General features: G+C 45.1%; 2 protein-coding genes across 3 annotated transcripts in view; one reads left to right on the forward strand and one right to left on the reverse strand.

Annotated features, from left to right (window-relative positions):
- Positions 1-2,211, forward strand: part of APLN (apelin) — a 6,981-nt gene extending 4,770 nt beyond the window's left edge. Inside the window, exons 2-3 of the mRNA XM_060002554.1 lie at positions 1,221-1,392; positions 2,018-2,211. Of these exons, the coding sequence (XP_059858537.1) occupies positions 1,221-1,387 (167 nt within the window). The 3' untranslated portion in view covers positions 1,388-1,392; positions 2,018-2,211. The remainder of the gene's footprint in view (positions 1-1,220; positions 1,393-2,017) is intronic.
- A 63,125-nt stretch (positions 2,212-65,336) lies between these two features.
- On the reverse strand, positions 65,337-121,639 carry OCRL (OCRL inositol polyphosphate-5-phosphatase). 2 transcript variants are annotated; one of them, XM_060002882.2, is made up of 24 exons: positions 121,492-121,639; positions 121,146-121,216; positions 115,575-115,654; positions 112,861-112,899; positions 99,501-99,611; positions 99,001-99,090; positions 98,180-98,300; positions 97,923-98,084; positions 96,620-96,721; positions 95,981-96,095; positions 94,734-94,850; positions 94,442-94,629; positions 91,596-91,707; positions 89,855-89,964; positions 88,195-88,330; positions 83,571-83,681; positions 82,772-82,937; positions 82,267-82,502; positions 73,759-73,782; positions 70,603-70,719; positions 69,596-69,680; positions 68,877-69,004; positions 68,013-68,124; positions 65,337-67,798 (listed from the first exon to the last, which is right to left on the reverse strand). In XM_060002882.2, exons 1-24 carry the CDS (start codon positions 121,528-121,530, stop codon positions 67,674-67,676), a joined length of 2,697 nt encoding a protein of 898 aa, XP_059858865.1. In that variant the 5' UTR covers positions 121,531-121,639; the 3' UTR covers positions 65,337-67,673. The 2 variants fall into 2 exon arrangements, with proteins under 2 accessions (XP_059858865.1, XP_059858866.1); XM_060002883.2 differs by lacking the exon at positions 73,759-73,782.
- Positions 121,640-130,264: the final 8,625 nt, after the last annotated feature.

Consider the following 130,264-nt stretch of genomic DNA (forward strand, 5'->3'; position numbering starts at 1 on the left):
CCTGTCTCTTAGGGACCCCTCCCCGCAACAGCCCGCCCTCCCTGACTGCCACCACCACTCACAGTCCTGGGTCTCAGCATTTGCAGAGGATACCCTCCCCATCTGGGCACTGTGCCTCTCTTCTCATGCCTGCTGTACCGCTGGGGCCTCATCGTGTGTCTTTCCCTCATCGCACCCAGGAACACCCAGCGCCACTTGGATTCTATTGGCAGGGCCTGGTCTGGCATCAGGAGGCTTCTCCTCTAAGCCAGATGTGGACAGATGTAGAGAAGAGCCCCCTAGAGCAGAAAAGGAGCCAGCTGGGATTGGAATGGAAGGAATTTGCATGAGGCACAGGATGAGGGTATGATCTAGAGGTGAAAGGAGTAGGGCAATGGGGGGGCAATACTAGCAGCCCACCCCCTTCCCGATGCACTTGCTACTTCAGGTGACGTTCACTCATTTGTTTACTCATTCATTTGTACAATATTTCTTGGCCTCTGAATCTGGTCACGGGCTGACTAGATCCCAGCATAAGGCACAGAGTCAGAGATTCGCCCCCACGCCCCGCAAACAGTCCCCCAGCCACACCCACAGGGAGGCCACAGGAACAAGTGAGCCCCAAGATGGCCAAACACTGATGAGATGCCCAGGGGTGAGCTATGAGAGCTCTAGTACTCAAAAGTGGGTCACCTGCGTATCAAAGGATGTACAATGACATCATGTTCCAGATTTGCTTTAAAATATCTCTGCAAAGAAAGAAACAGGAGAACCAAAGCATATGTAACTCCATCTGGATAACTGTCGAATCTGGGTGATAGGCACGTGACGGGGGGAGTTGTTTTCATTGAAATATTGTGTGTTTGAAATGTTTTAAGTGTATCAGTCACAAGGGTGCAGTGGGAAGTTATTGTCTGCTGTGCCCCAGCCTGAGTGCAGGCATGATACCCCAAGCTGCACCCCCCGATGATGTTCTGAGCACAGAACATGTTTGTGCCCATCAGAAACATGATAGGACTGTCAAAAGGACATCTAGTCAGGTGTATAATTTCTAAATGTGAGTAGTGGGCTCTGTTTGCCCCAGGACAGTGTAAACATTGCAAGTGGTTCATCGGTTCACTGATTGGAAGAGGAAAAACAAAAGCTCTGAGAGCGCCACCTCATGAAGAGGCTGCCCCTCCTCTGGGGCCCTGGCCCATCTGCATCAGCCTTTGGGATGACAGGCTTTCTCCTTCCTGCAGGGCCCCTGCTGCAGACTTCTGACGGGAAGGGGATGGAGGAAGGCACCATCCGCCACCTGGTGCAGCCCAGAGGGCCGAGGAGCGGCCCAGGGCCCTGGCAGGGAGGTCGGAGGAAGTTCCGCCGCCAGCGGCCGCGCCTCTCCCATAAGGGCCCCATGCCTTTCTGAAGCAGGTACTTGAGCCTCTGGTCAGTGGGCGGCACAGAAAGGGCAGGGGAGGAACAGCCTGGAAGCCGGGTGGCCCTGCTGCTTACCGCTGGCCAGACACCTGCACCAGGCAGTGCCGGCCCCATGCATAACACCGGGGCTTACAGAGCACCTTCAGTTTAGACAGGAGACCAAGGCCGGAGAGGGGCTTGACGCTCCCCAGGAGTTAGGTGCTGGCTCCCCTCCACGCTGCTGCCTAGGGTTGGGCTGGCTGGCCCAGCTGGAGTGTTCTGGAGGGCCTTGACGAGCTGGGGAGAGGTGCCCCAGGGTATCTGTGCAGGTGTGCAGTGTGGACCCTCACCGGGGCGGGAGGGAAGGCAGGGATCCTTGGGGGTAGCCGCTAGCAGAGAACGGGAAGAGAGCTGCCGGGAGATGTGGGAAGGAGAGAGCAGGGCCTGAGCCTGCCCCTGAGGCCTGGCCTGCTGTCCTTCCCCCTGTCGCCGGGACAGGGTGGCACCGACTCAGTAGCCTGGGGCTTTAGGTTCAGGCTTGTGGGGAGGGCGGGTGAAGGCCGTCTCCTCTCCTGTCCCAGGCGGTTCCTTTGACCTAGGACACGTCAATGACCCCTCTCTGGTCATTTTTCCTCTTTAGGACTGAAGGGACCACCACGTGTCCGCCCCCCGTGATTCTCTCTACCCCTCCGTCGATCGGCCTGCTTCTCTGGAGCCCTCCCATCCGTTCGCCTCATCTGGCCCCTGTTCTAGCTGCTGACGGTCCGGCTCTTCTCCCCCACCAGCCTCCCCGAATGGATTGGCGTGCTCCTGCCCCTAGCAAGGACCCATTCAGTGCCCCCTCGTGACTTGGGAGACCCTGCACTGGAAGGCCGTCCTTCCTCTCCGCAGCCCTCCCTCTGCTCTAGTCCCTACCTCTTGTGTCCAATACCCTAACATCGAACCCTTCTCTCGGCCCTTCCTGCCTCAGGTATGCCCTGGGGGCTGGGTGGAACCCGCCCTTCTTTAATGGGCTCCAGCAGATTCCACGGTTTCGCATCAGCACTTCCCCCCCAGGCCTCCAGAGGGGCATAGAGAGCGGAGCAATGAGAGACTCCAGTGAGAGGGACGGGGTCATTGGGATGCAGACAGGGTGCCTTGGGGGCATGGGAACGGGGGCTTGGCGATCTGGCGAAGGGGGAGTGAAGCAGTGGAGAAGAGGAGGAATAGCTACTGTGGCCTCTTCCTCATCCCCATGTTTGGCCCGGTTGAGGAAGAGGTGAAGGAGAGGGGCCGCGAAGTACTTTGTCACTTCTCTCGCCTCACTGTGCCGCCTAGCAGTCCCTCCCACTCACTCCCGCCCCCGCCCCCCCCAGTTGGTTCAAGCTCCAACTCAGGAGGGGAGGGTATGCGCCTCAGGTGGCTCTGTACCCTCCCAGGAGCAAAAGCCAACTAGGATGATTGGTTTTGCCAAGAATCACAGACGATCAGAGCCAAAAGGAACTTGGAGTTCACTTAGCGCCACCTCCTTATGCAAACTCCTGCAGAAACGGAGGCTCGGAGAGGGATGGTGACCTGCCCAGTGCCACTGCAGAGCCAGCACGAGGGCCCAGGTCTCCGAACTCCCACGTGATGATGGCCTCTTCTTGACGATGTCTTCCAAACCCATTAAGTGCCTTTTCCCGGGGTTGGGGCTGGGGGTGGCCAGGAAGGGAGAGGGGGCCGGCTGTGAACTGCCCCATGGTGGGACGGAGCTGTTCCCTCCTCCCTGGCCTGCCCCTTCTGGTCCATTCCCCAACCCGGCCTGGAAAGTTCCATGACTGGCCAGCTGCCCCAATTCCTTGCAGCACTCCCAGACCCTGGGTATTTTCATAGGGGCAGCTCGGGCACCGAGACTACCAGGAATCAGGAGGTGGCCTTAACCAATTGGACTCAATGGCTTTCCCTTCACGTTGACTGGACCTTCTTCTCCCAGTGGCCTTTCCCTGAGGAGGCAGGGAGTGGGGAGAAGAAGAAGGAAACAAAGAAGGAAGGAAGGGAGGGGGGAAGGAAGGAAGGAAAGATGGGAGGAAGTGTAGATCTCAGCAGGCTTTCTTCTCAAAGGCCTCGTGGGAGGGAGAAAAGGGAAGACAGGAGCCTGATGGCCACCTATGTACGTGTGGGGCAGGGGGAGTCACGGCCCCCGGAGTCCCAGAGCAACCCCAACGTTTGCCTACCCGCCCCTCCCCCTTCCCTCCACTGCTGCTAACGCTGCTGCTACTGCTGCTTTAAGGCCACCCTGGGGAGCCAGGCTGGGCACCTGCCACCCCCCCAAACGCCCCTCAGCCCAGAGTGGGGTCTGGCCAGTGTCCAGAAAGCCTCTTCTGCCACGGATGTCCCCACTGGGGCTGGGCCTTCTTCCCCCTCTTCCTTTCTGCATCTCCTGTCGCATCGGTTGCCCGGCCCAGGGGGAAGGGCGTGGGTGGGCTGTGGGCAGCGGGAGAGGGACGGCTGGGAAAGTCTGGAGACGCAGGGCAGTGGAGGTGCTGAGGGGCCGTCTTATTTAAAGTGGTTGTGTATGATTCTTCTACTAATTTATACAAGGTTATTAAGGCGCTTTTCATTAAGAAATCGTCCCTTTCCCCTAATTGTGTTCACTGTGTTTGTAAAGATTGTTCAGTGTAAATATGTCTTTATAATAAAGAGTTAAAAGCTGACAATTCGCCCTTACTCTTGGAGGTCACGTTCAGGAAGGGCACACGTCTCTGCTGAGATCCATGGCCGGCCGCCCCCCCCCCCCCCCCCCCCCGCCCCGTGCCCATGAACTTCATGTGCAGGGAGGGAAGTGTCTGCCTCCTAAATCGGTTCCAGGTCCAATGGCTTCAAACTAATTTGCCGCAAACTCACAAAAGGAATCCCTGTGCTTAATGACCAGTTCACATAAAATGCAGTCCACTTTTAAGTGTTTTGGCATCTGAGTGTCCTAATTTTGGTTTTTTTTGCAGTGTCCTTTGAAGGATCTTTAAAAAAATTTATTTAAGAACATTCTGATTAAAGGTGGGATTTCTACTAAAAATTGTTTTATATCTTTGGTGTGTGTCTTCTTCTATTTTTATCTACTTTTGAACACTCTCGGGACTTTGTAGCCAGTTACCGTTCTTGAGAAATGTTCTGTTTCCTGCAATAAATACATTTGGTAATGACTTCGTATGTGTTTCACAAAGTAGAGTTGCTTGATGCACGAGATAGCCTGAGAAATAAAATGCAAGGAGTTCGATGCAGTTCTGCCCCATCTGTCTCACCTCTTCACGCTTGTCAAAACGCCAACATCTTGGAGAACAGGAAGGAACGTTGCGTACATGCTAATTTGGTTAATCGACTCATTAGGTGCACACAGGTATACACGGTTCAGAGTATAACCCAGCAGAAAGGAGACAGGAGTGATCCAAAAGGTGCATTCGCTAAGTCTTGTGGGAAATTCTACAGATCTAACGAGTATTCAGTTCTAGAAATATACGATTTGAAGACAGGGTCTTCAGACACTTGCTAAAAAGTCATGAAACTGCTCAATGAAAGATAAGATAGAAAATGCCGCCCACAAGCTACACAACAATCTTATCATTGACAAAATGTTGCAGATTGTGACATAGTGATTTAAAAATATGACATTGTGTTGGAAGTGCCTCTTAGGAAAATTGGTACAAAAATGCCTTCTTTCAAAATTACTACTTTGACTTTTAGGCAAACTGGTTGTCAGAGGAACTGGTTTTAGGCAAGGAGGTTTTGGGTGGGCTGGCTTTATGCTGATTGGTCCGTTATGGCCCTAATCACCCCCAAAGCTCTAATTTCACAAGAAACCAAGGAGAAGGGGGCGGAGGCAGGGCAGGGCAGCTTAATACCGATCCGTGAGTGTGTAGCCCTTTAACAGTTTACAGAGCTCTTTTTAAAAAATATCAACTCATTTTATTATCCTAACAACTGAGCGACACAGATCCCCATTTTACAAATGAGAAAACAGGCTAAGAGAGTTGAAGCAACTTGCCCAAAGGCTCACAGCCAGTGAGTGAATCTAAAATCTGGACTTTGAATTCTAGAATGTAAACTCTTTCTATGGTACTACGGAAGGTCCCCTAATTAGAGAGAAGACTTAAGTACAAAATGTACTTAAATCCCAGTAAGTGCACTGGAAATAGATGGCGTGGTGTGGACTGGTGGGATCAGAGAAAGGCTCACAGAGACACCAGCTTTACACCGGCCCCAGAAGACCCAGTTGCCTTTGGTTAAGTTGGCAGGAGGATGGTGCACAGTAGATGTGGGGACAAGGAAGGGGAGTTGCCACCAGGGTTCTCCAGGCATATGTAGTCACGGTATGCAAGTGGGTGGAGGCAAGTCTGACCTCCTTGGGGCAGAGGATGAGGGGAAGGAAAGCTGGTGGCTTTCTGTAAAGATAATTAGACATCAAACCAAAAGAAGGCAGGACATATGGGTTGCCACCATCTGGAGATATCTTGACCAAATAAATACAATAGAATCAGAGTAGGGGGCTGTGGTTTTTTTTGTTGTTGTTTTTGTTTTGCGGTACGCGGGCCTCTCACTGTTGTGGCCTCTCCCGTTGCGGAGCACAGGCTCCGGACGTGCAGGCTCAGCGGCCATGGCTCACGGGCCCAGCCGCTCCGCGACATGTGGGATATTCCCGGACCGGGGCACGAACCCGTGTCCCCTGCATCGGCAGGCGGACTCTCAACCACTGCGCCACCAGGGAAGCCCCCTAGGGGGCTGTTTTTGAAAATACAGAGGGAAAAAAGAAAAAGGAGTTCACTTTTTGTTCACTGATTACTTCTGGACCAAGACCTGGAAGGGTTAGGGGGTGGGGTGGGCAGATGAACCTGAAAAACAACAGTGCTTCAAATCCACCTAGAAATTAGGCAGCCCCTGAAATGAAAGAGATAAGGGAGGCAAACAGACTCAGGCCACACACAAGGCTTTTCAGGACCCCAGGCCTGGTATAAAATGAGCCATAGCTACTTAGATGCCTAACGTTTCAGATTCTCCCACAAGTCCTGGCTGACCCAAGCAGCCATTCTGAGGTGCTTATAGAATTCTATTTTTCAGGACTGAAGGTTATTCAGCTGAAATTTCTCAACCCCAGATTTCTGACCAGAGTGGGCCTGTACCAGCTGACTGCCAAAGGGAATGGCAGAGAAGACTTACCATCTTCTTTTCTGGTCCTAGAAGGGGCTACTGACTCAGCCAGCGTTTCTCTGGAACCCCCGCCCCCCCCACCAAATGGAAGATGTCTCCAGGGTTCCTTTGAAAAACCAGTTTTCCTACATACTGACCAGTGCTCAGAGAGGGACTCCCCTGGCTTGCTGCCTTGGACTTCAAAAGCCGGAGCTGCATCTAGGACATTTCCTTGCATGCTTCAAATCAGGGATCAGCAAGCTTTTTCTGTAAATCGACTTTGCAGGCTGTGAGGTCTCTGTCCTAAGTACTCAAGTCAGCCATTGTCTTGCAAAAGTGGCCTTAGACAAAATGTAAATGAACACTGTGGCTGTGTTTATAAAAACAGATGGCGGGCCACAGAACCCTGTCTCATGCGAAGCATCGGCAAGCCCTTCAGCTGAGCCCTTGAACCCTTGCCTGGGGCCCGAGGAGACTTCCTTTCTGCAGCAAGGTCTAGAATTAAGAGAATTTAGTAAACTGCTTATGAGCTGCCTTCTATGCCATGCTATCTGACAGTAATTATACTAACAGAGGGCTTTCCGTGGAGGGGGAAGTCTGGAGTCAGATCAGGGTTCAACTCCCAGCACCACCGTTTACTTCTCTGTGAGGCCTGAAAGCCGGTGTCTCCATGAGCCCCATTTCCGCAGCGGGCAGGATACGCTGGCTGCTTCTGAGCGCTGCGGTCAGGACCAAATGCGATGATGCAGGTCAAGTGTTGGGCACGGTGCCTGGCCCATGGTGCGCGCTCCCTGGTGGGAGGTAATATTATCCCCACTAAGCCACACTCTAACCCTGAAAGGTGGACAGGGAAGTCATCATTGTTCCCAATTTATAGATGGAACGACCGGCTCAGGGAGGTCAAGTCACTTGTTCAGATTCACAGAGCCACTAACTGGCTAGCGAAGCCTCAAAGTCGGCTCCATCCTCAGCTCGGGTTAGCTGCCCCGCTCCCGCTAGGAGTCTGCTTCCCCAATCCGAGTGTGCCTGGGGCACTGGAAATTTCCAGTCTCCTAGACAGCCCACAGGGCCTCCCCAGGGACAGATGGCCCTCAGCACTCTCCCCCGTGGCAGCGTTAGCTTGGGCAGCACCCAATCCTGGATTTTGGGGCCAGGCACTTGCTCCAGGAGACCGGCCTGGCCCTCAGGTTCCTTTCCACCCGAGGCCAGGTGCCCAGAAAGCTGAGTTCAGTCCTGACTCTGCTTCTGCCCAGGGCTGGCCGTGGAGGGGCCCCTTGGCCCCTTCTGGGTCTCAACCTCCTCACCTGCCTGGCCGCCTGGAAGGAGTGGGTGGGTGGGAAGCAGCTGCTTGTGCACAGGGCTTTGCTGCGGTTCCAGCAAACAGTGAGACTGCTTCAGGCCACTCTCCAGAGGGAATCAGTGCTCTGGGAGAAGAAACAGAAGAAACGGTGGGAAACGGGACCCTTGGCCAGTGAGGAAAGCCACCACTGGGTTACGTGGGTCTGCCCAAGCTTCTCCTGGCCCCAGAGGCTGCTGGGACCTCCATTTCATACTTCCCCCATAACCAGATGCTTTCTGACCTTCCCTGGGTGTGAAAGAATTGGCAGGCTGCATAGCCCAGTGGCCTGAAGCTAGTGGCTCAGCACTCGGGATCCTAAACCCAGCTTGGCCTGTAACTGGCTGTGTGACCCTAGGCAGGTCAGTTCATCTTTTGGGGGTTCCAGTCCCCCCTCATCTATTTTCATAGGACAACAATCTCTGCTTTCCCTACCTCAGACTTACAGAATCCTAGAAGGGCAGAGCTGGCAGGCTCCCGGGAGGCCATTCAGTCTCCCGAGCCCCTTAATTTTTACAGACCTTTTACAGAAGAAAGTCGGGCTCAGAAAGGGAAAGTGACCCACTTAAAGGGACATAGCTAGACGAAACTGGCAGACACGACACGACAGGTAGGGAGCAAGTGCTTCCTGTGTGCCAAGCACTGTTCTGAGCACATCGCCTGTCCTGGCTGAATTAGTCCCCATCGCAAACCCATTTTATAGCTGAGGAAACTGAGACACAGAGAGGCTAAGTTCATCTGAGGATCTTCTGTGGAATGTAATGGAACGAGGGGACCAAGGTGACATTGCTTTAAAGCAAGGTGAAGGCAGTACTGAAGCGCCAAGCTGTCACTCAAGGGCTGCCGTCCCCTCCCCGCTACGGCAAGGGCTTCACTCTGGCGCCCTCAGTCTCAGGGCAGCAAAAATGCTTGTATCTGTGAGACCTGGGAGGCCAGCGTGGCCGGAAAGAAGCCTTCTTTCCATCTAGGCAGGGGTGTCTCTGGCTCCCTCCCCAGCAAGTGTGGGGATAGGAGCCGGTGACCCTGGCATAGTTTCATCCCCCTGTCTCTAGACCCCCAAATTTCTTCACAGCCTAGAGTCCTCTCACCTCCTTGGGAACTCCTAAGCCCTCAGGTGTGAGGGGTGTGAAAAGATAAAGGAAGGTAAAGTGGGAGGGGAGAGAGCACACAGGGATGGGGGGGAGGAGGTGTCTCAGGAGGGAGGGCTCACCTCTTGGTCCCTTCCACCTCCATCACCTCAGAGATCTCAGACGCTGCTTTTCCCAGGAGTTTCAATCTCAGTTTCCTCCTACCCCACCCCAAGGCGACTCTGGGTTAGCCCCCAGCCCAGCTCCATAGCCCTCTCCACCCCCACCCCTGCTCCCACATTGCCTGTCAAGTTTCAGATCCCATGCCTTAATGCAAGTTTCAGAAGTAGCTCCGCCTCCCCTCAACCTAGGCTAACATTTTCAGAACCCAAGCACAAGAAAAGGGCGTTCTGCCTGCACAAAGACCGATTCAAAAGAATCACTCACCTGGACCATAAGCTAAAAAAAAAAGCACCTACTTTTTGTAGGACAGTATGTGAGAGACAGCAGAGAAGACTCGCTCCTCACCTTGCCTCTGGGAGGCTCAAGGGACGGGTGCGTGGCGAGGGTATGACAGCCCTTGCTGCCTGGTGCCCTCTATACCGGTCCTGGCTGCTGCCCTGGCCCCAGCAGGAGTGTGAGGGGTGAGCATCATACGTATCTTTCAGGAAGCAGAGGCTGGGAAAGCCTCAGCCCAAGTCACCAAAACCCCATTTCCCAGTGCACCTCTAGTATCCTCAGCCTTCCCTTCCCTGGTTCTCTGCCTCCCCTAATTCCCCCAGTCTTTCAAGTGCCAGCTAAGGCCGCCTCCGCCATGAAGCCTTACAGGATGCTCCTCCAGCTCTGAAGGTCACAGGCAGGTGATGCCCAGATGGGAACCCAGGCTTGTTCCCCCACCAAAGCCAATGTCCTTGCCAAGCATACACCTTGCCAGACTGAGCATGGCCTTCACCACAATGGGGGTGACGATGCCCAAAGTGATGACTGATGGGGGAATCTAATGATCACAGCTTCCGGCCAGGGATCTGGAGGCTTAACAATCCTGGCTCCTCCAAGTACTAAGCCTGGGTCACACTTCCCCTTTCTGGGCTTCAGTTTTAGTGTTTGTAAAATGGAAATAATAATCCTTAGCTTTCTCACAGTCTGGTTGTGAGGCTGAAGTGAAAAGGTTTGGTACAGTAAAGAAGTGATGCAGGTGTGAACAATGTCGACCTCAGAGGGTGCCCAGTTTGCATGTGAAAGTGCTTTGTCATCTGCAAAGGGCCATAGAAATTCATTTCTCAACATTCAACAAACGCCTTTGATCGCCCACTCTGTGCCACATTGCTTACAACCTGGTGAGGGAGATCCGATGTCATTGAAAAGCCACAAAGGCTGGTCTGACCAGGACTGTGGTCAGGGCTCTGGGGACAAGCACAGGACTCTCGGAAGTTTATCGCGGGGAGAGTGCAGGATCCACATGGGGAGGAGAATCAGAGAAGCTTCCCTGAGGAGGCGTGTGTGGCGGGAGATGTCAGGGTGAATAGAGGTAAAGCAGAAGAAGGGAAGTCTTAGGAGACGGAGCACATGGCTAGGGTCCAAAGGCCAAGGAGGGAGTAGTGAGCATGTGTGATTTCTTCTTCTTCTTCTTTTTTTTTTTAATGGAGATATACATATCTGCTTTGTTTTGTTTTGTTTGTTTGTTTTTTTGGCCAGATCTCAGTTCCCCTACCAGGGATTGAACCCGGGCCACGGCAGTGAAAGCACCAAGTTCTAACCATTGGACCACCAGGGAACTGCCCATGTTCTTTTTTTAAAAAAAATACATTTATTTATTTTTGGTTGCATTGGGTCTTCGTTGCGGTGCGTGGGCTTCTCACTGCGGTGGCTTCTCTTGTTGCAGAGCACGGGCTCTAGGCACGTGGGCTTCAGTAGTTGTGGCTCCCGGGCTCTAGAGCGTAGGCTCAGTAGTTGTGGCACACGGGCTTAGCTTCTTCGCGGCATGTGGGATCTTCCCAGTCCAGGGCTCAAACCCGTGTCCCCTGCATTGGCAGGCGGATTCTTAACCACTGAGCCACCAGGGAAGTCCCCCATGATTTATTCTTAAACCCATTTCACAGACAAGAAGTGGGGCCTGAGAGTGGCTATGACTCGCAAAATGAGAGATTCCATTCAACTCCTGTGTGCTGGCTGATTCCCTTCTGAGCTCTCGGCTGGGCAGAGAGACAGCCCAGCCCTGCTATGGTAACTAAAACATCCTCTCCTGGTAACTTGCCCAAAGCTCTATCGATTTCATCAGCTGGGCAGGAGGGGTTGAGGCCCCACACCCACGGGACTGGGTGGCTGGGTGCGCCTGGGCCAGCTCACAGGCTGGCTGGACACTGTACAACTTCTTAGATGTTCCACTTTCCTTGGGCTCCGCCTCCCTGTCTCCAGGCCCCTTAGTCTTCCGGTGAAATTCAGTGTGGCGTGAGAGGCTTCCCCCTGCTGGCTGAGCCTGGGAATGGCAGGGACTTCTCACGGGCCACCTCAGCTGTCCTGTTCCCCAGGAGGTGTGAGGAAGGGCAAAGACCAAGGTGTGTGTGGAGGGGCAACCGACTGGAGTTAGTCAAAGCTGACTCTTTTAGTTGCTTGTGCTTCAGGACTCTGAGTCTGGGTGTGAGTGTGGATGTCCCATGACTTGAGAGGGTGTCTATAGGTCATGGGCACATGTGGGCTCTGTGTGTGAACACTGACTGGGCACACATGTGCATTTGCTCCACGACGTGCTCTGTGTTTACGGCCTGTGTGCATGCTACCTGCTGTGCCTGGTAAGTGGCTGGGGGAGGAAGAGAAATCGCCACCCAATGTGCCGGGGTGAAATTCTCCAACTTGTGGCTGCAAAGGGCAGCAGCCAGCTCTCTGAGTCCAGGCCAGGCCCTGTTGGCATCCTTACAAGACTTTCCTAGGCTGTCTGGCTCTCAGGCTGTCCCAAAGAGCATTTCCTTCCGTTCTGCCACTTTTCCTCCTAGCAGGTACTCCCCGACACCCCCGCAGCTACTGGGGGAATCTCCTATAGCCTCTGGAGGCAACGGCAAACCTGATTTCTGCATGTGCTCCCGGGAGAGGCCCAAAGGAGCACCCCGACGCTTGCCAAGGCCCGCTCCACGGCTGCTCTTTTCCTGTGTGTGCCAGTGCAGACTTCCTGGGTGTTTCTGAACAGTCTGATCAGTTGGCGCCCATGCCATGCTGGTTATTAAAGATTTTCAATCACCCCTGTCTATTTCCTACACTCCGGGTTATATATATATATATATTTTTAACCTGGAGCTTCAGGAGACCATGAGTTAGGGTATTACTCTTGTTCTCCAGCCTAACAGAAAGGTTTTTTTTTTTTTAAACAGTCCTCTTGTTCGTCGCCTCTCCAAATGGCATGAAAACACTAGTCCACCTTACTAGTCTCAGCAAGCAAAATCCCTTGGTCAGGCCATCAGCCATCAGTGAAATACTTGTGCCATTAGGTTGAGAACAGAAATGTCAGATCAGAGTCTAATGACTCCCTTGGACTTTGCCCAAATGCCCAGCTTTCTGAGTGAGATCAAAGGGATGGGAGCTCTGGAGGAGTCAAGCTGAGGTTCCAGTAAGTACTCACGAGCAGGCCTAGCCTTGTCCTTTGCCCATGGGGAGTGAGCAGCAGCCACACCCACGGCATTTCTAGGAAACACCCTCTTCTGCTCCCTGGGCTTTGGCCTCAGCTCCTCCTGGGAGAAAGGCAAACAGTGGGGAGCTGCTCTCCACAAGTTACTGCCGGGCAGGGCTCCTCCTCTGCCCGCCCCATGACTCATCCTCCCCACATGGCGGCCCTGGGGACCCCCAGGCAGTGTGATAGAGGGGAAGTTCCACCCCAGTTCCGCCACTTGGTAGCTGTGTCACTCGCCCGCTCTGAGCTTCGCCTCCCTTATCTATAGCGTGCGGAGGGTCATTGCACCTCTTGAGTTGTCTTGAGGCTCAACTGAGACACTGATTCCAAAAGCACTTTGAGACAGAAACCATTGCTAGAAGCATGTAAGGGGTGAGTGTTTCCCTCAGCCAGCTCCCCAGCCAGGCAGTCTCACCCCTGGCAGAATCCCTTTTTTATCCCCAGGGTGCTCAGGAAGATTTGTAACCAACAGTCATATAGAATCCTGGGGTTGTCAGGGACCTTAGTTGAGCCATCAGTAGATAATATAAGCTACTATTTATTGAACGCTTAGTATATACTAGGTACTGTTCTAAGTGCTTTACATATATTATACTCATTTAATCCCAACCACCCCACAAGGTAGAAACTCTTATCATTCCCATTTTATAGACACGGAAACCAAGGCTCAATAAGCTTAAGAAAATTGCCCAAAGTCACATAGTTAGTCAATTGGGCCAAGATTTGAAGCCTGGCAGCCAGCCTCCAGAACCTGTGCTCTTAATCATTGTGCTCTACAGTCTATATACAATCGTCACGGAGCAGTTGTTTTGCTTCTGCTTGCATACCTCCAGTGATGGGGAGCTCATTACTTCCCAAGGTAGCCTATTCTGACTTCACACGGCTGTGGCTGCTAGAATCTTCTTGCGTGTCTGGCCAAGCATTTGGTGAGCCAGCCCACACAAAGATCCCGATTTCCTGAAGACTCCAGCAGGGTGTAGGTTAAAAACAGGAGACTACAGAAAGCATATATTCTCCCTGTACCCCCGGACACACACAGACCCTCTGATTCCATTCCCTTTCGCATGCCAATACCTTCTCCTTAAATGGAGACTGAAGCAGGAAGTAGGATAGTTACCCCCATCTCATTAGTCCTCTTTCAAATGGGGTGAGCGAGTGAGCAGATGGTCCTATAGTTAGAGGCCAGGACCTACACAGAACTCATTGTATTAACAGGTAGTCAATAGATGGTGAATGAATGAATGAATGGACAAGTGAATGAGGCTCACAGCCTCCTTTCCCGCCAGCCTCAATCTCCTGGAAGAGTTAGTTTTGCATTGTGCTTTGAGATCCTTAAAAAGCACCATTTCCATGGTAACAAAGCATATAGATCTGCCACTCTGCAGGGCCAAATTCTTTCCTGTCACACTGACTCTGCGCTTGCCCCAGAAAAGATCCTAAACTACCTTCAGTGCCCATGGAGTGGGTCACTGTCAACTGGGAGGCCTGAGGAGTGGGCCTGCCATGGGCGGATCCCCCAGCGCACATCTCCTCGGGGAAGTTCCTGGGCTGATCGACCTTGCTGGGGTTTCCATGGTAACAACACTAGGCTAATGGGTTGCCAGGGTGATGGTGCGATACTGCTAAGATTGCACGGGACCGGACCACACAGGGCCACCGAGTTGAAAAGATGCTAATAACACCTTTCTGAGTCTCCATGGCAACAACACTCAAGCACCGGGTAGGCTTTGTCCCAAATGCAGATGAGGCCCCCACCCACACACTCCGCAAGAACACCCTGGGAGGCAGGCCACTGGCCCAGTGTCCTGGGGCTTGGCTCCTGCTGTTTCCCCCCAAGGGGAAGAGTCAGCTGGCCAGGGCTTGTTCCCCCTCAGAGGCCCCCTCTCTGCCCCAGGGCCCTTCACCATACTGCTTTGGGATGTCTGGCTGAAGCAGCCAGTATTTGGGCCATTGGGACTGTCAGGGAGAAGGGCCAGGGCAGGAAGAGGGCTCGGGCTGGTTTTGCATGGGAGAAAATGGAGTTTGGGGCACCTTTGGGGTTGGGGACATCTGCTGGTGTGGCTGCTGCCACCCTCTGGGGCTGAGGAAGCAGCCAAGGTGCCATGGCCCCCAGCAAATCCAGGAGCGTGAGCCCAGAGTTTTCAAACTACTTTTAAAGTTGTGGCACATATGAATTCCATCAAAGCAGGATTGGGGGGGGGGTGTCCCCTATTCAGTCTTATCCCTCTCCTTACCACAGTGTCCCCTGAGGCACCTAAGCTTCTGTGGAACATAATCTGAAAAACCTCTGGCTTAGGCCAGCCCAGATGGAAAGACTAACTGGGGACCAGAGAGGGCAGGTGACTTGCCTGAGGCCCCGCAGGGCCTTAGGGCAGGCCCCAGTCATTAGCCGGGGCTAAAACCCAGGACTCTCCTGCCGGTAAGTCCACTCTCAATAAACCAGTGTGTTATGAACCTCTAGTGACCTCTAACTTGGGCTCTTCGAATTCTCAAGGACCGCTGGGGCTTCTGTCTTTCTACCTATTCATGGAGGTTATAATAAGGATCTGTGGGGACAGGCAAAAATGCTTAGAATGGATCCTCCAAATTTGACATTTCTGAGCACCAACTGTGTGCTAGGCATTTTGCTAGAACATGTTTTCTGTGCTAGATGTCATCTTATTTCTTTATAACAAACTATTTAGACAGGCATAATTCTCTTCGTTTAGCAGATGAGAAAACGGAAGCTTTGGGGTTAACTGAAGATTGGGTCTATTAAACCTGGAGCATCTCTTCAGCAGGGACGCCGCCTTACTAGCTACAGCAGGGGATTCTGGGATGAATGCTGACCACAGTCTATCTCTGGTGACGTTGAGCTGAGGCAGGCGGATGCATTCAGAGCATTAGAGACCCCTTATCACCTGCCCCCCCCAACTAAAACCACATCTAACCCTGCTGCATCAGGGATGACTGGACAGCAAAACCAGTCTCAAAGGCCAGGCTGTGTTATTCTCCACAACCAGACACAGCTGCTGGCCACAACAGGCAGAACATCTTGTGAGTTGGGATGGGGGTGGTGGTGATTCCTAGTTGCTATGGAAACTCAGGGGGAGGTGTCGTGAGCACCATGTCCATCATATGGAAGGTCTGGGCAGCAAGCAGATGGAGTTACCTCCCCAGCTGGTGGCCAGGTGGGTATGGCCCCCCTTTGTCTGCCCCCAGGAACTGTCTGAGTGTGCGGGCTGCAGCCAGAGGCCTTCCAGGGCTTCACTGGGGCTCAAGGGGCACTGAACTCTCTCAGGGGACACCCGTCCCCCTGGCCATCCTTACCCTCCTTTGGACTCCGTCTCCTGGAGGATCCCTTTCCCTCCGACTCCGCCTGCCTCACACCTCTCCTCCAGGGCACAACTTCCCTCCTTCACTGGAGCTTGTCTGCATTTGCTCTTGCTGCAGTGGGAGCCTGGGGGTCTGAACCCTGACTCTGGGTCCCAGCTCTCTGACTCACCGACTGTGTGTTCCCGGGCGAGTCAGCTGACCTCTCTGGGCCTCAGTTGCCCTCTCTGTAAACCAGACTGTGGCAAGAATCAAACAAGGTCTCAGCTGAAAGAGTCAAGTTCTCGGGGAGACCTTCCCTGGCATGCTAGACCGGGGCTTGAACTAGATCTAGGTTTGGCCACTCTTTGGTGCCCCCATGGCCCCCTTACTGCTGCCCTGCTGGCCCCTGTCCCACAGTGGTGTCACTCCTGGCTAGCTGTTCTCCCTCTCTAGGCTGGGAGCTCTGTGACTGCAGGGACAGGCCTCTCTGGCCCATGGCAGTAACCCCTGCCTCATGCACAGTCACGTCGTAGGTGCTTCATAAGTGTTAAAGAAATGAAGATAATGACAAACAGCCCTGTGCATCCTACTTCCTCTCCTTTTCACACTTTCCCACCCTGGCACCATCTCCTTAGGGCGCTGCTGTACCTACAGCCAGAGGCTGTGTAGTCTAGCCCTTAGGGGCGCAGGCATTGAAACCAGATGGTCACTATCAGCTGTGAGACTCTGGGCGAGGTCCTGAACCTCTCACGGCCAGTTTCCTGATCTGTAACATGGAGGTGTTGATAGTGTGTGTGTGTGTGTGTGTGTGTGTGTGTGTGTGTGTGTGTGTGTTTCTAATACTGCTCGGCACCGAGCAAGTGCTCAATAAAAATTAAAGGGAAAGCAAGGAGGGAGCTCTCCGCCCCAGTTAAGGGTGGGCATCCCTCCCTGTAAACCCCCCGTCCTATCGTCCCCGCCCCAGTTTCTAGTCAGAGTTGTGTCCCATGGGAAGAAAGCCCAGCCAGGCTATTCCAGTCCCACTGATGTGAACCCAGCAAGACTCAGAGCAGGGCTGAGTATTAAACCCCTATGGCCTGGTCCTTCCCCTACCCCTGCAGCAAGAGTCACTCATTTATTTACCATGCATTTGTTTTTGTTTTTGTTTTTGTTTTTGTTTTTTTGTGGTACGCGGGCCTCTCACTGTTGTGGCCTCTCCCGCTGCGGAGCACAGCCTCTGGACGTGCAGGCTCAGCGGCCATGGCTCACGGGCCCAGCCGCTCCGCGGCATGTGGGATCTTCCCAGACCGGGGCACGAACCCGTGTCCCCTGCATCGGCAGGCGGACTCTCAACCACTGCACCACCAGGGAAGCCCGTGGGTTTGCAATTTTAAATACAGTGAGTAGGTAAGGTTGACCAAGAAGATGACATTTGAGCAAATACTGAAGGATGTGAAGGAGTAGAACACGCTGATATCCAGAAGAACATGCTGGGACAAGGGAGGAGTGAGTGCAAAGGCCCTGTGGCAGGAATATGCCTGGAGTAAAAAGAAGCCAGTGTATTTGGAGTGGAGGGCTGGAAGGAGGAGCAGTAGGAGGTGAGGCTGGAGACTTAATGGAGGCCAGATCCTGAGGGCCTTATTTGCCATTGTAATGAGGTAGATGAGAGCTACTGGAGGGTTCTGAGCAGAGGCCTGGCATAATCTGATGTAGACTGTAAAAGGATTATTCCAGCTGCTGTGTTGAGAACAGAATGTAGGGGGACCAGGGCAGAGGCAGGGAGACCAGTTAGGAGCCTCTCGAAATAAGCCAGGTGAAAGGCGATGGTGTGGCCGCAGTGATAAGTGTTAAAGGGAGGCCACCGTCTCCCCAGTGAGTTTCCAAATGTAGCCAAAGTCTGGAGAGCCAGCTGCGTTGAGTGGCTGAGGGAGGAACTCACGGGGACAAGCCCTCCACAGGGAGAGTCAGCTTGGGGGTCCTTGCTTGGCCCACGTTGACTCAGCAGCTCCCCTCCACACACTGCCTCACTGGGCCTAATCAGAGGCATAGATCTCACAAGGCCACTCTGCAGGGTCTTCCCCAGTCCACACTCACACCCCCAAGGTGCCCAATTTGAGTGACAGCCCCCTTGACAGTCAAGGAATTCTTATTCCTTTCCATCTGTAGCTCATCCTGCCTTAACTGAAACTGTAGTCCTTTATTCAGTCCCCTTGGGGTGAGGAGAGCTCCTCAACTTCACAGGCACAAGGGAGCCAAGGCTGGCCCTTGAGCAGTGGAACAGCAGGCTGAGAGTGTTGGGACCCAGTGAGGAAGCAGTACCAGACTTGAAACATTCGGAGATGGTATACCTGAATTCTAGCCCTGGCTCAGACATCCCCTCTCCGCACCTGTTTCCTCATGGGTAAAATGGGGGTGATGCTATAACTGGCTCTGCCAACCTCGCTGGGTTGCTCTGAGGATCAAATAAGAACATACATGCAAAAGCACCTGTAGCCTACAGTGCGCCGTGTAAATGCTCTGTGTTCGGTGACAAGGTGCCCTTCCTCCTGTCCTAGGGGTCTGGCTCTACACTGTCCCCTTCCCCTCCACCATGTGCAACATTCACCTTTCCACTGGCTCCTTCACCTTGGCCTTCAAATGTGCTAGGAACTTCCCTGTCCCTCCGCTGACATGCACTGTCACTCTCACTGCCAAATCCGAGATAAATGGTCCCTGCCAGGTGCCTTCATTGGCTCAGCCCAGAGCCCGTCCTCCACACTCCAGCGCTCTGGCTCCGCCCCCCTTGGTGTCTCTGCAGGCATTTGGTCCCATTGACCCCGCTCGCACCAAAGCCCTCTGGGTTTCCGTGGTAGGCAGCCTCTCTGGTGGTCCCCAGGATCCCCGCCTCCTGAGATTCCCGCCCTTGTCTAGTCCTTCCCCTGGCATGTGGCCTGGACCTAGCGACTCAATCCTCACAAATAGAATATGGCAAAGGTGATGGACTGTCATGTCCAAGGTTAGATGATAAGACTGTGACTCCTGTCTTTCTTGCACTCTCTCATCATCTCTCACTTGCTGGAGCTGTGGAAGCCAGCTGCCATGTTGTGAGCTGCCCTATGGAGAGTTCCACATGGCAAGGAACTGAGGGTGGCAGGCAGTCAGCAAGAAACAGAGGCTCTCAATTTAAGAGCTAGTGAGTGCCTGAAGGCCCCTCCAACAGCCTCATAAGAGAGCGGGAAGTGGTCCTTCTCCAGTCCAGCCTTTAGGACCTTGCACCTGGCCAACACCTCGACTGCAGCCTGTGAGAGACCCCAAGATGGAGGGTCCAGCTAAGCTGTACCCCATTCCTGACCCACACAAACCATGAGATAAAAATGCTTGTTGTCTGCAGCTGTGAAGTTTTGGGGTAACTTAAAAAGTTCAAATCATTGCTGTTACTTTCCAGCACTTTGTACAACACGGCTAACCAAATATCATCAGGGAGAAACCTGGCTGCGCCCAGCTTAGTGAACAGGGTGCAGTGATATGGTTTATTTCCTAATGTCTGGGAATTAATGATGCCAGACACACAGATGGAGGTAAACAGAAATAGTCAATCATTTAGTATCTGTGTGCCCAGCGCCAGAAAGCATTGCATCACACTCCGTGGAATCAGAAAAAATATCTAGAAATTCAAACAACCTAAGTCCATGAATAGGGGAATGGGTCCATAAGTTGGGGCATAACTGTACAATGAAATATTATAGAGTTAAATTGAAAGAACTGTATGTTTCAACATGGTAAATCTCAAATAGGTACCTGGTGTCATTTATATAAAGTTTGAACACTCATAAAGCAATCCTAGAAGTTGTTTATACACACAATGCATCATAAAAACATAAAAAATGTGCACGGGAAAGGCATAGGTTCCTCTCCTGAGCTCCAGATTCATGTACCCAACTGCCTACACGCCCTCCCCATTTGGACGTCTAATAGGCTTCTCAAACCGAATATGGCCACAGCCAAGTGCCTGATTCTCCCTCAACCCCCAAACCTGCTCCCCGTGCAGTACATGGCAACTCCAAAGTGGGTCAGGTGGAAATTTTTTGAGTCATCCTTGATTCTTTTCTTTCTTTCGCCTCCCACCCCTCCCGTCTTATGCAGTGGCAAATCCTGTCGACTCTACCTTCAGGATAAATCTAGATTCTGCCACTTCGCACCCACTGTTATCACTGCGGCCACACCATCGCCTTTCACCTGGCTTATTTCAAGAGGCTCCTAACTGGTCTCCCTGCCTCTGCCCTGGTCCCCCTACATTCTGTTCTCAACACAGCAGCTGGAATAATCCTTTTACAGTCTACATCAGATTATGCCAGGCCTCTGCTCAGAACCCTCCAGTAGCTCTCATCTACCTCATTACAATGGCAAATAAGGCCCTCAGGATCTGGCCTCCATTAAGTCTCCAGCCTCACCTCCTACTGCTCCTCCTTCCAGCCCTCCACTCCAAATACACTGGCTTCTTTTTACTCCAGGCATATTCCTGCCACAGGGCCTTTGCACTCACTCCTCCCTTGTCCCAGCATGTTCTTCTGGATATCAGCGTGTTCTACTCCTTCACATCCTTCAGTATTTGCTCAAATGTCATCTTCTTGGTCAACCTTACCTACTCACTGTATTTAAAATTGCAAACCCACGGGCTTCCCTGGTGGCGCAGTGGTTGAGAGTCCGCCTGCCGATGCAGGGGACACGCGTTCGTGCCCCGGTCTGGGAAGATCCCACACGCCGCGGAGCGGCTGGGCCCGTGAGCCACGGCCGCTGAGCCTGCGCGTCCGGAGCCTGTACTCCGCAACGGGAGAGGCCAAAACAGTGAGAGGCCCACACACCGCAAAACAAAACAAAACAAACAAACAAACAAAACAACAATTGCAAACCCTCTACTAGTCACTATTCCTCTTTCTTCTTTTATTTTTTATGCAATAGCACTTAGCATCACGTGTCATATTATCCATTTTACTTGTTTGTTTGTTGTTCTCCCCCTCCTCCCACTAGAACGTAAACTCTAAAAGGGTCAGGGCTTCGGTCTGGTGTGTTCTGTACCGTATTCCCAGTGTCTATGAGCCTGGCACACGGTAGGTGGGCTTTGGGGTAGCTTGCACCCAGGAAGGTGTGCCTATCGTCCGGGAAGGCTTCCGAAAGGGCCTTGAGTCACATCCACAGCAAGAGTAGCTTCTGGCCCTGCCACACCAGACGGCTTCCTGGGAGGAATGGGTTGGGCAGGGCTGTGTGTACAAGAGTGTGTGCAGAACTGTGTGGAAATGGTAGGACTGGGAATCAGGGCCGTGGCTGTGTGTGGTAACTGTGGGGTGATTGTGTGCTGAGGGAGAGAGGGGCCTTTAGGGTCAGCCCAAGAAGCAGAGACCTAGTTAGCGCCTCAGATTCGTCCTTGGCCTCCAGCAGGTGTACTTGTGGTGCGGCCAGCCTGGCCAGACCCTCCCCGCAGTGTCCTTTGAGGGGCCGAGAATGGTAGTGACTATTTGGTCAAGCATCTCTGAGGAGGTGCAGGGGAAGCTTCAGGCATTTCCCCTCCTGAGCCAAAGGAATGCCGGAGAAGCCCCGAGAACAATGGGGAGCCGACAGCCCCTAGGCGGCCCTGTGACGTGGGCCTCGAGGGGGATGCGCAGCTGCCAGCCAGAACCTGGGGATACGGAGGAGCCTCGGAATCCGTGAAGGAGGAAGCCGGAAGCAGCTGGGGATGACACCGATAGGCATTTCCCGCCACAGGATGCCCTCCTGCTTTCTTCACTGCCGCTGCAGCTGCAAAAGCAAAGATGCAGCTTCCCTCTGGCCTCAAATGGCCGTCCTAGAGGTTGGGAGCTGTCGGGTCCCACTCCCGGCCTCCCTCCCTGTCCCTGAGGAGAGCACGCAGCTCCCTCAACCCACAGCAGGGCGCCCCGTAGACCTAAAGGAAAATTGGGCTGGTTTGAGGTGATTGTCTAGCTCTTTCCACGCCTGACCGCAGGCTTATGCTGCCTTTGCCAAAAGAGGGGCTGCTTCTGAGGGCTTTGGGGCCTCTCGTGCTTGCCCTGGGCATTGCTGGCCTCCCCGTCTTCACCTCATGTCAGTGCCTCAGTGAACAGCGCTAGGTCGCAGGCAGATGCAAGCGTCTCACTCTGGACAGCCTATCCCACCTGGGTTCCCGGTTCCAGGACTTCTCAATCTTTTTTGCACCGCAACTCACTCTAAGCATGCTCCCATCGACATACTTGAGTTGTGATAACAACCCCCCGACACACAGAAATATGTAGTGATCATGGCCACACCTGTCCATGATCCTCAGTGGTGGCTCAAGCGCGGGAAGACAGGCTAGGGGTCATGCGCGATTCCCAGCACAGAAGTTATAACCCCACCCTTTCTCTCCCATTTAAGAAGGCCTGGGACTTCCCTGGTGGCACAGTGGTTAAGAATCCGCCTGCCAATGCAGGGGACATGGGCTCGAGCCCTGGTCCAGGAAGATCCCACATGCCGCGGAGCAGCTAAGCCCATGCGCCACAACTACTGAGCCTGCACTCTAGAGCCTGCGAGCCACAACTACTGAGCCCACGCGCCACAACTACTGAAGCCCACACGCCTAGAGCCTGTGCTCCGCAACAAGAGAAGCCACCACAATGAGAAGCCCACGCACCGCAGTGAAGAGTAGCCCCTGCTCACCACAACTAGAGAAAGCCCGCGCACAGCAAAGAAGGCCCAACGCAGCCAAAAATAAACAAATAAATAAATAAATTTATAAAGAAGGCCCGCCAGTGTGAAAGTGACCTTGTTCTAGGAGTAACTCTGACTCCATTCTTATTTTAAAAAGGATAATCCTGAATCCAATCTCGTTTATCATAAAAAGGATACTCATCTGCAAACTTTGGTGCTTTATTATTAGTCACACCTCACAGCGGACCTGCCTTAACTCCGTTATTCACGGAAATGGCCCCATCCAGAGCCTTGCTCTGGAATTTTATTGCGTAAGAGTGGGTTCGATGAGTGGCCCTCCTCTGGATGTCTCAGCCAGGGTGGGGGTGACCATGAGTCCAGATGGCGGGCTGCAGCAGGGCACCAGCGCTCGGGCTGTGCACATGGCAGCGACAGCTTGGTTCAAGCCATGTTGAACACTGGAAATAAAAAAAGAGTGAGAAAAGAAAAAAAGAGCACTGCGAAACAGCCTGCTCGCCACCTCCCAGGCAAGCGCCACAAACCTGGAGCCCATTCAGAGATGGCCAACTAAACGGTCCATCCAGGCACAGAGTGCTGTAGAACCTGAAGACCAAACATGAGGGTGTGCGTCAGGAGCTGCCTGGAAGAGATACAGACACAGGGAGCCCTTCAATGAGAGAGAGGAAAGGGTGCAGAGAGATCACATAGATCTCTGCTGTCCAAAACAGTCACCAGCAGGCACATGTCACTATGGAACACTTGAAATGTAGCTGGTGCGAAACAAGACGCCTCATCAGTGTAAAACACACTGGAATTTGGTGGGGAGGGATAAATTAGGAGTTTGGGATTAACAGATACACACTACTATACATAAAATAGATAAACAACAAGGACCTACTATATAGCACAGGGAACTCTACTCAATATCTTGTAATAACCTATAATGGAAAAGAATCTGAAAAAGGGGCTTCCCTGGTGGCGCAGTGGTTGAGAGTCCGCCTGCCGATGTAGGGGACATGGGTTCGTGCCCCGGTCCGGGAAGATCCCGCATGCCGCGGAGCGGCTGGGCCCGTGAGCCATGGCTGCTGAGCCTGCGCGTCTGGAGCCTGTGCTCCGCAACGGGAGAGGCCACAACAGTGAGAGGCCCGCGTACCGAAAAAAAAAAGAATCTGAAAAAGAACATTATATATATATATATATATATATATATATATATATATATATATAAAATCGCATCACTTTCCTGTACACCTGAAACTAAGACAACATTCTAAATCAACTATACTTCAATTTAAAAAAAAAGAGAAAAAAACCACACTGGAATTTGAAAACTTTGTATTAAAAAAAAAAGTCAGATACCTTATTAAAATTTTTCATATTGAATACATGTAAAAAGGACTATTTTGGGTAAATTGAGTTAAATAAATATACTATTAAACATATATAATTACAAAGGGGCACGAGGACACTTGATGGTTTCACAGGTGTACACATATGTCAAATCTTAAACCCTACACCTTAAATATGTGCAGTTTATTATATGTCAATTATACCTCAGTAATGCTGTTAAAAAATTCTTTAGTAGCTCCCCCATTGCTACCTGAGAAGATAAACAAGAACTAATTTCACCTGTTTATTTTTTTTAATGTGGCTATTTGAAATTTTAAAATTACATATAGGTCTTGCACTATACTTCTGTTGGACAGGGCTGACCTAGTGATTGTATGCCATTTCACAGATCATGAGACTGAGGCCTAGAGAGGGAAAGAAGCTTGATCGTGTAATGAGGTGCAGCAAATTTTATTACTTAATGCCAAGAATCCACAGGGCAAGAACTACCTATGTTGGTAAAGACTTGATAAGTTCTTGCGGGTAGAAGGTGATACACTCCCTGACCTTCATTCACACCCTTAATGGGTACAAAAGGCTTCAGAATTTGGAGCAACCTTAGAAATCCTGGAGGGAAAGAGTACGGAGCAGAGAGGAAGAGGGACAGAGGAGGCAGGGAGCTGTGTGTAATGTGACTCCTTCCCCAGGATTCCATCAGCCAAAGACCTTCAGTAAATTTTACTCTCATTTTCTTGGTGGGAAGGGTCTACGTTTCCTCTCTTGGTCAATATGGTGAAAGCACAGATGATGCCCAAAGCTCCAGGAACCTGGGCGGCACACGAGACCATGAGAATATAAATCTTCCCTATTCCTCCACCCCAAGAAATTCACAAATATCTTGGACCGGGCTCTTGACTTGCCTGGGTCATGGCACAGGGGCGGGGGTGGGAGGACTCAAAGCAACGTCATTCAGATCTCAAGGACCTGATAACTCAGGGACCCACTAGTATGGTCAGAATTTTAAAAGTTAAGAAGAATATGATCAGAGTGACTGGAGCTTTATTTCCCTCCTCCCACCCCTTAATTCAGCATTTGAAGCAAAAACGGATTAAGGAAGCCTGTACTACGTGCAAGGCCAACCTTCACTCCCACCATGCTAGGTGCTGTGAAGTGTACAGAAAAGCCATGGTTGCTTGAAGGCCACAGAGAAGTCATTTCAGCAAGAGGTGGCACAGGCAATGAACAAAAGTCCGAGTAGAGTAGTTAAAGGTATATGAGGGTGCTTGAGGCCACCAAGAAAACAGCTCAGCTCCCTGGTAGGGCCCAAGTCCAGCCCCAATGGATGATGGACCTGAGTCAAGGAGGTGTAAATGTGTCCATAATTGCTGGCCAGGAGGGAAAAGAGGGAGGGAGAGTGGGTAGCATCTGGAGCCCAAGGTCAGCAGGAACTGGGTCAATCATGCAGGAAAGGGAGCAGTGGGTTGCATTTTGGGGGGAAGAAAATGTGTGGGACTTGGCTCTGAGATCCTGATCAATCTGGCTGTACTGTAGACTGAGAGTCCCAGGATTAGAGGGCGCGTAAAGCAGCCCAGATGTGGTCCAGGGTGCCTCAGCACTACTGTCAGGGCCCAGCATGGTGGAGGCTGCTGGGAGTATCCCTCCACTGTGTCTGCCGTCCACCGCGCCCCAGCCTCACCACTGCTCACCAGGAGCGCCTGATCAAGGAGTAGCGGTGGATCCACGTGAGCCGGCCCCAACCATCGAACACACAACTCCCTGGTGACGGATCCTTCACCTTCCCATGGGGACGCTGGACAGGGCTGAGGAGCAGCTGTGATCTCCCCCTGGGTCCCATTATCACCCCTTCTCAACTTTATTCAATCATTCACCAAGGACCCATTGAGCACATCCTGGGTGTAAGGCCCTGTGGAAATTACAGGAGGGGTCCCAGCCCTCAGGTAACGGGGACCTGTGATACCAAGTAGTTCCCCAGGACAGATCCAGCTAAAAGGCTATGGGAAGTTAGAGGAGGGAGAGAGTATTTCCACTTGGGTGGATCAGGAAGACTTCATGGAGGAGGTGGCATTTGAGCTGAACTTTGAAAGGGAGTAGGATTTGCATATTGATTCCTAACCCTTTGTATAGTGCTTATGATATACCAAACACTCTTCTATGTGTTCTACAAAGAGTAACTCATTTAGGGCTAATCACAATCCTAGGAATAAGAGCCATTATTGACCCCATTTAATGGAGGTGAAAATGGAGGCACAGAGGCCACACAGATGGTAAGCAATGGAGCCCAGAATCAAACGTAAACAGAGTCCATGCTCGTCAATACTAGGCCATAATGTCTCTTGGATGGGCAGAAGTGGGGTGGGGGCAGAGTGGTCCAAGAAACAGAATAAGCAGACAGTCAGGGATGCAAGAAAAGATGGCCCTCTCCTGGAAAAAAGAGATGAGTCTGTTATGACGGGAGTGTTTGGGGCATGAAGGGAGAAGTCCAAGATGGGACAGAAAACGAAGGTGGTTTCAAGCTAAGTGGTCAGGCATCTGAGGGCAATGGGTCTCATGGCGCTTTGAGGGATGCAGTAGCACTCATCTTAGATCCGACTCAAGAGAGGAGGCACACCCCTCTGAAGCCATGCTCAGGTGACACAGTGCTGTCCATTTCTCGGGGGGCCTTGCAGAGGGCCCCTGCCATCCACTAAGCCCTAAGGCGGGTGTTCATTCGGGGACAAGAATGGAAAATCCGTCATGCTCAAGGAAGGAAATTCCACAGTGAAGGCCCCTTGAGCTGCATCATCGCAGCAAGAGCCGTTGCTCATGCGAGGCAGATCCCGTTCCTGTTTTGTTTGTTTGGGGACTGAAGGTTGTTTTTCCCCTGCTCTGCTTGTGTTTATGTTGGGAGACATTTACCATCAAAAAGCAAAGTCCAGGCAGCGCTCCCGCCAATGCAGCGACCACAGAGCCCTTCACTCCGGCATTTCCGGCTCGCTCCCACCTGATGTATTTCTCAGTTGAACAACATCAAAGATCTCCTTTACTGGCTTCCCTCTCATATTAAAGGGACTGTTGCTGAGAGGAAGCCATTTGACTCTGGAAGAAAAGCAATTTCTAGACTTGGCATCCTCGCCCGTCTCCAGCCTGGGTGAGAAGTGAAACAGGCTTGTTCCACAGCCCGCAGCAAGGAAGCAGGAGCGGGGAACCCAAGGTCTGGGTGCTTGTGCCCCACATCCAGCCCGGGGAGCAACTGCAGCCCTAAGGCAGCAGCGCTTATTGAATCAGATTTCAGAACGGGCAGAATGGAAAGCAGCAGAGGTGACACCACGGGTCTCCGACCTCCAGCGTGAATAGCTTTATTTGGCAGATGAAATAACTGAGAAGAAAAGGACGAGGATGAGACTCAGAGGAGTGAGAGAGAGTAGGGGGGCAGGCAGAAGATAAAGGCTACAAAGAGAACAGAATGAGGGGTGGAGAGAAAGGGCGACCCCCATGGCCTCTGCAGCCATCTGGCCAAAGGTCCCTCTGCGCCTTTCTGCTGTCCCCACCTCTGGCCCCCACCTGGCTGCTCTATCCCTGGCCTGTGCCTGACCCACACCTCCTTCATTCTTCACCACCCAGCTGGTGCCTCCTACCAGCCCTCAGATAGACAACTGCATCCCAACCAGGCCTGCACTGAGCCCACCCGCCCCATCCCAATCCCTTGTCTCCTTCAAGGTCCAGCCCTAGCCCCACTCCCTGTGTGAAAGCCCCCCGTGCTCTCCCCACTTCTTCCATGGCATAAAGTACAGGCTGCAAAGTTTCACACGGGGCTACGGACAGAATGCCCTTTGGGTTTCCTCCCGCCCTCCCATGTGAGGTGACACACTCCATCATCAGCCAGGATGGAGACCAAGTCCTCTACTTTTTTCTCGCTTCCCCCTTGCCCTCCTTTTCCCTCCCCTCCCCTCCTTTCCTCTCCCTTCCCCTCCTTTCCTCTTGCCAACAGCACCCAACAACGGGCCACGCTCTGGTGCCTGGTTACACATATTGATATGATCCCATGAGCCTCCCCAGCGACAAGAGGGATCCACTGACCACTGAGACTAGTGGTGGCTAAGCATGGGGGTTGGGGAGTGGGAGATTGGGGATGGGCAGGTGGCAAAAAGAAAAGGGCACAACAGATAACAGGAAGTCTCGGACAAGGAGAGGAAGCCATGTCCCAAGAAAAGGTAGAAAGTGATAGCATGTTGCCTGTGCCCAAGAGGCTGAGGAGAGGAACAGAGAAACGGTGACCTAGTTACATGGTCCCCGTGCTGGCGCCCCACCCTGTCCCCACCTCCACGAGGGAGCAGCTCCCCGCGCCCCAGCTGCAGCTCCAGCAACGGTGGGAGGGTGGGCGATGCGGGTGTGGGTGGTGCACTGATCCGGTGACTCTCTCTGGCCTGGACTCTGTGCGAGTCCAAGTGCAAGGTCTCCTGGCTGGATCTGGGGCCGGGTGAGGAATAGAGCCAGGTTGGCCCTTGTCGGACTAATCTCTGAATCCCTCCTCATCCTGTCCCCCACTCAGCACACAGCCCGGCATACTGCGCGCGCCCAGCAAGGCCTTGCCAATGAACGGTAAGAAGAGCTGCCATTTCTGGAACACCTGCTATGTACCTGGCACTGTGCCTCACAAGGCTTATCTCATTTAACCTGGACAATGCGATGAGGAAAGCGCTGTTTTTTCGCCCCATTTTACAAATGAGAAAATGCGCGCTCGGAGAGGTTACAAGCGACTTGTCTGAGGTCATAACACAAGCACACAGTTGGACTAGTATTTAAGGTCAAGTCTCTCTGATGTTAGGGTCAGGCTCATCACCCCATATTACACTGCGGAATGAAGGAAAGAAGCTGCAATCACCGCTTCGACCTCAGCAGTCCTGTGCTTGAAGCACAACACGTGGATTGATTAGGTGTGAGGGTCTGAGATACATCCCCCTTTCCAACGCACACACGTGTACACACACACACACGGGCACACACGCACACACACACACTCCAGGCTTTGGGAACATCACTTTAGTGCAAGTGTTGCAATCCCCAGCAGCCAAGATCAGTTACTGCAATCGGCACTCTTTTTTTTTTTTTTTTACATCTTTATTGGAGTATAATTGCTTTACAATGGTGTGTTAGTTTCTGCTTTATAACAAAGTGAATCAGTTACACATATAAGGAAGGGCCTCACTGAGGTTCAAAGCTATTCATTCACATACAAAATCAATGAGAAAATTCAGGAGCGCTCTGGGCGCACACAGGTCTCCTCCTCAATTGTTGTTTACCACAACTACCAGCACACAGGACCTAAACTGCAGTAGGAGCTGATGCAGCACTTCCTAAGCAACCTAGGTCAACAATGACCACAACAGAAACAGGGGAATTCCCTGGCTAGTAACTAATAATGGCTCATTTCATACTCACTGGCTGGGCAGCCTCAAGCAACTTACTTGACCTCTCTGAGCCTCAGTATTCTTGTTTGTAAAAATGAGAATGATAATAGTGCCTCCCTCATAGGGTCACTGTAGGGCTTAAAATGAATGAATAGATGTAAGGTGCTTGGAACAAAGCATGGTGCGTAATAAGCACAATATAAATGTCACTTATTATTTGTATAATGTTGATGATGATGTTGTGTCTTCCGTAGGAACCACAAGCTCTATGAAGGCAGGCAGGGGTCAGGACTGCCTACAGCTCTAGAACACAGTAAGCACTAAACATACACGGTAGGTGCTCCCTTGAATCTCATGTGTGACTTTCACCCAGGGCTTTGGGAACTCTCACGCTATGTTAGGGCTCAGATATTCTTATACATGAGTCAGCAGTGCCCTTCCCTCCCATAGGGGACACAAAGGATAGAGACACCGCAGTCTCTGCTTTCCTGGGGAAACTCAGCCCAGTAGATCGAGCCCTGAGAAATCACTTGCACGCCATTCAGAAGGAAGTAATCAAACAGGTAGGCACAGATTGTGATCATTGTTACCGAAGAAATAAACGGGCTGATGATGAAGAGCATCTGTCTATATGGTGACCGGGGGAGCAGGGGAGACCTCATGGCTTTATATGAGTGGTCAGACCTCTATGCGGTGCTGGCATTTGAACTTAGGCTTGAAAGATGAAAAGGAAGCAGACTGCAAAGATCTGGAAGAAGAACATTCCAGGCAGAGGGAACAGCAAACACATGTCCCAGAGCAGCCAAGGGTTTGGGGTCTCTTGGAACAGAATGGTGGCCAGTGTGCCTGGGTCGTTAGGCAGAGGGATGAGGCTGGAGAGGCAGGCGCGGGCCCTGCAAGCCTCCGTGAGGGAAGCCATGACCGAGACCTTCCCCTCAAACAAGCTGTCAGAACATATTGCTCAAATATCTAGTGGTTAAAGCAGGTTCCTGAAGAGCCCTCTTTAGCAGCCCTTTGTTAGCTCTCTTCCTATTGATATGTAGTGGAAAATGAGTTATCAGAAACTAAGAAACAGCTTCGGGGAGAGAAATATGCAATATGTCAATTAAAAAATAAATGAATCCAAAGTGTGGTCTCTGCCTAATTCATCTGAATTTCCTGAGTCCCTATTGACATATCTGTGAGGAAACATTGGTGTCCACATCCTGGGCAGGAGACATAGTAAACCTCAAAATATCCCAACCACAGGGACAAGGTTCCTACCCTCCTACCCCCAATCCCAAGAATCCTATTCAGAATCAGGTTCCAGGTCTTGGCTCCTTGAACCTGCCTGGAAGACAGTCTAAGGAGTGTGTGTTTCCTACCTTATATCTCAGCGCTGTTGTTCTGACCCTCAAGACGTTTCTTCTTCAGCAGGCTCGGCCCAGAAGACCGTGTGTGGCAAAGATCACGCTCAGCAGATATCCACTTGCTCCCATACATTTCCCAGCCTCCCCTGCAGTTGTTTGGGCCACGTAACAAATTCTGACCAAGGGAGAGTGACGTGCATCATGTTGGGGGCTGAGGTGCTTAAGAGCTGTCATGTGCTGTGACTGAGTGGTGCCCGCGCCCTCTCAATTCATATTTCAAGGCCCTGACTCTCAGCGTGGCTGAACTACGGTTAAGGAAGGATTAATTAAATGAATGAAATGAAGTCATGAGCGTGGGACCCTGATCTGATAGGATTGGTACCCTTCTAAGAGGAGACACCAGAGAGCTCGCAGTGAGAAGGCGGCCATCAGCAAACCAGGGAGAGAGCTTTCACCAGGAACCAAATCGGTTGGCACCTTGATCTTGACCTTCTCAGCCTCCAGAACTGTGAGAAATAAATTTCTGTTGTTTCAGCCACCCAGTCTGTGGTAGTTTGTCATGGCAGCCTCAGATGACTAAGACACGTGCTTCCCCATCTCTCTCCCCGTGCTGTGGAGATCTTGGAGGCCACATGTTCCAGACAGCCCAGCTACCTGTTGTCTAATCCTCATCAGACTTTGTGTGAACAAGAAATAAGCCTTTCCTGTATTAAACCACTGAGATTTCAGGGTTTCTGTGTAACTTCAGCAAACCTAGCCTACCTTGAGCAATGCACAGAGAGCAATGCAGAGCAATGCAGAGAAAAGGACACGGTACGTACCATGTTTGTCCAAACAAGAGCAGAAGCAGAGGAGCTCCACTAGCGCTTCTCCCTCTGGCCCAGCTTGCCCCCCATGACTTTGTGTGGACCCAGTGAGCCCTGGATATTCAGACAGATGCGAACTCTGCTTTCTGGGTCCTGGGATTCAGCCAACAGTGAAGATGTAAACTGCTCAAGGAATCCCACTGAGGCCTCAAGTGAGAAAACAAGAGCTCCGGCTGCTAAAAAGTTGGGAAACCCTGGGAGATAAGGCATTGTCTCCAAACAGCCCCCATTGAAATGCAGACCAGTTTCCTGGAAGGGGTCACTCATTTATCCACTGACAACCAGGAGGTACTTTCTTAGGGATCGATTTCTCAGGGGAGGGCTGGAGGGACAGGCCCAGTGTCTCAGACCCGGGGTCACAAATTACAGGCAGACCACACAGCTTGGCCCAGGGTTACACCTCCTCTACCAATGGGGAGGTTTGAATTTTCATCAGGACCATGACTGTGCCCCTGTGACTTCCCCTGTGACTTCTCACTGGTATGCCCCTCTTGGGCCAGGTCACCTGCATGACCCTCTCTCTAAACCATCCATGAGAGAGGATGGAAGTGAACCTTGGGGCTTTGCTTTTATTCATTCATTCAAATGCTTGGCAAGACTTACCTACAAGCATCTTCTTCCATCTGACCGTCCAAATTCTTCTCCTCTTTTAAAGCCAAGCTCAACCCTAATCTCCCCTAAGAAGCCTTCCCTTACTCCCCCTTCCCTTTGTAATGTCTGCTGATCTCCTAAGAACCAACATTTATCGTATACCACTATGTACCAAGCCCTCCACAAGCTCATACTTCCTGTATGCCATCTCATCTGACCCTCTGGATCCTGAGGGAGGTGTGATCACCCCTACTTTAAATCTGAGGAAACAAGTTCAGAGAGGGAAAGTGACTTATCCAAAGTCACACAGCAGGCTGTCCAGTGGTTAGGACTCTGCGCTTTTACTGCCACTACCGAGGGTGCAGTTTCAATCCCTGGTCAGGGAATTAAGATCCTGCAAGTGTTGCACGGCCAAAAAAAAAAAAAAAAAAAAAGCCAACAAAGAAAGTCGCACAGCAAAGCCTATCAGATTCCAGGCCTATCAGATTCCAAGACCCCGACGATAACCACCACTCTGTCTTGACCCCCCAGAGCTCAGTCTCCGTTATCGTCTGTTTCGAATTGCTCCCCAATCCCTGCAAGCTCGTTGAGGGTAGGGACAGCTTCTTTTAACTGGTTAATAATTAGCCCTTCTCCTTGGAGCAAAGACCTTGTGGTCAGTGCGGGCGGCAGGTGTGGGAAAGTGTGGGTGAAAATGTGGGCGTGGGGGAGTTGGCTGGAAGAATTAATGGCCGAAGGGCTTCTCCCACCTCAGGAGCTCTGCACCCAACTGAGCTGAGACTCCACAATGAACCAGTTACACGGTGCAAAACACCGACCCCGAAAACCTGCCACCCGTCTGAGCTTTCTTCAAAGAGCTCTCGCGGCCCTGGTCTCCTCGTGGGCCCTCTGGGGTGAGGCTGAGCCAGCAGCTGGAGGGAGGGAGAACAGGGTCTGGGGCTGGCACAGCAACCGACCCTGACTCAGATGGGCAGGCCCAGAACAGACTTTCCCCAGGGGGAGTCTGGATGATGCCTGCGGCTAAGTTGCCGGGAAAGAGCATCCCCCCCCACCCCGACCCACCCCAAAAGAGCCAAGCAAAGTTTTGTGACTGCGACAGAGGTAAGAACGCTGGAAAGGAAGGCTGGAGACCTGTGTCCAAGTCCCAGCACTCCCACTGAGTGACCCAGCTAGATGACAACCTCTCTGGGCGTGTCCTCAGGTGTAAGATGATGGCGGAGCCTCCCTCGCAGGGCAGCAGGACAAGGCAATGGGATCCTGTCGGCTAAGCTGGGGGCTCCGGGCCTCCTTGCGCCATTCACTTGCTGTGGAACTTGGAGTAGGTCTCCTAACTTCTCTATGATTGATCTGTAAGAAACCGAAGAATGTTTTTAACTACCTGAAAGCAGGTATTATTAAATGGAAATAGAAAGAGTTTTTTAACTGAAAGCAGAGGGCTGGTCTGTATGTTCTCTCAGGGTCCCTTCCTGTTCTGTGTTTCCATGATTTAAAAACAAAACAAGGCACCAACAAAAACTTGGAACTGGAGAAGGGAGCCGAATGCCAGGGAGGCCGCTTTCTGAGCCACTCCCTCAACAAGCCAAACAAAACTGAGGTTATTCCGCCCCCTGGTGGACCCCTCTACCACTGCAGTCACTGCCAGCGCCGGCTAGGTTTCAGGAGATCTAGAATCACTTACGGTCATTCACCCATTCACTCGTGCCTCACACATGAATTGAGGGTACCGCTCTGGGCCAAGCTCTACGCTGTACACTGGGGGTACAAAGGTGAATGACACTAGGACCCCTCCTTGAAGGGGACTTGTTATGATGTGATTCCTATTCATCTTCTGTGAAACGCATAGGATCTAAGTTATGTTCAGCTATGTTAAGTAGTTTAAATGGAGTCACAGTGGCCAATGTGAACTTCTATATTAGTGGTTTTGAAACATCTGGTATAGGACTTCTAGTGTTTTAGAGTGTCTTAAATCAAAGAGTGTTACTTTAGATATGAAGTTTGTTTGGCAACGTCCACAAAAAGACTTCATTGGAACAGGAGCAACTGATAGAGACAAGACCCCCTGGTGCATAACTGTCACACCCTACTGATGGACTCCTTACAAAGGGACCACTGAGCCGAGGGACTTGAAGGCTTCCTGATAGAGGACCAGCTCCACACTGCTGGGAGATGTTCAGAGGGTCGCGACCCAAGGCCCTGTTGGAGCAGAGGGTGACTCCCACTCATGCTTGTCATGAGACCCATGTCTGGACCAGAGATTGTTGCTTGTGCAGAGATGTCTCCTTCCTGGACTCCTCCTTGGAGTGCTTCCTTACCTCCCCTTTCTATTTTCCCTACCCTGACCAACCTGTGTTGCGTGCTAACTGGGTGCAGTAAACTGAGTGATTCGTGAATTAAATATTGGCTGTGTTTCCTATATCTCCAGTCCTGTGGTTCTTACTTGGCCTCACCGCTGGGCCTTGGTTACAGGGCTGCAGTCTAGCAGGACAGACAGACACACAGAGAGATCATTTTGATACAGCTAAATAAGGGCTCTGTTAAAGGTATGTATGGCTTGGGGAGAGGCAGGGGACATGTCAGGAAGAGCTTGGCAAGAAGAGGTGGTGGTTGAGTTTGATGACTGACTTGGCGTTCTTTAAGGGCCTTCTGGACAGAGATGGGTGTGTGAAGGCACAGGGCATATGTAAGGGACAACAGAATGTTTCATACGCTGGGGCCACAGTGTGGGTTGGGGGCACAGGGGGAGATGAATCTGAGAGCTGGCTGGTGGTCAGGGTGTAGGGGTTCTTGTGTGCCACGTGGATGGCTTGGATCCCATCCCTGGGTGATTGGGAATCCTTGAAGGGCTTTGAGCAGGGTACTGACATGGTTAGATGTGAATTTCTGTGAGTTCATTCTGGCTGCTTTGTAGAGAATGGGCTGTAGGACTGTAAGGCTGGTAAAGCTCTTGGGAGGGTTGCCAGATTTAAAAACAAATCAAAAGAAAAAAAAATAAACCAGGATGCCTGCTGAAATTGACATTTTAGATAGAGAACAATTTTTAGTATAATTCTATCCCAAATATTGTACGGGATATACAACAAATTATTGTTCGTGTATCTGAAATTCAAATTTAACTGGGCATCACATATTTTATCTGGAAGCCGTATCTCAGAGTCATCAAGGAGAGATGATGGAGGCTTGGACTAGGGTGGAGGCAGTAGAATTGGATAGAAGTGGAAAATTCAAGAAGTATTCTGGGATAGAAGTGGAAGAACTTGGGGACGACATGGATGAGGGAAAATGAGAGGGACATATCAAACATCACACCCAGTCTCAGTTTGGGCCGTTTGCTCTGTGCCGGGTCCTCTAACCGTACCCCATCCCAACCACCACACACATCGAGGTCAAGGGTCCTTGCTAAAACCTCCCTGAGAACCCCTGACCCTAGGAGCCAAGACATCCTGCAGCCCCCCGTCTGCAGCTCCTTCGCTTCCATACCTGCTTGGCTCTGCATTTTGGTCTCACCCCTTGTTCGGTCCGGCTAATCAGCCACGGGCTGATGCCTAGAGTCCAGCCAGGGCCACTTTAGGCCTCTGTTTTTTGCCTCTCTCTGCTCCACGCTTCACAACGGCTGGCATGGGGTGCCCAGCCCAGGCCTCCATGGCTGACCAGGACAGATCTTTCCTGTCAGGGAGGAAAATCCCAAACATTTCCGGAAGGCCGCACGTTTCCCTAGCGGCTTTCTCACCCGCAGAAGACTGGGACTGGAATGGTGGCCTGGCTTCTCAGAGTTTCTTGTGAGCCGACGGTGCCTCCCAGTGGCCACACAGCATAGTGCAGGCTGAGATGAGATGGGACACTGGTGTTTGGACGGGTTTCCAGGGAGATCTTTACACTCCCGACCTCTCCCCTGGCAGGGCACAGGGGTCCTGCCCCTGCTGGTGGCCACCCCTCAGCTCTCATGGATTTAAACAACGCATCTGTTTGGTGGAGCTGCTGGTAGACAGGTGGCCCAAGGTGACATCCGAAGGATTGAACAACTAGGCCCTGAGGTCTCTGTTCCTGGCAGGACTCAGGAAGACGCTCCGAGTCGAACGGGTGAGAGTCCCTTAAATCCCCAGCCTTCCATATCTGATAGAAACCACCCTGCAAATCAAGGTAGCTGTGCTTCAGGATCCCCTTCCCCATACCTGCCTGTGGAGGGTAGGCAGGTCTCACAGATGGGTTCCCTACGGTGCACGTGCTGCCGGCCGGACAGTGGGCCTGGCTGCCGTAGAGGGTGGCTGCCCAGCTCTCCAGCACGCCACTGCCTTCTCTGGGGTCACAGCCAGTCAGAAAGAAACTAGCAAACGTCCCACCCACTCTCTCTTCCACACCAGAGCCTGTGAGTATGTGGCTAGAGCCAAGGTTCTGGGCCCCAAGCAGAGGAGGTGAGAGACATGGGGCCTCAGATGACCTCGCGGGCTGGAGTGCAAGGCTGGTATGGAGGAATTGAAAACGTCTTCTGAGGAGCCCGGCTCCAGAAATGCAGCTCCTCCCTTGCCCTCTGTCTCCAGGCACTTGCCTGGGGGCCTGGGAACACCCCAGGCTGTGGCGCGGAGGGTGAAGTAACCACGGGCCCAGCGCTATCTGGCTGGAGATGGTGAACTACCCCCTAGGAATGGCACACCCTCTGCTTTCTAGCAGGTTTGGGCCATCAGCCTCTGCCGTGGCCTCTGGGGGCCCTGGTCTCTATTTTCCAGGGCCCAGGACTTTGGAGAAATATGCAACTTATGTGCCTCATGTGTAAAATGGGAATAACAGTAATATTCACCTCAAAGCTACATGAGTTAGTCCATGTTTCGTTGTTTTTATTAAGGTGAATACTTCTTAGAGTCTGAGATTGAGTCTCTGCAAGGATCTAGACACCAGCTCGGGTCTAAAGTGCCTCAAGGTCTCTCCCTTTCCCTTCCTCGCTGGGTCCTCCAGTTGTCCACTTGAAAAATGAAACAGGAATCGTCCCATCTTTTCCATGGGCTGTGAGTCTCTCAGAGTGAGGCTCTCTGGAGGTTCTGTGGATCGGGGCGGGTTGTGGGGGGAGACCACGGTCATGGTCATTGAGTTGTGCAGCATCCCAGTTGTCTTCCAGTAAATAATGAACAGCAGTTTGCCTGACCTCCGGGGCTGAGGGGCTGTGGTCTGCCTGCGACATCAAGATATGCTCCGGAGGCTTCACCTTATGTCAGCCACCAGCCTACTCTATCCTAGACAGTTGCTTTAGTCCCACTTCCTGGTCGGCACTGAGAGATATGAATGTGGGAGGCCCAAGGTGGCCACCTTCTCTTCAGGCAAAGGGTCCACCTGCTGCAGACCAGCTCCGTCAATGTGAATTCCTTGCCATCACTGGGTTTCACAAGGCATCAGTCACCATTCGTGTCTCTGACCTGACCACCTGGCCAATGACCTCCTCAGGCAGGGGAAGAATTTCTCAGTCTCTCATGAGAAGCATTTGTCTTGGTTCAGGTGTGAAGTATGGATCCGGCTGTATGGTGTCCCAACATGGCTGATCAAAGCCTAAACACTAGAATCGCGCTCAACACGAGGGAGATGCTCATGCAGAGGGAAGCACGTGGGCACTGAGATTGAGGGAACGGCAGACTCATGACTCCCATGTATGTCACGCTCATCCGAGCAATGTGCTCATTGAGTGGTAGGGGGTGAAATCGCTTCACAAAACAGTGATTTTCATCTCTCTTTCTGGTCTGAGCACTTTTATGTTAATTCCTGCAAGTTAAACGCCATGTGATATGTACTTACCATCAGGGCCAACCTCCAGGTTTGTGGGTGCTTTGCTAACGGGCCCCAGCCTCCAGAGGTGGTGGGCTCAGATCACCACAGTCTAGAGCACGGGTCAGCAAATTTTTTCTGTAAAGGGTCAGATTTACATATTTTAGACTTTGTGGGCCATATGGTCTCTGTTGGCAGCCACAAAGCAGCCATAGACACCACGTAAAGAAGTGAGCATAACTGTGTTCCAATAGAACTTTATTTGCAAAAACAGATGATGGGATGGATTTGGTCCTTGGGCTATGTAGTTTGCCAACCCTGGAGCTCAAATGAGACATAATTCTATAAGACTTCTCCAGAGGTGAATTACGAATCAGTCGCACAGGAGAGTGCCCTATGAAATATAGGGTCATCGAGGGTCTTCGTGGACATCTTAAATGGGCCTGTGTAGCTGGGTAGGTGGGCAGGGCATCTGGCTTCGGTCCCTCAACGGTATGTCCTGTGCCCATCCTCACAGAGCAGGCCATCTTGGCATTCTGGGTCTCCTAGACTGTGGTTGGATTAAGTCTAAATCTCAACCAGGTATGGGGATATATGTACACATATAGCTGATTCACTTTGTTATACAGCAGAAACTAACACATCATTGTAAAGCAATTATACTCCAATAAAGATGTTAAAAAAAAAATCTCAACCAGGACCATTGCACATAGGTAACTGCCCCTTGACTGTGCCAGACTGTTTGTGTTAGCTCACTGGCTGATGCTAAGCACACCACTAGCCAACCCTGGGCCACCCCTCGCCCCGCCTGTCTAAGGAGAGAAGGGACGTGAGGATTGCCAGGGTGGGACGGTGCTGCCATTCATGGAAGGCATAGGAAGAGGAGGTTTATGTGGTATGATGAGTTTGGTTTGGGGTGTATTGATTTTAAGACGGCTGTGGAACATCCCAGTGGACGTATCCAGCAGGTAGTTTCCGACAAGCATTCATATACCTAAATTCAACTCTGCTCACGCTGCTAAAGAAGAGACAAAATGACAATGGAAAGTATTCTAGGGATTCTATCTCCCCATCGGCCAAGCAAACGTGTTCTGGAATGCATGTGAGACGAAGAGGTGGGTTTGGTGGGTCTGCTGTTTCTTCAGCGGGTCTCAGTTCTCCCATGCCTGTCATGGTAGGACCATTTCCCTGGGCTGAGGATGGGCTGTGCATTTAAAGATGCCATTGTACATGGTGTGTGTGTGTGTGTGTGTGTGCGGGTGTGCACGCGCGTGTGTGTACGTACACACGCATGAGCATGCCATGCTTTCTGGGAACATTATTTCACTTTGGGGGTATTTTTATGGGTATATTCAATTTTTGCCTAAAATTGACTGTAGAATGTAGACCTGAATGGACTGTGACACCACTGTAAATAGAAGTAGAAGGTGGCGGGGAACAACACTGCTTCAGAGAGTCTGGGGATTCACTGGCTCGTAGGTGGCAGATGGAGGAGTGAGTGGGGTTTGCAGAGCGAGGCTAGAGAGTAAGGATGTGCTGTCATTTATCAGCGGGGCAGGGAGGATGCCGAACCTGCAATGGAGCCTGAGACCGAGCGGTGGGTGAGTTGGGAGGGAGTATTCCAGGAGAAGGGGTGGAATGCTGCTGAGAGGTGGGAGAAGGTGAGGACTGAGAAATGACCTTCGGCTTTGGCGACACAGAGGCTGCTGGTGACCTTGGTAAGAGCAGTGTCAGAGGGAGGGGCCAGGAAGCGGGGAGGGGTGAGTGAAGGTGAGAAAATGGGCACAGAGGGTGAAGAGGACTCTTTCAAGAAGTGTGGCTGTCGGGGGCAGGGGGACAGATTGGTAAAGCAGAAAGGTTTCCATCCTTCAGCTGCAACTCCTTTGTATCATGTCATCTAGTTGGGGTGGGTGAGATTAGGAATTCTGTCCATTTCTGCCAGCATCTCATTTGCCTCCAAGACCCTTGCTCGAAAGAGCCTAGTTTGCTAGGGCTGCCCTAAAAAAGGACCCCAGACTGGGTGGTTAATTGTCTCATAGTCCTGGAGGCTGGAAGTCTGAGATCAAGGCTCCAGCAGGGTTGGTTCCTGCCGAGGCTGTGAGAGAGCATCTATTCCAGGCTCTCCCCCAGCTTCCGGTCATCTGCTGGCCATCTTCGGCTTTCCGGGGCTTGTCGATGCATCACCTGGATCTCCACTTTCATTTTCACATGGCCTTCTCCCTGTGTGTGTGTCTCTGTGTCCAAATTTCTCCCTTTTGTAAGGACATCGTTATGTGGGAGGAAGGCCCACCCTACTCCAGTGTGACCTCCTCTTACCTAATTACATTTGCAATGACCCTATTTCCAAATAAGGTCACATTCACAGGTACCTGGGATTAGGACTCTAAAATATGAATTTGTTGGGGGGAGGTGCACAATTCAACTGAAAACCAGCCTTTTGGTCTCCTTTCTTTCCACTTCCTCTCCAATTTTCTGGCCAGAGATCATCCTGTTCCTCGCCATTCATGTCTCTGCATCCCCCTCCTCCGGCTGCCTCACCACCTCCATCCCTCCTTCCCAGATGACCCCTCTGCAGATAAGATCTAACTCCTCAGCTTGCAGTGACCAATTTACCTCCCCACTCTTGGGACCTTAACACCTCACTTACACCAATGGACAGATCATCCAAACAGAAAATTAACAAGGATACACAAGCTTTAAATGACACAATAGGCCAGATAGATTTAATTGATATTTATAGGACATTCCATCCAAAAATAGCAGATTACACTTTCTTCTCAAGTGCGCACGGAACATTCTCCAGGATAGATCACATCTTGGGTCACAAATCAAGCCTCAGTAAATTTAAGAAAACTGAAATCATATCAAGCGTCTTTTCTGACCACAATGCTATGAGATTAGAAATCACTTACGGGGAAAAAACGTAAAAAACACAAACACATGGAGGTTAAAGAATACGTTACTAAATAACCAAGAGATCACTGAAGAAATCAAAAAAAATACCTAGAGACAAGTGACGATGAAAACATGACGATCCAAAACCTATGGGATGCAGCAAAAGCAGTTCTAAGAGGGAAGATTATAGCTATACAAGTCTACCTCAAGAAAAAACAAACATCTCAAATAAACAATCTAACCTTACACCTAAAGGAACTAGAGAAAGAAGATCAAACAAAACCCAAAGTTAGCAGAAGGAAAGAAATCATAAAGATCAGAGCAGAAATAAATGAAATAGAAACAAAGAAAACAATAGCAAAGATCAATAAAACTAAAAGATGGTTCTTTGAGAAGATAAAGTTGATAAACCATTAGCCAGGCTCATCAAGAAAAAAAGGGGGAAGACTCAAATCAATAAAATTAGAAATGAAAAAGGAGACGTTACAACAGACACCGCAGAAATACAAAGCATCCTAAAAGACTACTACAAGCAACTCTATGCCAAGAAAATGGACAACCTGGAAGAAATGGACAAATTCTTAGAAAGGTATAACCTTCCAAGACTGAACCAGGAAGAAATAGAAAATATGAACAGACCAATCACAAGTAATGAAATTGAAACTGTGATTAAAAATCTTCCAACAAACAAAAGTCCAGGACCAGGTGGTTTCACAGGTGAATTCTATCAAATATTTAAAGAAGAGCTAACACCCATCCTTCTCAAACTCTTACAAAAAATTGCAGAGGAAGGAACACTCCCAAACTCATTCTACGAGGCCACCATCACCCTGATACCAAAACCAGACAAAGATCCTACAAAAAAAGAAAATTACAGACCAATATCACTGCTGAATATAGATGCAAAAATCCTCAACAAAATACTAGCAAACAGAATCCAACAACACATTAAAAGGATCATACACCATGATCAAGTGGGATTTATCCCAGGGATGCAAGGATTCTTCAATATATGCAAATCAATCAATGTGATACACCATATTAACAAACTGAAGAATAAAAACCATATGATCATCTCAATAGATGCAGAAAAAGCTTTTAACAAAATTCAACACCCATTTATGATAAAAACTCTCCAGAAAATGGGCATAGAGGGAACCTACCTAAACATAATAAAGGCCATATACGACAAACCCACAGCAAACATCATTCTCAATGGTGAAAAACTGAAAGTATTTCCTCTAAGATCAGGAACAAGACAAGGATGCCCACTCTCGGCACTATTATTCAACATAGTTTTGGAAGTCCTAGCCACGGCAATCAGAGAAGAAAAAGAAATAAAAGGAATACAAATTGGAAAAGAAGAAGTAAAACTGTCACTGTTTGCAGATGACATGATACTATACACAGAGAATCCTAAAGATGCCACCAGAAAACTACTAGAGCTAATCAATGAATTTGGTAAAGTTGCAGGATACAAAATTAATGTGCAGAAATCTCTTGCATTCCTATACACTAATGATGAAAAATCTGAAAGAGAAATTAAGGAAACACTTCCATTTACCATTGCAGCAAAAAGAATAAAATACCTAGAAGTAAACCTACCTAGGGAGACAAAAGACCTGTATGCAGAAAACTATAAGACACTGTTTAAAGAAATTAAAGATGATACCAACAGATGGAGAGATAAAGCATGTTCTTGGATTGGAAGAATCAATATTGTGAAAATGACTATATTACCCAAAGCAATCTACAAATTCAATGTAATCCCTATCAAATTACCAATGGCATTTTTTACAAAACTAGAACAAAAAATCTTAAAATTTGTATGGAGGCACAGAAGACCCCGAATAGCCAAAGCAGTCTTGAGGGAAAAAAACGGAGCTGGAGGAATCAGACAGCCTGACTTCAGACTATACTACAAAGCTACAGTAATCAAGACAATATGGTACTGGCACAAAAACAGAAATATAGATCAATGGAACAGGATAGAAAGCCCAGAGATAAATCCACACACCTATGGTCAACTAATCTATGACAAAGGAGGCAAGGATATACAATGGAGAAAAGACAGTCTCTTCACTAAGTGGTACTGGGAAAACATGACAGCTACATGTAAAAGAATGAAATTATAACACTCCCTAACACCATACACAAAAATAAACTCAAAATGGATTAGAGACCTAAATGTAAGAACAGACACTATAAAACTCTTAGAGGAAAACAGAGGAAGAACACTCTTTGACATAAATCACAGCAACATTTTTTTTGGTCCACCTCCTAGAGTAATGGAAATAAAAACAAAAATAAATAAATGGGACCTAATGAAACTTCAAAGCTTTTGCACAGCAAAGGAAACCATAAACAAGACTAAAAGATAACCCTCAGAATGGGAGAAAATATTTGCAAACGAATCAATGGACAAAGGATTAATCTCCAAAATATATAAACAGCTCATGCAGCTCAATAGTAAAAAAACAAACAACCCAATCCAAAATGGGCAGAAGACCTAAATAGACATTTCTCCAAAGGAGACATACAGATGGCCAAGAAGCACATGAAAAGCTGCTCAACATCACTAATTATTAGAGAAATGCAAATCAAAACTACAATGAGGTATCACCTCACAGCAGTTAGAATGGGCATCATCAGAAAATCTACAAACAACAAGTGCTGGAAAGAGTATGGAGAAAAGGGTACCCTCTTGCACTGTTGGTGGGAATGTAAATTGATACAGCCACTATGGAGAACGGTATGGAGGTTCCTTAAAAAACTAAAAATAGAATTACCATATGACCCAGCAATCCCACTACTGGGCATATACCCAGAGAAAACCATAATTCAAAAAGACACATGCACTCCAATGTTCGCTGCTGTGCTATTTACAATAGCCAGGTCATGGAAGCAACCTAAATGCCCATCGACAGACAAATGGATAAAGAAGATGTGGTACATATATACAATGGAATATTACTCAGCCATAAAAAGGAACGAAATTGGGTCATTTGTAGAGATGTGGATGGATCTAGAGACTGTCATATGGAGTGAAGTAAGTCAGAAAGAGAAAAACAAATATCGTATATTAATGAATAGATGTGGAACCTAGAAAAGTGGTACAGATGAACCGGTTTGCAGGGCAGAAAGAGAGACACAGATGTAGAGAACAAATGTATGGACACCAAGGGGGGAAAGCAGTGGGGGATGGGGGTGGTGGTCGGATGAATTGGGGGATTGGGATTGACATGTATACACTGATGTGTATAAAATGGATGACTAATAAGAACCTGCTGTATATAAAAAAAATTATCTCCCCACTCTCAATTAAAATTTCTAAATAACTGGGAAGAGGGACGGGGAAGGAGGCAAGAGAGGAAAAATGCTATTTAATTCCATCTGATTTTCAGCCAAAGGGAGGGCTGACACCTTCATGGACTTTAGATGATTACAATCCAGTCTTGAAAAGATGTTTTGGACTTCCCTGGTGGTGCAGTGGTTAAGAATCCGCCTGCCAATACAGGGGACACGGGTTCGAGCCCTGATCTGGGAAGATCCTGCATGCCATGGAGCAACTAAGCCCGTGAGCCACAACTACTGAGTCTGAGCTCTAGAGCCCACGAGCCACAACTACTGATCCGACGTGCCACAACTACTGAAGCCCGTGCGCTCTAGAGCCCGTGCTCTCCAATAGGCGAGGCCACCGCAATGAAATCTTGCATGCAGCAATGAAGACCCAATGCAGCCAAAAAAGAGAAAAAAGAAAAAAGATGTTTTTGTTGATTTTTCATGCCATAAGTAAGAGCTTATAAGAATAGTCAATCAAACTCCTGAAAATAGAAAGAAATGATCAGGAAATGAGAAAAGTCACTGTAGCTTTAAATACCTGTTTTACAACTGTGAACAGTCATTCTCTGCCATCTACTGGCCACAGCTACAATCGGTAAATGATCCTTGCTCTTTGGAGCCAGGGCCCCCGTTAGAGGTAGAGGAGTGGCCCTGGATCACTGAATGGTCCTCGCAAGTGTCTTTGTGTGTGGACATGGCTTAGAGCGACATGTCTCGTGGAGCCCCAAGGCCCACAGTCAAGATGGGACCCTGGCCGGCCAGGGAGCCCCACAGCTGCCTGGTGGTGTTCTGGTCTGAAGTGCCAGAAGCCAGAGGAGAGAAGGCTGCAGATTCGAAGGACAGAGCAGACCTGGGATGCGAGGGAACAGCGAGGCCCTCTCCAGCCGCCTACAGTGTGCCTGAACAGGACACTGTGTCCGTTCATCCGACATACAGACGTGTCTTTCTTTTATGAAATAATGTTTTCTTTAATCTTTCTCTGATATAAAAAGTAATGCATGCTCATTATAAAACATTTACATGTACCAAACAAGTACAAAAGTAAGGTTGGCACCAGAGGGTGACCTGGGGGGGCTTTACCGTAATCTCCATCAGCGCCCGAAAACTCACTGCAAATACATACGCAGTTTAAGGAAAAACTCTGCTCGCTGTGCAGAGCAGCTTGCAGTTCAAGAGAAAGTCCCTGGCCTTTCTTTCAATGGCTTCTAAAGCTTCCTTTATAGACTTCCTGGAGGGTCTGCTGCCTGCAGTGCTACCACCTAGGGGTGACTGCTGTCTACCATTTTTGTGCCTGTGTGTTACCTTTTTAAAATTTATTTTTTATTGAGATACAATTAACATATGACAGTATTAGTTTCAGGTGTACAACATAATGATTCGAGGTTTGTATATATTGTGAAATGATCACCACAATAAGTTAACATCCATTGCTGCACACGAGACTTCCCTGGCGGTCCAGTGGTTAAGATTCTGCACTTCCACTGCAGGGGGCCACAGTTCAACCCCTGGTTGGGAAACTAAGATCCCACAAGCCACGGCCTAAAAAAAAAAGTCCATCGCCGTACAGAGTTGCATTTTTTTGTGTGTGTGATAAGAACTTTTAAGACCTAGTCTCTTAGCAACTTTCAAATATACAATACAGTATTGCTAGCTATAGTCATCATGTTGTACATTACATGTCTTATCTTTATGTATTATCTTTAAATCTGATTTTTTAAATTTAGGACATTCGGTACATACCTGCTTATATCTCGTTTTCCACTCAATGTTACATCTTTGCATTTTTCCATGTCACCATTCCTCTGCAACATTATTTGTAAAGGCTGCATAGTATTTTATCCATAAAAATCTGCAATGTGTTGACCTACCTTCCAGTTAGGAAGGCTATGTAGCTTGTTTCCAGTTTTTTGCCCTAATGGAGTATGCTGGGATGAACCTCTGTGGACTTCCGCCTCTGTGCTCCTCTAGGATCATTTCCAAAAATCGGAATTACTACTATGAATGCTTCCAGGCTCTTGATACACATTGCCATATTGCCCCTAGCAAGGTGATGCTCATTTACCCTTTGACAAGCAGCAGACATGCTTGTTTTCCCTCGCCTTTGCCAGCACTGGAGTTATAAATGACATACGCTACTGGATGCCAGGCAGTAGACTACGTGCTAGAAACACCACAGCAAGGAAAGTTAAAAAAAGAACGTGGTCTCTGCCTCCACAGAGTTCCTGACGTGGTGGGAGAGAGCGACCTTGATCAAATAATGAATGTATAATTACAAACTGGGATGAGTGCTCTGGGGGAGAGGAAAGGGTGTGAGGAGAGCTTAGCACAGGAGGAGTTGGCTTTGGCTTGAGAGCGGGCAGAGAGAAGTCAAGGACAGAAGTCCCATGTGGCTGAAGCCAAGAGAATGGGGGCGGCAGGACGTGGGAGGGGGCTAGAGTCAGTGACAGTCAGACCCACTGGGCCTTGTAGGTCCCGGGAAGAATTCCGGAGAGCCACTAAAAGTTTTAAACAGAAGGGTGGTGGTGTGGTCAAATCTGCCTTTTGAGAATCACTTTTTCATTTGTTTTTGGCTGTGCCGCGTGGCATGTGGGGTCTTAGTTCCCCGACCAGGGATGGAACCCGCGCCCCCTGCAGTGGAAGCGTGGAGTCTTAACCACCGGATCGCCAGGGAAGTCCTGAGAATCACTTTTTTTAAATTAAAAAATGTTTACATTGTGGTAAAAAAAACTAACAGAAAATTTATCACTGTTGCTTAATTTTTTTCCTGCCCTTTTCTCCCTCCCCTCAGCCCCTGGCCGCTACCATTGTACTTTCCGTGTCTATAAATCTGACTACTCTAGGTGCCTCATATAAGTGTAATTACGCAGGTTTGTCTTTTTGAGACTGGCTTACTTCCTCAAGCTTAATTCATATTGTACCATGTGTCAGAATTTCCTTCCTTTTAAAAGCTGAATAATATTCCACTGCATGTATATACCACGTCTTTTTTCTTCATTCATCTGTCAGTGCATCCTTGGGTTGCTTCTGTGTTTTGGCTCTTGTGAATAATGGGGGTACAAATATCCCTTTAACTCCTCGTTTTCAATTCTTTTGGGTCTATTCCCAGAAATGGGATTGCTGGATCATATGGTAGCTCTATTTTTAAATTTTTGAGTAACTTTCAGATTCGCTTTTAGGAAGCAAATTCAGCAAGGCTGATTCTGTTGCCTACAAAGCAATAAAAAATAGTACTGTGTAGCTGCTGAAAGCTATTATCTTCTTGGACTAAATTAATATAATTTACTAGGTACATACACACACGTGAACTCCTCCAAAGGTAAAAGAGCTCAGTATGAATAATTAAATGTATACACATTTCGGGAACACCCATTTTATACAGACTTGTGTCTTTAAGTGCTTTGAGGGACAATATTTGTTAACCAAGTATCGTTGAGCACTTGGTGTCTGTGAGGCATTGTGGGAAAACGCAAAAGCTTCTAGTGGCAACAACACCCTTTGTTGTGTGGCGTTTTAAAAATAGTGGTACCAAGGGAAGGTTCTAAGTATTCAGGGGAGGCATGAGTCGTGGGGAAAGGCTACCAGGAGGAGGTGACATTTGGGTGTGATAGGGTGGTAGGGGCTGGACCAGGCGGCTGGCACAAGCATGAGAAGGTCAAGAGAGGGACATTCTGGGGGAGAGGTGGGCGGAAGAGATTGAGAACTTTAATGCCAGGCTGAATTGGTACTTCTGTGGTAAGCGGGGGTGAGGGGTCTGGAGTGGGTATGATTAGGGGAATGACATCAAAGCAGTGCATTGGAAAGGTAAGTCTGGCAGTGATGTGTGTAGGATAGACTGAAAGGGAGAAGTACTGGCAGCTGAGAAATTAGTTAGAAAGGGATTAGGAGGGCTACCCCAGGACTGAAGTAATGAGGGTTTGAATTCAGTGGCAAGGAGGGGCCGGATGGAGGGGACTGAACGACTTGATCTTGGCCTCTCTTCTGTGGATGTCCCATAACACCTTTTCTCCCTTCCCCTCCCCTCTCCTCCTTCCCTCTTTCCTTTCTCCCTCTCTCCTTCTTTTCAAAAAAATATTACATATCTCTTATGATGACCAGTCTTACTCATTTTGGTTTCCTTCCGAACCTTGCATACTGGCGTACACTTAGTAGGTGGTTGATTAATATTTGTTGTTTGTCGTTGGTGACTGATTAGAAGTAGGACAGGTGCCAAAAATAACCAAGGATTCAAACCTGGGTGATGGAAGACGGCAGGATGCCAGGGGAAGTTGGGCAGGGTCAATGTCAGGGTCAATCTGAGCTACTGGCAGGTTAGGCAGCTGACTTGAAATCTTGGGATGTAGCTAGAAGAGAGAGAAATTTTAAGGAGAATCCCCACCTTCACCCCCACTCCAGCTGGGGCATGCCATGCGGCTGCTTCCCACTAGCTCCCTATTTTGCACCCTAATTCTTTCTTAACTTTCTCCGTTCCATTTTGTTTTCGCTTTCTGGACTTCCTTTAGTTAGATGTAGTACATCCTGGAACGAACCCCTAGTTTTTGTCTTTTCGCTCCCAGCTTTCTACCTCCTGTTTGGCTCTATTTTCTAGAAGATGGTCTCGACTGTATCTTCCAATACTTGTAAGGAAGTTTTGACCTATGACCTCACGTTGCTGCCCCTTATCATGCAGACACTCAGTAGGGAGGAAGGAGAGGAATGATACTGGGTGTGGAGCCAGCCTGGCGGGCCGCACTTTTGTATCTTTGTTTATATCCCATATCTCATTCCTAGTGTTATTCGCGCCTTCTTTTCCTTGATGAAATCTTTAAAAAAAAAATAAATCATTTACGGGGGCTGAATCGGCAGATTGCGATGGACATATACACACTTCTATATATAAAACAGGCAACTAATAAAGACCTACTGTATAGCACAGGGCCCTCTACTCCATACTCTGTCATGGCCTATATGGGAAAGGAATCTAAAAAGGAGTGGATATATATATATACGTATAACTGACTCACTTTGCTGTACCCCTGAAACTAACACAATATTGTACATCAACTATAGTCCAATAAAAATGGTTTAAAACTCATTTTGGCTTCCTTGATTCTTTGTCTTTATTTCTACTGTGCTTATTATTCTTTCCTTGTAATTCCTTTATCTTTGCTTATTATGAAATCTTTTTGTTGATTTCCTTATTTTTTCTCCATACGTCAAGCACAGAAATTTCTGAAAACATAGACAAAAATAAAGAGTTAACAAAAGGCATAACGGCCAGTCATATTTTAGCGTAAGCATAATTTTGGTGTAAGCACTCTTCTGTGCATGTACATGCCCAACGCACACACAGACATCTCTTTTTGGAAGAAAAAGTCTAATATTAAATATAGTTTCATAGTTGTCTTTTACCTTTCATTTGATATTCTGTTGTGAACCGTCTCTCGTGTCAAATGCAGAGCTCTGACGTTTTCTTAAGCAGTCAACAAAATCCTTTACCCCAAAGAAATCACACTCAGAGCCTCGAGGAGCAGAAGACATGTAGTCAGGGTCCCGGGTAGACACCCACTGGAAGCGGGCTTCGGCCCACGTTGGGCGTGAATCTCGGGGGCGGGGACTCAGCGTTCATTTGCATAACCAGAATGAAATGCGATATATGTTCAAGTGAAAGCCATAGTTTTCCTTTAAAGCTATTATTTCAAAGAATGAGACTTCAGTCACTTCACTGGAAAGAAGTTTTGCAAGCTCTTGACCCGAGCTTACGTTCACCCTCAGTACAAGTGGGGTCAATCTCCCTGGCATTGTCTCCCGAGGCCCCCCACCATAGACGCCCTCACGCTTCTCCTCAGCAGGCGGGAATCTTCCGTGGTTTTCAGAAGATTCCCGCCTGCTGAGGATGAAAGCAGAACCAAGCTTCCTAATTTTTGGAGGCCTTGCGGAAATAAGCAGGGCTGATGTGTGTGTGAAAAAATAGACTTACGAGAAAGCTTGCCGTTTGGCCCACTCGTCAGCCCTGCCACTCTCGGTGCACAGACTCAGGATTCACTCTGGTTTCGTTTGGCTTTCTTATCTTACGAAGGTATTTCTGCGTGGGTCTACCGCCTGGGAAGTAAGGGACTCGTTGGCCGCCCGGAAGCACTCTGCGAGCCGCAACCGCGACCCGGTGAAACTGGAATTAAGGAAAAGCCTGAGGAGAAGTTGTCAGCAACTCAGGCGTTACCATGACGCCTTTGTGCTGGAAGCGCCGCGGGCTTCACCTAGGCTCCGGGAGCTGCATTTCTCGCGGTGGTAGTACTGCTTTTCGTGCTTTTCAATCTCCCGAGTCCGATTCTCCGTGTAACGTCGTTTTCTGCACGTGGAAGGTTATGTAGATGGGTGAATTCCTTCTTTGGTTTCCTGTTGTCTTCCGCAAGATGTAATGTTTGCGAACCCTGCACATGTTCTCGCGTTACTGTGGATGCTGCTGTTCGGTGTGCCTCTCGGCTCATCACGGACTGTTGTACTTCCGTTTTCTGTTGATAGACGTTCGGCTTGAGTGCAGCCTCAGGCCCTCTCAACACTATGAGAGATGTTCTTGCACGTCCCACCTAGTGGTACGACGGACATGGCCTTCGATTTAGCTTCCATTTTACTAAGTAGTGGTGATTTTCTTCCTAAGTAGTCATACCATTTTAGACTTCCTGTGAGAGAAATTGATCAAAGTGTGTATTTCACTTTTCATTTCTCTAATGCCAATTTTTGCTTTTTCGTCCAAAGAGATTGTAGCAGGGTACCCTCGCCAGCACTATATCAACATTACGTTGTTTTTCACATGCTGAGCAACTCCTGCTGTTTTCAGGCTTTTACAAATTTTAAAACAAATAAATTTATTTATTTCTGGCTGCACTGTGTCTTCGTTGCGGTGCGCGGTCTTCTCCTTCTGGTGGCTTCCCTTGTGGCGGAGCTGGGGCTCTCGGTTCTCCTTCTGGTGGCTTCTCTTGTTGCAGAGCTGTGGCTCTCGGCGCGCGGGCTTCAGTAGTGGTGGCTCGTGGGCTCTAGAGCGCAGGCTCAGTAGTTGTGGCGCACAGGCTTAGCTGCTCCGGGGCATGTGGGATCTTCCCAGACCAGGGCACGAACCTGTGCCCCTTGCATTGGCAGGTGGATTCTTAAGCACTGCGCCACCAGGGAAGTCCCTCAGGCTTTCACAAGTTTTGACCATCTGGTAGGTATCAAATCCATCGTTTAAAGCGTCGGCATAGAATTGCACTGTGTGGATGAGCCATCACTTGTTCTAATCAAGGCATGTAGATAGTTTCCAATTTTTCTATTTTATAATCAAAGCAGCGGTTGTCCAATTACTTCCTTAGAATAAATTCCAGGAGTGGAAATGCTGGACTGAATGTTCCACACATGAAAATTTTTGATCCGTATTACCGAGCTGCCATTCGGCAAGCTTGTACAAGTTTATATTGCCATCTGCAGGATTTGCGTGCCTTTCCCCCCATACCCGTTTCAAAAGCAGCTTTAAAAAAAAAATCTAAGTGATGTATATACCTAATTTTAAAGGTCAAATGACGCAAGGCTTTCAGGAGAGCAAAACCCCAAACTGCTTTTCCCCATCCCAATTCCCACTTCCCAGAAACCACCAGTTTACATCCTTAGCCGTTTCATCTGTCTGCTTCTCTATCTCATAATACGCTTCTACTGCTCTTTCTTCATTTTGTTTTAAACTGTGGCAACTCAGCTAGTTGCCCACCCTGATACCAATTTCTTCCTCAGCCTTCAAAGGTAGGTCAGAATTCCTGAGCCTTTCCAGGATTCTGAAGCATTAAAATCGCCTGGTCACCACCTGGCTGCTGTTAGCTGCTCTCCTGAATTTTTTTCAAATAAATTTTATCTATCATCTATCTATCTATGTATCTACCTATTTTTGCCTGAATTGGGTCTTCATTGCTGTGCGTGGGCTTTCTCTAATTGCGGTGAGTGGGGGCTACACTTTGCTGCGGCGTGTGGGCTTCTCATCGCAGTGGCTTCTCTTTTTGTGTGCAGAGCATAGGCTGTAGGCGCGCGGGCTTCAGTATTTGTGGCTCGCAGGCTCTGGAGCACAAGTTCAGTAGTTATGGCGCACGGGCTTAGTTGCTCCGGGGCCTGTGGGATCTTCCCGGACCAGGGCTGGAACCTGTGTTCCCTGCGTTGGCAGGCGGATTTTTTTTTTTTTTTTTTTTTTTTTTTTTTTTTTCTGTACGTGGGCCTCTCACTGTTGTGGCCTCTCCCGTTGCGGAGCACAGGCTCCGGACGCGCAGGCTCAGCGGCCATGACTCACTAGCCTAGCCGCTCCGTGGCATGTGGGATCTTCCCGGACCAGGGCACGAACCCGTGTCCCCTGCATCGGCAGGCGGAGTCTCAACCACTGCGCCACCAGGGAAGTCCTGGCAGGCGGATTCTTAACCACTGCACCACCAGGGAAGCCCTGCTCTCCCCCTTTTGTCAGTATGAATTTATCATTTTTCTTTTTATTCCTTTACTGTCATTTAGTGGGGTTTTGTGGATGGCGTGGAGATAAATGGATGTATTTAATCTACCATTTTCCACCTGAATTCTCAAGATCCTGTAGATTTTATTTTTTATTTTTTTATTGTGATTTTTTATTTTGGCTGCGCCACACAGCTTGCGGGATCTCAGTTCCCCGATGAGGGATGGAACCCGTGCCCCCTGAAGTGGAAGCTCAGAGTCCCAACCACCGGACGGCCAGGGAATTCCCGATAATGTAGATTTTAGAAAAATGAAAAGAAACCCTTTGAAAACGATTCCAATAGTATCTGTTTTACTAAGGCCCCTCTGAAAATAGGATAACATTGGGGACACGGGATGGACCTTAAACCACATGCAATCCCACCCTTTTCTTTTTCGAAGGACGCAGCCGAGCGCCCCCTCGTGGAGTATGTTGCCCAAGCCAGTCTGACTTGTCCCTCGGGCCTCTTTGCCCTGGGCCCAGAGCTTCACCATCCTGGCGGGCCACCAAGGGACTCGGGGAGTTTCTAAAAATCCCATGCCCAGGACTCCACCCTGGGCCAATTAAATGATTCTCTCAGGGTGTGGGGATTGGGTATCAGCGTTGTTTAAGCTCTCAAGTGGTTCTCAAGTGCAGGATCACTGTCCTAGGCCAAGAAACTCACTGATTTAGCCCACCGGTAACAGCACGGTAATATCTGGGCAATAAGACGTCCAGCCCGTGCCCTTGTTATGCAATTACTTTTGTGTGTTGTCCCGATTCGGAATGGTGTCTATTTTCATGCCTTAATTTCACAAGCCTGTATTCTGTTAATTTGATTAACAAAGAACACTTTATGCTAACTTCGCTGGCGGCATTAATATCGCACTCCCCTGTGCCACACTCCTTTAGCAGAGGCATACGATTTAGCTTAGTCCTCACATCACATTTACACCCTCCAGTAAGTCCTCATGAGAGAGTGAAAACTGTCGAGTGATGCGGCCACTTTTCTCTCTCTGGATTTTTGCATCGTCGGAGTGCAGCAATGGCAGAGAATTTTATGCACTTAATGGCTATTATTGTGATTAAAATGTGGACACTTCAGTCGTAGTCACCAGAATCCGCCATTATGATGAACTGATCTAATATCTCTATTTATTAAGTCACAGGCTGGGTTCCATCCTCCCCCACCCCACCCCACCTCCAGCGTGACTGAGAACAGGCTTAATTCCTAGAGGGGCTTGTCAGTCTCGCTGAGTTTTAGTTCTGGCCTGCAGATAGCATAGTCATCACTCATTATGGTTATCAGAGGAAACCAAGATGGATCGATATTATATCATGACTACTGGAGGAGGGGAAACTCCAACAGGTTTAGAGTAAAGGATGTGCTGAAGGGATTCCCTGACGGTCCAGTGGTTAGGACTCCTCGCTTTCACTGCAAGGGGCATGGGTTCGATCCCTGGTCGGGGAACTAAGATCCCACATGCCAAGCGGCATGGCCGAACAATAAAAATGAATAAATCCTGCAGAAACATAAAAAATAAAAAAGATGAAATCTTGCCATTTGCGACAACGTGGATGAACCTTGAGAGTGTTATACTCAGTGAAATAAGTCAGACAGAGACAATACCGTTTGATTTTACTCATATATGGAAGATAAGAAACAAACAAACAAAACAAGAGAAATGGACAGACCAATACAAAGAAAAACAAATGCGTGGATACAGAGAACAGAGCAGTGGTTACCAGAGGGCAAGTAGGAGGAGGGCCAAATAGGGAAAGGGGATCAACTGTATGGTGATGAATGGAAACTAACGTTTTGGTGCTGAGCACGCTGTAGTGTGTACAGAAGTTGAAATGTAATGTTGTACACGTGAAACTTATAATGTTATAAACCAGTGTTATCTCAATGAAAATAAACTACAAGAACCCCTGTAGGGAGCCGAGGACTGGCAGGAGCCTGAGTCCCTGGCTGCTTCCTGGAGCGCGCGCCTTGCTCACCTTCCTCTGGACTTGATCGACGTGGAACAGAATAAGGACCCAGTTTAGACCGCTGTAATTTTGCGTTTTCTGTCACATGGCATCAAACTTATTCCTAAATCATAGACATTATATATACCTTTGCTTCTAGGGAAGAAGAGGGTCTGATGGTCTGGTGCTTTTTCACCCGCCCTCCCACACCACAGGGACAAAAGGAGAATCCTAAAAGCTTCCAGAGAGAACAGACAGGTCACACACCAAGATTCAAGAATCAGAATTGCATTAGTTTCCCAACAGCGACACTAAAAGGTAGAAGGCAATACAGCAATGCATTCAAAATGCTGAAGGAAAACTTTCTCCAAACCAGAATTTTATACACAACCAAAGTTTAGATATGGAACGAACTTAAGAGTGGCTACGTGACCTGCTTTGGTCATTGGAATGTGGGCAGAAGAGACACGTGTCACTTCGGAGCAGCAGCGTGAGGGTCATCTCTGGTTAGCCGCATCCTCTTCTCCTCTGGCTTGACACTGGTGATGCTCCAGACAAAAGCTGCTCCATCCCCTGGGTCCGGGGACAAAGATGAGGCGCAGCACAGAGCTCCAGGCAACCCATGAGGGACATGTAACACGCCGGAGGAGACATGTTTCTTGTTGGAAGCCAGCGAGGTGTTGGAGCCGTATGTTACCACATCATAACTTAACCTCGGGTGACATACAAAGGGGTGACCTAGAAAAGAGAAAGATATGAGATAAAGGAAAAGGGACCCACCAGAGGAAAAAGAAGGAAGATCCCAGCACAAGAGGACAGATGGTCCATATTGGAGCAGGAGGGCATAGGATTCCTGCAGGGATGTTTCATGAAGTAGATAAAATGACTCAATTACCTGAGGTGCTGGAATATATTGAGAGTAGAGTAACATTTCTAGCAGAGACTCTGGAAAAGAAATGGGTAATAGGTGTATAGAAAATCAAGCAAATGAGGACTAAGACAATTATCAACTCAGAGACAAAAGAAGAGTTGGAGCGAAGTAATGTATTCATAGGACACTGGATGGCTAGGTTGTGAAAAATATTCTCATGGAAATAATGTAAAAATAGATTAAATTAACAAAATTAAAACAACTATATCAGGGGAAATGCTTCCGTGTGTGTGTGTGTGTGTGTGTGTGTGTGTGTGTGTGTGTGTGTGTGTGCTGGAAAAATTTCTGTAATTTTTTTAAACGTCTTTATTGGAATATAATTGCTTTACAATGGTGTGTTAGTTTCTACTTTATAACAAAGTGAATCAGCTATATGTATACATATATCCCCATATCGCCTCCCTCTTGCATCTCCCTCCCACCCACCCTCCCTATCCCACCCCTCTAGGTGGTCACAAAGCACCAAGCTGATCTCCCTGGACTATGCGGCTGCTTCCCACTAACTCTCTATTTTGCACCCTAATTCTTTCTTAACTTTCTCCGTTCCATTTTGTTTTCGCTTTCTGGACTTCCTTTAGTTAGATGTAGTACATCCTGGAACAAACCCCTAGTTTTTGTCTTTTCGCTCCCAGCTTTCTACCTCCTGTTTGGCTCTATTTTCTAGAAGATGGTCTCGACTGTATCTTCCAATACTTGTAAGGAAGTTTTGACCTATGACCTCCCGTTGCTGCCCCTTATCATGCAGACACTCAGTAGGGAGGAAGGAGAGGAATGATACTGGGTGTGGAGCCAGCCTGGCGGGCCGCACTTTTGTATCTTTGTTTATATCCCATATCTCATCCCTAGTGTTATTCGCGCCTTCTTCTTTTCCTTGATGAAATCTTAAAACAAATAAATCATTTACGGGGGCTGAATTGGCAGATTGCGATGGACATATACACACTTCTATATATAAAACAGGCAACTAATAAAGACCCAATGTATAGCACAGGGCCCTCTACTCCATACTCTGTCATGGCCTATATGGGAAAGGAATCTAAAAAAGAGTGGAGATATATATATATATATATATATATATATATATATATATATATATAACTGACTCACTTTGCTGTACCCCTGAAACTAACACAATATTGTACATCAACTATAGTCCAATAAAAATGGTTTGAAACTCATTTTGGCTTCCTTGATTCTTTGTCTTTATTTCTACTGTGCTTATTATTCTTTCCTTGTAATTCCTTTATCTTTGCTTATTATGAAATCTTTTTGTTGATTTCCTTATTTTTTCTCCATACGTCAAGCACAGAAATTTCTGAAAACATAGACGAAAATAAAGAGTTAACAAAAGGCATAACGGCCAGTCATATTTTAGCGTAAGCATAATTTTGGTGTAAGCACTCTTCTGTGCATATACACCCCCAACGCACACACAGACATGTCTTTTTGGAAGAAAAAGTCTAATATTAAATATAGTTTCGTAGTTGTCTTTTACCTTTCATTTAATATTCTGTTGTGAACCGTCTGTCGTGTCAAATGCAGAGTTCCGACGTTTTCTTAAGCAGTCAAGAAACATCTTTACCCCAAAGAAATCACACTCAGAGCCTCGAGGAGCAGAAGACATGTAGTCAGGGTCCCGGGTAGACGCCCACTGGAAGCGGGCTTCGGCCCACGTTGGGCGTGAATCTCGGGGGCGGGGACTCAGCGTTCATTTGCATAACCAGAATGAAATGCGATATATGTTCAAGTGAAAGCCATAGTTTTCCTTTAAAGCAATTATTTCAAAGAATGAGACTTCAGTCACTTAAACGGAAAGAAGTTTTGCAAGCTCTTGACCCGAGCTTACGTTCACCCTCAGTACAAATGGGGTCAATCTCCCTGGCATTGTCTCCCGAGGCCGCCCACCATAGACCTCCTCATGCTTACTCCTCAGCACGTGTGAATCTTCTGTTCAGAAGATTCGCCTGCTGAGGACTAAAGCAAGACAGAGACCTTAATTTTTGGAGGCCTTGCAGAAATAAGCAGGGCTGTTGTGTGTGAAGAAAAATAGACCTAACGAGAAAGCTTGCTGTTTGGCCAACTCGTCAGCCCTGCCACTTTCGGTGCACAGACTCAGGGTTTATTCTGGTTTCGTTTGGCTTTCTTACGAAGGTATTTCTGCGTGGGTCTACCGCCTGGGAAGCAAGGGACTCGTTGGCCGCCCGGAAGCACTCTGCGAGCCGCAACCGCGACCCGGTGAAACTGGAATTAAGGAAAAGCCTGAGGAGAAGTTGTCAGCGACTCAGGCGTTACCATGACGCCTTTGTGCTGGAAGCGCCGCGGGCTTCACCTAGGCTCCGGGAGCTGCATTTCTCGCGGTGGTAGTACTGCTTTTCGTGCTTTTCAATCTCCCGAGTCCGATTCTCCGTGTAACGTCGTTTTCTGCACGTGGAAGGTTATGTAGATGGGTGAATTCCTTCTTTGGTTTCCTGTTGTCTTCCGCAAGATGTAATGTTTGCGAACCCTGCACATGTTCTCGCGTTACTGTGGATGCTGCTGTTCGGTGTGCCTCTCGGCTCATCACGGACTGTTGTACTTCCGTTTTCTGTTGATAGACGTTCGGCTTGAGTGCAGCCTCAGGCCCTCTCAACACTATGAGAGAGGTTCTTGCACGTCCCACTTAGTGGTACGACGGACATGGCCTTCGATTTAGCTTCCATTTTACTAAGTAGTGGTGATTTTCTTCCTAAGTAGTCATACCATTTCAGACTTCCTGTGAGAGAAATTGATCAAAGTGTGTATTTCACTTTTCATTTCTCTAATGCCAATTTTTGCTTTTTCGTCCAAAGAGATTGTAGCAGGGTACCCTCGCCAGCACTATATCAACATTACGTTGTTTTTCACATGCTGAGCAACTCCTGCTGTTTTCAGGCTTTTACAAATTTTTTTTAAAAAACAAACTTATTTATTTCTGGCTGCATTGGGTCTTCGTTGCGGTGCGCGGTCTTCTCCTTCTGGTGGCTTCCCTTGTGGCGGAGCTGGGGCTCTCGGTTCTCCTTCTGGTGGCTTCTCTTGTTGCAGAGCTGTGGCTCTTGGCGCGCGGGCTTCAGTAGTGGTGGCTCGTGGGCTCTAGAGCGCAGGCTCAGTAGTTGTGGCGCACAGGCTTAGCTGCTCCGGGGCATGTGGGATCTTCCCAGACCAGGGCACGAACCTGTGCCCCTTGCATTGGCAGGTGGATTCTTAAGCACTGCGCCACCAGGGAAGTCCCTCAGGCTTTCACAAGTTTTGACCATCTGGTAGGTATCAAATCCATCGTTTAAAGCGTCGGCATAGAATTGCACTGTGTGGATGAGCCATCACTTGTTCTAATCAAGGCATGTAGATAGTTTCCAATTTTTCTATTTTATAATCAAAGCAGCGGTTGTCCAATTACTTCCTTAGAATAAATTCCAGGAGTGGAAATGCTGGACTGAATGTTCCACACATGAAAATTTTTGATCCATATTACCGAGCTGCCATTCGGCAAGCTTGTACAAGTTTATATTGCCATCTGCAGGATTTGCGTGCCTTTCCCCCCATACCCGTTTCAAAAGCAGCTTTAAAAAAAAAATCTAAGTGATGTATATACCTAATTTTAAAGGTCAAATGACGCAAGGCTTTCAGGAGAGCAAAACCCCAAACTGCTTTTCCCCATCCCAATTCCCACTTCCCAGAAACCACCATTTTACATCCTTAGCCGTTTCATCTGTCTGCTTCTCTATCTCATAATACGCTTCTACTGCTCTTTCTTCATTTTGCTTTAAACTGTGGCTGACTCAGCCAGTTGCCCACCCTGACACCAATTTCTTCCTCGGCCTTCAGAGGTAGCTTAGAATTCCTGAGCCTTTCCAGTGTTCTGAAGCATTAAAATCTCCTGGTCACCACCTAGCTGCTGTTAGCTGTTCTGCTGTTTTTGGTTGTATTTGTTAAATACATTTTGTTTATTTATATATTTGTCTATCTATTTATTTTTGGATGCAATGGGTCTTCCTTGCTGTGCACGGGCTTTCTCTAGTTTCGGTTAGCGGGGGCTACTCTTCGTTGTGGCACGCAGTCTTCTCATTCCAGTGGCTTCTCTTGTTGCGTGAAGAATACAGGCTGTAGGCGCGCAGGCTTCAGTAGTTGTAGCACGCGGGCTCAGTAGTTGTGGCTTGCGGGCTCTAGAGCACAGGCTCAGTAGTTGTGGCACATGGGCTTACTTGCTCCAGGGCCTGTGGGATCTTCCCGGACCAGGGCTGGAACCTGTGTTCCCTGCGTTGGCAGACAGATTCTGAACCACTGCCCCACCAGGGAAGGCCTGCTCTTCCACTTTTGTCAATATGAATTTATCATTTTTCTTTTCATTCCTTTACTGTCATTTAGTGGGGTTTTGTGGATGGCATGGAGATAAATGGGTGTGTTTAATCTACAATTTTCAACCTGAAATCCCAAGATCCTGTAGATTTTATTTCATATTTTATTATGATTTTTTTTTTTGGCCGCACCGCACAGCTTGCTGGATCTCAGTTTTCTGACAAGGGATGGAACCCGTGCCCCCTGAAGTGGAAGCTCAGAATCCCAACCACCGGACGGCCAGGGAATTCCCGATAGTGTACATTTTAGAAAATTGAAAAGAAACCCTTTGAAAACGATTAGAATATTATCCATTTCACAAAGGCTCTTCTGAAAACAGGATAACAGTTGGGACACAGGATGCACCTTAAACAATATGCAATCCCACCCTTTTATTTTTCGAAGGACGCAGCCGAGCGCCCCCTCGTGGAGTATGTTGCCCAAGCCAGTCTGACTTGTCCCTCGGGCCTCTTTGCCCTGGGCCCAGAGCTTCACCATCCTGGCGGGCCACCAAGGGACTCGGGGAGTTTCTAAAAATCCCATGCCCAGGACTCCACCCTGGGCCAATTAAATGATTCTCTCAGGGTGTGGGGATTGGGTATCAGCGTTGTTTAAGCTCTCAAGTGGTTCTCAAGTGCAGGATCACTGTCCTAGGCCAAGAAACTCACTGATTTAGCCCACCGGTAACAGCACGGTAATATCTGGGCAATAAGACGTCCAGCCCGTGCCCTTGTTATGCAATTACTTTTGTGTGTTGTCCCGATTCGGAATGGTGTCTATTTTCATGCCTTAATTTCACAAGCCTGTATTCTGTTAATTTGATTAACAAAGAACACTTTATGCTAACTTCGCTGGCGGCATTAATATCGCACTCCCCTGTGCCACACTCCTTTAGCAGAGGCATACGATTTAGCTTAGTCCTCACATCACATTTACACCCTCCAGTAAGTCCTTATGAGAGAGTGAAAACTGTCGAGTGATGCGGCCACTTTTCTCTCTCTGGATTTTTGCATTGTCGGAGTGCAGCAATGGCAGAGAATTTTATGCACTTAATGGCTATTATTGTGATTAAAATGTGGACACTTCAGTCGTAGTCACCAGAATCCGCCATTATGATGAACTGATCTAATATCTCTATTTATTAAGTCACAGGCTGGGTTCCATCCTCCCCCACCCCACCCCACCTCCAGCGTGACTGAGAACAGGCTTAATTCCTAGAGGGGTTCGTCAGCCTTGCTGCATTTTAGCTCTGGCCTGCAGATAGCATAGTCATCACTCATCATGGTTATTAGAGGAAAATAAGATGGATTAGTATATATCATCAGTAGTGCAGGAGGGGAAAATCCAACAGGTTTATAGTAAAGGATGTGCTGAGGGGACTTCCTCATGGTCACGCCCCAGTGGCTGTGTTTCAGAACACAAATTTTGTTCTGTGGTCATATTCTGGTCTGCCACTAGCCAAGTACCAAGTTAGGTAGTGTCTCTGAGCCTGTTTTTTTTCACCTGTGAAAGTGGGATAACGTAGTACCCTATACGGTGGTTTTCAAGGCTAAAGGTGAGGTTAAGTGTATTCGTACAGCACCTGGGATGAATGATAGCTATAGTTATTTGTTATTATTACTATTATTAAGATTTGGAGAGGGAGCATAAATCATATGACTCCCGAATAAAGCCGTCATGCCTTCCTGCTGCACAGCGAATAAAAGGCAGCCTCCTTCCCTGGGCTCTGTACATGATCAGGTCCCTGCCTGCCTCTTGCCCAGCACGCCTCCTACCCCAAACTGTGTTTTGCCTGGCTGTTCCCTGAACTCGGCAAGCTCCTTTGCTGCCTTAGGGCCTTTGCATTTGCTGTTTCCTTTTTTTGGAAGGTTTTTTGCCAGATCTTGTGCAGCTAGGTTTTTTGTGGGAAAGGTGGGTGTATATACTGTGTATTCTTCATTCAAATCAAGGTACGGGATCTTTTGCCTTCCTGAGATTTAGGTCTCAGCTCAAACATCACCACCTGAAAGCAACCATCGCTGACGAAGTCCCCTTGCCGTGCCCTCTGGCACATCACCCTGCTTTATTTTCTCCAGAGCTCTCATCATGATCTCCAGTTACCTTGTGCACGGTTTATTTTTATGTCTGTCTACCCCCATCCCGCCCCACCCTCCTAGAGAAAGCACTGAGAGAGCAGCCACTTTACTGTTTAATTCTATATCCTCAGTACCTTGAACAGCATCTGGTGCACAGGAGACACTCAACAAATACTTGAATGAATAGTTGATGTAGAAGATGCAAAAGGAGGGGTGATGGTGACAGAAGCATGGCCAATGAGGGTGGGAGGAGGTGGGGAGGAGGACCACTTACTTCCAAGACAGGCGGGAAGGGGAGGGGTGAGGGGAAGCTGGAGACTTTTTTATATGCAGCGCAGGGCTTCGAGAGGGCTGCTTCGGCTGACCGCTTAGACATTTTCACAAACGAAAGGGTGCAGTTACCTGCTGGGGGCTGAAGGGCAGCGGAAGAGGGGTCTGGCTTTTGAGGCTAGTAGAGGGTTTTGGAATAATTATACTAGCTGCCATTTAGTTAGCAGTTAGGCACCAGGCACTGTTCCAAGCCCTTTAAACATATTAGCTCATTTCATCTCTTGACAATTCTATGAGGAAAGGAACTATCATTACTTCCATTTTAAGATCTGGAAATTGAGGTCCAGAGAAGTCAATTAACTTTTTCCCAAGGTCAGACATCTAAGATGTAGCAGAGCTGGGATTTGAACCCAGGCTCTCTGGCTGGTGGAGCCTGTGTGAAGAACCACTACAATTCCCTGCCTCCCTGGTCCCTGAGGTGCGGGTCTATGAAGGGTCAGCTAGAGATGAAGAGGAGGACTGTGGAATGAATGGTACATGGCAGGCCCAGGGGCAGCCAGCCAGCCAGCATGCTGTGCCAGGAACCCAGGAATGGGAGCAAAGAGAGTGAATGGGTCGGGAGACGTGGGTGGTTGTGACTCAGGATTAAGCATGGCAAAGACGGAGGCTGAGGCATTCTGAAGTGCATGAGGGAAGGGGTTTCTGGGGAGAGAAAACAGCATGTGCAAAGGCCCTGAGGTGGGAAAGAGCTTAGCTCATTGGGAGGAGTGAAAGGACAGTGTCAGAGTACAGTCGCAGGGGGCGGGGGAGGGTGACTGGTAGGCATTCAAACAGTCCAAGGTGGAGCCTAGGCATTGGTATTGTGTAAAATACCCCAGGTTATGCAGCCAGAGTTGAGAACCACTGATTTAGACCTATTTCCAGGTGATACTAGTTTGGGGCTCACACTTTGAGAAACATGCTCTAGATGATTCTAATGAGTAGCCAAGGTTGAGAACCATTCACTGAACAGCACAGAGCCATGGCTTCAAAGTGTGACTGAGGAACAGGCAAGGCCCTGGCCTCCTCTCAGGGAACCGGGGCATGGGAGTAGCTTCCACAGGACCGAGGCGAGGGAGAAGGGAGCATTGGTTGGGAAAGAATGAACTTGGGTGAGGAGCAGCAAAGGTGGAAACTAAAGGGGGGCTTTATCCAAGGGGCAGGCAGAGGAAGAAGGGCTAGCAACCTGGCACTGAGGCCAGGGCACCGTGGTGCAGGAAGGAGCAAAAGGAGGCTGATGGGGAGAGGCGGGGACGGGCAGAACTGCAGGTGGGGCTCCCGAGGTTCAAGGCTCACACCAGACAGCTGTTCCATGCTGGTGACGGCAGCTCATTATTCATCGTTTAGTTTACACTTCACCCCCCCTCTCCAAAAGATGGGTGGCAAACTCTGAAATACGGAAGTATGGAAGGTGACGCGATGGTGTGTGGTGGGGGAAGGGGGACAGGCTGAGCATGGGGTTAGAATTTACTGAGCTGACAAGGTTGTCAACATCAAGTGAGGTCCCGAAAGCCTAGGGCAGTGCGGCAGAGCCAGGGTCATATACCGTATGGTGCGGAGCTGGGGGGAGCGGGGACTGGTTAACATCTACCCAGCACCCACTACGTGCCAGATAGCGTGCTTGCACTTCCTTTCTTTCTCATTTAATAATGCAAGGCCTGGTGGGCCATGGGAAAGTTTGGATTTTCTTCTTAAATGCGCTGGGAAGTCACTGGAGGGTTTTTAAGAGGGAAGTGATGAGAGTGATGTAGTTAAGTCATATAAGATCAGTACTATGCCCACTCCATTTGATAGGCCAGGAAACTAGAAGTTAGCTAGTCCAGGATCATGCGTAAGGAGGCGGTGGCAGAACCCAGATTGAAACCACGCCCCCTCTAAGATAAAGCAATTCGGGCAAAATGTTAACAGTTGGTGAGCACAGGTAGGGGTCTAGGGTGTTCACTGTTCCCTTCTTTCAACTTTTCTATATGTTTGAAAAATTTTGTAAAAAAAATAGAAAAAAGAACCAGGTCTAACTCCAAAGCTGAAGCTCTTTTTTTCCCACTATGCCATGCCATGTCACTAACCTAAATGACATTAAGTCACTCATTGTCCCCTCTGAGCCTGACTTTGCCCATCAGAACGAGATTGGATCAGATCACCACCAGGGTTCTCTCCCTAACATTTCATGGTGATCTCGCCATGGCAGCATGTAGCTTTAGATCATTAGGCTACACTAAGAGCCAGGTCTTCAACCTGCCCTGCGGTCAGGAAAGCCCTCACGGGTCTCCTGTAACAGCAGCCAGGGACGCGGTTTCTAACCTCTGGGAAGGCAGTCACTGAGGCTGCTCTGCCACACCGCCCGCTGCTGTGTACAAACTGCTGGCCGTCAGTCTCCGTCCACTGGGGGGAATCACTCGCAAAAGGAAACACCTTCTTCTGCCAAGGCTTCGGGTGGGGCTAGAAAAACCGTTCATGACAACACTGAATCAGCACAAGCACCAGGGTCAAGTTCACAGTCAAAGGGGCTGTAAGAGGCCCTAGTTGTCAAGCAGCCTCCAGCCGAGGCCTCTTCGGTCTCGAAGGGAAAGGAATCAGAACGCCCAAACCCATACTAGAGATCGGCGGTGGCAGGGGAATAAGCACCTGCTCCAATTAGGGATCTCCTCTTAAAGTCTCAGAGTTCAGATTAGAGCCAAAAAAGAAAAAACACAATTAAATTTATGGACTTTGTCACCCCAAGAGGTAATATAAGTTCAAAACTGATTTTTCAAAAGTTGCAAAATGAATTACGTGAAAACGGGCTCTTTGGGAGGCATGTCTACACTACTGAGGCTATGTTGCCAAGGCCAACTGGGTTCTCCCAAAATGTGGACAGCGAAGTTTGTCAGATTCCTGGGGCTGGCGCGATCATGGATCTGACCCAGTGTGACATTTATGGGCATATTAAGAATCAACATCTTTTCTCCTAACAGTGTTATTTTGTTGCCTGAATCCCTAGGGTCAAAACAAGAATCCTAGGCTGGCCTCTGAAAGCACTGTGACTGCTTTATTAACCTCTGAAAATATGTGGCTGCTTCTCCTCTCCAAGGGCAAATATACTGAGAATTCTTACGATATTTCCCTGTAAGACAGGAAATGACAGTCCAGGCGTAGCGGTGGGGACTGCAGCAGTCAAGTGGGACCCAGTGACATAAGCCTCCCTCCTCAGTTCTTCCTAAGATCACACTTTGGTTTTTCACACAACATATATTTATTCAGAAAAAAAATTTGCAATAAATTATAATAAAAAAGATGACATGAAATACAGAATCCCACTAGCAGCTTTGCCTAGTGACCAAGACATTTGGGGGAAATACAGCAAACAATAATTACAGAATAAGAATCAGGAAACAGTGAAAGGGAGACTAATAGCAACATCACCACGTGGGGTTGAACTGCTTTTTCCCTAAAAACGATAGATTCAGAGTCCTTCCCTACCAGCTGGATCTAAACTCCTTACTTCAGAGGCGCTAGGAAATAGTACATGAGCGGTACTCAGGAGTTAGAGGGTGGGGCTGGAGTAGGCACAGCAGGGAAGCAGATCTCTTATGTCTGCTCTATTTCTTGTCCCCCCTCCCTAGAGATTGTCTAAAACCCTCAACCCTGTGTACATCCCAGGACCAGAGCTGGAAGGAAGGTTGAGGCAGTAAAGCAACTGAGTGCATCTGCCTTCTGGAGAGTGAGCCGGATGCCGCACACAGCCCCACTAACCACATCCCTGACCACCTGAAGGCCCCAGGTGGCAGTAGACTGGGAAATGTGTCTAGGACAGGCATTTCCCTTTGTGTTACGACCCTGCCCCAGCTTCTATCATCTGCCTCTCCAGCGATCCCTTTCTGGACTAGTGGAGATGACAACACTGTTCTTCTGCTCAGTCTGCCATTAACTAAATTCAACACCCAGCCCCTGGCCTAACAGATCTGCAGCTATTTGGCAACCAGTAACTTGACTCCTACTTCTGTAATTCCCAATCAGGAGAGGCTTTAGCCAGAATATCACAGGATACATACCTTTTCTTCCCCCAAAGGACTCAACACATAAGAGATGGGGGAATTGGAGAACCACTCATGGCGGTGCTTCCGCAGCTCTCTCCTTTGATGCTGTAGAAGAGTCAATGCCCAAGACCACACACAGAGCCTATACACGAGGCTCCTGGGATTTCATGTGAACATGTGACAATGAGTCAACTCAGGGTGGTTTTAATGAAAGAAAACCAGGAGGAAGCTAACTGCATCAGGCAGTTTTACAGTCAGTGGCTGGTGGCTGGTTTGCCAACCAACATAGATTACTTTTTTTAAAAAAGGGCTGCCCCGCAGGAGCTTGAGTAAATGACAAGCTCAGAAGGTTGTCTTGGGCGGGAGAGAAGGTGCTTGGTTCATCCTACTGCACAGTCTCTTTTACACAGCACTGGAGAAGGTGACTGGGAGCTAAGGGCAGCTGGTTGTAGAGCCCAGAATCAGTCCTGATGAGGGAGTGGGTGACATCTGCCCCTGGTACTTCAGAAGACCGGAGGGGGGGTTCTAAGGGTTATCCTCAATGCCCCTGCTGGGGGAAGGAGCAGTTTCTACAGAGAGGCCCACTTGAGGTGCAGCCTCCCTTTTTGACTGTGGTACAAGTGTCGCTCTGGAGGTGGATTTCTAAGTGGGGGATGGGCCCCACAGACACCCAGGATTGGTTCACATGTAAAATTTGAATAAGAACCAAAATGGATGGTAGGAAGCAGGACCTGTTGAGCATGAATATTCTCACTCTTGAAACACTCAAAGTGCTTCCACTCTGACTGTGATTCTCTCACATCAATGAGATGTCATCTCCAACAGTCCCTAACATTCTGCTACTAAGTGTGGTCTGAGACAAGAGAATATGGTTCCACCCACTGCAGATGCATAATAGGCCAATGTTAGAGCAATGTACAGATGCCACTGTAGTAGAGATGCACAAATGCATGTAACAGCCACATGGAGATGGTTAACTCACTTTTGGAGACACCCAAGGAGTCACTAAGCTTCACCCAGACTTCTTTTGACATGATAGTGTTAGCAGAGTAGAGAGCAAAGGGGGTGATACGGGGAGGGGGTAGGGCCAAAGTGCTTTAGACGAAGGACTACAGACAAGTCTGAGCTACAGCAAGTAGTGCTTGTAGGCCTAGAATGGGAACATCTCAGAGTTTAGGCCTCAGGTGCTAAGGACAATCATGACAGCTGGGCAGGAGGGCAACAAACACATCCCCAGGTAAAGGAGTGTAAATACAGATTTCTTTGCCTTACAAAGAGAGAACAGAAAAACCACCAAAATATGGTAACTTTGGCTTGGCAATATAAGTCTAAAAGTATCTTGCTGCGTAGGGTATGGTAAGGGAGGGATTAGGAAACTCGCTTCCTTTCGCACTAGAAACAGAACTTTTTCATGCCAACAGCCTCAAAATTCTGCAACAGACCCTTCCTGTGGCATATCTTTTCAAATCATTCTGAAATACTTGGTGCTCAAGATCTTCCGCCTCTAGAATCTTGTAGAGTAGTAAGAGGAAAAGGCTTATTATTAGTCTTCATCACTCCCAAGCAGAAAACTCAGAAGGAACTGGGTAGCACGCTGGCGGTCACTTGGAGTCTGTCTTGCCATAAGGTTGGGTGGAGGCCTTAGAAGGAGGCTAGTGAAGAGAGTAGCTAGAGGGCGAGAGAAAGAAAAGGAGAAAACCCTTGGTCAGACACAACCTAAGCGAAGCCTCAGGGATGGGGGCTGGGGGGGCCAGGGGATGAGGGCAGTGGGAGGAAGTGACTGCCGCAGGCCTGGACACTAGGGATGGAATACACGTGTGCACCTTACACGGACCGTCCTGACCAACGCCCCCGTGTGGCCATTCTTAGGAAGTGCTCTTACCGATCATGTTGGCGCTGACGTTGTTGTACTCAGTGAATTTTAACAGTTCTCGAAGGAATGCCATCAAGTAACGAAAAACATTTCTATGGCATCCTGGAAGCTGGGAAATCACCTGTTTTTTGAAAAAGGGGGTGGGCAGTGAGGATAACAGGTGGAGGAAGGGAGTAAGAAGAACTCACAGCTGCCATAAAAGTAGTTTATAATCCAACCCTTACAGGACTCCTCCTTTATTTACTCATGACCAATATAGTACCTGTCAAATGATAACTCCTGAGGCAGAATGCTCATCCTGTTTGGCCCCTGTCCACTCAATAAGCAGGTCACGCAGTTATCACACATTCGCATGCACGCCCTGCCTCAGGAGCAGACGAGTGTTAGCCTGGTCTTTTCCCATCTCCCTAGGCAGGTGGCTGTGGTTTTCTCTGCAATGCCATTTAGCATGGGTGGCAGCACCTCCCGATACTCACTAGTCTGATTCAGAGGTATTCTCAACTATTGTGCATCAAAATCATTTCAAGATTAAAAACAAACACCAAGAAGACAAAAAGAAAGGCTCACAAGTGTCACCCACCCTCCCTGGTCATGTCATCCAGAATCCCATGTACGATCTGTTTCACTAATCTTACCCCAGAGTAGAGGTATCCACCCTACTCAATAGGTCAACTGGAAAAGGGTGGCAAATATAATAGGAAATAACACAACCTAAAATTTAAGGGTCCCAACTCTCATGCTGCTGCCCTGCCATGAACAACAGATCCAGACCCATCCTACCCATAGCTGGATGCCCAGCTGGTTTGGTAAAAATCAATGATTTCTCTGTGGGGAAACATGCCTCAAACGCACTCTCAGAGCAATAAAATTCACCTGTCGGCAGATCCGGGGATCCTGAGCAGAGTCGAGGCATCGCTGATAGAGCTCATAACAGATGACAGGTTCTGGCAGGGCTTCCAGGAAAATGAGCAGCGCCTCAGCCACTGAGTGATTACTGCCAGCTGGATTGACTCCCGTCAAGGGAAAGAGGCTCCAAGGAAAAGGCCACACTTAGACCCGATTTTCTCCCTTCCTCAAGCTCCCTCAGGGATGGTTTCCTTCCTCTTATTCAGAGCACCCTGATCCTAATTGGGGTTTGATATTTTATTGGTCCAGGTATGCTGCAGCTGAGTTGTTACAGAATTGATCAAAGACTCTTGGGAGGTTTGGCCCAACTTGAAAGTCAAGGGAATGTGGCCTGTAGAATGACAGTTCACACTGGAAACTAGTCACCACCGTTTCCCATCCTCCTCCCTGTCCTGGTGACAGGAGTGATCATTGGCTTAAAGCAGAACAGCCCCATGGCTGTGGGTCCTATGTCCCATGCCAATTAAAAGTCGCCATTATCTAACCCTTGATTCCTTTTAGTAAGAGTCTGATAAGGAGAGAGGTCGAAAGTTCCTGAGAGGAATTAACTGTATAGTCAATGATTACCTTATAATAAAAGACAGCTACAAAGAAAATAAAGATGGAAAACAAAATCAAATGTAGGTGGGAAGAAGAGTTTGGGCAAGTACAGCTCCAGCTTCCTAAGCCTTTGTCGAAAAGGATACGGATTGTCTTGGGAATGCTGGTATCCAGACAATCAATGATCTGCTGTAACTCCTCCTGCATTCCAGGGGTTTGGAACAGGTCCTCCTACCAAAGAGGTCACAATGAATGGAACACAGCATCAGCACTAAGGTTCTGACGATCACGCAGGGATCAGGAGAGCAGCAGGAAGCAAAGGGCAGGGTGAGGTGCATATTCGTGATTAGGAACACGAATATGTTCCTAATATATAAAAGGTGTGACAATGGCCCCTTTTCCCTTTATCATCTCTATCATCTGTCTGAAATTTTATTTCAAACTAGAAAATTATCTTCAAAGGTTTCAGCCTGTACCTGATATGGCAGGGGACCAGAGGACTCCATGGGGAGACCAGGTGTTCCCACTTCTAGCCTCCTGACAAGTAGAAGGCAGAATCCAAACATGGAACCACATTCAAATACTGAGACACAGAATGCTAGGGTAGGACTAAAAGGGCATGTCCATACCAAACCTTGCCTTCAAGTTCTTCACTTTTCCATAGGTGAGACAACATTACCTTTCAATTTAATCCCAAGAAAGTTTTCTTTTTTGGAAGAATGGGTTAGGGGTGGCAGGTATTTTAGATAGGATTGAAAAGTGAGGACCAAATTAAAGAAATGGGCTTGAAGTTTGCTTTGGACTTTGAAATCTGCAATGCTTCCATGACAGCTAAAACAGGCGTCACAGATTCAGGTGCTCAGCAGTCCAGGGGAAAGCATGTGTAGCCAGGAGACAGGGGAGGAGTTCGGCCCTGCTCCGCCATTACTCTTATGCCGTGGTCTTAGGTAAATCACCTAGCTTGCATGCTTCAGCTCTCACATCTGTAAACGGGGATACTTCCATCTGCCCAGGCAATCTGATATGACAGTGCTGCTCTGCGGAGGTGGCTTGGGAAAGTTAAAAGCACTGTATATACTGACGTGAGGTATTATCATTTCCCACTGGACTCACACACCTTCCAAAGTTGCAGGGCAGGCCCACTCTCACTCACCTGGTGACAGGCGTGTCTGAATAAGTGATCTACCAGGAGCCAGATCTCCTTGGGGACCTTAAGAGGTTTCTCACTGGCACCTTCATCCAAGGGAACCATCTGCAGCAGGGATTTCTCCTAATAGATAAAAAGGGGTGAGAATCAAAAGGGTCTCAATGAAAATTTCTATGTGTAACCATCTCCCTCAAATTCTGCTTATGTGGGTATAATCTGATCTTCACCTCTTAAGACTTTTCATTTTTTCTCACTGGGACACTCCTGGTCAGAAGGCACTCGATACGGATTCCCACAGTTAAATGATCTCCTTTTCTAGATGCTTCACTTAACCGTTAAGCATTCCACTTGGGTTTATTATGTTTATCACGTGGATGCATTGTGTGCTGTAAATCCTTTCAAGGGTGACACTGAGAACCAGCAATACAGTCACGGTAGAGCCCACACACCACCGGAGACTCATGGACCATTAAATTACAACTAACTGTCAACAGAGCACTTTGAGAGAGCAGCATCTACTTAGGTTTTTGCTGACTTTTTGTTGTTGTTGTTGACTTTTAACTTATTCTTCTTTCAGATCTTACCACAAATATCACAGCTTGCATTGTTGATTTAAATGACGTTCTCTGGTCCTCAGGAATGAAAGACAATTCACATTAGACCTACATATATGAATATTTCAGGCTTGATAGGTCTAATTTTTTTTTTTTTTTGCAGTACGCAGGCCTCTCACCGCTGCGGCCTCTCCCGTTGCGGAGCACAGGCTCCGGACGCGCAGGCTCAGTGGCCATGGCTCACAGGCCCAGCCACTATGCGGCATGTGGGATCTTCCCGGACCGGGGCACGAACCCGTGTCCCCTGCATCGGCAGGCGGACTCTCAACCACTGCGCCACCAGGGAAGCCCAGAAGGTCTAATCTTAAGGCACTAAAACTCAAAGTCTTAAGATACAAAAATAGTAAACTGAATACAGCATACCAAGAGCCAGAAATACCATGAAAAGTCTAGGCTCTGAGTCCAGAAGTTATTCTTTATAGTAATAGCTCAGCAAAGAATTCTTGGGGCTTTGACTCCTTTCACCTAACTTTCTACTCTATGTTAGATTCTCCTGAAAGAATCTCAGAGGAAAACCCAGAAGTGACCTAAATTAGATCAGTAACTAAATCTGAACTTGAAAATGGGGAATAAATTCAATTACCTTATGTTTATATAGTCAAATATAAATTATACCGAAAAGATATCTTAAATAGCTTAAAAGGCATCTGAAGGCAGCCTTCATAAAAAATCTAGTGGAGAAAATGGTGATCAATTTTTGGCATCTTCCCCCTCCTACACCTCCGGCTTAAGGTCATATATATGTTCAAATTTAGGAAATGCTGTAAATTTGATCCACAACCCTTATTTAGCCATGTCACTTTAAGGGAAAGAAGAGAAGCATTTCATTACTTCCAGATAGTGTGTACACTAGAACAGAGCAGAGGGTTCTTCTTGACGTTCTGTTCTTCAATACGCACTGGTGACCTTTTAAAGCCACTGTGCGCCTTTCTAAGGGAATAAGGAAGAGAAGGCAGCATGACAGTTGGTTATCATTTAAAATCTATCTTCTTCACATTCGTTTTGCTTCCTTTCTTTCTTTCCCTGGGAATCTATCATTTGATATTCACGTTTCCTATAGTTGCCAGACCTTCTATCAGTGGCTCACCCACTAACTTCTTTCCAGTTGCAAGTATTAAATCCAGGCAGATATCTAGATGATATCTGAGCCAAAACACTGTCCATAATGCACTCTGCTCACTTTCTGGACCAAGTGCAACACAAGTACAGATTCCTTAGCAGACACCTTCAAACTTACCATATATAAATTATTCAGCACTGATTCATGTACTTTTAAAAAAATCTGACATCCAATTAGCACTCTTCCTGTACTAAGGCATTAAGGCAACACAAGGCACTGTTCAAGATGAAAAGACTCATGGCCTGCTATTAACAGGGAAGGGCTGGGAAGCAGAGCCATCTCAATCCTTAGTGGTTTCAAAAGGTTAATAAAATGCCAGTAGGTTATATACACCATCCACTATCCATTTTCAAATTCATGTGTGATAATATGAAATGTCATACTTGTATCTCTGAAGTCTCGAGAAAGATTATGCACAAGAAACAATACTTTTTTTAAAAAGTCCACAAATTATCCTGAACTCTAATTTTCAAAGGGAAACCAGGCATGCTTTGTCTTCTTCTTTCAATGGGACACATTTAGTGCCTGATAAGCTCACACTCTGTAACGTTAGTGCTATTAACTGAAGCACAAAAACAGTACACCATCTCCACCAACAAACTGCATTAAACTCCACCAAATGGGGAGGTCACGTTAGATACTGTGTGAAAGTACTTTAAGAATGTTTTTCAAGCCCACGTTTCTCTACCGGATGGCCCTGTGTGGAGCCAGGCACCCTCCAGCTTGAAGATGGGGAGGTGGCAAAGCACCGCAGAAGGAGCGTTCACTCGGTTCCTTCACTGGGTATTCAGAAGACCCAGGTTCTAGTTCCCTCTGCCCCATACCCCTGATGTCAGGAGCAGTATAACTTCAGCGAGGTTTTTAACCTTCTTGGGCCTTGGTTGTCTATTAGAATGGAGAAGACACCTTACCCTGTCTGAAGGCAGGGAGCTCTACCAGACGATCCCTTATGATCTCATTCAGCTCTAGGATTCTAGTCTATGATCTGTTTCTTGATCGTACCTGTGTATTCTTTCAGTAATTAATCACTATTATCACTTCCCCCAAATCACTCTTAATGCAACAGAAATTCATTTCTGCTTTTACTATCATTGGAAATGGAAAATGGCAAACGGTACCCTCCTCCATCTCACAAGCTTTCACATACATCAAGACAGCTCTTTAGTTACTTCTTATTTCAAGAATACAAATCTGAAACCTTGAGTCCTATTGCTTTTACGTACTGGGTCTCAATGACTTGACTGGTGCAGTAAAATAAATATCTTTCCTGTACTTCAGACACGCTTAAAGACAGCTGGCAGGACTTTGGGGGATTCTCATGCAGTCAGAGGTGTCTGATATGGGAAAGCCTCGGGATAAATTCCAGGGACCATGGCTAAATGTTAATCAAGCACAGGGAAACACATAACCGCCAATGGATTGCATTACCTTTTCTAGGAAGCTGTCTTCTTCCTGAGAGCAGAGCAGGAAAAGAAAGTCATTGACAGATAGAAAATGATTAGAATTAATTTACAGAATTAGAAACAGATCAGTATTATTAGAATGCACTACCTCACTAGATACATTTTAAATTCTTCAAATAAATCATGATTGTTGAAAATGGAACACATTCTCATATGCAAAGTTCTCTATCATGCGTATTCAGATTTTGTGCAGTATATTGAGACTATCGGTCAAGAAACATATATGTCCAGTCCTAGACTTTTGTGTCTTTTGGCAGCTGCCAGCTGAGCCAGCCAGACACCCACTGATACTTCCTTTTCCCGTGCTGCCTGGAGGCAGGCCCTGCCGCTATGCTGTGTGGCATCTCGCTCACCCTGACGCCACTTCAGTGGAAGAATTTGGCTGTGAGCCCGACAGCGGCCATTCAGGAGATGGTAAGCTTCTCTCCTCTCCACTGCCATGCCTCTCACCACCATAGCTAGCCTCCCAAGCAGTATCTCACACTCCTTTCCATCGCCCGGTACCCTCTCCCCTCCTCAAGGGCCCCTAAAGTCCTCAAATATGGAAGTCCCTCTGAAATGCAAATTCATTTCATTTCAGACCTTTGTGGACCATAAGATCCATCATTATCCCCTACTGGGTTTTCCTACAGAGTATAAGAGAAAAAAGAGAAGCAGGGGAGAGGGAAAAAGGTACCTTTTTAATGGCCTCTGTCTTTTGTGCTATTATTACAATGTAACAATGACAACAGCGACAGTAACTACTGCCACCACTTAGGAGGCATCTGCCATGTAGCAGTAACTGCAATGGGCTCTTATACAATGTCATTTAGTCTGCACATATGCACAAAGTAGATATTATTCCCGTTTTACAGATGAGGAAACTGAGGCTCTGGGAGATTAAATCATTTGCCCACAGTCACACTATTAGGTATTAAGTGGCAGAATCAGGATTAGAACTCAGGTCTGACTGACTCCACAGTCATTACCACTATGCTCCCTTAGATAACTTGAAAAGGATAAACTGACTGCTTCTTAGACAAAGAGGCAGGGGAAAGCTTGGAGAATGTATTCTACTCCCAGCAGGCTAAAGACAGTTATAAGGCAGCAGGGTTAGTGGAAAGAGTACAGGCATGGGTGTCAGACAGTCCTGGGTACAAATCTTCATGCTACCTCTTATTATTTTGTACAGACTGCAGACAAGTTAGTAAACTTCATAGAGCCCCAGTTCCTTCATCTCTATAACAGGGATAATACCATGTACCTCACAGGGACACAGAAGCAGTCTAAAACACAGCGGGTGTGGGGCAGTGGTGACACAGTATGCCAGCAGCAGGCCTGGTCTCTCAAAGTTCCCTGCACTCCCCAGCAACTTCCAACCCTGCCATGGGCCACCAAGAACTTGGATATAAATCCCACGTCTCGGTCTGAGAGTAAAAGGAAAAATCCTGATCTTACCTTCACAGATGTGCAGGAGGTTGGAGGTGGGGAAATATGTGTTCCCTGATACTCCAAGTAGTAATGCTGAATGTATTTGTCCCAAATGACTGTTATATATGCTGGGTAGGGTTTTTAGTATTACTAGGTACATTATGAATTAAACATGCTCTTGTAGGTTTACCTAGACTTTTAAATACCATATATAGAATGAAATAAAAATAATTAGAGTAACAGTGCTTTAAAAAGTATACAATATTCATAGTATTGTAATTATAACACTTCTTAATGTGGAAGTTAATTCTGAGTGCCAAACATCTAATTTAACTAAATTTTGGAGCATAACCTTTTTTAAAATTTAGAACTACTTATTAACAAAGAGAGAATCTGCTTGTCTGACAGACTTCTCTATTTTCCCTCCTATGAATATGTGCCACATGATATGATGAGTAAAACCAGGCAGAGTTTTTATATACTAACCTGTCAAACCAAGCCTTCCAAAAGGTTTTCTTCAGGCATTGACTACCTACCAGTGCAAGGCAGTGAGCTAAATGTCTTTGAGGGGTAGGGGGGGTATGAAAAGTGAGGCTACAGAGAGGGGAAAGACACGGTCCCTGACTCGGGTTTACAACTGAATTGGGGTAAGGATTCCCAGAACTTATGGCCTGGCACTACTGTAATTCACCAATATGAGTTCTCAATAAATGGTTAAAACAAACAAACAAAAAACCAGGGGTTCAAAGGAAAGAGAGATGGCTTTCAACTGGGGCTGTCAGGGGACTTTTTCACAATGGTGATGTAACCTAACTAGCCCTTGAAAGATTCACAGGATTTAAAAGGGCAGAAATGGGGTGGGGACATTACAAGTGGGAGGGGACAGAAATAAACAAAGTTGCAGAGAAGGTAAATCACAAGGTGAGATTAGGGAAGAGTTAGTCATCTGGTTCGTGGGGAGCAGGAGGGGATAATAAGAAAAATAGTAGGAAATAAATCTAAGAAGGTGTGTTGAAGTCAGACTTTGCTGGACCTTGAATGACAGGTAAAGCAATTTGGATAGTATTCAGCAGGCATGGGGGAGCCGCATGCCTAACTTTAAGCAAGGAAGTGATAGGCCCCAAAGCTGTATTACAGAAAGATCAGTCTGACAGCCCTGAAGAGGGAAAAGAGAAGGCTAGAGAAATAGAGGTGAAGGGAATTGTTAAAAGGCTATTGAGGTAGGTCAAGCAGGAGAGAGCAAGCACCTCAACTAATAATGGGAACATAATATTTTTTAAAAAATGAATGGGGGGCTTCCCTGGTGGCGCAGTGGTTGAGAGTCTGCCTGCCGATGCAGGGGACATGGGTTCGTGCCCCGGTTAGGGAAGATCCCACATGCCGCGGAGCGGGCTCGCTGAGCCTATGCTCTGCAATGGGAGAGGCCACAACAGTGAGAGGCCCACGTACTGCAAAAAAAAAAAAAAAAAAAAACAACAACAAAAATGAATGGGGCTTCCCTGGTGGCGCAGTGGTTAAGAATCTGCCTGTCAATGCAGGAGAGACACGGGTTCAAGCCCTGGTCCAGGAAGATCCCACATGCCGCAGAGCAACTAAGCCCTCAACTAAGTTGTGCACCACAACTACTGAGCCTGCACTCTAGAGCCTGCGAGCCACAACTACTGAAGCCTGCATGCCTAGGGCCTATGCTCCGCAGCAAGAGAAGCCACCGCAATGAGAAGCTCGTGCACTGCAATGAAGAGTAGCCCCTGCTTGCTGCAACTAGAGGAAGCCCACGTGCAGCAATGAAGACCCAACGCAGACAAAAATAAAATAAATACAATTAAAAATAATATGATAAAAAATTATTTTAAAAAATGAATGGATACAAGAGAAAACTCTGAAATCAAAAGGACTTTGATACTGGTGGAGGGGCAGCAGATTTACACTGAGAGTTTATTTCTCTGACTTCAGGCATAAAGTAGGTGTAATTTATATTTATTTCAAGTCTAGTTTCAACTCTGAAAATAGAAACACCACTTAGCTCTCACTAATAAAGAGCATTCTCTTAAGGTAGTCCTAAGGTTGCTGCTAATCACTTAGTTCAACTGACTTGCCCACTTTCCGCAAAAGGCTACGTGTTGATCACATTAAAAAAGGGAAAAGCGTTCAGGAGTCCCCAGCGGGGCAACACTGGCATATTACAAATGCACTGCAAATCATTCTTCATCCCAGCATTCACCCTTAGAGGAATTTTCCCAGTAGTAAATGCAGCTAAAATCATGTAAAAAGAGTCATTTAGAGGCAGATTCAAATTTAAAAATAAAAAGCAGAAAACAGAATGGATACTGAAGTTCTAGAAAGGACTCATTCATGTGAAATATAAAAAGAAACACAAACCATACACTTAACAGGATAAGAAATGGGTTGTTAGATCAGTAAGACAAAGTAAACACCTACTTGGAGAGATCACTGGGAACAAATTAATCACCAAGTTGTTATTCGTGTTATTTCAAATTTTTGATATTGTTCTCCTAATAGACATGTCCCCAAGCAAATACAGTTGGTTCCCCCATCCCTCAACTTTTTTCACCTCTGTATTTACAAGCCAAACCTTTTTTTTTTTTTTTTTTTTTTTTTTACAAGCCAAACCTTTAACTGGTGGGTTCAAGCCTGGCCTCCTCTCTACTAGTCCAGTCTACATGCAAACCAGAATGTTCCTCCAAATATGTCCATTTACAGCCACATACAACTCATTAAAGACTTCCGGTGGATCTAGATGCCCTCTGGCTCCAGTATAAACTCATCTGTTGACTTCAAGACTCTCTATCCCCCGGGACTTCCCTGGTGGTCCAGTGGGTAAGACTCCACACTCCCAATGCAGGGGACCTAGGTTCGATCCCTGGACAGGGAATTAGATCCCGCCTGCATGCCACAACTAAGAAGCCCACATGCCGCAAGTGAAGATCCCACATGCCACAACTAAGACCCGGTGCAGCCAAAATAAATAAATAAATAATAAATACTAAAAAAAAAAAAAGAGCAAAAGTGTTAATTTAAAAAGAAAAAAAGGGACTTTCCTGGTGGCGCAGTGGTTAAGAATCCACCTGCCAACGCAGGGGACATGGGTTCGATCCCTGGTCCAGGAAGATCCCATATGCCACGGAGCAACTAAGCCCATGTGCCACAACTACAGAGCCTGTGCTCTAAAGCTCACGAGCCACAACTACTGGGCCTGTGCGGCACAACTACTGAAGCCTGCACACCCTACAGTCCGCGCACCGCAACTACTGAGTCCATGCACCGCGACTACTGAAGTCCATACGCCTAGAGCCCGTGCTCCACAAGAGAAGCCACTGCAGTGAGAAGCCCATGCACTGCAACGAAGAGTAGCCCCTGGTCACCACAACTAGAGAAAGCCCGTGTGCAGCAATGAAGACCCAATGCAGCCAAAAATAAAATATAATAAAATGAGTTTAAAAAATAACATAAAACTGGGCTTCCCTGGTGGCGCAGTGGTTGAGAGTCCGCCTGCCGATGCAGGGGATACGGGTTCGTGCCCCGGTCCGGGAAGATCCCACATGCTGCGGAGTGGCTGGGCCCATGAGCCATGGCCGCTGAGCCTGCGCGTCCGGAGCCTGTGCTCCGCAACGGGAGAGGCCACAACAGTGAGAGGCCTGCGTACCGCAAAAAAAAAAAAAAAAAAAAAAAAAAAAAACCAAACAAACAAAAAACCAAAAACATAAAACAGAGTAATAACATGTAAATATTAAAAAAAAAGACTCTATCCACTGCTCCCACCCTACTTAACCAGCTTCACCCACCAAAACAGGCTGAATCTGAGACTGATTTTCACAGAGATTAGCTGGTCAATCAATAAGCTTTTATAGCATATAAGGGCTTGAGTAAACAGCACAGGAAAGGAATCTATTGTTGATACAAATTACAAGCTCCACAACTCTCATTCTAAGTGACTTTCCAAAATATTGACTTACTAAACACACTGGACATGAGCCAATAAAAGTAGTTAATGTTTAGATTATCTGTAACCAAACTCCCTACTAACCTCGATTTAGAATTTAGCCGTATTGTGCATACAGGTAAACTTTCTTAAATTATAAGAACCCACATGAACTCCATAATATTTTGCATCCAATGTATAATGAATAAATATTGACGATTTTATGCTACTTAATATGCTAATTAATAAACCAGAAAAATCTATCTTGATTCTGGAAAAGAATAAAGATAATTACAAACAGATTCTCCTCTGTTTGCCACCTGTGCTAATCCCAACAGTTCTAGTAGCGGCAAAGTCACTATCAGGAAGAATGAAAAGGACTTATGCCAGTTACTTTATTCTGCATTTGGGGGGAAGAGCATGTGGCACAAGAATCTTTGTGAAAACAGTACAGGGAGAGTCAACACAGGCACTGAACTCATTTTTGGTTTCACTCAAATTTTAGAGTAAATAATACAAAAAAGGACAACAGGTATCATTATTAATAGCCTTGTCTCACGGGATTTGAAATATCATCTTGGGTCTTGGAACAAGCATGAATAAACAAACCTAAGAAAGCATTTCAGAAGGTCAAAATCAAGCCAAAACACAGTGGGAAGGTATTACAAATGGGGAACAGATAATCTTAGATTTCTTGTTTACTGCCCCACACTAATACGGATAATTTCCTCATCAATGAGATCCAGGAATTTATTAAATGCAACAGGCTGTGAAAAGAATCAGAACCCTAAATCCTACAAAATAAACGCTTTAACAGAATAAATGGTGACCACACACATACAATTTAAGAAGAACTCAGCAATTTTGTAATGAAAAATGATCTGGGTTCTATTTTTTAAAACTTTGAATCATGTGTGCACAAGAAGAAGAAAAAAGGCTTCCTATAGAGCCATTAACTCCACTAAAGATTTTGACTACTTCCTATTCATGGTCAAATGTGGTTGAATTACTTGATAATATTTTAAATAAAATAAACATTTTTAATGCTGGTTGAGTCTCCTTCTTGTCACTTTAATTAATATGGGACAATTGCAGTAAAGGGTAGTATAATGCGTCTGCCAACTCTGACCAAATAGTTCCAGTTTATAGGAAATAAGGTGGGAGGAGGGAGTACAAAAAGACAGGTTTAAAAATTACCAAGAGGAAACAATCAGACAAATTTAAGAAATGTCAGACCCCTGACTGGACAATTGCCCTGGACTCTTAAAAGGCAAAGTCGTTAAAGGAAAAAGGAAAGAACTGTTCTACTCTAAAAGAGACTGCAGAGACCTCACCAAATGTACTGCATGAACCCAGATCTGATCTTGGCTTTACAAAAGCTATGAAAGAAATTATTGGGACAACTGGAGAAATCTGAATACCGAGTATCTAGTTTTCTTAGGTGTCATAATGGCACTGTGCTGATATAGAAGTTGTTCTTTTTCTTAAGAGAGGCAGGCCAAAGTGTTCACTGGTGAAGTGACACATCACCACTTAATTTCAAATGGTATAGCAAAAAAAAAAGTATATGTCAGTATATGTGTATAAGGCATGTGGGTGTTGTTCACTGTACTGTTCTTTCAATTCTTCTGCACATTTGCCATTTTCATAATAAAAGTTGGGAAAAAGAAAGCTGGGAAATGGTGTCTGGGATGGAGGCAAGGGGTAGGGAAAAGAAAGGGAGACTACTTCATTTAGAACATATTCTAAAAGGTGAAATAATACATTCAAAAGATAGGAATATGGTGGTAGAAGAAAAAATAAGTATCATGAAAAATAACAGAATGTCAGGATATGAATTTCTGAAAAAAAAAATGGTTGTCTCTCAACCAGGGCTAATACACTCAGTCATGAGGGCTCTAGGGAAACAAGCATAATTCCAAGAAAGAATGCTGGGACTGAACTCAAGGGTTTTAATCTGCCATCTGAGTCATCACTAAAACAATTCCATGGCAACAGAACAGATCACACTCTGACAAGCCAGCAGCCTGCCCGCCGGTCTAGCCCTCCCCGCTAGATGATACAATCACTGCTCCGGCTAGGCCAAAAGGATCAATGTGAATACTAATGGTAATGATAACATAGGGCTGTCACGCCATCTAATTTTCTTTGGTAAAAGACCAAGAGTATACTTTCATAGCCCGAAGAGGTCTGCACACAAATCCAACAATATTTTCACTTAGAAGAAAGGTTCTTAACAGAATGAACTTGTTACTAAATTAATTTTCGTTCCTGAAGATAATAAGCATTTCCTCCATAAGGACATTGATATTATAGCTTGGTGTCGGAGAAGAGAAATCCTCCTCCTTTCTTTTCTTGAGTGAGTCACATTAAACTTGTATCAAACTTCAGTGCATATTATAATCATCCAGGATGCTGATAAAATGCAGATCTCCAGGCCTTGCACCCTGAGATTCTGATTCCGTTGCCAGAGGTGAGTGGGGGAAAGGGCCTGCACTTGTGTAAGGATCCCTGGGGGTTCTGAGGCAGGTACTCTGAGGTTCACTTATGGCCTGGGCTCCAACAAGCAGCTGAGTCTGACTTGGATTAGATATGATGATATAGTGAGGGGCTCTGGACTGGAAATCAGAAAATCTGGGTGACAGATTTGTCACTAATTTATTCCACTTTGGGCAAGTTATTGTCTCTGTGCCTCAGTTTTCTCATATATTTAATGAGGATAATACCACACCCCCCCCCGCCCCGTTACTGGACCTCACACACATGCTAATTTATACAAAAATGACTTGAAAGTATGAAGAGCATAACAAGTAAGCATATCTTTATATCTCAAAGTTATAAATCTTTGAGAAAGGAGGCTTTAATCTAATTCAGTGAACTTCGTATTATCTCATATTCCTGACAAGAGCCAATTACATATTACCTTCTCCTCTTTCCTTTTAGGCTTAATCCAATGAAAGGCGTGTTAAAGTGACATTCTTATTCTTATTTATCACTTGCCATCCACCCCCCAGTTCCCCTGCCAGCCCTGACAAAAGAGGAAGCACAGAGAGAAGGAGGACATCAGTTAAGCACTGCGAAAATTCTATCTAAAGGAGATGCATGTCTTAGGATGCCTCTTACCAAGTCTATGAGTTTGGTAACAGGAACTTCTCGGATTGGTCTTTTCATTCGGCACAAAGCCTCTAAGGATGTACCAAAACAACTTGGGAAGTAATTTCCACTGATGGTCAAGAAGTAATCTTTGCCTCGATCCAGGTGAAGGACAAGAATATCTTCAATCTTATCTTCCCCTGAGTTCAGGATGGTCACAGAGTCTTTGCTGACATACACATCAAGGGAAATGTCCACAGTCTCATCTGAAATGTAAGAGATGGTACATGATAACAGAAACTTCCAGTGGAAAAGCAAAAAGGGGATGAGAACCAACAGAAGAAGTGTCCTCTAAAAAAATCATTAAGTGATGACGGAGAGATGGGACACACGGAAGAGGGAGGAGCCCCAATACAACGACAGTGGAGGTGAGAGACGTATGGTTAGAAAACAAGAAGTTAATCAAAGGGAGGGAATGGCAGTCATGAGGGGATGGTACATCGCGAGCAGAGACAATGGTAAAGGGAAAACTCACTTGGCTCCAAGTAGCCCTCACAAGGTTCAGCCCGAAGCCATGGCTTGCAGTACTGGCTGTCATTAAGCTTAGGGATGAAAGAAAAATGGCAGGGAACCTGTCCATTGTTGCTGATCTGGAACTTCTCCTTTTGTAGTTGCCGAAACTTCACATTCTCAAACACAAACTGGGGAATAACAGACAGACACAAACATGCATCACTAGTAGGGGAAGAAAGTCAGTTGGATTATTCCATAGAGAATATGAATAAAGAATGAGGTCATTATTAACCATTATTAACTGCCGGATGCACTCGCCAAGCGAGCCAGCTACCCACTGTCCCCTCTCACAACAGCAGAGAAGGAGCCAGGCAGCTCTTGCTACTTCTCTAGGCTACTCTGATTGTTCCTGGGATCCTAAGAGTATAACCCCACCTGGGGTCAGGGCATGCATCCCATGACCAGGTCCTGGTTCCTGAGATATGAATTGGCCAGCAACTCTGAAATATTAAATAAGAGCAGCTGACATCTGAGGGCTTACTTTGTGCCCGGCGCTGTTTTAAGGGCTTTGCATGTATTAACTCGGGTAATCCTCACAACCTCCTCTTTATCCAAAAAAGGAAACTGTGGCTCTGAGAGGGTAAGACACTCGCCCACGGCCACACGTCTACTAGATGGCAGTGCTGGGACCAAAGTGGAGGCAGTCTGCCTTCAGCTCACACAGTCTTCATGACTTTGCAGTGTTGCCTTCTCCTAGTTACATGGTTTCCCCTGTGCGACCACGATGGGCAGCAGATGGGCAGCCGTGTGTGCTTCCTCACCTCCCTCCGGCTGAGTTCTAAGGAAGGAAGGAAGTCATTTTCCATTCTGTCCATGATGCGTACAATATCTTCAAACACTTTCCGGTACCTCCGTTCATCCACAACCTTCACCTGAAAGAAAATGAACCCTCTTTTCAGTCTTACATGCGTGTAGCTCATCTTCCTTTAAGATTACCTAACAGTTTAAAACCGGTCATTATAGCAACCATTTCAAATAAACTGTGGTGCAAAGAACATCCTCAAACACTTTCTGAAATCTCGCTCCATCCACAACTTTTACCTGAGAAAAACAGACAGATCCTTATTTTAGTCTTTTGTACTCTCAACTTATATATCTCTAAGAGTCTAACGATCTTTAAAAAGGCCACTAAAACAAACATAAATTATGGGATCACACACCGTAAGGTAAAGGTAAGGTTAATTGGTTAACTTCTTGGAAAAGTTAAACCTCTGTGCTACGAAGCTTGGCAATAATAAATATTTGGGAAGAATATTTTCTTGCTCCATTGTTAAGTAATTTGGTGGTGGAGAAAATGTGACGATTGTGCTAAAACTTATTTCCTGCACTATACAAACTGATAGTGTCAAAACATACCTATCACATTTTCTAACAATGATCATAAAGTGCTAAAACAGCAGAAAAAATGACTAACGCGTTTAACTCTATTAGCTGTTATGCACGATGCCAAGAATCATAATACCAATATAATACCAATGCTCAGATTATATGATGATAAAAGTATGTTAGTAAATAGACCCTATGGCCGTTTTAGAAAACGGCCGACACAAAATGTCCCAGATCAGAGTAAAAGCATGACGATAAACAAATCATCTTGCCTAATAGATCGAAAAAACTCCCATCTGACACAGCACTTTCGGCTTCCTGACACAGCTGTGCTTTTTTTTTTACTATTAAAACTTTATACAAATCGATGCCCAAAACAAACATAATTAACATACCATTTTCACTTATTAAGGCCCCAGTTTCTTTTTAGAATAGAAAACTTCACAAACTCAATTTTTAAAAAAAGATTGATGTATGCAGTAGAGGCTGTAAAGAAAGTGTGGAAAATAAGAACATCAAAGCTGAGTCTCAAAGACTGTGGAGGTTTTTACATATCTGAACCATAATGATTAGAGAACTTAGGAGTAAGCAATCACTAGCGTCACCAGGGTGCCCACTACAGTGTTACATTAAGAGGAATTTTATACTTTTTAAATTCTTTTTCAACATTTTGCAACTTTAAAAAAAATTTATTAATTTATTTTGGCCGTACCGCACAGCATGTGGGATCTTGGTTCCCCGACCAGGGATCGAACCCGCGCCCCTGCATTGGAGGCGTGGCATATTAACCACTGGACCACCAGGTAAGTCCCTTTGCAACTTTTTATTTCAAAAAGTATTTTACATATGTCATCTTATTTTCACAACAACCTGTGAGGCTACCAAAGCAAGGATTATTCTTCTCACAGTTGAGAATATCAAGGTACAAAAAGATCAACTAAGTTGCTCACTGCCACGGTTAATAGCAGAGGTGATATCTGGACCTCTAGCATAAGACCCTTTCCAAAATACTGGATATGTGACAGGACCAACTTGGGTATGTCTTTTTTTTGAGGTGGGGGTAGGTCTTAAAAACACAAATGCCTCAGCTCACTGATAGCAATCTCCAGGGGGCGGGGTCCATGCTTTTGAAGCTCTTTAGGCAATTCTGATGTCCACCAAAGTCTAAGAACCAATGCAACAGATCCCATTACCAAGTGCAGGGGTGGGAACCCCATCTCAGCTTAATCTCAGCCAGCCCACAGCAAGTCTTCTGAAATTAATTGGCCCCTGAGTACTTGGTCCCTTTGTTAACAGTCACTGACGTGAATGGTGGTAAGAAATACAATGTGGTTCTTAAAGCCTCTAATCATAGTGCGCCCAAGAGTCCAAAGTATGGGGTGGTTACCCAATAAAATCAAAGCTCTTCTCAGTGGGTTATCATGATCATAACCCTTAATGTTCAGTAAGGATAATGAAGGGGAAAATGTTACCACAGAATGTCACCACTTGATACATCCACTTTAGAAAAGGAGATTACCAATAAAATTAGGAATTAAGAAATATGTACAATGAGCTAGATCTTTATGTAATAACACGGATAGCTCTCCAAGATACACCACTGAATTAAAAAAAAAAGTTGCAGACCAACACATACAGTATGAGACCATTTATGATATATACACACCAACAAACAAAACACCACCATATTGTGTATGGGTAAACAGAAAAGGTCTAGAACTGTGCTATCCAATATTATAGCCAGTAGCCACATAAGGACATTTAAATTTAAATTACTTCAAATTAAATAAAATTGAAAGTTCATTTCTCTCAGTCACACTTCAAGTGATCAATAGTTGCCTGCAGGTAATAGCTACTGGATGGGACAGGACAGATCTAGAACATTTCCATCATCACAGAAAATCTATTGGACAGTGCTGGTCTAGAAAGAAAGAAATTCATAAGGGTAGTTGGCCGGGCTAGGGAGTGGGGTTTAGCGCAAAAGTGGAAGTGGGGGATAGAAGAGGCACTGAAGACCTTCAGCCTTATCTGTGAATTTTGCTTACTTCTATTTTTATTTTAAAGAGAAAACACATTTTAATTCCTGTGTGATTTAAAAAGTATTAAAAACTAGAAAGGTAGAGCTTTATTAAAGATACACAAAAATACACAGAAAGCATGGAAAAATTGTAAATATCCTGCTGGGAGCTCTGAATTAATATGTATGGAGTATTACAAATATTCTGAGGTTCTGAAAAGAAATACAAACAGAAAAGCTAAGCATAGCTGATGAAACAAAAACGGTTAGTGTCTGGGGGAAAGACATCCTTTTAAAAATGGATTAAGAGAACTCAAATGAAGAAAACAGGGCAGTCCACAAGCACAAGCTAGAAATTAGGTGGGTTAAAAGTAGTATCTGGGTTTCCCTGGTGGCGCAGTGGTTGAGAGTCCACCTGTCAATGCAGGGGACATGGGCTCGTGCCCCGGTCCGGGAAGATCCCACATGCCACGGAGCGGCTGGGCCCGTGAGCCATGGCCGCTGAGCCTGCGCGTCCGGAGCCTGTGGCTCCGCAACCGGAGAGGCCACAACAGTGAGAGGCCCGCGTACCGCAAAAAAAAAAAAAAAAAAAAAGAAAAAAAAGAAAAAAAAGAAAAAAGTAGTATCTGAAGGTATATCTAGTCAGTAAGTTCTCTGGAACTCTGCAGGCATTGTGGGGGTAGGAGAAAGAACATCTATAAGTTTGGGAATTAAACAGGCTTAAGAGACTTGAATCTCAGCTCTCCTTCTAACTGCATGCTCTTAAAGAAGTTTATTTAAACTCACTGGTTCTCCACTTGCTCATCTGTTAAATGAGAAATATTTAACTCAAAGCACTGCTGTGAGGAGTAAATGAGATGGGTGTAAATTGCCTAGTACAGTCTCTGGCACGTACTAGCTACTTTTTGAGGAACACATACTATTATTATTCATTATTATTTTAAAATTTCAAAGTGGATAAAGTCAAGTCATGATTGCCTCAATAAAATTTAGAATCTATTCTAAGATGAAGAACAAATTTTGTACATAAAGGAAATGCCCCAAAGTCATTCCCCTTTAAGACAGGAGCAGGATAAGACATATTGGTGAGAACCTATCTCAGAAGCCAAAATAATCAACATACACCCAGAGGAAAGAAATCTACCCTACTGTGCTCTTCGCATGTCTTACCTCATTAATCCTCTTAAGTAGGTACCATTGTTATTCCCATTTTATAGAGAAGGAAACTGAGGCAGAGGGATGTTACATAAATTTTCCATTGTTACAGTTAGAAAGTGGTTGAGCTGGGAGGCAAATTTAAGCAGTCTAGCTATAACGTCCATTCTATCAAGCACTGCCCAATATAGATTCTGCCAGATTACATGACTGTAGGTCTGGAAAAACTGCAAGAAATAATCTAAATGTACTAGCTGTAATAAAGTAAGTCAACAAGATCCCAAGATATAACTTGCATACTAATAACACACAGCTAGAAAACAAAAACTTTACTCACAACAGAGACAAAAAATTAAACAACTGGCCATTAATCCAGCCCAGGATGCAATAGGGTTAAAGAGAAATTTCAAACCTGTGCTCCTGGATGGGAAGACTTCACTATCTTAGTTAGTAGAACTAACAATATGCCTCTTAACATTATATACAGATTATGTTGTATTCTGACCGGTCTGTGCCTTTGTTCCTGCTGTCCCCAGCCCTCTACCTGGAACCTCTCTCCTGGTGCTTCCACTCCTTACTATTTTATCTGATGAGGACCTACTCATCCTTTAAAACCTAGCTTTGAACTCTTCTTTATGTATAATGACTTTAGGAGGTGAAGGGTGCTACCCAGCCATTATGCAGCATGAGAAACACCTGTGTCACTAAACGGCCATGTGGACAGCATTTAGGAGGGTCAAGGGCACTAACTTCTCAATGTTGCAAATGATTATTTGGTTATGAAAACATTATGGCTCACTGAATTACTGACCCGTTCTGAGTCTAAATAACACTCTAAGAATAGATACTTAACACACAAACGACTGCATGAACAAACAAGTGTTTACCCCAATGTGGAAGAGGGCGCTAACAGGCTTGTGGTCACTGGTTTTCAGTTCCATGTGACTCCGGTAATGAAGCTGATTAACGTTAATTCCTCTCCAGAGAATTCGGTCACACCAGGCTGGAACCCGACATTTCCCACTGCAAAAAAAGTAAGGAATTAGAATAACATACCACACAAGAACGGAATACCTACCACACTGGTTCAGACCTGAGTTAGGCCCTCTTGTTATCTGCTTCTCCTTCCCTAACGACTCCAGCTATTATCTTCCCTACTATATTGCAAGCTCTGTGAAGGGACTGTGTCTGCTTGTTTGTCACTGCATTCTCAGCCCCTAGCACAGTATCTGATGTAAAGTAGGTGCTCAATGAATAGTTATCTAATGAATGAATAAACGGTGCTCCTAAGATTAGGATTATATCTTCAATATTGTTGCCCCAGGGGAAAACAGAATAGCACCTTCTTAAAATACCCTCAGAAGGACAGGATTATATTCAGAACACTTCCTCTTCATTTGCTCTATCAACAGCAATGATGCTTCACAACAGATAGACAACTAATAAAATCTAAAAATCCAATCCTATATTCCTAGACTGGGCTTAATCACTGGAGATGGGTAATAGTAGAGATTTCTTTAAACCTGTACTTTTATGGATAAGTCGAGCTTCTTCTAATAAAGATGAACTAACACCTAAGCATGCAAGTCTGAACAAATAACAGCCCATAAGAATACCAAGGGGAGGGAAAAAGCCTATTCATCATTCTATTAAAATAAGCAACACCTGTACACCTGATCCAGACGGTGACACAAATAAAGTTCTTATCAGTAGCTCTTCAGTTGACTCTCAAGTCAGGTGAGTGGAATAAACAAGGCAATGTGCACAAGATCTCTCAGAGTCACTTTTCACTTGCTGAGCAGCTCCCTCGGAGGATGGGACAGGCTCCTCCCCACCCCACCCTGGCGCTCTCTGAGTCTAAAGAAGCTGACTATGCCCAGGCATTCTTTTCTTCTTTCAAACTTCTGGGCTCAGCCAGGTAGGAAACCATAGGAAACGAAGAAATAGTAGGTAGAAGACAAACAGTCACCAGGCACATACTGACAGGGGCACTTTACTAGGGGTGATCGAGAAATCAACAGGCCCCCTAGACAGTGATTCTCAGCTTTCTGCAGCAGTTGTGGAGGTCAGGCCCAGGCACCGGTATTTTTAAAAGTCCAGCAAAAGAGTCTAATGTGAACTCAGAATCGAGAACCACTGTTCTGGAAGAACCTTTCATGGCTCTTTGTTTTCACCTCTGGTATCCTGAGTTAAAGAGTTGAAAAAGAGTTTGGGAAAAGAGCCAGAACAGGGCAACAGGTAAGGAAATAGGGGTAAGATCAGAAGGGCAAAAATCTAAGAAGCAAGTCTGCTGAGGTGAGAGAAATAAGGCATCACAGGCAGCTCGTAAAACTTCAACAGCCTGACAGAGCAGTCCACACTCTCCTAAGGTGAGCTCACCTGTGAGCACACACAAACTGAAACCTCTTCTGTAATAGCACTGAGCCATTAGGTTTTTCTATCTGTTTCTGGCAAGAACTAAAAATTTCCCAGCCCTTCATCAATTCAGAGAGACAGAAATAAGATCAGGGCTTAACCTATTCCATGAGGAGGTTCTTGTTTTTTTACCTGGAATCCCATCGGTCTGTTTTAGAATCATACTTATACGTGGGGATAAACTTGATTTCCCCTTCCATGAAGTCAGCAAAAGCTTTTTTCTGTGTGCGCTGAATATTTAGCTAGAGATAGAAAAACGTATCATATAAGCAGGGTAACACCATCTTAACAGAAGTGATAATTGGGTTGATCAGCCATTTCTAAGTATCTAAGTTCCGTATCTTTTGCAACTGTCGGAGCACATACATAAAATTTCTGTGCCTTATGAATTAAATTTTCACATTCCAACAGCATCTAAGCTCACCGACAGACAGGATGCTCATATGAGCATGTCACTAATTTTTTATTGCTAATGGTGGTCAAGGTAAAATGGAAAAATGAAACCTGAATAATCATAAGTTCCCTGATGTTAGCACAGATTTTTTTAAATTTATTAAAGTATAGTTGATTTACAATGTTGTGTTAATTTCTGCTGTACAGCAAAGTGACTCAATTATACATATATATATATTCTTTTCCTTATTCTTTTCCATTATGGCTTATCACAGGATACTGAATGGAGTTCTTTGTGCTATACAGTAGGACCTTGTTGTTTATCCATCCTATATATATAATAGTTTGGGCACAGTTTTAATTTTTTAAAAAAGCACACAAATTTTGATTGGATAATTCCAAAAGCCAAATTCAGTGAATAGTTATATTGGGTTGGCCAGAAAGTTCATTCAGGTTTTTCTGTAACATCTTGTGGAAAACCCAAACGAACTTTTCGGCCAAGCCAATAGATCGTTTTGAAAGTTACCCTCACTCAAATATTTTACCAGAACTACATAAGATTCAGAACTTATTCCAATTGTACCCCCTTTGGAGGCAGGACAGAGGAAGAAATGCAAAGTTAGCCAGCCAACCTCAATGTGAAGATAGACACAGCCAAGAAAGGCTCACTGTAAAAACCATTCTGCTGCAAAACACCGGAATTTTGACTATGACTGAAGGTCAAAAGTCTCACGTTAGGATTTAAAGACATTCAAATCAAGTTGAAACATTTTCTTCCCTCAATAAGAAGCATTCACTTTTAGCAGCCAGAATCCATATGCTAAAGTAAAAATTCAAGTCCTGTGCCAGGCTCCAAGGCAAATTTACAGAAAACTAGGTTCCTCAATATCGTTTTATATAAATGTTACCATATCAGTGCTTCTCACACAGGTTTTAACATCTATAAACTAGCAAGCCCCAACTTCTCAATCAGTTCCCATTAGACCACAGTCTGCTATTTTTCCCAAACTTCTCTTCTGTGCCTCCCAATCCCCTCACAGGGCCTCCCTCTTTTACCTCCAAGCTGTTGCTGAGCCTGCCAAGTAATCATAGAGCAGCTTTCCCTGTTTCATCTGCCAAACCACATCAACATAGCTGAAGGCCCACTTCCTCCAGGAAGTGTTCTCCAATTAACCCCACCCATTCTCCAACTCATTTATACAAATCTCTGAAATCCCTTCTTGATAAAGACTTAATGAATAAATGTTATATTGACTTTTTATCACTAACGTTATCTCTTCTCCTCCCATCCAAGCACTTAATAAAAGCACTACAAACCTTGTGTGTACTCACTGCATCACTAGTCACAATGTTTTCCCCAGACAGTGATACCTTTCCATCTACTTCTAGAGTAAGACACAACTCCCATGGGTCTAACTCATAAACCTAACAATTTTATCTGCTGTCTAGGAAAGTACCTTTTAAAATAAAATTTTATTACCTGGTCCAATTTCAAGAGTCTCTGAAGGTCATTCTTATTAATAAGACTCTTCACTTCATTGGCATCAGGCATGCAAAGTCTGTAGTTCAAATCTCCCAACCAGATGACAACACTGAGGATAAAGAAACACATGAACAGAAATAGCAGCAATGAGCATAAAAATCAATCAGAGGAGAATGGAGAGAAGGAAAATGGGGAGATTATTGATAAGCATTCATTTATCACTATCTGACTAGGGGTTTAAGATATAACTATCCTTTGGGGGCGAGTACTATCAACACCTGAGAGGGGCGAGGGATTACAAAATAGGCAGGAGGACGGGCCTGCACACATGAGGAACAAAGACAGGGAAATACGGTGTATATGTGGGACTCAGAAACCAAGGAGTTAACTCCTTGAGAGAAGCATGTAGTTTATTTGCTGGACTAGCTTCAAAATTTCACCTGGCTACTTGCCAGGTCTCTAGGGGAAGAGAATCTGAACGTTTTCTGCCTCTCTGAGCCCTGATGTTCTGCAGGCTCTCCACTAGGGTCTGCATGGTCTGAATGACAGCTCTCTTGGGCAGGGCCCACTAGCAAATGTAGGTCCAGGGCTTTCTGCTGCAGCCACTCTGTCTACCCTTGCCCCAGAACCGCAGTCCAAGTCCCAGGCAGGAAGGAGAATGGCAGGCCATGGGAGCCTCAGGCTCCCAATCACAGCAACAGACCCCCAGGTGTGCTGAGAGCCGCCCAGGGGAGACCCTGAAATTCCCACACCAAAATGGGTTCTCTTGTGAGCTATCTCAAGTTCCAAATGGATCTCTTTGCCAATCTTTAAGGTCCCGGGTAAATAAATTTATGGAATTTCGGGGCAATTTTATGATTACTGATGTCAAGGCCTTGTTTTACCACTGTGAAACAGAATTCTATATGATCCTAATTGTTGAGACAATATGGAAAGAGGCCAACATCACTACCTTTCCCTACTCTTTCCTCAATTACCCCACTCTCTACTGATCCTAATACCCACAAATTATCTTTTGTTTTCCTACTAATTCACATCTCAAACCACTATTCCAAATCTCATTACCCTCTCAGAATTTCAATTACTACTATTAATTTCCCTACAAATAACCATTTTCTACTAACAATCCATTCCTCAACTGATTTTTGTTTCTATCCTTATTAAGTCCCATTCTTCACTAACCTTTCACATTATCCATTGGTGTCTTTAAATCTCCACAGCCCCTTTTCTTAATGATTCACAGCCAGTAAAAAGAATAATGTAGATCTATATTTACTGGCTTGGAAAGAGATTCACAATAAATAGGATAATACAGTCCTATATAATGAGTATGTGTGTGTTTGTGTGTGCATAGACAAAAGTCTACAACAGCACTATTCAGAACAGATAGGGACTTCCCTGGTGGGGCAGTGGTTAAGAATCTGCCTGCCAATGGAGGGGACTCGGGTTCGATCCCTGGTCCGGGAAGATCCCACATGCCGCGGAGCAACTAAGCCTGTGCGCCACAACTACTGAGCCTGCGCTCTAGAGCCTGCAAGCCACAACTACTGAGCCCACGTGCCACAACTACTGAAGCCTGTGTGCCTAAAGCCCATGCTCTGCAACAAGAGAAGCCACCACAATGAGAAGCCCGTGCACCACAATGAAGAGTAGCCCCTGCTCGCCGCAACTAGAGAAAGCCTGCACGCAGCAACGAAGACCCAACACAGCCAAAGATAAAACTAAATTAAATAATTAATTTAAAAAAAAAAAACAGAAGACATAGGACGCACATAAGAAATGTAATTTTCAATTGCCTAGTAGCTGAATATAAAAAGTAAAAGAAACAAGTGAAAATAACTTTAACAACAAATTCCAGGGCTTCCCTGGTGGCACAGTGGTTTAGAATCCACCTGCCAATGAAGGGGACACGGGTTCAAGCCCTGGTCCAGGAAGATCCCATATGCTGCAGAGCAACTAAGCCCATGTGTCACAACTACTGAGCCTGCGCTCTAGAGCCTGTGATCCACAACTACTGAGCCCGTGTACCACAACTACTGAGGCTCGCACGCCTAGAGCCCGTGCTCCGCAACAAGAGAAGCCACCACAATGAGAAGCCCATGCGCCGCAACGAAGAGTAGCCCCCGCTCGTCGCAACTAGAGAGAGCCCGTGCACAGCAACGAAGACCCAACTCAGCCAAAAATAAATAAAACAAGACAAAACAAAAAAAACCCAATGCCTTCTTTAAAAAAAACCAAATCCCATTTAACTCAATATATGCAAACTTTTGTTATTTCAACATGTAATCAATACTTAAAAAGTTGAGATATTTTACATTTTTTCCCTACTAAATTCAGTGTATATGCTCACAGCACATCTCAGTTTGGACTAGCTACTTTCAAGTGCCCAACAGCCACCTATGGCTACTGGCTGTCATAACGGACAGCACAGATCTGGAAGGATACACACTGAATTGTCCACAGTGTTTTTCTTCGGAAGGAGGGACTGGCTGGGGAGAGCAGAGGTAAGAAATGAGGGATTTTTTACTTTTACCTTTTATTACATTCACAATGAACATTTCTATTTTATAATAAAAAATAATAAAAACTGATGTCAATTGACAGACCCCCCTCTACCATTACTCTAGATGCCCACTAAGAGAATTAACCTTTCCTCTGATAGCAAATCTAATTCCTCTGACTAAAATCTAATTCATCTGCTATTCCTCAAACCCGCCCCCTTCTTCGTGACCCCAATCCCTAAACAATAATCTCTTCACTCTTCACATTTCTATAGCTTCTCACCACGTTTAGTCTCTTCTCACCACCACTATTCAAAGGCTAAGGAAGACTTAACCACTCACTCATGTTTCATGATGTTCAGCTGTGGGAGGGTCTGATTTGGGACCACAAAACTCATTCGTGCGCAGATGTCCTTATAATCCTGATTCCTTCTCTCAAAGTCCTCCACGTGGGCAGCCAAGTGGGAATTGACAACGCAAAAGGTAGTGTTGTGAAATACAAATCTCACAGCTACCCCACCTTTGTTTCCCTGTTAGCAAGAGTAATGATCCACAGTTAGTACAAAGATGCAACTAGCACCTGAACTTCACATGGACATAAATCATAATTGAGCTCATTTCCGAAGTAACTCACCATCTTCCCCATGATTCCAGTCCCAACTGTTTCTGTAGCAACATCACGGATATATCGCCACTGATCCTTTCTGGCAAATATCAGGAGCATCATCCCAACGAGGCGGACCAGTTGAACCTATGAGTCGCAGGGAATTAGAAGAGGTTCATGTTAATACCACTCTTTGCCACATATCGAATTCCCACAACTAATTTTCCACCAAGAAGATATAACCATGCCCTAATCTGAATCCAAATCCTCTAATTTCCCAGTGGGCCTCATAAAGAGAAAACAAAACTTCTCTGGGAAAGCTTTAATCTGGCTCTGACCAGTAGGAGTTAAAAGTCTTTGGAGACAACGAGTACACTCAGCTCTAGATTCATTATTTTAATCACTTTTTAGCCTACCGTGAGTAGGCAGCATAAAAAATTCGAATAATAATGACAAAGCCTCTATCCCAGCTTGTTCCTTTTGCCTCTTTTTCCTAGTTTCTGATTTACAATTTCCTAAGAAATTAAAATGTATAAAATAACACTCCTTTTTACTTTTAAGTCTGTGAACTAGAAATATGTCTGAAATGTATATTAGTCTATACGAGAGGAATAACATCTTCAGGAGTCTTATCACCTATATCAGCTGCTAGAAGATGCAGATGAAAATTACTTAGACAAATGACTCCTTTTAAAGGGCTTGGTATGGTAGCCCCATAATTAAAATAACTCTTCTGGTAGCCTCTACCACGTGCCTTCTAGAGACCAACAAATTGGGCCACCTTGCTAAAGTCAACTCTATTCTTGACTTACAACCAAGTTTCGAGCTCACTGAAATTCCACAACACTCCTGTTCTTGCTCCAATTCCAAAGCTTGCCCTATGCACCCACATGCTTCAAACTGCTTTTCTGTAAAGCATCCAGTTCTGACCATGTCAGCGAACAATTTCAATCTTAAACTCTCATTGCAAAAATCACTTATCTTATGTGTCATCATTTGAGTTAATTACTGCTATGAGGACAATAAAATTCTTCTTTTCTCCTAAAAACTACCTAAGCAATGAAACTATAAGATCGGGAAACTTAGGGAATTCTTTTTCTAGGAAATAGGAATAAAAAGGATTAGTCTGCCCTATTCCAGTATTACACATGGGGAAGAATTCAATTAAACCACTCTTTTGGAACAAGCTATAGATAACAGAGTAACTTCTAGTGAGTTCTTAGTTGTATATATACAACTTAGTTGTATACTAAAAAAGATAATTCAATGCGGCTTACTTTCTTATACTTGGCTTTGGAATGCAAACCCCTCTCCACAGCCAAGGACCACTCTTGTTCCTTCACAGATTCAAAGTAGAAAAAGGCTTCTGTGCTCAAGTCCAGCTCTTGGAATCTGAGAAAACAAGAGGATGTCGGATCTACACACATCCCATAATTATCTCTGACTACCTCCTGTCCCATTTTCTGAGACATTAGATGAAACAATGCGGAAAAGATAAATTTTAGAGAACTGCTCTATTGACTCAGGTGATCAGTAAGGACAAGTAGTTTTCTTTTCAAAAGACTCCGCGCCACAGGTATATGCACAGGCTATGCAAAACACAAACAAAAAAACCTCCATAAGGGATAACCGTAGAGCTTTGCTTATATATCCTAGAAATAGTCACTGTTAGAATTAACCTCAAATCTCAGTTTCTATGAAGTATATAGTTTTCTATGGGTTTTGAGAGGATTAGATGCTTCCTTACACCAATTCAGGTATCTGTTCCTTTATGATCTCACAAATTTGACCCACAAGTTAACTCTCACATATAGTCTACAGTAGGTTTTTACAAATGGTGGGGAAAAAAAGCGCAAAATGTCACGTAAACTAACACCAAACATACAGCCAAAATGAACTTCCAGACGCCATTTTACCCAATGCAGTAGATATCAGGAGGATTCGGATCACAGTTCAGCCAAGGTTCTAGCCCACTGTCTGGAGACTGGCCATTCACGTTCCATGTTCCAACAAAGAACCTAATACATGATTCCAAAACATAATTTAAAAACAAAGGTCAAGTGTGGATGGTCACAATAAGCAACATAATTTCTCAAACTGTTTTGCCACACACACACACAAAACCCTCTTGCCTGTAGAAGACAAAGGCAGTGGGCTTATTCTCTCCAAAGTTTACATCAGGTAAACCTACAGAAAGGAACCAAGTCTCTATTTAAAAAACACAAGTTTAATTGCTCTACCACATTTCCTTCCTATTACATTCCATCCAAACTCATATCTGAAGGGAGAGCTTGTGGATGGGAAAGAGGTATCTTCATGCTATAAGGATGTCTAATATGGATAACTATTCCATAAGGAGTTGTAGTTAAATCCAAAAACTCACTTCCCGAAGGATTACAAGGACATCTGTGTAGGAAATTCTGTTGAGACAGATATAGTATTAAGGGGGAAAGCAGAAGGGAAAACTCATGACTGTCTTAACTGTTTACATACAAATATAAGCATCACGGGAAATCTGAAGATCTGGAGGTTTCAGCATAGGGATATAGTCATGACTGAATTAGAATAAATGAGGCATAATGGGATAGCAGATGGGACTGGAATCTTGGACTAAAAGGGTACATGCTGTTCGAAAATAACAAAGGAAAGCGTTGCTGCTTTGAACATCGGGATACACGACACACACCACACGTAGTGAGTCCAGAAAAGAGGATATCACCAAGATGAAATGAAAAATATAATAGAGGAAAGAATCGAAGATAGACCTCCCAATCAAGATGCTTGGGTGAAACTTCCTTCAGTTAACTTCCCAAAGTAGGTAAATTAAAGTCTAGTGGTAATGGCGGACTTAATTTTCCAATATTGGCAAGAAGAAATTCAGCAGGTCAGATAGATAAACACACTTGCTTATGGAATGTACTAGGAGACAATTCTCTAGTACTTGTGAGCTTGACTTGGTTCTCTAAGAGTGGATAGAAAGGTTAGTAGAGGTGGTATCATTAGTAATTAGAAAATCCAAGGGAAATTGTAGCACTGGCATTATTTTGGATATGTATGTTATTGACCAGCATAAAGACAGGGGCTTGAATCAGCTCACCATTCTCTTCTTTATGCTTTTATTCTGAATTAAGCTAATTAAACTAATACCTTAAATACCCAAAGACCATTTTTTCCTATATGTACTAACGTTTAGCCTCAGTAAGTAGAAGAGAGACTAACCTGAAAGTCTGAATGTTGACATATTCTTTCTCTCGCTTTGCCAGGATGTGTTTGATGAGACCCTCCCGCTGCCCAGACTGGGTGTTTGGTACAAAGAGCTTCCGCATGGTATTGGTCACTTTGGGCTGTTCCTTGTTAGAAGCTTCCTTTTCACGTGGAAGCCTAGCAAATAAATGAGGAATTCAAAAGTGAAATTGCCTTAAACAATTCCCATGTGTGTCTCACACGTGGGAAATCTGTTTCAACATAGGACTTACATTCTATTCACTGAAGACGGTGGGGGTGGCGGTTCCCGATGAACCCCTGTAGGCTGATTCTGCAAATTTATTTTCTTGTCCAAATTCAAAGATGAAAAATTATCCTCAAATCCAAGAAGCCCTGAAGGACACAGAACCCAGAGTGGAAGGGGGGAAAAGATAACATCCAACTTATCCAGGATTGATAGGACTTTGCTTTGATCAGCGGTTTTGGTTTGATCACTATTTGCTCAGTGGCGTTACCAAACAGAAAGGTGTAAGAGTAGTGATAACGTAGATTGGGGGAAGCAGCACATCTGTCCCTGAAGCACTGACATATTAACTAGAATGACAGTAAGTTACGTTAACTTGGAACGTGAATAATAAGAGCTAGTCTTTATAGAAGACTTTTAGCACAATGCCTGGTTGATAGTAAAGAGCTATATCATTATCTCACTTAATTGTCACAAAGACCTCATGAGGTAGGTGCTATTAAAAATCTTCCTATGTTACAGAAAAAGAAACAGAAGCTCAGAGTTGTCAAAGTAATTGGACCAAGGTCATATAACTAGTAAGTCAGAGAACGGGGATTCAAACCCAGGTAGTCTGGCTCCAGAGCCTGCACTTTTTACCCCTCTGCTAAGCTGGCACTGAAAGAGCTAATGTGCCACAGAAAGGATCAGGAGTGAACGTGAGTCAGTGGGTACGGACTTGATAAAACCACTCCATAGGAGAAGGTATCTGACACTGACATTAATCCACATTATCTTATCTGCCCAGATAAAATCTATTGACTCTGCAATAATCATAGCAACCAGGGAAAAAAAGAATCTTTTCAGTACCTGAAAAAACAGAAGAGTTGTCCTCAGTGTCTAATTTCTGGTACCAGCTGGATGAGTCCTTTTGCTCTGGAACAAGAAGTTGTGACTGCGCTGGAGAGATAAGGGTCATAGTCAGAATGGAATGACTATTCCATTGAATGGAATATACCATAACCAAAGGCCATTCACTCAGCACTCAAGTGCAGGGGCCAGCACCATTCTTGAACACAAAGGAAGAGACTAAGAAAATGAGGGCAGCTCTGGGATCATCTGGGACCAAAGGAGGATTACAGTCTGCAGTAAGCTGTCCAAGGAATGAAACTGAAGATTCTGGAAATTGACTCAGTGTCCTTAAAGCTGAATAGACTTATTCCCTAACCTATCCCTGGGGCCATTCCTGAAGAAAAAAAAAAATCGCCTATCAAGGCTCTAGGGGTGAGGTACTTTGCTAATGGCCACTTGCCTCTGTACAGCATGTCCCATGCAAGTAGTAGAAAGAAAACTGCTGAGGCTTGAGTTACCTTCCTGAGCAGCAAGGACCTCTGAGAGGAACTTCAGACAGCGTTCCTCATCAGGGATTTCAAAGCGGCGCTCTCTGGTCCAGTCCCCCTGAATCCGAATTTTGCAGCCACCTAAAAAATGGAAATCCATGTACATATAGCTACGGAAAATAATGTTTTCTTGGGATATTTTCAACTTACCAATTTAATAGGAGAAGGTCCAGATTGCAAATATTCCAGACCTCTAACGTGTGAAGCATGCCTATAAGATCAAGGGACTGGGTGTGGTGGTGGTGCTGGGGGTGATGCACAGAGGAAAATCTAGTGAAGGCTGATAAACTGTGTAAGTGAGCAGCCCAATATAGTGATATGGTATGTACTGAAATCACAGTTTCCTACTTTCTGATATATTGCTCAAATGTCACTGTAGGAACCTCCAAAATCTAGCAGAAGATCAATTCCTCAACCACCCTCCTCCCATCTCCTAGCTGGAAATTCCTACCACTTCAAATCCAAATCATATAGTAAGAGTCTCTGAAGTGTGAAGGGAAAAAAGGAAATATGATGGTTTGTTCCTAGGTACAGACTGTACCCAGGCAATTGAATTTATAAGCTAATTAAAAAAAAGCATAATGGGATTGGTTTGAATTATTCTGAAAAGAAGCATCTATACCTCATTTACCTCAAGTGAAAAATGTATGTCTTGAATAAACTCACAAAAACAATATAATGACCCATGTCCAGGAGTGGTCTGGTTCAAGTACAGTCAGTTGGAAAACAGTATAATTAGAAGCAAAGTTATCTGGGACTTTAGTTTCTTATGTATATAACATACTGTCTCCCCTTTTCTAATGCCCTCTATTTACCATCAACTGTCTGGATATGGTGACCCAGGAAACCCATGTCCTTGTTTACATTCTTATTTTAACTGATTTATTACATTTATTGCTTTCTCATGGCCCTGGAAACGATAAGCTCCTTCAGGGCAAGAGGCAGGCTGCACATACCGGTTATCCAACACAACACTCTCAATGGTCTCCCAGGGTTGTTTGGGACAGAGGGGCTTCTCAGGACTCAAGACTTCCAAAGCTAAGATCGGGAAAGTCCCAGGCAAACCGGGCTCATCGGTCACTTTATTGATAACAATGACATCAGACTTCACAGACAGAAGGCATTTAATGACTCCCAAACTGGACTCTTTCACACTTGTAAATAACAAAGAGGTGAGAAAATAAAATGAAAATCCTAGTTTCTTATGGTAGAAATCCACTTCTGAACCTTTGACTCTTTCTTTGCATTTCTTTAAGTTTCTGTATTCACAGATATTTAGTGATCAGAATAAAAGAGATAAACATAGAGGAAAAAATGAAAAAGAAGGCACCCAAGAGGACCAGCAATAAGAAAATTAACGGGGGTGCCTCTGTAAGGTGGAGAAAAAAAGAGGGGGCATGAATAAGGACTGTCAATTAGAGCAGCCTTGAAGATACGATGGGAAAACCTCCTTCAGGGCACAAGTAATCCTCTCTTTCTCAGATAATTTATATTAAAAGTAGAAAAAAATTTAAAAAGAGCAGTTCCTACCTGATACAGACTTAGAACAAGAACACATATTCTCTCTGTCCCACAATCCTTGAAAGATATATTTTAGCAAATATAAAAAATAAACTGACCCATTTAACGGACAAAAGATTCCAGAAATTGCTTACAAAGTAACACTAGATGCTCTCTCACCACGTTGCATGGGAAAGAGGACAAATTACCCCCACCACGCAACCTTCTACTCTCCTCCCTTCCAGCCCCTCTGGCCTCTTTGTGATCAGCAAACACTCCTCTATCTTCAATTTCTCCTCTGAATACTCCCTGCATCTCTCAGTAGTTCTCAACTAAGCGTGCATTAGAATTACCAGAGGCGCTTTTAGGAAATACTGCCACTTGGGGCCCCATCCCAGGCCAAGAAAACAGAATCTCTAGGGGTGAAGCCCAGGCACTGGGAGTTTCTAAAACACTCCTCCAGGTGGTCTAGTGCATCCAGACTGAAAATCAGAGTCACCTGCAAACTGGCTGGGCCCTGAGACTAGCTCCCGCTGCGGCCCTCTGAACTAGAGGCTATTTATAGCCTTTCACACCCTATGTAATTTAAGACTGATGTCCTTATTTGTCCTAATGCCATCTCCAGACCATTCCCTCTCCTCCTCCCTCATGAAAAATCCCTTCTCCTTTGAGGCTCACCCACTGGGCTATGCCAGCTTCTTCCCTTCCCTCCTCTATGGAATCATGTACCAACTTCCCAGAAACTTCCAAATCCAGGCCTGATTAAGACTTCCTCTCCACTCACAGCCCTGCTTTAACTTTGCGTCCCTGAAAAATTAGCACAGAAAGCTCAGTCAACACCTTCAACTTCCTCATGCAACGACCTTGCCCCTCCACCTCAGCCACCTACTCCCTCAGTCCCTACTGGGGCTGCCTCAGTTCTACCCTGGACCTTTCATCACAGAAACACCATCACCTCATAAATCTCTAATTCAAATATCCCACTCTGAACTGTTACTCCTTCCAGCTTACCTGCTCTTATGGGAACCTCCAGCGCACTGATCCCTCCACTTTCTCAGTATCCATTCACTTCCTCCTGCTTTCACTTCCCTTTTTATCAAACAGATGCCATCGTTTCACTCTGTTGCAAAAACCCAGAACTGCCTTACCACTCTCACTCTGTTTTGGCTAACACCTATCTGGCTAACTCCCAACCCTCAGAAATCAAACTAACTGCCTTCTCTGTACTTACGCCTGAGGGAGTAAAACCACACACACACACACACGCACACACACATACGTACACGCACACGCACACACACGCACACACATACATACACACGTGCGCGTACACACACACACACACACACACCATTATAAATTGACTGCTAACCTCAACGGGGCCCTATATGATAGGAAGCAATCTAAGTTTCCATAGTCCACTTGTCTCCCACTACTATTTGGAACCACTATTCACACCTTCTCATTTATCCTCAATCTTTGGATCCCCCTCTTCTCAAGCTCTCTTCTTCATACTTTATGAGCTTTACCTCATACCTCAGAGGAAACGGAAGCCATCACATGGAAACCTACCTGTATCTGTACTCATCTTCTCCTTTCTCTTCTGATGCACGAAGGAGGAGTCCTCCTATCAAAGGCCATCTTCTTTTTGAATTGCAACCCCTCAGGTTCTCTCAGGAATCTCACAGTCATTCTCTAGACACCTCCCCCACGTAGCTTTAACCTCTTCCTCACACAGGCTCCTTCTCATCAGCATTAAAATAAATCATGTTCTAAATCCTCCTCATTTAAAAAACAAAAAACCTTCCTGGACCCCATATCTTCCTCCAACTCCGGTCCACCTCTACATTCCCCCTTTGCAGTCAAGCTTTAAAAGACACACAGTTGCTACCTGCTCACCTGCCATTTCTCTCTTTAATCCACTCCAATATGACTTTGGCTCCTACCACCCCTCTGAAATTGCTTTGTTAAGGTCACCAATGATCTCCATAGTGCTAAATCCAATGGATACTCTTCAGTCATCTTATCAGACCTAGCAGCAGAAATCAACACTTGACCCCTCCTTGAAACAGTCTCTTCCAAAGGCTTCTATGACACCATGCTCATCTAGTTTATCTCTCTCTTTGGTCACTAATTTTAAGTGCGCTTTGAAGCATCTCCTCCTCTATCTGAACTTTAAAAAGTAGAGTGAGTTCAATCTTAAACCTTTTTCTCACTGTGTATCAGCACTGTCCAATAGGACTTTCTGTGATGATGGACATGTTCTTTAACTGCACTGTCCAATATGGTAGCCAATGACCCCATGTGGCTAAGGAGTACTTGAGGAGTGCTGAGGAACTGAGAAACTGATTTTCTAATTTCGTTCTAACTAATTTAAATAGGCACATACGACTAGTGGCTATGGTATCTGAGAGCACAGCTCTATATACAGTCACATCATCTCTCATGGTTTCAAATACCCTCTATGTGCTAGAGACCCAGACTTTACTTCTGAGCTTCAGATGCATACATTCAACTGCCAATTTATCACCTACACTCAGATGTCTCAAAGAAATCTCAAAGTAAACATAGCTAAAACTGAATTCGTGACCCCTACCCCAGGAAAACTCATTCCTCCTTCAACGTTCTTATTTCTGCAAATGGTACCACCATCCACATTCATGCCAGAAATCTCGGATTCATCCTTGACACTTCAGCTCACCCCCTGCACCCACACCAACCTCTGTTGATTTAACCTCCAAAAACATTGATCAGATCTGTCCACTTCTCTCCATTCTTACTCTCTAGCTTAAACTACTGAAAGAGGCTCCTAACTGGCACCCAAACATAGGCATAAAATCCTTCATATTCTTTCAATTTTTAAAAATCTGTAAATCCAGATTCCTTATCATGGCTTACGAGACCCTACTGGATCTGGTCCTAGCCTGTCCTACCTTGGTGCCTGAGCCTTCTTTCAGGCATCCTGGCCTTCTTTCATTTCAAAGGAAGTATCAAACTACTTCCCAAATTGGGGCCTTTTCACATGCAGTTCCTTTTACCTGGAATACTCTTCCCCATTTTCACCTGTCTCTTACTTATCCCCTCTGGTCTCAATTTAAATGTCACTTCTTCAAAGAGGCCTTCCCTGAGTACCCTGCCTAATTTAGTTAGCACTCTTATAAACTCTCTGTATTTCTCCTTGATAGCATTTATCAAAACTGCAATTATGGGCAATTCCCTGGCAGTCCAGTGATTAGGATCCTGGGCTTCCACTGCAGAGGGCCTGGGTTTGATCCCTGGTCAGGAAACTGAAATCCCACAAACCACGCGGTGTGGCCAAAATAACCCCACCAAAACAAACCAAAAAACCCCCCTGCAATGATACGACTATACCTTATCAGTTTAAATTCTGTTTCCTTCACTAAGTTTCATGAAGTACCATGACTACATTGCTTTCTGCTATATCCCCAGAACACAGCGCCTGGCACATGAAAGGTATTCACATGTTTATGGAATGCATTAATGGGTTATAGGCATCTACGTGACACTAGCATCAAACAGCACAGAAGCAAGAACCAAGGCTGGAGGAGCAACCTTACCTATGCTGTTCTCTACTGATTGTGCAGCACTTAGAATAGTGCCTGGCAAATAGAAGGCACTCGACAAATATTTGTTGAATAATGAATAAAAGAGGGTTTAATATTAGGGAATTAGTGTAATACAGTCCATCAATAGGTCAAATAAGGAAGAACAATATAACCATCTCTATAAATACAAAAGACGTTTGATAAAATTCAATATACATTCACCATTTTAAAAACCACACAAACTTGAAATAAATGCAGTTTCTTAACATGGTTTTAAAAAACCCTATCAAATCAACAGGCAACAACATCCTCAACAGTGAAGCACCACTTGAGGCATTCTCACTGAGACCAGGACCTAAACATAAATCATCATCATTATTTCACGTTGATCTCCAAATTCTTGTTGGTGTAATGAGACATGAAGCAAAACTAATAGTTATAGCTACTAGAAAGAGACAAAACTATTATTTGCAGATGACTAGGGCTGTCTATCAAAACCAAAAAAGAAAATAAACAGCCCCCCCAAAATAAAAATAAATTTCTGTAAAGTGGCTGGATAAAAGGTAAATATCTAAAATTCAACAGCTGCTCTGTATAGTAGTAATAAGCAATTAGAAGGTAAGAGAAAAAAGGTTCCACTGACAATAGCAGCAAACAAATAAAATCCATCAAAAAACAGTTAACCTACAAATGTATCATAGCTATGAAGAAACCACAAAATGTTACTGAGAGATATAAAGAGAAACTGAGTAAGTAGAGATAGATATACCATGTTCCTTGACAGTGACTTAATTTTATAAAGGAGTTAATTTAATAAAATTTGGTGCATATCTATGGTGAAATATTAGCCATTAAAAATCATGTTTTTGGAGGAAACAAGATGGCGGAGTAGAAGGACGAGCTCTCACTCCCTCTTGCGGGAACACCAGAATCACAACTAGCTGCCAGACAATCAGCAACAGGAAGACACTGGAACTCACCAAAAAAGATACCCCACATCCAAAGACAAAGGAGAAGCCACAATGAGACGGTAGGAGGGGCACAATCACAGTAAAATCAAATCCCATAACTGGTGGGTGGGTGACTCACAGACTGGCGAACAATTATACCACAGAAGTCCACCCACCGGAGTGAAGGTTCTGAGCCCCACGTCAGGCTTCCCAACCTGGGGGTCCGGCAATGGGAGGAGGAATTCCTAGAGAATCAGACTTTGAAGCCTAGTGGGATTTGACTGCAGGACTTCGACAGGACTGGGGGAAACAGAGACTCCACTCTTGGAGGGCACACACAAAGTAGTGTGCGCATCGGGACCCAGGGGAAGGAGCAGTGACCCCGGGGGGGACTGAACCAGACCTACCTGCTAGTGTTGGAGGGTCTCCTGCAGAGGCGGGGGGTGGCTCTGTTTCACCGTGGGGACAAGGACACTGGAAGCAGAAGTACTAGGAAGTACTCGTTGGTGTGAGCCCTCCCAGAATCTGTCATTAGCCCCACCAAAGAGCCCAGGTAGGCTCCAGTGTTGGGTTGCCTCAGGCCAAACAACCAACAGGGAGGGAACCCAGCCCCACCCATCAACAGTCAAGTGGATTAAAGTTTTACTGAGCTCTGCCCACCAGAGCAACAGTCAGCTCTACCCACCACCAGTCCCTCCCATCAAGCCTCTTAGATAGCCTCATCCACCAGACGGCAGACAGCAGAAGCAAGAAGAGCTACAATCCTGCAGCCTGTGGAACAAAAACCACATTCACAGGAAGACAGACAAGATGAAAAGGCAGAGGGCTACATACCAGATGAAGGAACAAGATAAAACCCCAGAAAAACAACTAAATGAAGTGGAGATAGGCAACCTTCCAGAAAAAGAATTCAGAATAATGATAGTGAAGATGATCCAGGACCTCGGAAAAAGAATGGAGGCAAAGATGGAGAAGATGCAAGAAATGTTTAACAAAGACTTAGAAGAATAAAAGAACAAACACCTAGAAGAATTAAAGACCAGAGATGAACACCACAATAACTGAGATGAAAGCTACACTAGAAGGAATCAATAGCAGAATAACTGAGGCAGAAGAACGGATAAGTGACCGGAAAGACAGAATGGTGGAATTCACTGCTGCGGAACAGACTAAAGAAAAAAGAATGAAAAGAAATGAAGACAGCCTAAGAGACCTCTAAGACAACATGAGACGCAAGAACATTCGCATTATAGGGGTCCCAGAAGGAGAAGAGAGAGAGAAAGGACCCGAGAAAATATTTGAAGAGATTATAGCCGAAAACTTCCCTAACATGGGAAAGGAAATGGCCACCCAGGTCCAGGAAGTGCAGCGAGTCCAATACAGGATAAACCCAAAGAGAAACACACAGAAACACATAGTAATCAAATTGGCAAAAATTAAAGACAAAGAAAAATTAGTCAAAGCGCAAGGGAAAAACGACAAATAACATACAAGGGAACTCCCATAAGGTTAACGGCTGATTTCTCTGCAGAAACTCTACAAGCCAGAAGGGAGCGGCATGATATACTTAAAGCAATGAAAGGGAAGAACCTACAACCAAGATTACTCTACCCGGCAAGGATCTCATTCAGATTTGATGGAGAAATCAAAAGCTTTACAGACAAGCAAAAGCTAAGAGAATTCAGCACCACCAAACCAGCTCTACAACAAATGCTAAAGGAACTTCTCTAAGTGGGAAACACAAGAGAAGAAAGGGACCTACAAAAACAAACCCAAAACAATTAAGAAAATGGTCATAGGAACATACATATTGATAATTACCTTAAACGTGAATGGATTAAATGCTCCAACCCAAAGACACAGACTCACTGAATGGATACAAAAACAAGACCCATATATATGCTGTCTATAAGAGACTCACTTCAGACCTAGAGAAACATACAGACTGAAAGTGAGGGGTTGGAAAAAGATATTCCATGCAAATGGAAATCAAAAGAAAGCTGGAGTAGCAATACTCATATCGGATAAAATAGACTTTAAAATAAAGAATGTTACAAGAGACAAGGAAGAACACTACATAATGGTCAAGGGATCAATCCAAGAAGAAGATATAACAATTATAAATATATATGCACCCAACACAGGAGCACCGCAATACATAAGGCAACTGCTAACAGCTATCAAAGAGGAAACTGACAGTAACACAATAATAGTGGGGGACTTGAACACCTCACTTACACCAATGGACAGATCATCCAAACAGAAAATTAATAATGAAACACAAGCTTTAAATGACACAATAGACCAGATAGATTTAATTGATATTTATAGGACATTCCATCCAAAAACAGCAGATTACACTTTCTTCTCAAGTGCGCATGGAACATTCTCCTGGATAGATCACATCTTGGGTCACAAATCAAGCCTCAGTAAATTTAAGAAAATTGAAATCATATCAAGCATCTTTTCTGACCACAAAGCTATGAGACTAGAAATGAATTACAGGGGAAAAACCGTAAAAAACACAAACACATGGAGGCTAAACAATACGTTACTAAATGACCAAGAGATCACTGAAGAAATCAAAGAGGAAATCAAAACCTACCTAGAGACAAATGACAATGAAAACACGACAATCCAAAACCTATGGGATACAGCAAAAGCAGTTCTAAGAGGGAATTTTATAGCTATGCAAGCCTACCTCAAGAAACAAGAAAAATCTCAAGTAAACAATCTAAACTCACACCTAAAGGAACTAGAGAAAGAAGAACAAACAAAACCCAAAGTTAGCAGAAGGAAAGAAATCATAAAGATCAGAGCAGAAATAAATGAAATAGAAACAAAGAAAACAATAGCAAAGATCAATAAAACTAAAAGCTGTTTCTTTGAGAAGATAAACAAACTTGATAAATCATTAGCCAGACTCATCAAGAAAAAGAGGGAGGACTCCAATCAATAAAATTAGAAAGGAAAAAGGAGACGTTACAACAGACACCGCAGAAATACAAAGCGTCCTAGGAGACTACTACAAGCAACTCTATGCCAAGAAAATGGACAACCTGGAAGAAATGGACAAATTCTTAGAAAGGTATAACCTTCCAAGACTGAACCAGGAAGAAACAGAAAATATGAGCAGACCAATCACAAGTAATGAAGTTGAAACTGTGATTAAAAATCTTCCAATAAACAAAAGTCCAGGACCAGATGGCTTCACAGGTGAATTCTATCAAACATTTAGAGAAGAGGTAACACCCATCCTTCTCAAACTCTTCCAAAAAACTGCAGAGGAAGGAACACTCCCAAACTCATTCTATGAGGCCACCATCACCCTGATACCAAAACCAGACAAAAATCCTACAAAAAAAGAAAATTACAGACCAATATCACTGCTGAATATAGATGCAAAAATCCTCAACAAAATACTAGCAAACAGAATCCAACAACACTTTAAAAGGATCATACACCACGATCAAGTGGGATTTATTCCAGGGATGCAAGGATTCTTCAATATATGCAAATCAATCAATGTGATACACCATACTAACAAACTGAAGAATAAAGACCATGATCATCTCAAATAGATGCAGGAAAAGCTTTTGACAAAATTCAACACCCATTTATGATAAAAACTCTCCAGAAAGTGGGCATAGAGGGAACCTACCTCAACATAATAAAGCCCATATACGACAAACCCACAGCGAACATCATTCTCAATGGTGAAAAACTGAAAGCATTTCCTCTAAGATCAGGAACGAGACAAGGATGTCCACTCTCACCACTATTATTCAACATAGTTTTGGAAGTCCTAGCCACGGCAATCAGAGAAGAAAAAGAAATAAAAGGAATACAAATTGGAAAAGAAGTAAAACTGTCACTGGTTGCAGATGGCATGATACTATACATAGAGAATCCTAAAAATGCCACCAGAAAACTACTAGAGCTAATCAATGAATTTGGTAAAGTTGCAGGATACAAAATTAATGCACAGAAATCTCTTGCATTCCTATACACTAATGATGAAAAATCTGAAAGAGAAATTATGGCAACACTCCCATTTACCATTGCAACAAAAAGAATAAAACACCTAGGAATAAACCTACCTAGGGAGACAAAAGACCTGTATGCAGAAAACTATAAGACACTGATGAAAGAACTTAAAGATGATACCAACAGATGGAGAGATATACCATGTTCTTCGATTAGAAGAATCAATATTGTGAAAATGACTATACTACCCAAAGGAATCTACAGATTCAATGCAATCCCTATCAAATTACCAATGGCATTTTTTACGGAACTAAAACAAATCATCTTAAAATTTGTATGGAGACACAAAAGACCCTGAATAGCAAAAGTAGTCTTGAGGGAAAAAAACGGAGCTGGAGGAATCAGACAGCCTGACTTCAGACTATACTACAAAGCTACAGTAATCAAGACAATATGGTACTGGCACAAAAACAGAAATATAGATCAATGGAACAGGATAGAAAGCCCAGAGATAAATCCACACACCTATGGTCAACTAATCTATGACAAAGGAGGCAAGGATATACAATGGAGAAAAGACAGTCTCTTCACTAAGTGGTACTGGGAAAACATGACAGCTACATGTAAAAGAATGAAATTATAACACTCCCTAACACCATACACAAAAATAAACTCAAAATGGATTAGAGACCTAAATGTAAGAACAGACACTATAAAACTCTTAGAGGAAAACAGAGGAAGAACACTCTTTGACATAAATCACAGCAACATTTTTTTTGGTCCACCTCCTAGAGTAATGGAAATAAAAACAAAAATAAATAAATGGGACCTAATGAAACTTCAAAGCTTTTGCACAGCAAAGGAAACCATAAACAAGACTAAAAGATAACCCTCAGAATGGGAGAAAATATTTGCAAACGAATCAATGGACAAAGGATTAATCTCCAAAATATATAAACAGCTCATGCAGCTCAATAGTAAAAAAACAAACAACCCAATCCAAAATGGGCAGAAGACCTAAATAGACATTTCTCCAAAGGAGACATACAGATGGCCAAGAAGCACATGAAAAGCTGCTCAACATCACTAATTATTAGAGAAATGCAAATCAAAACTACAATGAGGTATCATCTCACACCAGTTAGAATGGGCATCATCAGAAAATCTACAAACAACAAATGCTGGAGAGGGTGTGGAGAAAAGGGAACCCTCTTGCACTGTTGGTGGGAATGTAAATTGATACAGCCACTATGGAGAACAGTATGGAGGTTCCTTAAAAAACTAAAAATAGAATGACCATATGATCCAGCAATCCCACTACTGGGCATATACCCAGAGAAAACCATAATTCAAAAAGACACATGCACCGCAATGTTCATTGCAGCACTATTTACAATAGCCAGGTCATGGAAGCAACCTAAATGCCCATCGACAGACGAATGGATAAAGAAGTTGTTGTACATATATACAATGGACTATTACTCAGCCATAAAAAGGAACAAAATTGAGTCATTTGTTGAGACGTGGACGGATCTAGAGACTGTCATACAGGGTGAAGTAAGTCAGAAAGCAAAAAACAAATATCGTATATTAATGCATGTATGTGGAACCTAGAAACATGGTACAGATGAATCGATTTGCAAGGCAGAAGTTGAGATACAGATGTAGAGAATGGACGTATGGACACCAACGGGGGAAAACCGCGGTGGGGTGGGGATGGTGGTGTGCTGAATTGGGTGATTGGGCTTGACACTGATGTGTATAAAATTGATGACTAATAAGAACCTGCAGTATAAAAAACCAAACAAACAAATAAAATAACTAATACTAAAAAAAAAGAAAAAAAATCATGTTTTTAAATAATTTTAAATGACATGAGAAAAGGTCACAATATACTGTTAAATGAAAATGCAGGATAAAAACTACATATGAGGATTCCAACTATGTAAAAATATAAATAAAAGACTGGAAGGAGATACATAAAAATGTTAATTACAGTGGTGATCTCTAAGTCTCAGGAGCATAATTTTAATTTGATACTCCAAACTTTTCTGAATTTTCCAAATTGTACATAATGAGGATGTATTACCTGTAAAGGCACAGCTCAGTTTAACTTTTCAGCTTTGGATCAAATACCTATTTCCACACTAAGAACAGGACATTTAGGTATCTAATTTCAGCAGCAATGTCAGTCACTGCTGAACAAACTTTGCTCAAATTTTGCTTTATTAGTGCTGTTCTTGCCTTCTGCTTTTTCTGTACAATAAGACATAGCTATTAAGTTATTTGCTCTCTTGGATATCTGCAGTAGAAGCTAGAAGCTGGAAGTGCTCAGCCTTTCAGGATCAACCCTTAAGACTTCCAAAATCTATGACCAAAAGAAAGAATTAATAAACCCAAACCAGAAAAAGTCTATCTAAACTTCGCAATACAAAATAATAGTGCCAAGGACAGGGACTGTGTCTAAGCAAAATTATGTATAAACTGATAGTCCCAAGCTAAGGGCCAAGCCCCACTCATCCAAGGACTCAGCCAAGAGATAAGGTAACCCATTTGATTTAGATTCATGTGGTCATATACTCTTTCCCACAGCAAACACAGAGTAGATACAGTAGCTTTCAAGTGCCCATTTTCTCCTCCCTATGTTAACAGAGTACAATTTTAGATGATAAATGGAGAACAGCTTGCACAGAAAGTCAGTGATGATTTGCTTCAAACAGATAAAAATGAGAGAACAGAAACAGTGAGAAGGAAGACCATGTTCTCGCTGATAAAGAAATGCCTTGAGAGGATGGGCTTAAATAAAAGACCAAAATTATTTTAAGAAAAAAAAAAGGTATCCCTGGTACAAGAGGGACTCTGTAGTCTCCCCAAATAATATAACAAACAAAGGAAAACATTATGATTTAACATGCAAAAATAAAAAATGGATGGGGGGAGAAAAGCTTAAAACATAACAGCAGTTGAAAAAAACACTCATAAACCTTATGTGCTTTAAACACTTTCTGGCCCCTCCTACAATTTTCAATTCCACAGTAATGACTTAACTGATAGCAACAATACTGGTAGTTCAAAGAAGTTCAGCATTAGAAAAGCAGATCATATTTTCAACTTTTTAAAGATTCTTGCCAGCCACCTGCTTTTACTTAAGCTTAGGCTAAATGTTTTTGGGAGGTAATGCTAATTTGTATGGCTGCCTTAAGAAAATGGAGAATACAGGATAAAATGGTAAGATAAAAGTTGTGCAAAAAAGGTGTCTTAAATACAGTAGGTATTCAAGTAAATATTTGTTGAATGAAAATCAACTCCATTCAGAAAGATACTTACTGTTTGAAGCTATGTCAATCAAAAGAGTTTCTTCTGCTTCTGAAGGAAAAGAAGAAAGAACAGAATCAGGGAAGAGAAAACCATTCATTTCAACCAAAAGAAGTATACACCTAACTAAATAACTACCTCTCTCAATCACCACTCCTAGGTTTTAGAACACATTATAAAAATCCTTTGCTTTTTTGTTTAGCATTTTTAAAGGGGATTTTAACAGCACTACGTTCTAAAGACTATGAGCAATTCAACTAAAAGAAAAATTAACTGAACAAGTAACCACATGGAATGCCTCAAAGCAAATCAAGCAATGACAATAGTAGGGAATATAACATGTTAATCCAAGTGAAGGTGTTTAATTCCCCTCAACTATAACACACTAACTTAATATAATCTAACTGTATCACTTAGATAATTCTTATAAAAAGCCGAGAAAGTGACCCCAAAGGCCTAAAGGTGAATTACCTTCTTAACTCAAATCTAGTCTCTGAAAATTTCCCAGGGACCTCATTACCTCCACCCCTGTCCCATACAGGAGCGGAGAATACTTGAAGTTCTTTATCTTCAGTCTACCATTAACACTTGTGGATCCAAGGCTTACCACACCCAACACGGAAGTATAAAATGGGCCAAAGAACAGTCTCCAAGTTCAGAGTCCTCTTTCCTCTCTATGGCTCACCTGGACTTCCTTCCTTACCTCTAGTGTCTAGACCCAACCCATCTCTTCCTCTCTGACTTCCCTGGATTTGGCCAACGGCATCTGCCCGACCCTCCTGGCTAGTTAAACTCTGGGTACTGACTCCTTGGGATTCGTTTGGATCTACCTTGGCCAAATGTAGTAGGCTCAGCCTTTTCTAGTTCCCTCACTAGCCTGGATTGTATATGTGGCTCCATTACTCAGGTGCAACAGAAGCAACTGATAATTACCTAAGTTGTCTAATATTAGAGAATAGTCTCGATACTTTTACTAGCATGATGAATGAAGCAAGGGACAACAGTGCATCAGGGCATAGGTATTACATGTTCACAACTGCTCTTTGATAACTTTAATTCTTTAAAATCGAAGTACTTAGAGACTTTTCAAAATAGATGTACAGGCTGGGAAACAAAGGATGTGAAAACTCAAGGAGGTAACCGTTCCTTTTGTCATGCGGAACTACTGTGTGTGTGCACACATATTTTCCTAGATTCCAATCTAGCAACCTGCCATCTATTTCTTATTAAAAATAAGACTAAGAGAAACAGGGTAAACAAGACTCTAGAAGTACTGATAGCACAAAAAGGTATAGAGTTAATAGGATACTAACGTCATGTTCTTTGGCTTTTCTCCTCCTTAAAGGGCTGAGCATGTAACAAAGGGTACTATACTATGAAAAGTGAGGTGACCACAGTAACTTACTATAGCATGCAGGTGCCTCGTTCAATATGTCTCTCTCACACAGGACAGGCTAAATGGCTAAATAAAAGACTTCATTCTTCTATACAATGTGTATTCTATTCACTGTGGGTATTTTTAATTCTTAATACATGCTCTCTTAAAAGGTCATGCCCACTTAGTATTTCTACTTACAGAGATAATTCCTAAGGAAATAAGAGACATGCAGGAAGATTCATTACTTATTTATACTAACAAAAAATAACCTGAATGTCAAACACCGGGAATAACTACAGTATAGGCCATTCATAAAATGGAATAGTATACAGCTATTAATAGCATGTAAAAGCACTTATAATATGATGGCATGTGGAACAGACAAAAATCTACATACAGAATGAGTCCAACCCACCCTAAAAGTTGCAGGTGTAGAAAAAAGGAAAATGTTAGGTGTTTATCTCTGAAGGATGTGAATTTACTTATTTCCTTTATAATTTTCTGTTCTTTCCAAACTTTTTACAGTATATATATATATTAGTTTGGTGATAAAAAAAAGTTGAAAGTAGTTTAAGAAAGAAGCCATGCAAGGTAGGATTCAAGTTTTCCAAGAAGCTACAGCTGACACAGAATGCCTGTCTGATGAAGCCAATGAACCCACTGGAAACACAATGCATTTGTTCTCTAATAATCTATTTCCTTTCTAGAGCAATGTGAAATGACAGAAGCAACACCTCCTACACAAACCTCCCAATTTTTGAGTCTCATTGTAGCAGATGAAATAACAGATTTTCTGTTCTCTTTCCCCAAATTCGAAGGCAGGAAGCCAAATATTTCCTCCCCAGAGTCGATTTTCTTATGATTCACCAATGCAAAGGTTTGAGAATCAGCACAATTGAGTGTAAGGTATTACAATCTGGCAAGGCTTGTTGCCAAATGTTTTAATTTCAAATAGTGTGGGGAGAAAGTGCTGAATGCATGTGAATTCAAGTGACCTTGATACTTTACAATGAGCAGTGTATCAGTTAAACCCAAGAATGTGATTTAAATCCACATATAGGTTCATCAGCATAAAAGACTACCTACATAGGTAACAGACTACATATATCTCTAACCCCAGCCAGGGTAGCAGGTAAGAATATATATATTTCAATATAATCCTTCAGGGTTCTTAAACAAAGCATTTATCATCTTCTCAATGGTAGATGAATAATGTTATCTTTTTGCACAGAGTGTAATACATTTCATTTTATGTGCAGTGACAAATTTAAATATGTATGGTATTATACAAAGCAATAATGACCAAGGAAAAACATTATAAAACTAGCTAAGCAATTAAAGCTAGTACCTTGAACACATCTAAAGTGGCTATTTATAGGAATGATATCTTGAACATGCTGTTCCTTCTTGTGCAACCGGATTATTAGCCTAGGAAACAGAAGAATGCATCAACGAATAGCTACTGAAAAACTCAAAAAACATTTAACGACAAAATACATTGCTGTGTTGTTATACAAATCTAGTCTGTATTTATTAGACTTGCTGTATCTTGTTCCCTGGATCTGAGTATCATGATGATATTGCTTTAGGTCTAAAAGCATATTAGTGGTGATCAGTATCTGAATACCCACAGTTCTATGCCATAGAGAACATAAAGTAGTCTATGTCCTAAAAACAGTTTACAAACTTAAGAGCATGAATTACAGTGCACACACCTTCAGATTACGCATACCAGAGACAAGAACTAATAGCTAGGTGTGAAGTCCATGAGGGCAGGGACTATGGCTGTCTTTTCACCATAGTATTTCTAGCACCTAGTACAGTACCTGGCACATAGTAGTCACTCAAGTTTGTTGAATAAATGTATTATAAATTTCATCAATTAGCTTTCTGGTTATATTCCCATGGCTTTTATCAAAGAATGATTCTATCTCTTCAAACAAATATACAGGTTCATGGAGAAGTAAGAGGAGGTGCCCAGCCAGCTGAATCAGTCAAAATAATCCCAGTGACCAATAAGGTAGCAGATATCACAACCAGATTGCCTTTACATCCCTTGTGTTTTTCCCATGGTTTCTAATTTTATGATAGTACTTCTGGTAAGCATGACTGAACTTGGCCCCCCAGTATGAAATGCAAGATTTCTGAATTCCTATGTACTCCTGAAATACTAATTTTCATTTACTAATTATTCTTAGTGGCCCACAGTCAAGGTATAACCTACTGGTAAATGGCCATTCTGAACATCTCCTACCTTCCCCCCAAATCACTCTTCAAGTGGTTCTTTTTGCCAGGAACTCTCTTCTTTTGTTCCTGAGACCTAGCTCAACTATCACCTCCTCTGTGAAACTTGGCCTCATGCCCTTTGCCTGCCCCTCAATTAGAGCACTTAACACACTCTGTTATAGTTACATTTATTTCCCTCAGATTTGAGCTCCTTGAAAGCAAAGACCCTATCATATTCAGTTTTGTCACCTACCTAATAGATGCTCAATAAATATTGGTTGAATAAACAAACATTTAATTAAGCTATAAACAGATGAATTTCTAAATACACCTTTTCAACATGTGATATTAGAAGGCATTGTTCTGAAAGGTTTGATTTCCATTTTGTTGTCTTTTGGGGAGGCTTATCGTTTTAGCTTTTTGAAATTTTTTTCAAATGTGTTAACTTTGAAGGAGTTAACTTGGGGAAAGGAACTGCTTAGACAGGACTAAGGGAAATAAAAGTATTGATGCTGTCTTTCTGCTCTGATCCTGCTTGCCTAATTTGCAGGGGTTTAATATTTTAAGGTGACTACAAGAATATAGGGCAGACCCTTTTCAAACTGCAAAGTTCATGAGTCAAGCAGAGAATCCTATAAACCCAGATGGAGACCAGAAAGTAGATAAGATTGACAAAGCAAGGGTCAAGGAGGAAGAGCTTACTTTGAGGAAAATGAACACAAACCAATATAATTCCCAAGTAACATAGTATACAAATGGTGTTGAACATCAGCAGTAAAGATTCATCTGGATTGTATTGTTAAAAACCATCACAAAACAGACAATGACATGGATGGACCTTGAGGGCATTATGCTAAGTGAAATAAGTCAGACAGAGAAAGACAAATACCATATGATCTCGCTTATGTGTGAAATCGAAAAACAAAAACCAAAATACTAAACTCACAGACACAGAACAGATTGGTGGTTGTCAGAGGCAGGTGGTGGTGGGGGGGATGAAATGGGTGAAGGGGGTCAAAAGGTACAAATTTCCAGTTATAAAATAGACAAGTCATGGGGATGTAATGTACAGCGTGATGACTATACTTAATAACAGTGTACTGTATATTTAAAAGTTTTTAGGAGAATAAATCTTATGGACCTAGTTGCAGGGCAGGAATAAAGAGGCAGACATAGAAAATGGACTTGAGGACACCGGGTGGGAGGGCGAAGCTAGGGCGAAGTGAGAGTAGCATCGACATACATACACTACCGAATGTAAGATAACTGGACACTACCAAACATAAGGTAGATAGCTAGTGGGAAGCAGACGCATAGCACAGGGATATCAGCTCGGTGCTTTGTGACCGCCTGGAGGGGTGGGATAGGGAGGGTGGGAGGGAGGGAGATGCAAGAGGGAAGAGATATGGGAACATATGTATATGTATAACTGATTCACTTTGTTATAAAGCAGAAACTAACACACCATTGTAAGGCAATTATACCCCAATAAAGATGTTTAAAAAAAAAAAGATAATTGGCTGGTGGGAACCAGCAGCATAGCACAGGGATATCAGCTCCGGTGCTTTGCGATGACCTAGAGTGGTAGGATAGGGAGGGTGGGAGAGAGGCTCAACAGGGAGGGGCTATGGGGACATATGTATGCATATGGCTGATTCGCTTTGTTGTGCAACAGAAACTAACAGGGTATTGTGAAGCAATTATACTCCAATACAGATCTATTTTAAAAAAAGAGAGAGAGTAAATCTTAAAGGTTCTCATCACAACAGGGCTGCACTGGTGGCGCAGTGGTTAAGAATCCACCTTCCAATGCAGGGAACACAGGTTCGAGCCCTGGGCCAGGAAGATCCCACATGCCACGGAGCAGCTAAGCCCGTGTGCCACAACTACTGAGCCCATGTGCCACAACTACTAAAGCCTGAGTGCCTAGAGCCCATGCTCTGCAACAAGAGAAGCCACCGCAATGAGAAGCCTGTGCACCGCAACGAAGAGTAGCCCCTGCTCGCCGCAACTAGAGAAAGCCTGTGCGCAGCAACGAAGACCCAATGCAGCCAAAAATAAAAATAAGTAAATAAATTTATAAAAAAAAAGTTCTCATCACAAGAAAAAAATTGTTGACTATGTGTGGTGATGAATGTTAGCAAGAATTATTGTGGTGATCATTTCATAATATATACAAGTATCAAGTAATTATGTTGTACACCTGAAACTAATACAATGTTATACATCAATTATTTCTCAATTTAAAAAAGAAATGCAACCCCCCCAAAAAATACCCATCACAAAACATAAACTGGGAATTTAAGTTAATTCCACAAATATTTATTTAATATCTACTACATGTTAGTCACTAAATAAATTGTAACAAGAGAGTAGGGCAAAGAATAAGAATAAAAATTCTACCTAAATCTAATCATTCCTTTTAACACAGAAAGGTGAAAAATAATAGGTATATGGCAAAAAAATGGAAATCAGAATTTGGTAGTTGGAAACAGAAAAGAGTAAAAAATTGTGAATGCAGACCCAGCATTATCCCTAGGAAATACTTCGATTTGTTCAAGAAAGGTTAAAGATGAAACAACAGGTGGCATCATAATCCATTTGCCTTGAAAAAATGAATGTTAGTGTTTGATTCCTTGTGTGCAAAAAAGCCTTACCTTTAATTGTAATTTTAGTCTCTCAAGTAAATTTCTCCCATGGTTGATAGCAGGAACTACAGAACTAAAGAATGCAATAGGCTTCAAGTTCTAGGATAAAAAGGCCCAAAGTAAAAAAGTTCTGGACACTCAAGTCAGAGAAGGCACCCAAGAGACCAGGATTTGAGGGATATATATATATATATATATATATATATATGGTTTGACAGTATCAGGTGTCTCCAATAAATGATTTCAAAAGAAACTTCTCAGACAATGTAATGACTCAGACAAATGACTTAACCTCTCTGCACCTCAATTTCTATATCTAGAAAAGGGGGATGATGATGATGATATTACAATTTCACAGTAACCCTCACATGAGGGTTAAATGAACTAATTCATGAAATGCTTAGAAGAGTACCTGATACACATCAAGCCATTGAGTGTTAGTTGTGCTATACCCTTAAGTTTTACAGAACTGGAATACAGAATTTGATTTCTCTATGGGGAGGACACAAATAATCAGGAGAGCTACCACTGCAAGGTTAAAAGTTCTTCCAGTACAAGAGACCAGACAGAATGAGGCATTTACCTCAAGGCCAGCTGCTCACTCCCTTATCAGCTGAATAGAGTTCCAAACCTACCAAACCAAGGGACCAGATCCTGGGATGTGGTCATCTCAACAATGTAGCTATTTTATTTAATCCTTATAATTTTGTTTTTAAGAAGAGGAAACCGAGGCACAAAAAATTTACTGATTTGCCCAAGGCTTACATCTTCCCACCCTATTCTTGCCTTTGGAAGTGGCAGTGGTGTTCCACTTTTCAATTCACTTTTCTGTTGAATTTACTTTCATTAAACTGGTCTTCCAGGGTTTGATGAAATCTGGGAAAAATAAAATGAATTTATCACATCAACAGAACTGACCAAGCAGGATCTAGGGAAGAGCTACCTCCATAGAACCAGTTGACGTCCAGTTGAGAGTGGCACCAAGAGCCTCAGAAAAGGGCAGGCTAGGCCAGTGTGAATTTCTTCTCTGTAAAGTGGACAGCATAGATAAAGACTGAGTCTGGACAATCTAAAAGCAGGGACTGAGAAAAATTGTTTTTAAGCAGAATCCAATGTTGGGGGATGGCAGGATTTAAATGATCAACAATTTAAAAATTTTCAGCGATCAACAATTCTTCACTGATGTCAAGAAACCAGTGAACAACCAGGGGAAGTGGCTTGGGCACACAGCGACAGGGACCTACCTATGATATGTGATGGTCATCAGGGATACTTTAGATGAGGCATTAGTGGCAAGGGAGATCAGCAGTATAGTGATGGCTTATCAAAATCTTTTGATCCATCAGTCAACAGTCTTTACTGAGCTCCTATGTGCAAGGCAGAGTGGAAGGTAACACACCCTGATGAAATGTCAAATGTTGTCTACATTTCTACACATTTCATTACTTTTTCTAACTGTCAAGTCAATAAGTGAGGCAGTTACTGGCCTACACAAAACCATTACTGAATTAATGAATATGCCTCCAAGCACATGGAATAAGGGGGTGGTGAGACTGGAGGAACCAGCTGAATGAGGTTAAGAAAAGGCACCTCTGTAAGGTTAACAATGAAGCGTTTCTACAGTACTTATACTTTTTGTAAACCACTTTCGCATTTATTCTCCCAGTTAAAACTCCAAAGGCTATAAATTAAAGCAGTTAACGTTTTTATTAAACTGATGAGGACACTAAGGCCCAGAAAGCTTTACTGACTAGCCCAGGATTACACAACCCATGTCAGTTGCAGGGGCAGGAACTAAGAACCCAGGCTTCCTGCTTCCCCGCCCATTGAGTCCTTCCACTGAGCCACAAGGACAGGAGCAATCAATCCACCGGCTTGGAAGTTGGGGACAAAGCTCGGTGGTTAGAGCAATGGCACGTCACACCTGGGCCCGAACCTGTTGCCTGCGCGGCCTCAGTGGGAGGAGGGTGGGTGGCTTGTCGCGGTTTGGGGTTGGGAGGTAATGGCAGGCTCCCCTTCTCTGTGGGTATCAGGTGGTTACTTACTCATACTGCCCGTTCCTCTGGACTAGGGTCAGGGCGCAGGGCTCCCGGACAGGACCCTTTATCTCCATACCCTCGATAGTATGCAGGCGCTAGTCAAGGGTCTCTTCTAGAAGCGCTGCCCGGAAGGGGACCCGCGGTGTGGGGTGGAGGGAAGCTCCCGCCCCTCAGCCCACCCTCCCTCCCCAGGGTCGGAGACAGCGCCTCCCGCGCTGGCCCCCCTCCCCCGCTCGGCTCGGCCTCGGGTCCTGACCGGGCCCTAGCCGCCCCTCTGCTGCGATCCGCAGTCCCGCGGACCCCCGCCTCCGCCCCGCGCGGCCTCCCCTCCCCCCTTCTCTCAGGCGGATACGGCAAGGGGCTGGACTCCAAGCGGGAGCGGCGGCTCCATCCCGGCAGCTTCCAGGCTCGGCGGGGCTGCGGACTGCGGGCGGATCCGACGACACTGCCTCCCGCGTCCTCACACCCCCTCGCTTCGGCTGCACGTCCTTAGAGAAACGGCTCCGTGCCGGGCACGGGGTGCCGGGCGCGAGGAGCCGGGAGCCGGGAGCCGGGAGCCTGACCCGAGAGAGAGCGGCGCCTCCCGCCCCCGCCAGTTTTCCAGGCCGCCGCAGATTCCGCCCCCTGCGGCCAACCTGCGGAACTGCAGGGAGAGACCCGTCGGACCGGGGGCGTCTTCCCCACATCCAGCAAGGGATACGCTTTCAATGCTGCCTGTGACAACAGACTTGTTCTGGTGACTTTGAAGATTGCCATAGAACCAAAGCACAGTCATACCAATGAGGGAACTCAAAGGTGTTGGGGCTACTAGGACCTACGTCATCCATTCAAAAAATCCTTGTTATGGTTAATAGAATGCACCGTACTGATTACCATACCTCTCAGATATCCCCCCCTACTTCTTCCTTCCACCACCTAACTAGGGAAAATCCCCAAAGCTCAGACCTTTGCTTTCTTTGGTCCCCCTCTAGGTCACCTCTAAGCAGGCAAAGACCAAATATATATCTCTGGCCCAGATCCCTTGCCTAATATAACCCATTGTTACCAAAGCATTGGATGAAAAAACTAACTCATCGTTATTTCACACAGTGACCCAGGCTTGAAATTTCAAAGCCATGTGCTTGCTTCCTCTCTCCTAATTGCTCTGTAGCCAATCAGCCAACAAATCTTGTTAATATGTTCTTTGGAATTACTTTTAGGTTCCTTGTTTTCTCACCATTCAAACTGCCATCACTTTAGCGTAAGCCCTTGTGATATACCTTTGACCATTTTACTCTGTTGACAGTCATAAGAATATTCTTCCCAGAGTAATGTTTCAATTGTGTTATTCATTTGCTCAAGAATCTACCATGACCTATATTTCAAGACCGATTTAAACCGATAGTAATTAAGACAGTGTGGTATGGAGGTAGACAGACCAATGGAACCAAATACAGAGTCCCAAAACAGATCTACACATATATGGAAAGTTGTTATGCAGCATATTTGACATTTCAAATCAGTGAGGGAAAATGGATTATCCACTAAATGGTGCTGGAACTATTGATAATCGACATGGAAAATTATAAAATTAGATCCCTATCTCACACCACAGAGAAAAAAAAATCAATATCTGGTGGAATAAAGATCTAAATGTGAAAAGCAAATCTTTACAACTTTCAGAAGAAAATAGAATATCATTATGACCTTGGAATAGGGAACGAGAATGATTACTTAAGACACTAAAAAGCACAAACAATAAAGGAATTGATTGACACATTTAACTACATTAAATTTCAAAATGTATGCACTTCGAGATAACATAAACAACTTAAAAGACAAGCCACAGACTGGGAAAATATGTTTTCAATGCATATAACTAACAAAGGATAATCTATGAGGTTCTACACTCTAGCTGTCATCACCTCTCTGACTTCCTCTCCCACCACTCTCTCCAACTCACTCTGCTTAATCAAACACTGCTCCATGCTATTCCTAGGACTTGCCAGGCACACTCTTGCCTCAGGGCCTTTGCACTTGCTGTTCACTCTGCCTGCACTCTTACCTTCTCAGGTCTTTGCTCAAAACTCACTTTCTCAGTGAGGTCTTCCTAAAGAACTTTACTTAAAATTGCAGTTCAACAATTTCCTTTCCCACTCCCATACACACATGCTCCCTATCCCTCTTCCCTATTAATTTTTTCTCCAGAGGATTTATCATTATCCATTATTCTATCTATTTTACTTATCAATTGTGTTTATTGTTTAGCTTCCCCTACTAGAATGTAAGTTCCATGAGGGCAGGGATTTTTATCTGTTTGGATTATTCTTGCATTCCCAGTGCCTAGAACCGTTCCTGGAACAAAGTAGATGCTAGAACAAAGTAGATGCTATTAAGTGTTTTGGTTTTTTGGCTGCAAGGCATGTGGGATCCTAGTTCCCTGACCAGGGATCGAACCCACACCCCCTGCATAGGAAGGTGAAGTCTTAAGCACTGGACCACCAGGGAAGTCCCATGATTAAATGAATGAATGAATTCGTATCTAGAATGTATAAGAACCCCTACAAATCAGTGAGAAAAATAGGAAAGAAACCTAGCAGAAAAACTGACAAGATATATGAATAAGCAATTCATAGTCAAGGAAATCCAAATGGGCCAAAAGGACATGAAAGGGTGCTTCACCTCATTACTACTCAGGGAAATGAAAAATTCAAGCTATTGCAGCAACATGGATGGACCTAGAGATACTCATACTGAGTGAAGTAAGTCACACAGAGAAAGACAAATATCATATGATATCGCTTATATGTGGAATCTAAAAAAAGGCTACAAATGAACTTATCTACAAAACCGAAATAGAGTTACAGATGTAGAAAATAAACTTGTGGTTACCAGTGGGTAAAGGGAGGAGGGATAAATTGGAAGATTGGGATTGACACATACACACTACTATATATGAAAAAGATAACTAAAAAGGACCTATTGTATAGCACAGGGCACTCTACTCAATACCCTGTAATGGCCTATGTGGGAAAAGAATCTAAAAAAAGAGTGGATTTATGTACTTGTATAATAGATTCACTTTGCTGTACACCTGAAACTAACACAACATTGTAAATCAATTATACCCCAGTAAAAATTTAAAAAAATTCAAGCCACGAGATACTATGAAACAATCATTGCTTTGACAAAAATGTAAAAATTCAGACAATACCAACTGCTGTTGAGAATGTAGAACAGATAGAACTCTGATCACTGCTATAAGGAGTATAGGTTGGTAGAACTGCTATGAAGAGCCATTTGACATTGTATAATAAAGTTGTATAGGTAATACCCTTCAACCCAGAAATTCCATTTCTAGGTACAGACCTGGGCAAAATTCTAACCTTTGTGCACAAGGAGACATGTAAAAGAATGCTCATTGCAGCATGATTGGTAATCTCAAAAAAAAAAAAAAAAGGAAGCAAATTAAATGTCCATCAGTAGGTGAATGAATAAATAAATCATGGTATTCATGAAGTTGAATACTATTTTGAAATTAAAATGAATAGCTCAAGCTACATGTATGAACAGAGTAAAATCTCAAAAATATAATGTTGAGCATAAAGAGAAAATTACAAAACATGTATAGTATATAGTCTGAAAATATTACCTGTTGCTTATGGCTACATACATACAATAGTAATAATATATAAAACGTGAAAGGGCAGGATCATCACCAAATTCAAGAGAGGGAGAGGATTGAGACTGGGGAGGGGCATAGAAGAAATAACTATATCTGAAATATTTATTTCTTTAAACACAATCTGAAAGTGGATCTGGCCAGATTTGATAGAACTGGGTGGAGGGTACATATACTGGTTATGTTATTCCATGTACTTTCCTACATTTGAAAATGTTTGCAATCAATGAAAATGAAAAATGAAGAATTAATATGGAGGTGAGAGTTAGCAGTGTCAAATGCTGAAAACAGGACATGGAAAATGAAGATTGAGAGACTTTCTTGGATGTGTCAAGGAATTCACTGGAGACCACAAAATAAGTGGTTTTGATAAGTGGTCAGTAAGAGGGTAGCAACAAGGTTACAGGGAATTGAGGAGAGATGATATCCTGAGTAAATGGAGACGAGAGACCACATATTGAAGAAGTTTGGAAATAAAAAAAATACAATTTTAATTAAATTAGTTAGAAGGGTTGAACAGAAATTCTTGACAAAACATGAAGCCTCTTTAAAGCAAAGGAGAAGGAGCTAACGAAGAGGGGGACGTTTAAGATACTAGAAGAGGGAGGCAGAAAGGTTGCAAGAAAAATCCCTTGGTGATTGGGAAGGACAAGGATCCAAGGTGCAGATAGAGGAATTGACCTTAGAGAAGAGAGATTTCTTCCTCCAAGGCTCCAGTATCCCAGCACGTAAAACAATGCCCAGCAGACAGTGGTGTACTCAAATATTTATTGTAAAGAATAAGAGGTTGTCAGGAATTCCCTGGTGGTCCGTGGTTGGGACGCCCCACTTTTGCTGCCGAGGGCATGGGTTCAATCCCTGGTTGGGGAAATAGGATCCCACAAACCTCTCAGCAAAAAAAAAAAAAAAAAAAAAAAAAAAAAAGACTTCCCTGGTGGCACAGTGGTTAAGAATCCACCTGCCAATGCAGGGGACACGGGTTCAAGCCCTGGGCCAGGAAGATCCCATATGCCGCGGAGCAACTAAGCCCGTGCGCCACAACTACTGAGCCTGTGCTCTAGAGCCCACGAGCCACAACTACTGAGCCCGCGCGCCTAGAGCCGGTGCTCCGCAACAAGAGAAGCCACCACAATGAGAAGACCGCGCACTGCAACGAAGAGTAGCCCCCGCTCGCCACAACTAGAGAAAGCCTGTGCGCAGCAACAAAGACCCAACGCAGCCAATAAATAAATAAATAAATAAAATCTTAAAAAAAAAAAAGAATAAGAAGTTGTGAAGAAATGGAAATATACCGAGGAGGTGAGGACATTAAAAACTGTGGTCTCTCACAAGGGAGATGATGATTTTCTCAAAAAAAAAAAGAAAAGAAAAAAAAGAGTAATAAGTGGATGTATTAACAGTAATAACAGCAATAATAATCCTGGTGGCTTAACACTGTACTCATGTGACATACTCTTCTCATGGCTTCACATAAGTACTTTTACTTAATTATCACTAAATCCCTTTAAAGTAGTAATATTATTGTTTCCATTTTCAAGATAAGAAAACCGAGACTCAGAGAGGTTTAGCAACTTGCTCATTAGCTAGTAGATGGCAGTATCAAGATTCAAACTTAGGTTTGTCTGACTCCAAAGCCCGAGCTTTTAATCCAACACATTATGGCATTCATTCAATATTAACAGTCATAACAGTACGTGTTTTATTTAGAACCCTCTATGTGCCAGGCACTATGGTAACAGCTCTACCTGAATGACCACATTTAATCTGATGAAATTTCCAATGAAATTGAAGTTGAGAGTAGAGGGTTTAGGAACTTGAACAAGGCACAGGAGGAGGGAACAGTTACTGGTGGAGAGTGATAGCGAATCCAGAAAAGTTAATAAAGGTTTTAGAGCGACAGAAAGAGCCCAGTTGGAGGCAGATGGTGTGGATTTCCATAGTGGTCCAAATCAGCATGAGTCTGTAACTGTCTCTGGCAATGCTTGGCAGATGGAAAGCAGGAGTAGGGAAAATATCCCAAGATGGTACGTTAAGTTTGGGAATTAGTATAGCAGGCAGAGCAAAAGGTCATGGGGTGAGGGAGTCTGAAGTGGTGTTTAGGATATATTGAAACAGCTGACCCTGGAGTCAAAGTTGAGTAAAGATTTGTTTCTACTCAGCCTAGGGCCAGCAGAGGGGGGTGAAGGCAAGCTTGACTAATTTCATCATTTCCCTAGGCCTGCTCCTGCAGCAAATTGTTGTATAAACTTCAGGTTTATTTGGGAACCCTGCTTCTCCTTCATCTCTAATATCCAATAACTCAAGTTTTGTCAATTTTATAGTAAATTCCTTAAGGTCTAGCTCTGATCATTCTCACTTATCATCATCAGATGGCATTTTGCCTAACTGAATAAAGATCTTACGTCCTCTACTTGTATTGACATATAAGAGGCATCCAATGCAAAGAGTTAAATGGTCATTGAACAAAATTCAAATAAATGAAACTCTACCTTCGAGAAAGCCCAAGTCTCACCACTCACCATCACCACAACCACCCCCTCAAAACACACAAACGAGTAAATGGGTGTTCGGTGCCTGTCTTTTATCCATTAAACAACTATAACTAAGTGCTTAGGACTTACAGGCTTTCTGGAGACAAAATTAAAAAGTGAGATCCTAAAGACAGACTATAAAATACTAAACAAAAAAGAAAAACTCAAAAATAATAATTCAATTAAATGGACACAAAATATAACATTCTATCAAGTTTATTAATTGTAAATTTATTAAAAAATCTATTGCCTTTGCAAATAATTTTTAGGTTGGATCTTCTCACTTCCAATTTTCAAGTATGCATAATGATTATGGAGAAATCACAGCCATTATAAATTAAATTAGTTATGCCCATTATAAATTAAATTAGTTATGCACGGACAAATAATTTCAAGAGCGAAATTACAAAAGCCCTTTCAAAAATTTATAGCAAAAATATAAATTTTTAATGCAGGACGGGGATGCATTTTAATATGATGTTGGCTGAAGCCTTCACCAGTAAGAGAGTGTAGGGCCTGCAAAGGTAAAAACAGGCCTGCCTAACACAGATGAGGCTGGGGAGGAAGATTCGAGTAGGTGAGTCAGCAGCCAGAGGCTGGAAGGCAGGCCGAGCCGAGGCATAAATGATTCATTGATTTTTAAATCCCCAGTAGTTGAAAAGCCTTGCTTTTCATATACACAAATCCAACATAGATATTGCTTTCCATGCAGAGCAGCATAACGAAGAGCTCGTTTTTATTTATATATTTCCATTTATACTTTTCATTCCTTATGGAATTTGGGGTGAGAAAGACTCATGTGAAGGGGGGACAGGCACAGCAGGCGGAGGAGGCCCTGAAGACCCTCCTCCTCCCCTCTACATCTCACCTTCCCTTAGCTACTTTATTCCTGCCCTGGTTAGTTTCTTTTTTTCCTTTTTTCTTTTGGCCACGCATCTCAGTTCCCTGACCAGGGACTGAACCCGGGCCACGGCAGTGAAAGTGCGGAATCCTAACCACTAGGCCACCAGGGAACTCCCATGCCCTGGTTAGTTTCTTAATTCCCTTCACCCTCCTCCCCTATTTCATTCTGCTTGACCAGGATCTCCTTTCTGCTTCACAAATCCCATAGCCAGGTCTGGCAGCACCCAGGCCTACTTTCCCTCAGAAATTGGAGTTAAAAATTATTAAAAAGGATTCTGTCCTGAACAAATCTTTCCAGATTTACCTCCCAAGTCTACTCTTCACAAACGTTATGCTCTGCCCAGCATTTCCCTTAGGAATTGAACAAGTGCAGTGGCTAGTGGCAGTCAGATGGGTGTGCTCATGACTCAGGTACTCTTTTGATCATCCAGCTGAATACTTCTAACTTGCCATCTCAGTCTTGACCTTTATAGAGTGTTAAATTATTTTTTACTGGTCATGAGCTGTTTGACATATATCCGCAAAGAATCAAAGGGATGCTGATGTTGAAATACAGACCGTAAAAATGATTAAAATTCTACAAATTCTCAAGGTGATACTCATCAGGCCCATAAGCTGCATTTATCTGATCAAAATTCTTACATAGCACATAAAGATTTCTCTAGTAATTTGAAAACCCTAAAAGAGAAAATAGAGTTATGGCTGAATTCAACTCAGTTTTTTGTTTATCAGGAATAAAAATTAGCCACATCTGCAAAGTAAAACCATCTCTCTGATATCATCATCTGGAGGTTAAACACAAAAATTATTAAAGTAATAAGCAAGCTGATATTTTTTTTAAAGCACAAAATTCAAGGATTCCAACCAAGTCTTGAATGCAGTTTTTATCTATTTGCGGCATTTAATCTATACCCTGATGGATCCAAGGGGTGATCTATAAAGATTACCCAAGCTCTCTTCTAACCTCAACCCTGTGACCTTTTGAGGCAGGACGTGACACAGGAGGCTGGTCTCAATTCCAATGAAGATGTCACAAAAGAAGGGCAGAACATACTCTTTGTTTTTAGGTTATTGTTTCATGTCTCGGTCCAGGGTGTAAGAGAGAAAGATTTCGGAAGAATACTTGCTGGGCAAGATGTGTTATGTTACTCACTCTATCCCTCCATCCTAAGAGCCTCAGAACTGAGAAGAAGGAGGCAAATAGGAAAAGAAAACTTAGAAGCTGGAGTCTTGTGGTTATGACAAGGGGAAGCGGCATTGGGCGGCAGTAGGAACCGGGGCGATTAGAGCCCTGAGGCAGAGTTGGCCACCTTCACAGATGGCAGCAGGAATGGATGACAGGGTGACCGTACATCTCAGGGAAGGCCAGTGCAGAATATATCAAGAGCCTAAGAAGTGGACACCTCCTCCCCACCACTGCTATTTCAGTCTTACATAAACTCTGGAGTTCAAAATCAACGTGAGGGTCATGAAGGAGGGAGGGAGGGTACTCCTAAATCTGACCGAGTTTAAATATGAAATGACACACACACAAAAACAACATCGAATTGACTGAGTTTACATGGATGAGTCTAGATTGTTTTCTGCTCTCAGGGAGAATGGTGCCTGTAGAAAGAAATTAAGTCCCAGTATAGTCGGTGTAAACTCCATGACAGTGTCTGTTTCGCTATGGCTGTATACCTAGCACCTAGCACAGTAGTTATTCAATATAGGTATCTCTTGCAGAAAATAACGTATGATTCAGAATTTCCTAAATTTTCTAACATCGAAGGATGTTAAGCAGCAAAACAAGTTGGGAAATGCTGCTCTCATCAATTTATCTAATTTCTTGATCACAAGTGATTCATTCTTCCTTACATCTCATTAAAGCTGTCTTTCCCCCAAACCTCCTTTGCAGCGGTACCTGCTGGAATCGTCCCTATTCTTCAATGCTCACCTCAAATAGTCCTTTTTCTTTGAAGCTTTCCTCCTGTTACCTCTCAGCTGGAAAAGAATGCTCCCTCTGAACAACAGTGGTTCTCTCTCTGTAA

Source organism: Delphinus delphis, chromosome X (assembly GCF_949987515.2).
Source record: "Delphinus delphis chromosome X, mDelDel1.2, whole genome shotgun sequence".
NCBI lineage: Eukaryota > Metazoa > Chordata > Mammalia > Artiodactyla > Delphinidae > Delphinus > Delphinus delphis.

Coding starts and splice junctions, on each gene's coding strand:
- OCRL (XM_060002882.2), bottom strand. CDS start 121,530: ATGGAGCCGCCGCTCCCGCTTGGAGTCCAGCCCCTTGCC. Junction 94,851..95,980: donor CCAAAGCCAAGTATAAGAAA/GTAAGCCGCATT, acceptor TGCGACTCATAG/GTTCAACTGGTCCGCCTCGT. Junction 83,682..88,194: donor GCGCCCTCTTCCACATTGGG/GTAAACACTTGT, acceptor ATTTTCTTTCAG/GTGAAGGTTGTGGATGAACG.